This window comes from Gobius niger, assembly GCF_951799975.1.
Source record: "Gobius niger genome assembly, chromosome: 3".
Lineage (NCBI taxonomy): Eukaryota > Metazoa > Chordata > Actinopteri > Gobiiformes > Gobiidae > Gobius > Gobius niger.
In genome coordinates this window covers 36,562,154-36,706,332 of record NC_136854.1, presented here as the reverse complement: position 1 = coordinate 36,706,332, position 144,179 = coordinate 36,562,154, and the positions used below count along the sequence as shown (strand labels likewise).

At 41.2% G+C, this 144,179-nt stretch overlaps 4 protein-coding genes across 6 annotated transcripts in view; all 4 read right to left on the bottom strand.

Moving 5' to 3' along the window:
- The window catches only part of LOC306960827 (high affinity choline transporter 1-like), a 14,158-nt gene extending 6,533 nt beyond the window's left edge, over positions 1-7,625 (bottom strand). The window contains exons 1-3 of the mRNA XM_079553405.1: positions 7,414-7,625; positions 2,331-2,534; positions 2,145-2,258 (exon numbers count right to left, since the gene is read on the bottom strand). Coding sequence (XP_079409531.1) covers positions 2,145-2,258; positions 2,331-2,514 — 298 coding nt within the window. The 5' untranslated portion in view covers positions 2,515-2,534; positions 7,414-7,625. The remainder of the gene's footprint in view (positions 1-2,144; positions 2,259-2,330; positions 2,535-7,413) is intronic.
- Positions 7,626-40,809: 33,184 nt separating this feature from the next.
- LOC306960831 (high affinity choline transporter 1-like) lies at positions 40,810-50,044 on the bottom strand (the record flags this gene model as incomplete). Its single annotated transcript, XM_079553410.1, has 8 exons — positions 40,810-41,353; positions 42,324-42,541; positions 44,983-45,136; positions 45,302-45,445; positions 46,333-46,481; positions 47,749-47,904; positions 49,021-49,134; positions 49,861-50,044. 8 exons carry the CDS (start codon positions 50,042-50,044, stop codon positions 40,841-40,843), a joined length of 1,632 nt encoding a protein of 543 aa, XP_079409536.1. The 3' UTR covers positions 40,810-40,840.
- A 1,846-nt stretch (positions 50,045-51,890) lies between these two features.
- Positions 51,891-81,039, bottom strand: LOC306960499 (uncharacterized protein). The gene is made up of 32 exons (XM_079552929.1): positions 80,565-81,039; positions 79,808-79,909; positions 79,665-79,733; positions 78,166-78,314; positions 77,382-77,424; positions 77,229-77,273; positions 77,062-77,159; positions 76,877-76,974; positions 76,618-76,799; positions 75,275-75,383; positions 75,106-75,181; positions 74,969-75,038; positions 74,760-74,892; positions 74,598-74,692; positions 73,408-73,468; positions 73,083-73,322; positions 68,353-68,561; positions 66,331-66,432; positions 64,666-64,734; positions 64,411-64,559; positions 60,623-60,665; positions 60,496-60,540; positions 60,321-60,418; positions 60,148-60,245; positions 57,676-57,857; positions 56,167-56,275; positions 55,137-55,212; positions 53,358-53,427; positions 53,147-53,279; positions 52,976-53,070; positions 52,854-52,908; positions 51,891-52,688 (listed from the first exon to the last, which is right to left on the bottom strand). Exons 1-32 carry the CDS (start codon positions 80,730-80,732, stop codon positions 52,477-52,479), a joined length of 3,483 nt encoding a protein of 1,160 aa, XP_079409055.1. The 5' UTR covers positions 80,733-81,039; the 3' UTR covers positions 51,891-52,476.
- A 299-nt stretch (positions 81,040-81,338) lies between these two features.
- On the bottom strand, positions 81,339-137,419 carry frmpd1a (FERM and PDZ domain containing 1a). 3 transcript variants are annotated; one of them, XM_079553245.1, is made up of 16 exons: positions 136,791-137,419; positions 126,305-126,425; positions 113,867-113,989; positions 112,884-113,047; positions 104,043-104,145; positions 102,282-102,327; positions 99,633-99,737; positions 96,042-96,137; positions 95,807-95,932; positions 95,605-95,724; positions 93,972-94,108; positions 93,558-93,777; positions 91,765-91,947; positions 91,538-91,682; positions 88,768-89,790; positions 81,339-85,435 (listed from the first exon to the last, which is right to left on the bottom strand). In XM_079553245.1, the coding sequence occupies exons 3-16, from the start codon at positions 113,983-113,985 to the stop codon at positions 82,434-82,436; spliced, it is 5,589 nt and encodes a 1,862-aa protein (XP_079409371.1). In that variant the 5' UTR covers positions 113,986-113,989; positions 126,305-126,425; positions 136,791-137,419; the 3' UTR covers positions 81,339-82,433. The 3 variants fall into 3 exon arrangements, with proteins under 3 accessions (XP_079409371.1, XP_079409370.1, XP_079409372.1); XM_079553244.1 differs by having other exon boundaries at positions 126,316-126,425; XM_079553246.1 differs by having other exon boundaries at positions 81,339-85,423; positions 126,316-126,425.
- Positions 137,420-144,179: the final 6,760 nt, after the last annotated feature.

The window sequence follows — 144,179 nt, the reverse complement described above, 5'->3', positions numbered from 1 at the left end:
GTGTGCTTGGTGCGTGTGATGTTACATAATGTTGTTGACAGTGACATACATGTAGGAAAGGTTTCCGTGACACGGCACATGTAACCTACAGCATGTATGCACCAGCCAGTGTAGCAGAGCGCCATGCATGTAACCAAGTCTGTATAAAGTTCATCTTCGGTTAACATTTTAGTTGATTGAAGTCTTTGGCACTGCCACATGAGGACACCCCTCAACCAATGAATCAATTTACATGCCAAGGTTATCAAATTACTCCTTTGGACAAAATCAAAACAAAAGCTTTTCTTTGTTTCTTTTAACAGCACGTCGTTGGTAATGGGTCATTTTTTTTTTTTTTTTGTCTGAAAGACTGTTACATAATCAGTGAAGAGAATAAACATGATTACTCTCACAGGTGTTCCACAAACTTGCACCTTAGGGAGTTTTCACACAGGCTCTAGTTAGGTCGACATAAAGGGGCTTTCGGTCCGAGAGCGGCGCTTTTGGTCAGTGTGAATTGACGCTGGTCTGAACAGCTCCGAATGCGGCTGAAACAAGTGGTCTCAGGCTACTCTCGCGTCTCACTCTGTTTTATGCGAAGAAAGAATGAACACGCACTGCATGAGTGGGGCTGGGTACCTTTTTTTTTTCAATACCACTACTTTAACACCTACTTTTCCGTACAAGTGCCTTAACGGTACTTTTTTCAATACCTGTGTTATTTAAAATCCTAAAACGGCGCAACAGAAAGAACACGGGCCGCAGCAGTGTCACATGTAACTTCATTTTTTGGGCAGAATTCCCAGTTAAGCAGCGATAAAAAGAAAGAAGGGACATTATTACCTTCTGAGCTGCAGGGACAGACCAGATCCACATGAGGACACCGTTTTCTGTCAGCTAAACTTTTCTAAACACACTGCGCTGTTCGACGAAGTGAAAGCGCTCCACACGTCAAAGATCTGTTACATAGTGTGAGCGCTCACTCTGCCACTAATAATTGACCAAAACTGTTCCAAAAATGGCTAGTGCAGAGTGAGCTCTGACTTTTTCCACAAACAATCTTTGCAGCCATTTGGCGCAGCATGGAGTTTAGTAAACAACACGTAACTTCAGGCTCTGCATCATGGGGCACTAAAGGTAAGAGCCGATGTGTTTCTTGCTGTCACTGATTTTCTCTTTGTCTAAGAACTAGTTTCTTATTCAGTCCTGGTTTAGTCCTGTTTTTTAATCAGTTTAGTCTATGTCCTGGTTTAGTCCTGGCTCAGACTGCGGCTCTGCCATCTAATGACTGAAGTGTTAGTAAGTTCTAGCCATAGAATTAAATTGTTGTAGCTCGCTTCTATTTAAGAAAACGTCTGCATTTGTGCTGAAGCGGCTCAATATCTGCTCACGAGTTCAGGTCCTTGTGTCCTTGTGCAAGGCACTTCACCCACCTGGTCAGCGTGAATGGCGTCCTTAATGTAAAGCGCTTTGAGTGCCTAAAGCTAGTAGAAAGGTGCTATATAAATGTGGCTTTTTTTAAATTTTTATCAAGGTACGCATCTTTCCCTTCCTGCTGCAGTACAACTTTCCTCTTCATGGGCCGATTAAAGTACATTTCTCCTCGCTTCGCATATCAGCCATACAGTATTTAAGCACGAGGGAAAGGAGTGACCATAGCCTAACATTGGGGAAGTTTTATTGGCTTAGAAAATTGACATGTTTAATATTATATAGCTAAACGTGGATTGTATAACTACTCATGTAGCCGTATTTAAATAGGGAAAACGTGGAAAAGCTTGGTTGCTTCTCACTTTACTCCCGTTTGGCCTCATAGACGAGAGGAGGCTAAATGCTAACAACGTCGTTGGTCTTGGACTGAGCGCACGCGTAAAGACCAGACAGGTATGCTTCAACTCATCTAAGCTCAGATAAGAACATATCTTAGTATGCAAAAACTGTGGCCTGTTCATTTAATACAAAAAATAATAAGAATTAAAAAACAGTTGGAATTTGTTTCACTAAAAATGAGCATCTGGTCCAAAGCATCTTTTTGTTAATGTTTATGTATTTGTACATGGTCCCTGTCAAATAAAAGGCAAAAATACTTTGGCAATCATATTGGCATACAGAAAGATAGATATGAGTGAATGCAATGATATGTCAGCAAACTGTGCGTTACATACCGAGGAAGAAGGTCAGGACATAGGGCACAGGCATCAGAGCCCACACAGCTCCAAGCGTCGGGTTGTAAGTGGCCTCCGCAATGCCAAGGATAAAGCCTCCCCCCACCCAGGTAGCTGCAAAAATTCAACCTTCAGAAAGTGTGGAATACAAAACTGCATTGTTTTTGAGTTCATGCTCAGACCTACCAGTCAGTGTAAAGATCCCGACCAGTAAATTAATGTTGCGTCCAGCCAGCAACGTGATCTCCATGCCGTCTCCGTTGCACTTTTTCTCTTCTTTCCTGGAGCGCATGGAGGCCCAAATACCGGTCCCCAGGATGACCAGGTAGAAGACGGCCATGATCACCAAACCTGGCACGTTCAGAACCATTTCCACCACTCTCTCAGCACCTATGAGTGACACGCAAGAAAAAAAAAAGAAAGAAAACATTTTGGTATCTTTGTCAGTAATTCCCTCATGATTAAAAAAAAATGTGTGTGAACATGAATGGAAATAAACACCAATTAGTTTTCTCTAGGGCATAGTTGAGGATCTGTTCTGACTTGGCACTCTCCCCCTTTGGCAACTATGCTTTGCATTCTGAAACGACTTTGCATATGTGAAATGTGGAGATCCTTTTCACGTATTTTCGAGTCAAAATTCAAAATCATAGGGTTGAAGAGTTGACTTTCTGAAGGTTTAATATGATTTACAGCATGCCATTGAAAGGTTTGCACCAAATACCAACTGCAAACACTGACAAGTCATCACAAGCTTAAATGGATGTGTGCACGGTCCGGCGCACACAATATGTTGTGCTTATGGCGTTGACACAGGGCTTCTGAAAGCAGTAAAAGGCTTCTATAAAGATAAGTGTTAATCTGCAATGCTGGTTGGCACCCACTTACTCTCGCTTCTTATCACATTTACATGTCTGAGGCCGAGCGAGGGCGTTCAGAAAGTGCCCAGAACACTGACAACCAATTCTTGATGGTGTTTAGGATTATTTTTAGATGTTTAGGGGGCCACATATATAAAAAAAACAAATACAAAATAAAACATTGTCCTCTTAACCAGTTTGTGTCGTCCCAAAAGGGGAATGTCCACAGCAGTTGTACTTTTTACTTTGAAGGTTGACACACCATACATTACACATAACACACAGGTGACATCATTCAACATGGAAGACCTGATTTACAATTTGTTCAGGAAGTGTATGGCTGTGGGGATGAAGCGGTTCTTGAAACATGCTCTGTTGCATCTAAATGTGTCGGCCCGAGGGCAGAAGAGTAACAGATGACTGCGTGAGGTTGTGAGTCACGAAACATTTACTTTTTTGATGACTTTTCGCTGCCATGTTTGACATTTTTGTTAAAAGTCTTCGGTGTTTGTTGTTTCTTGCCTCAAGCTCAATTCCTGAATTAGGTGAGGCCTTTCAGTTTGCAAACAAACAACGGCAATCATTTTGAGCTTCTCTGCCTACGCTGTAAGCCAGTGGTTCCCAAAGTGGGGTCTTGGCCCTCTGGTGGGCACTACAAGAGGCACCTAAAGCTTGTATACAAAACAAGTTCGTTGGAAAATATTGATTTTGAAAGGAATGTACTTGAAACCAGTATTTAGCCAACAACCAATGCTAGCAGCTGCTTTTTATATAATTATAGCTGTGACATGCTCTGAATGGAGTCAATTATTATAATTAGCGGACACTGTGATAAGGGGGAATGGCTGCTGTAAGCTAATAGGCATTAACTGCAGTTTTTAGCTTACATAACGGTACAGTATGACTGACTTGAAAATAAATAGTTATCACAACAAACAGTTTGAAATCTCACTCTTTCATTGCACAACCAGCTGTTGTTACATGATATTGAGCTATAATAGAACGATGCAGTAAATAATGTGTAATTGAATTCTCTGCACTTCGAAGATCGCACTGGCTGTCACATTAATCACAAACAGTACAAACTTACACAGCCTTGCAGCCCACGCCCTGTCATACATGGAGCATTGTACATATGGGCAGCCAGGAATGAAAGAATGCACTTGGGGTGGCAGCCAGAGAGAAAGGAAATGTTTGTTCAAGGAACAGAATGAGATAGGGGTAGGAGGCGAATGTATGCGCGCTATAGGTGTTCGTGTGCGTGTGTGTGCGTGTGTGCGTGTGTGTGTGTGTGTGTGTGTTGTTGAGATGATGTGAAGAGAACGGTCTGAGAGTGGGCCGTTGCCAAAGTCAACAGAAGCCCGAAAAGCTCTGCCACGTGTCCCCCTGTATTACTGTATACATTACAAAAGCAGTCTTGTAAGGCACTGAAGGCTATATCACTATACGCATGACATTTTGACCTGCTACAATGAGACAGATTCAAATCCCGAGGTGGGCAATTCGCAATAAAATAACTTACAAAATGTGTTAGACGAAATGCAAAGTAGCATATGTTTTATTAAACGTTAAAGATGAAGAAATCAACGTGTATTATAGGCATTTTAAAAACTCCTTATAAATGATGACATGTATGATGATGACAGTATGAATAAAATGCAAAACTGTGCCACCGCATGAACAAAAACCGGCTTGACAAACAGTAAAGTCAAGCAGAAGGGACTGTTAAAATGTTAATGAGTTCTTAAACAACAGCCATGCTGGTGACTGACTCCCTGTGGGGCACTGGTATTTTCATTGACTTGTTAAATAAAGCCACATTCATACAGTAGAGACAACACATCACTGACATCACGTTAAATCTCGCAGGGAAGATTCACCGGCAAATAGTTACTTGACAAACTGCACTAAAGCGGCATGGGCAATGTCAGGGGATTAAGTGCAATATACACGCTGCAAAGCTCAGACTTTTTTGGCCAGCTCCCCTTAGTTTATATTTAAATAAAAGTTGGCTCTTTCTCCATCCCTAGAAAGTTATTTTCCAATACATGACCTACTTTAACTGTACTGTGAAGTTTCTTTCTGCAACTGGTGATGGGCGCAGTAGTGACCAGGGTCAGGCTGCCTTTGCTTTCCTGAGGCCAACTCCCAACACTGTGCTTTCTGTTTTTGTCAATATTAAAGGTCTGAAATCAATCGAAAGCACATTTGAAATCTCCGAAGGAAGCGCATTTGTGTGTTCTGGCGCCGTGCCATATAGGCGTCGAACAATGTTAGATCTCTCGAGTCTGACGGATGAAGAAGTTATGTAAACCTTCCGCTAGATAAGAAGCACTGTTATAACATGTAGGCGATCTGGTGATTGCGCAAAAGAGAAATTCCTTTTGGGCTTTTTGCGAGCTGTGGACGCGGGACACCTGGGAGTTTGTGGTCACGTGCGCTGCCCCATGTGAGGTGGGCGTGCGAGCGGGATGGGAGCATTCGAGGCTTTACTCAGCGCAGCCCCCAAATTAGTCTGCTGCGGCGCCGGACCAGCCTAACCAGTATGGGATCAACACATGCCTATCTGGGCCCCCCGGGACAGTGGCTTCACTCTTTATCGCCCCCTATTAATAACTCATCTCTTATACCTCCACATGATAAATAACACAAGGGTCACGTGACAGAAGCCTGGTAACTTTCCACTGGTCGCAATTTATCCTATGAGCATCAAATAAGCAAAAAACATTCACCAGTGGAGATGCTGCGGCCAATCATATACACCCTCACAGTAAAGCATCTTTAAAATGGGCCAGTTATTTTATTATTATTATTATTATTATTATTTGGTGACGATGATTCAACTCTTATAGGAGGCGTTGCCAGAACTTCAAGACTCCTTTACCTTTACTACATGTGTGCAAGGCTGTGAGTTTAGGTACACATATTTGCATGTTGATTTGGCATTTAAATGTTCACACCAGATGCCCAGTCCTGCTTTATTTACTCTGGTTTGGGTCTGAAGAAACAGCACAGGAGCAATTTTGCCCTTACTCCTTCTTTTGCGCACATTATCTAGGTTTTGTTATCTAAATGCGGCTAATAGTGCACAGACAGTGATGGAAAGAAGACATGCATGCTACTGTCAAGGACATAAACTTCTACGCTCATATCTTAGACTCGCATCTGTGAAAAATAACATACAAGAATGCTCTCGAGAGGGCAGAAATTGTCCATAATTGACTCGGTATTCAAGTGCTGGACGGGAGCCAAATAGAGAACAGATGCAAACCGTTTCTGTGCATGGGGAAAGTGTAAACATGTCAGTTTTTATACTGTACATGACTGTATTGTAAGCCTAAACCGATCAATTAGACCATTAAAAAGCACTGCTTCGTAAGGTTTTTTTTGACAGGTGATCCCTACACGCTCTGCCCTCCTCCTATCTGTATATTTCATTCAGTATTCTCTTTCATAGGTGTCTGGAAGTATGCAGCCCCAGCAAAACACTCTTTCTACGAAGACATCCCTCCCACCACGCACACGCCTCCCCATCGCTGCCTCTCAGTACTTTTCCGTTCCACTATACCAGCCTCTTCCACCTACACTATCTGCACTACACCCACTGCAACTTCACCACAAAGTCCGCGTTTAGGAGAAGACTCGCAGGCAACGGGCGCGTGAAAGTCGAGCGGCCGAACGGGGGGACGCAGAGAGTGAGATCAAGTCCGAACAGCGTGTCGGGATCGTTGCCAGAGCTGTCTCACATCAATGTAAGCAATCATCTGTCATGCACAACTCACAACAATGCACTGACAGCCGGCCAGTGTCTGCTGTGTACCCTATGTGTACCCTATGGACTTGTGTCGCATCATAGACAGGGACAAGACACCTGAAAACTAATCGCAGAATTTCCAAAACAAAGCGCCAGCATTCCTAACTTTGGGAACTCCTTTTAAAAATGTAAATGGCACAAAACCACATGAATTGGAGGAGCCATGGGGCACAAAACAAAACATTTAAGTGACGATGCCAAAATGAGGAACTGTGACATAACTTGTGGCAATTTGGAAGATACACTTTGACAAAAAAAAACATTGCAACACCACTACTTTGCTGTGTGCCAACACCTTAGTACACATAGCCCTGATAGTGGCACTTCCAGAAACAACAAGAGCAGCTGTACCCTAAACTGAATTGGCTCCGGAGCAAGTCCACTCACTGCTATTTTGAGAACAGGCATGCACTTTCACTTAGTGTCCCAATTTGACCATGCTCGAATGTCCCCTTGTGAGAAAACACAGACACATATGCACGCACAATGATGTTTTTGTGCCTCTGAAAGGCAAAACAACACAGCCAATAGGATGCCATAAGATCTAACACATTCATCACTGTGTATGTAAGTGTTTCCGTGGTAGAATACGTACCTAGGTAAAGAGTACAGGTGTTATGAAGAGGGGCTAGAGCCTTTTTTTTTTTCTTTTCTTAGACCAAAGGCCAGGCGCAGGAACCACAAGGAGAGAGACTCATGCAAGATTCAGGTCCGAGAGATGTAGTGCAACAGGTTAGTGAGGTAGCACTCAAACTAAAGCAGCTCTTTTTTTTGTGCGGAGGATAACTCAAAGGGGGAGAAATCAAAACAAAAAAAACTTAAGTGCTCATCCAAGAAGAGGATGGAAGCCTCTAGAATAAGCAGTCTGCCTCCCTCTGATTTTAAACCTCAGGAGGTGGGAGGGGTCACCGCGACAAACAGGCCCGAGTGAAGCGGCCACTGCTGCCACCCGATTGGTCCGTGGCTCAGGCCCGCGCAGCCAATTAGTGTCCCGCACAGAGGGAGAGACTCTGCCCTCCCCCAACTCTACCCACCACACCCACATCCTCTGTTGGGCCGGAGGCGAGCAGAGGAATGCTCCGTTACCTGTCCTTTCTTCCCGTTTGTATGCCACATCTTGTGTACACGTCCCCATAGCAAGTGTACACATAGCAAAATACATGAATTTGGCAAAACAGGGTTAAAGTGCGTATGACACATTAGACAACATTTTTGCTAAAACATAATTAAGACAACTATATTTACGATTTTGCTAAAGATTGTACCCAGCTTTCTTTAGTTTGACCATTTTTGTGATGTTTATAGTTTCACTTCCTTATTGGACACCAACAGGAAGTGATATAATAGAGGCAAACAATTTTAAACTGTTGCCGTGCCGACCATGCTAAGTCAAAGGGAAATGAGTCAAACTGCTATGGGACTTTACCTCTATCTATGTCACTTCCTGGGCCAGATCTTGTGGCGGCGCACGGGGCGGCGCAGGCTCTTGGCGAATTATTTTCCGAGTGGCGGCGCTATATGTGCCATTCGCCTCCGCCACCTGTGAGGGGGCGTCACAAGAGGAGGTGACACAAGAGGTGTCTGTGAAATATGGTATAGATATTGCTATGAAATATCAATGAAAAAGATAATTCTATCTTTTCCATATGTAACAGTGCGAGCTGTCGATATTACTCCGCCCGTCAGCTGGGGGGCGCTGTATAAAAGGGCACAGTCTACCTGCGTTCGACCTCTGACCTCTTGTTCTTCCGTCTGCTTGGTGTGGAGGTGGTGTAGCTCGGGCTCTCGTGAGCAGCTATGGGTCTGGGGTGCGCTTCAGGCGCAGTGCGAGATGGCGGTGCTGTAGGTGGGAGGTGTGGTTCCCCACGGGCCAGTACGCGAAGCATGACGTCCCCGCGTGAATGATGGATCCAAAAGCGGAACAATTCGCCTGCATAACAACAATCACCACTGCTGCTTTGTGGACCCGGAAGTGATGCCGAAGAGTGTCTGTGAACTGTGAAACGTGACAAACGGATGTTTGCCATCCCTTTTTGTTTTTGTTAAAGAAATGAACTGAACTGGAACTGAACAAGTGACGACTGAAACTTAACTTAATTCGAATTAGAAAATAAATTGGATAAAACTATTGGAACGACTTGCCTCTTCAATGAACGAACCTGTGGTCCTTTTCTTTTAATGTGGTACATATGTGTTAAGCTAAAGCCTTCCACTCTGTCACATTTGGCGTTGTCTCGGCGGATCATTGAATAAATTAAAGGCAGCGTTCCACTTAGTTCTGACTTATGACGTGCAGCTGTAAGTCTGTTTAAATGGCATTTAGCATTTTTTTGTGTAGGCTGTGAAACCTGCCTTGACATCTTGTTTTTTTGTTATATTTAAGCGTGTACTGCTTGCATGTATTTTGATTTCATGTGTGCTTCCTATTTTACTACATGTTTTGTGCTTTGTCGATTATTTGGCATGGTGTCAAAGGAAAGCGTTCGATTCACATTTAAGAGTGCTAATGCTAAAAGTCAAGTGTGCGTTGCCGTTATACTGTCAATTGCAATGAAAATTAATGTGTGTTCCTTTTCTGTACAGACAAAGCAGCAGTGGTTGGAGAAGTTTTGCAGTGTGAGAAGCTACTACCGGGAGAACATGAGGCCACAGCAAACCAGTGTTTGCAATCACCCTGCCTGCCATTGCTGCCTATGGTTGGGGACAGTGTGTTGCAGCACTTGGGTAATTTTTAATAGTCTTTGAGGATGTTCCTAGTAGGCCTCTAGGGCACCTTTTTATCAGAGTTTCTAGGTTTTAGTACGGGGGTTTTGTATGATCGTGTATCGTCGGGCCGCCGATAAAATTTCCGGGGAAGAATGTAACAGTGCGAGCTGTCGATATTACTCCGCCCGTCAGCTGGGGGGCGCTGTATAAAAGGGCACAGTCTACCTGCGTTCGACCTCTGACCTCTTGTTCTTCCGTCTGCTTGGTGTGGAGGTGGTGTAGCTCGGGCTCTCGTGAGCAGGTAAAAACAAACAATACTTTAGCGTGACTTTCCTCAAAAATGTTAGCCCTAATCCGAGCCCTGTGTTTGGTGCAGCTATGGGTCTGGGGTGCGCTTCAGGCGCAGTGCGAGATGGCGGTGCTGTAGGTGGGAGGTGTGGTTCCCCACGGGCCAGTACGCGAAGCATGACGTCCCCGCGTGAATGATGGATCCAAAAGCGGTATGTGCGCTGCACATGTAACATAGACCGGCGTAAGTTTGGAGGCTAACATTATTCATCTCTAGGAACAATTCGCCTGCATAACAACAATCACCACTGCTGCTTTGTGGACCCGGAAGTGATGCCGAAGAGTGTCTGTGAACTGTGAAACGTGACAAACGGATGTTTGCCATCCCTTTTTGTTTTTGTTAAAGAAATGAACTGAACTGGAACTGAACAAGTGACGACTGAAACTTAACTTAATTCGAACTAGAAAATAAATTGGATAAAACTATTGGGACGACTTGCCTCTTCAATGAACGAACTTGTGGTCCTTTTCTTTTAATGTGGTACATATGTGTTAAGCTAAAGCCTTCCACTCTGTCACACATAGATAGAAAAATGTATGAAAAAGGATGTAGTTTTCGGATCTTCGGATCCGAAGTAACACCTTTTTGAGTGACAGTGCAGGATTTTAGAGGCAGTTGTGGTGAATAGGTCTGAGCTCATTCTACATATTAGGACATGGCTGGAACATGTAGGGGGAGGAAAATACATAGCTTTAACTTTTAGACTCTGTATAGTCCCTTTAAATAATGTGAATGTGTGAGAAATGGTCAAACCTGTCAGATGCACCTTAAATGTAACACTCAACTCAATTTATTACCCAAAATGGGAACTTCAAAAATGCGGCTCACCTTCAGTTTTGGCTTTTTTTCTCCCTAGACATTTTCACAATTGTTCTTGGCTTCCTGTTTGCATGTCTCAAAGTGTAGAAATTCTACGCAAACAAACACAATTTCATAGTTTTCCCCTTTAAGTTGGTAGCACTTTTCTTTGCAGAAGAGTAATAACATGGTAATGTTCTGCAAATAGCATAATAACAAAGGATAATGGGACATGATGCATTATGACGCTTTTTATTTATATTATTGCCAAGAAAATGCTATCCATGTTCCGTGGTCAATCTCTGCCAAGTATTTTCTATCTATGTTTATTGTGGGGAAAAAATAAACACATCTTGCTGCTATCTGAGCCAGTAGAATCCTTGTGTGCCTGGAAAACTTTGGCCAAACGTTTTCTCGACTGCTCCGGTTTCTTCTGTTTGCGAGTGTGCACCTCTGCCTCTCCTCCACAAAGCGGCACTTGTTGCGTCTATAAGGTCCGCTCTATCAGGGCTTTGGTTAGTATAATAGCCTCTCCAGCGAGACGGGCGGCTTGAGAAACGGAGGGGCGGCTCTGGCTTGTGCGCGAAGATGAAAGCATGCATTGATGTACAGTAAAAAAAAAAAAAAAATGTGCTGAGAGAAAGGCTTCTTTGTTTGGTTCAGGTGAGCTCAAACATTGCTGTTTGTCTCACGTGTCCCGAGCATATTCTCGTACTGCTGGTAAGGACGTAATTGTTTCGGATTCAACAAGTCGGGACTACGTGGGAGAAATGGCATCTTTAAGTGCCAAGTATTTGTACAGTATAGATTTACAACCTTAGCACGTGTGTAGCCAAACAGTAGTGCGACTTCACGTGGTTTGATTCATAGATAAATGTGACATGCCACACCAGCATGAGAGCAAAAAATACCCACTTAAAGACCCACTTGTATTTTTTGAAGTCATGGAATACATGTCCTCCTAAAATATGCCATATATCTATTATAAAGCATTGTTATCCATCATGGTTGTTGTTAGCTGAAGGCTATGATAGTAAAAGCACCACGTTTCCCCCCGTAATCTTTTGAACTCAACCCTGTGAAGAAATAGGATGTTAGGAATGTTTGGACAATACCTAATGTTTTCAACTTGCTCCTTCCTTCATTGTAAACAAAAAAAAAATGGAGTGTCTTTAAGTTAAACATATCCCAAACCTAAGTCAAGCAGAATGTTGAAAAACAGGAAGTGAGAGCATCAGCGGGTCTAGAAATGTAGTCGCAGGTGATCTTCAAAGATCAGGTGTAATGATGACCCTGAGATAGTGGCTTCTGGCAAACAGCAAACAGGACTTCTTATGGTTTTCTTTTAAAAATGCCGCTCTGTCATAAAGGCCTGATTTGTGCAGCGCATGACTAATAGTTGTTCTGTGGACAGTTTCCCCCACCTGAGCTGTAGCTCTCTGCAGTTCAGCCAGGGTCATCATAGGCTTCTTGGTAACAGCTGTGGTCAGTGCTGTCCTTGTTCGGTCAGTAAGTTTAGAAGTTTTTAGAGGACGGCCGGGTCTTGGTAGGTTTGCAGTGATGCCAGACTCTTTCCATTCCTGGGTGGTGTATTTAACTGCACTTTGAGAGATGTTCAAAGCTTTGGAAATCTTTTTATAACCAAACCCAGCTTTATACTTCTCAATATCTTTTCCTTGGATCTGTCTGGTGTGTTCTTGGACTTCATGATGCTGTCTGCTCCACAATAGTCTTTTAACAGACCTCTGAGACCATTACAGAGCAGCTGTATTTGGACTGACATTAGATTGCACACAGGTGGACTCTATTTTGTCATTGGGTCAACATGTGATCATTCAGAAATCTTCATTCAACTTCAATTGTTTGCACTAAAGGGAAAGGGGGCCGTTACAAGTCCAAACAGTGTGTTGGGATCGTTGCCAGAGCTGTCTCATATCAACGTAAGCAATCATCTGTCATGTACAACACACAACAATGCACTGACAGCCGGCCAGTGTCTGCTGCACCCTATGGACTTTTGTCACATCATAGACGGGGACAAGACACCTGAAACTAAACTCAGAATTTCCAATGCTAAGTCAGTCTTCTTATTTATAAAAAATAAATCCAAATCATGTAGCAGTTTTTATTTCACTTCGCGATTGTGTGTCACTTAGTGTGTGTCTTTCACATAAAATTTCAATTAACTATATTCATGTTTATGGTCCATAGGGTGGCAAAATATCGGAAAATTAGGGGGGCCCGTACTTATGCACTTTTCTCAGACTCATGTATCCTTTGCTAGCTCTATGTTGTGCGTTTGTAAGTATTTTGATATATTTTTATATCTGTAAATAGTGAGGATGGTCACGTGACTACCTCTCATGTTAGTATTTAAGGCCATTTCCATAGGAGTGGAGTGAACTGCTCCGCTCCCAAAAAGGGATCCAAACCGCTCCAGCCCCGGACCACTTCAGCCCTGGGGTCTGGAGCGGTTTGCCGGCCAGACCGGTTTGGGCGGGAAAGCAGAAGGCGGCATCTCACCTCTCTGAGTCAGCTTGCATACTCAGAGATATCATTCTCAGTGCTGTGCCTGCTTACTGCAAGTGTATGTGTTGTTTTGTTTTGTCCCTGCATGAAAAAAGTTGTCTTTATCTTCACAATATTTACACAGCTTGAAGGGACTATACGGAGTTCAGACCTGTTCACCACAACTGCCTCTAAAATCCTGCACTGTCACTAGTGTTACTTTGGGTCAGACGTTAATATAGAACCTGCAGTTACGCGTAAGCCCTGAGGTGGCAGTAGTGAGTATAAAAAAGACCAACTTGCATCTAGCCCCTTTAAATGCCTAATTTTGAGGCAAACACATTAAATAAAATAAATTTCCCTTTGGGCATTATTGTGTGATTGTCTTTCTTCTCAATAGCTTTTAACCTGGTGCTTGGAAACCCACCTACTCAAATAAAGAAATAAAATACGACTTACCAGTGCTGGTATAGGCTTGGAGGAAACAAATAAAGGCAGGCAAATTCGAGATTTGTTTTGGAAAACATTTACATCTAACTTTTCCCTATTGCTGTTCACAAATGTAAAAGATATATTAACTAATTACATGATTGTTGTAGATGACACATTTAGCATATGTAGCAAATACAAAGGTGTTTTGATGCAGAACTAAAGCACAGTGATACCAGGCTGTGGTTGATGCCTGTCACATGCATGATGCCCTTGACCACTCCCATAACGACCTAGACCACTTTACCCTAAAGGCACTTGAAATACAAACTTGCGGGGTCTGCCCCTAAACCGGTCTCAAGTAAACTGAACTGGTCCGCTCCTGTGGAAAAGGGGGCTAAGGATGATGCCTGATCTTTGAAGATATGGCCTGAGGAAGTAAGTAAACTAAGTATGTAAGTAAACTTTATTTGAATAGTGCTTTTCACAGACACAGAGTCACAGGAGAGACCAACTTGTGGTTGAAATGCGTCGGCATGTCCACTTGTCAATAAAGGACTTTTAACAGTAAGTGCCTTAGATCCCCTTTTGTCCTACGCTCAATCTATTTCATGCATATCACCAAGAACCTACGACAAATTTGAACAGCTGAATAGCTACAAAAAAATGGAAAATTGCAAATAAAAAAGATGATTTTCTTTAATAAATCGGTAACATGGGTGTGCCCTGGCACCATCCATGACTAAGTGACCCCTCAGGGTAGTTTTCTATTGGTTAAATATTACACTGACTGAAATTCGAAGCAATGCAGGGGGTCTTCAGCACTGCTATGGAAAGGAACACTTTTATGGAAGTCAACAAAAGTGGAAGACCTTTTCTAATAGTTTAAGCCTGCTTTTATTACTGCAACAAGAAAACACCACAAGGGGAAAAGTCTTGGCGACAGACAGAAATCTTAGCCAAAAACAAGAGACAAAATGTCTGGGGATGTGATGTGGTTGCATACTGTCCTAAAATAGATTTAAAATGAGGAGTATAAAGAGCCACATGTCAATGCTTTCCCACAAGCAATAGGTATTGTTTTTCAGTTTTAACCCCCCATTAAAGCCCAAAACAAGTGGCAGAGGTTTTCCTGTCACTGCTACCATGGAATTCCTGATTTCCAAATGATATGCTCCAAAGTTTAGGGCAGAAGGTGGGCTAAAAACATGGCAGACGACAGACGAATGTGCTCTCATTGGGAATCTTGGACTGACCCCTCAAAAATATATCATGAATGCAAGTTTCAATACAAAGAGTTTAGTGTTCCTGCTTTGTCTTAATTGCCAATCTGCCTGGAGACTAGTTGGAGACTAGTTAGAGATTTGAGTTGCCTTATCTCCTGGAGATAAGGAGAGTGTCCAGGCAGTGTCTCAGGGAAAACAACCATGTTTAATTTCAGAGGAGACAGAATGGAGACTTTTTCAGCTCTTCATACAGTCGGTGTGGTCTCCGAGAGGTCTCAAGCTCTTCTTCTTCTTCTTCTTCTTCTTCTTCTTCTTCTTCTTCTTCTTCTTCTTCTTCTTCTTCTTATTATTATTATTATTATTATTATTATTATTATTATTATTATTATTATTATTATTATTATTTATTGAAACAGGGACAATGTACAGAACCATTAGTCTTTAAAAGAGGAGATGGTTTGTACCAGATTTAGCTCAGCAGCTATTTTCCATCCGCAGTCCCTGGACAGGTGTGAACGTAAAACATTACAATTACAATCTATAAATCCAATCTACAATAAAATCACTGTATAAAATACGTTCTATGCTTTTCCTAAAAGTGTACACACACAAAAAAACGGTGTCTGTGTTGTGTCGTGAATACTTGTTGTCCTCAGCCTGTGCAGTCCCTGCAATGTCTCCGAGACCTGTCGGAGAGAGCTCAGAGACGTAAAGGTGACGTAATTTGTTTGCACCGTCTGATTACAACTGTGGTGAAGGTGGTGCACAAGTGGCAACTTCACATATTTAATAGAAGTTGAAGCACAGTTTGTGCTATTTAGTAGTTTCACTTCCTTATTGGACACTGACAGGAAGTGACATCGATAGAGGCAAACAATTTTAAACTGTTGCCATGCCAACCACGTTATGTCACTTCCTGACAGTAGCTTAAAAAGTCAAATAAAAATATAAATGTTCTGCCCAACATTTCTTCGTTAATTTGCTGCATCATAAAATAAAAATGAAATTATTACTTACAACAATGTTATCTGTCTAAATAAGTCATACTTTTAAAAGCAGTCATATGCACTTTAAATAAGAATTTAACTGAAATTAAACCAAATACTCCAAAACAGTTTGTTGAATGGCATAAATTGGGTGGTTGTGATCACAGCAGTTCACAAAGTCTATGATAACCGACCGGATTCCAGGTTGTTCCCCTCAGACACACAGCCCGCAATGGTGGAGGCACTGGAGAAATTTTGCAGATGACGCTTTGCGGTTTCTACCGAAAGCATGGACTATTGGTAAACAATGACTGCATGAGTGTGGGAAAGTCTCCTGATTTTATACTAAACCTAAGGTAATAAAACCAGTATATTTTCTTGAAGCTGCTCTCATGTCTAGTCCCACAGGATCTTGGCTCTGTCATTCTCTACCACCTTTGGAGGTGTTTCCCACTTTGACCTTGAGGTTTCCAGCCCATATCTGCACTCTGCTGGATTGTCTCAGGGGCCTCTTTGTACAGTCTAGGACAGAACCTCCAGTACCTCCCCTTCTGTTCCCCATTGTCTGAGACATGAGCTCGTCATTTGTTGAAGCCTTGTCCTTGATCTTGGATGTTTGGCTCTCACGCTCTCTCGTTCTCGGCCTCCTTCCTTATGGCTAGCGTACAGTCTCATGGTGCTGTATTTGGGATGGAACCCTCCTTAGGGTTGGAAGCTTTCGTGTCTTAAGTAAGAAATAAGTGCTTTATTTGTCATTGTACAACTGTGCAACAAAATAGTGTTCAAGGATTAATCCTGAGCCGCACCACCATTGTGGGCCAACCTGAACAGCATGTTTTTGGAGGTCGGGGCAACCGTAGCACCCGGAGGAAACCTGGCTGGCTTCCTTCAGTCTCCTCTGATCCTCTGAAACGGTGCAGCACCTCCTGGGTTTGTCCTTGTTTCAGAGCGTGGTGTCCTGCACTGGTCAGCTCCTCCTTCCTCTTCCTCCTGCGCAGCTCTCTCTGCTCCACAACAGTCTATCACCAAGCAGTTAATCTGTGTTTTTCCCCTCTCCATTAGCCAGAACAATAGAAGGCATGTGTGGCTTAGCTGTGAGTCTTGCCCGTCTCTTTTTTGTTTTTCTGTAGCGCCTCCACTGTGCTGCAGGAGCTCTTGGTGCCTCTTCAGTGTTTCATAAGAAGAAATAAACTAGCTGTTTGTTTACTTTTAAAAGGCTGTATCTGTGGTCTGTATCTCATCCTTGGGCCAGCTTATTATTCCTGCGGGGTATCTGAGTACTGGCAAGGCGTAGCTGTTTATTGCCCGTACTTGTTCTTGCCGTTGAGATCAGAGGCTTTCTAAAGGCAAAGCTGCAATGGGATTTTCCATTGAGCCACATGCTGCTCTGAGGGGATAGGGAATGGATACTACGATCACACTGACATCTGATGAACAACTGACATTCTCACAGAATTTAACACATTAGCGGATTTACAATGTAATTTATTACCTACATTTGCAAAATAAAATGAATTTTATTTGGGAAATTGGGCAAAGCTTCTCTAGTATATGAAGCCACTGCTTTAGTGTGAGCATGAGAGTGTGAATGGGTGAGTGGTTCCTTGATGTAAAGTGCTTTGAGTGCCTAATTTAGGTGGAAAAGTGAACAAATACAGATCATTTACCATAATTTGCCTGTGGTTAATAATTATGCTCTGACAAACGCAGATGAATGTCCCTGTGTTTTCCGGACTTACCACTATCAATAATATTAAAATTTTTATTCAACAGCTCTCATATTACATGAAATTACATTGTAGTATGGCAGAGTTTTTATATCCTGTTTGTTACTGTGGAGTGAACAAAGCATCCAGTACACGATGCTCCAGTGTGGGCAAGCATTTGATAGAAAGACACGGATGGCTCGGGTCCAGCATCCCCTCCTGTGAAAATAGTTTGGCTGAGTCTGTGATGTCGACAAACAAGTTGTCTATAGTAACTGTATAGAGCAGAGGCACATGATACTGTGGGGCACTTGTTTGCATAAATATTTTGGGGGTTACGGCCCAAAAGGTTTTGGAACCCCATTATAGAGTAGAGATAGAACACTATTATTAGTTTAACTGTACCATAGACATTCGACATTTAAAGGGGCTAGATGCAAGTTGGCCATTGATACTCACTCAGGTCACCTCAGGTCATATGTGTCACTGCACCTTCTATATTAAGCTTATGCATGATGGCAATTCGGACCCAAAGCAACAACTTTTTGAGTGACAGTGCAGGATTTTAGAGGCAGTTGTGGTGAACAGGTCATTCTCCACATTAGGACATGGCTGGAACATGTAGGGGGAGGAAAATACATAATTTTAACATCTCTTAAATCTGTTTAGTCCCTTTAAAGAAGACTAATATGATCTAATACGTTATAGACAAGAGGCGAGGAACTATTTTATTAGCCATTGGGTCTCTAGGGAAGGAATTTTTGTGTGTGCAGTGCATCTACGTCATCCAAAGTGCTTCACAAGGGACAATTTTTTCATTGACCCCATACTCAGAGTGGCACACAACCGCGTCAACGGACCCCATGACCACCACCACTCACCCAGGCACCTTAACTACTGTTAGCTACATCTAACACACAGTGGTGTCAAATGTTTTTGTGTGAACAATCATTTCAGCCGGCTATTTGATATTTAAAGCCACACTACACATGCAGGTAATACAAAACGTAATGCGCTTCGACTCATGGCTGAGAGCAATCAGGGCGACTGACCTGACAAAGACCCAGCCGCAAGTGGAAACGTATGGGTGCTACTATGAAATACAAAACAGTTAGAGGAATCTGTGTGCCTCAGATTTCATTCAGTTTTTTGTTCTAAGTACTTCTCAAGTGCACCAGATCTCCTTCTACACTGTGATGTGATCCTGCGAGCGCTTCTATAAACTCTACCATGTTATATCTTGCAATGTCAAAACTAGACGCTAAAACACGAACATCGCCTGTGGTGACGAACATGCTTCCATTAATAAGCAATAGATGCTGGCATGGAGTAAAGACACAGGTTTTTGATCAACACCGACTACAAAAGTTGCCGCAGCGAAGCACAATGTGTCAGTGTGAAACTGTAGTCCTTAAGAGTTCATTGCAGCTGGCAGCCATCCCAGCGATTTTGGCCGTCAGTCAGGGCGCGTCCTGCTCCAGTTCTAACACTTCAAAAATATTTCCACTCATTTATTTACGAGAGCAACTGAGAGCCATACGTTCAGTCTTTTATTGTCTATGTGGTGGTTTTCAATTGGTGGATTGTAACATAGTGGATTGCTGCCAAAAACGACAGTTGACAAATTGTTCTGATTGCTATCTTTATGATCAGTGCTATAGTGTGAACTAAACTGCATCAGCAACAGAAGACTTGTCGTGAAGCTGGAAGCCAAACTAATGTCTCATTTCATTCAAGTAACAATGATGATACATTTAATGATAAAGATTGCTATTTGACGAAGGCTTTGTGACGCTCATGAGAAGAGAGTCCTGTCTGAGCACTGATTCCTAACTATTGCTAAATACGTACATCACACTCAACAAGCAAAGGTGGATAGCAAAGAGTTACACTTACTTGGTTCAATTCCCTTGAGCAACGTTTTGTGGGAATTACTCGACTGAAAGTATTTTTATCACACTATACTTATACTACTTCTAAGTAACAGTGATCTTATTAAAGGTGCTGGTTATTCTCTCCACTGTTTGTCGACAGCTGTTTGTCCACAATATTAAAGGATTTCCTCGTTTTTCTATTTGTTGGTCCAACTTTAGTCACTCAGTATATAGTTATTTCATACTTGTCTACTCTTTGGGTGACTACTTTGCTCAGGATCCTCAACTAACTGGTTACTTCTGAAAGCTTCAGTGATTGAGTTATGCCTCAATGTCAAAAATAGTTGCACAACACTAAGTTCACATTCATTTATTGTGAACATGATTGTGCTTCATATGTCCCCGTAACCAAATACACTTTAGCCACATTTACACATGCGCCCCCAGCAGGCTAAAGTCCTGGGTTTTCTTCCAAAAATCTTGACTTTACCAGGACTTTAGCCTGCTGGAGGGGTGCATGTGTGAATGTGGCTTGTGTTGACTGAGGGGATTTAAGGCTGGTCCTCTAAGCTCTTGTACATTTTTCTGACATTGGACCAGTGCGTACGTTTTTGATTAAGCAAGCAAGAAACCTAATAGAATTAGCCATGCATTTTTGGCTGTTGTTACTGAACGGTTGAGAAGTCGGTGAGAGGCGTAGCAGATTTGTTTAAGAAAAAAAAAAAAAAATCAGTAAGATTGCACATATCTACTTCTGAAGACCTTAATAGAACTACATTTGCCAATAAGCCATACGAACCGTTTTAAAGTGACACTAGATGCAAGTTGGTCATTTTTATACTCACGACTGCCACCTCAGGTCTTGCGCGTAACTGCAGGATCTACATTTAAGCGACATTTCAGGAATTTTGACATAGGGCCTCATTTCCTAGTTATCCAAAGTGTTGCTGATTTCTGGAGATGTTTTTTTTGTAATTCATGCAGTTCTTATATTTGAAGAGTTTCGTGGCGCTAGGCTAAGTGCAAGGCTAGCACATTTCTACGATATCAGCTAGCCTGTATTAAAAACAGTCTGACCCGCTCCACAGAGCACCTGAGGCAAATCACTTATAACGCCAGCCTAACCATATAAATGTCTGTGTTGATAGAATAATTTTTGGAATATAACTGACCTTGCATCACATGAATGATCATGTTTATAGGGACTATTATTATTATTATTATATACAACCACGAAGCTGATGCTGCTCAAACATAAGTTGTTTTAAATGCAAAATGGTTCAAATTATTCTATCAACACAGACATTTATATGGTTAGTCTGGCGTTATAAGTGATTTGCCTCAGGTGCACTGTGGAGTGCGTAAGACTGTTTTTAATGCAGGCTAGCTGATATCGTAGAAATGTGCTAGCCTTGCACTTAGCCTAGCGCCACGAAACTCTTCAAATATAAGAACTGCATGAATTACAAAAAAAACATCTCCAGAAATCAGCAACACTCTGGATAATATCCCTTTAAGCTCGTGCATGACGGCACTTCGGACTCGAATTTACAGCTTTCTGAATGACTGCAGGATTTTAGAGGCAGTTGTGAGGAACAGGTCTGAGCTCATTCTACACATTAGGACATGGCTGGAACATGTAAGGGGAGGAAAATACTTAGTCTTAACTTTTAACATTTTTAAACTCCGTATATTCCCTTCCCGCTCCCATTTCTTTGATGAACAAGTATGGATCTAATCGCCCCGACACGGCTTTTTTTTATCCTTGTTATTGTCCAGTGGCTTGAATTTTTGTTGTATTTTTAGCAAAGGCAGATCCTGTTAGTATCTGGAGCACTTACAAGCTTTATATGTTAACATGCATGTGATGTTTATCTTTGTATAATGTGTTTTAAGGTTTGACTAGTTTTACTCAGAATTGCAAGACAAATTTACCATATGGGTACAAATGAAGCAACTTCCATTCATCCATCCATTTTCTTCCGCTTGTCCGTTGCCGGGACGTGCACATTGCACCAGCCCCTTATGGCTCCTCCTGCAGGTGGTGGGTCCACAGAAGGACGGCCTCACGATTAAATGGGCCTGTTGGTCTCTCCTAAGGGACTTCTGAACCGCTCTTTGTCTGACCCGTCACCTAGGACCTGTTTGCCATGGGAGAAGCCCCGAAGCCCCCAACAACAGAGCTCCCAGGATCATTTGGGTGAAAAAAAGCAACCTAACCAAACCTAACCTAACCTAATCATGTCTAAACCACAAAACATCCATCCATCCATCCATCCATCCATCCATCCATCCATCCATTTTCTTCCACTTTTCCGTTGCCGGGTCGTGGGGCCAGCCGTTGGAACTGCCCAAATCACATTGCACCATCCCCTTATGGCTCTTCCTGCAGGTCGTGGGTCCACAGAAGGACGGCCTCATGGTTCTATCCGGGCCTGTTGGTCTCTCATAAGGGTCTTCTGAACCGCTCTTTGTCTGACCCGTCACCTAGGACCAGTTTGCCATGGGAGACTCTACCAGGGGCACAGAGCCCCCGACAACAGAGCTCCTAGGATCATTCAGGAGCTCAAACCCCTCCAACACGTTAAGGTGGAGGTTCCAGGAAGGGACCACAAAACATCTCACTTGAATTTCTTATTGTGGAAATAAAGATTATTATAGTATAAGTACCACCTGTGGTACATGTGTCACAGTTTGAGCACCACAGCTGCTGCATGAACATAAGAATTCTTCATCCTGGCTGTTTTAATGATTTCAATCTACCTGTATGAAGACGCACCTTCCCTCTGATGAAGGAACCAGTTGGTCTTGAAACTATTAGTGTTAAATATAAGACATTTAGTGACACACACACAAAAAAATGAATATGACACTGCCCTATAAATTACATAATAGAAGTTGTGTAACTGCTTTGACTCAACTGATAGCTTCGATGTAAACCTTTCCACCAGTCGGCAGCGGTCCGTCAACCTGTCGCTTGGGGCTGATCTGACAAGACCGATCATTTGCTTGTTTAAAAGAAGTTCTCTTGACATGTTGCTCAGAGGGGACAACATTCCCAACATTACTGTCAATTCTGTCAAATTGTTTTACAAGGTCACACACATTTCTTTAGTGTTGGGGGAAACTCCATGACCTGAGGGGAACCCATGATGGCACTAAGAGAACATGCAAACTTCACACAGAATGCACCAATCGGCTCCAGGAGATAATATAGATACAACCAAAAGAAACCAAGCAATGAAACAAACTTATCCCGTAATCATAGTGCACTGAACTATATTTTGGTCTAAGATGCACAAAGCACACTCAAAGAGGCACAAAGGAGATAAAGTTGTAGTCATGTCTATGGTCTTATCTCCAGGACAGAGAAACATGATATCACAATGGACCTGGTCACTCGGATAAATGACACTCTGTGATAGAGCAAAGTACATTTCCATTTGAGCTGCAACAAAATGTGGCACAAACAGACGACGAAGTTTCTATGGAGGCAAAACACAATGGCATGGGCAGTCAAGCACCGAGACAGTGACGTATATTACATCAGCAAACAATCATAAACTATATTGAGTGTGGAACATTTTGATAAAACCAAATGACAACAGAGAGATGCAGCCACTGTGTCCCAATGAATAGAGCCGTTATCTCTAGAGTAGACCATCCTTGCGTTCGTTCCTGGTCGTGTGCAACTTTGTTCATTCCAGAAAAGGTCATTGCCATTTTCTGAGAGATAACAAAAGGGATAAAATCTACCAAAGACTTAGCAACATGTTTGTCATTTGAATCATTTATTTATCTATCAACTTTGGTTTATTTTTCTGAAACAACACACATTTGTAGCCACGACTGTCCTTGAGGCAGACCGTCAGAAGCACGACTGCACATGGTAAATGGTGTCAGCTAATATAGCGCTTTTCTACCTTCGATAGGCTTCAATAGTGCTTTACAGTAAGGAACCAGCCACCCATTCACTCTCTCATTCATACACCAATGTACGCAGACACTGGAGGCAAGGAGGCCTTCGAACCCCCGGCCTTCTGATCATGAGATGACCCGCTCTACCATGCCTTGCCTAATCATCATGGCCTATTGTACATGTTTTAGTGGTAGGGGAAACTGGAGCACACGGAGGAAACATATGCACATGTGCTGCCCCAACTAAGAACTATTTTTCCTTGTGTACAATTTTAGCGAGGGAAAAGAGAGCATAGTCATAGGCAAAACAGAATATTAATACAGAATTGTTCTTATAGGAATAGGAATAGTTTTCAAATCCCCCCCCCAAAATATATTCGATTATTTGAATTATAAAGTTGATATTTGTGCATATTTGACCTTGTTGTGACAGCGGCTGTATGAGTGGTCAGCATGGGACCTTTACTTTCCATCACTGTGGTCTCTAGAACGCTCCAGCATCAAGTTGTTCACTGCAGACTCTCACCAGAAAACCTACAAAACAACTGATCCTGGAGCATTGTAGAGACCACCGTGATTTTAAAGAAAAGGCATCATGCTGACCAGCCATACAGCTGCTGCGTCTCACTTTTGTACCCCCACATATAAAGTTACATAATGCACCTTTAACATGCTAATCCTCCTGCTCGGTGATTCGGACCCATGAGTCTGGCTCCACATCTGGAGATGGATGCCCAGGTGCTGCACTGCGGCCGCCCACTGCTCCTTGTGTGTTGTCCTGAGGCTTGGAAGGATGGGTCAAATGCAAAGGACATATTTTGCATGAACCACAGCATGGCAAGTCCAAGACAAATTTCCCTATGGGACAATAAAGTTGATCTTATCTTAACTTATCTTATTTACCTACGTGGACAGTAAAGGCAAGGCAAGGCAAGTTTATTTGTATGGCACATGAACCCTCTGGGACTTTTTGTGACCTTTGACATTTTAATTTTTATGGCATTCTATCTGTGTTCAGTGGATGTTCCTCAAATTTGCCTCAGGATAATCATTTCTGGAGAAGTTCATTTAGGCGGTTTCAGTTTTTTTCACATTAGCTTCCCAGAGCTGGGGCTGAAAAATTACACTCAGCAGCACCTACACGGGGCCTCTACTTTCAACATCCATAACATGTTTATGCTTTCATATTTTTGTCTACTTTAAAAACTCATCAACAGTTGAGTTGATCATAGTTCAGGTCCAGCAGAACTATGATTACTACTATGAAGTAGTAATCATAGAACTTCTGTAAAAATTTGTTTATGATTTTTAACCCTTTATTGGCCAAAATGCACACAAAAGTTCACTGTCATGCAAGTATTTGTGATACCTAAACAAGAAAACCTTTTTAAATGGATTACAAATTGAATAAGGTTTTTATTTTAAAACCAATACTGACCATCAACTCTACATTAGTCTGCGGAACAAAGTTACATATGAACTGCGTAAAGCGAAAACTCATTATTTCACGCAAATGATAGATGAGGCCAAAGGAAATGGCTCAAAAATGTGGCAACAAATTAACAGATTAACCAATCCATCCAAGGACAACAATACCAAAATAAAGTGCCTTAAGGAAGGTGATAATTTAATTTATGAAGATAGACTTATTGCATGTTCATTGAATAGATTCTTTATTGAATCTGTGCATGCCTTAGACAGTAAATTTAATAAAATAACTTTATCAAATGAAAACAAAAACAAAAACTCTACTTCCACTGATACCTTCAAACTCACAGAAGTATCGAAAAATGATATATGTAAAATAATAACCAATATGAAAACCTCTTCATCCAAAGACATAAACAAATTAAATACCAAGTTTTTAAAAAAATATCTCAACTATCTATTAGAACCCATAACTCATATGGTAAATCTTTCGATTCGAACTAACATCTTTCCAGATTGCTGGAAAACAGCAGTAATAATTCCTGTATTCAAACATGGAGACAAAAATATTGCGTCAAATTATAGGCCAATTGCCATCCTACCCATGGTCTCTAAAATTATTGAAAAAGTTGTTGCTGATCAGCTTGCTGTGTACCTCCAAAATCACAGTTTACTATATCCACAACAATTTGGGTTTAGACCCAAGTTCTCAACTGAAATTGCTAATTGCTATTTATCTGATAAAATTAAAAAAACATTAGACAAAGGCTATGTCATCGGGGCAGTCTTCCTAGACTTAAAAAAAGCCTTCGACACAGTCAATCATACCATCTTACTACACAAACTACATCAATTCAATCTTTCGCCTGAAACTATATTGTGGCTCAAATCTTACCTCACAGGGAGGACTCAATGTGTTTGCGCCAATGGGGTAAATTCCAACTTTACGAACAACCCTTTTGGAGTGCCTCAGGGATCAGTACTAGGGCCCCTGTTGTTCACCATGTACATCAATGATCTCCCTCAGTACTGTCCCAGTGTGTCTGTTCAGATGTACGCAGACGATACAGTTTTATACGTGCCTGCTAAAACGCCGGATGAAGCAGGTGTCCATCTGACCTGTGCTTTACAAGCAGTCTCAGAATGGCTCACAATGTCACATCTCACATTGAATGTTCAAAAAACAGTATCGATTTGTTTTACTATGTGCAACAAGATAAATTGTGATTTCAAGGTGACCGTTTCTGGTGTGAACATTCACCAAGTCAACGAAATCAAGTATCTTGGTCTAATTCTGGATCAGAATCTTAAATTCAATTCTCACGCAAAATATTTGGCAAAAAAAAAAAATCAAAACTAACTTGAATTGCTTTCGTTTCATTCGTAGAGATATAACTCACCATACAGCCAAATTATATATGAACGCAATGATTTTTTCGCACTTCTCATACTGCTCCACCACTTGGTCCCAAGTCTCTTCAACTACATTGAAACCCTTATGGTCTCTATACAAAACAACTCTTAAGGTCTTTGACAAGAAACCCCGACACTGGCATCACTGTGAAATTATACAGAAGTATAAATTCTTAAATTTTGAGAATTTTATTAATTTTAACACTCTTAAACTATTTTTTAAGTGTCTGTATTCTGACTCACTCCCACATTCAGAATTAGCCGTGCATATAAACTGTACCAACAGAGCTACAACAAGAGGTGTAACCAATGGTAATTGTATTGTTCCAATGTTCAGATCGAGTTTTGGTCTGTCTGCCTTCTCAGCTGTCGGAGCCAGGCTCTGGAATAATTTACCAACAGACTTAAAACTAAAAACAAACAATACCACATTTAAGATGAAATTAAAAAAATACTTAAAATCCACTCAACATTGTTCTCATAAATAACAAAATGATTAACATGTATGATTTCTTCTGTTATCATGACTTGTGTGTCATACATGTCATGTTTTAATATGTACTGTTGTTGCTTTAATGGACAGGTGCTGTAAATTAGCACTTTGCTAACGCACTAAAATCATTGCATCTGGTTTGCCCAATGTACATGTGATGTCCGAAATAAACGAATAAAAAAAAAAAATTTTTTATTAGGCATTGGGATGGGTCAAAGTTTAGTGGTAAAAGTTTTTTGTTTTGTCTGTAGTGACAGATTTTCAAAAAAAATCACACTCAGCACCCTAACACCCGAAACGGGGGCCTCTTCTTTTAACAGCCATAAAATCACTATACTTTCATATTTTTTCATACTTTAAAAACTCAGTTTCATAGATCTACTTCTGCTTGACACAAACCACATATGTGTCATATTTTTAACCCTTTAGTGGCCAAAATGCACACAAAAGTCCACTATTGTGCTGTTTATAGTGCACAAAAAATTGCATAGCTTCTATAAAGAATATTCCAAACTGAATGTGGTGTTTATTTTTATTAGCCCTTGGGATGGGTCAAAGATTAGTGGTAAAATATTTTTTTTTACAGTCTTTTTAAATTTTTCACACTTAACATAGGATGCCCGAAACGTGGCCTCTACTTTTAACAGCAATAAAATCACTATACATTAGTATTTTTTCATACTTTAAAAACTCAGTTTCATAGATTTACTTTTGCTTGACACAAACATATATATATATTTTTAACCCTTTATTGACCACTATGCTTTCTAAACCCCACATTTTTGCTCTTGAAGAGTCAGTAATACTTGTATAACATTTATAAATGTGATCCAAATTGAATGAGCTTCATTTGTTAATTTGCCCTAAGGGTTGGTCATATTGTGGTAGTAAACATTAGTTAGGTATTTTATATTTTTTTTTATTTTTTTTTACAAGTTTTTACATTTTTCTGTAGTGGCACACTAAAATGAACAAAATGCTGTCATCCCATTGAATCAAATGTGCCACAGAAACTCTGTCTTCTGTGGTTTTATTTCAGGAGCAGTCTGCAAATGTGGGATCATTTTCATATGAGTTGGATGACTGTGCATAAGATAAAAGTTTGGAGAGTGTGGGTGTGGTGTAGTGAGGGGGGGTTGGGGGGGTTTGGGGGTGTGGTGTAGTGAGGGGGGGTTTGCGGGAGTGGTGTTTGGGGACGTGGTGTAGTGAGGGGGATTTGGGGGTGTTGTGTAGTGAGGGGGGTGTTTAGGGGTGTGGTGTAGTGAGGGGGGGTTTGGGGGTGTGGTGTAGTGAGGGGGGTTTGGGGGTGTGGTATAGTGAGGCGGGGTTTGGGGGGCGTGGTGTAGTGAGGGGGGGTTTGGGGGTGTGGTGTAGTGAGGGGGGTTTGGGGGTGTGGTGTAGTGAGGGGGGTTTGGGGGTGTGGTATAGTGAGGCGGGGTTTGGGGGGCGTGGTGTAGTGAGGGGGGCGTGGTGTATGGCATCAGAATCTTTGAAGTAGTGTCATGGTTTTCCCACAGTATTTCACAGGTGCACTGGGCACTATCCCAAAAACTTAATTTGGTCTCTGTGTATTAACTTGCAAAAGTTTTGTATTCGATCAGACCAGTGTGTTTTTTCATACCTGACAGTTTCTACTACTCACTTTCTGCAGTCTTCCTCAGAGTTGGTCACATGAAGTTTTGAGCTGTCAATAAGACACGTCATAGTAATGTGACCAACTTTGCAGAAAGTGGGCAACAGAAACTGTCAGGAATTTAAAAACTTTTATTTTTTTGATTGCGCCCGGTGCACCTGTGAAACACTGTGGGAAAACCATAACACCACACCCTTTTCTTTATATTTTCTTACTGTTGTTATTGCTGTTGTTTTTGGTTGTTTCTTCAAAAAGGAAAGGCTTTTGATGCCGTACACCACATCCTTAACCCCCCTCACTACACCACACCCTCCAAACTTTTTTCTTTTGCACAGTCATCCAACTCATATTATAATGTATATGAATATAGGTCACTGTATGTAATGGTCAAATGTCCATAAGGCATATGTGACATGATGAGAGGAATAAACAATTAATGGTTCAGATTTCTATAACAGCCCACATTTGCAAACTGCTTCTGTAGTATTTTCCTCCCGCTACTTGTTTCAGCAATGTCCTAATAGCATGCAGTATGCGTAAGTATGGGCCCACCTTTAACTTTTTGACATTTTGCCATACCATGGACTATAAACCTAAACCTATATTTAGTTGAATTTTTTTGTGAAAGACACACACTAAGTAACACTCAATCGTGAAGTGAAATTAAATGTATACATGATTTAGATTTTTTTTTAATGAATAAAAAACTAAAAAGTGTGATGTGCAAAAGTATAGGCTCCCTTTCCTTTTAGTGCAACCAATTGCCTACAAACCTACCGAGACTTACTAAACTTACTGACTGAACAAGGACAGCACTGACCAGAGCTGTTACCAAGAAGCCTATGATGACCCTGGATGAACTGCAGAGAGCTACAGCTCAGGTGGGGGAAACTGTCCACAGAACAACTATTAGTCGTACACTGCACAAATATGGCCTTAAATTACATTGAAAAATAACATTAAAAAAATCTAAATTTGTTTAAATACAATCAATTGCCATAGGCAGCAGTAAAAAGGGGTCCTTTCAGCCATGGACTTAAACATAGTCAGGGTTGAGGCCTGTCTCACGCCCTCATGGAGGCAGTTCCATGAATGCTGTGTGAAACTGAAATGCAGCCTCACCGTGTTTAGTGGTGACTCTGGGAACCACCAGGAGACCCCTCCCAGGGCCCGAGGTGGTTCGTACGGCTGTAGCATGTCAGAGATGTACTTTGGTGCCCGACCATGAAGGGACTTGTACACAAGCAGAGCTATTTGAAATTCTATTCTCTGAACGACAGGAAGCCAGTGCAGAGACCGGAGCACTGGACTAATACGGTCGTATTTCCTGGTTCTGGTCAGGACTCGAGCCGCAGCGTTTTGGATAAACTGCAGTTGTCTAACAGCTCGTTTGGAGAGGCCAGTGAACGGATGGTTACAATAGTCTAACCGTCGGGAGACAAATGCATGAATTAGAGACTGTGTTTTTAATGTAGAAATGTTTTTTAGGTGGTAATAGGCCGCTGATGTACTGGACTTAAAATGAAATACCTACAGGCCCATGCTCACCCGCTGACAGTGAAACATAGGTCTGAGCATCATCTGCGTAATTGTGATAGGACACATTATTACTGGATATCAATTGACCCAATGGAAGCATGTACAGATTGAACAAGAGGGGCCCCAGATTCAACCCCTGGGGAACCCCACAGGTCAATGCCATCCAGTCTGAGACACTGTTTCCCATCGCAACATAGCAAGTTTGTTCCTCAATATAGGATCTGAACCACTCGATAGGACTTTCCATGGATTCCCACCCAGGTTTTTAACCTCTCTAGTAAGATGAAATATGTCAGCTCCAGGACTCCTATGGTTGAAGTGTTACCATTTGTATTGAAGAGCTAATAGCGTTTTTTAATGGCTTGGCCCATGTCACAAAATCTTGCAACTCATTGCACTTGGATGTAAAGTAAACCTTAACCTTTAACATTGCAGATGTGGTGTAGACAAAGGCCAAAACCTTAAAGAGCCTCTTAAAAGAATAAATTAACTAAGAAAACACACTCAGTTAAACGCAATGGCACCAACAGCAGCTATACATCTAACACAGGTTCGGGGACTTCTGGGGCTACTTGAGCACTTAGCATTTGGTACTTGGAATGACCTCAGATTCAAAAAAAGGAAAAACTGAGTAGCATTTATATTTATAATTTAACTTTATTGTCCATCGAGGTGGAAATTCGTCTTTGGTTCACTATCACAGTCACAAAATCAAACATAGTCACAACAGACATGACGGACAGTATCAAAGACAATAAGTTAATAATAAGAACAATTAAAAACAGTTAAGTCCAATATTATTTCAATATTACTTTCAAAGGTTTGCATTTGAGAGTATTTTAGCTTCATTTTGAACACAACTCTCCACTAAATACTGACCTATCTGAGTTGAGTTGATCGCTTTGTAAAAATATTGGCAGGATCCTCGAGGCAGAGCGTACTCGGAGTGTAAATGCACGACTCAAGGGGTATGTGAAAATGCTTTTATGTGAATGATTAATCCCATATTTCAAAATGTACTGTTTATTCTTGTAGAATTTGTTTGGAAACCTGGAATCCTATATTTCTAGCATTTTTACTTCTAGAATCTCGAGCTCCCCTACTTCTCTGGTCCCAGTACTGGGTAAATATCACATTGGTCAAATGAGTCAAAGGGGTTAACCACAACAACACATTTTTAGCAAACAAACACATTATGTCCTTTAGAGTTTGTTGAGGCCACATTAAAAGTGAGCCCCACATCATCCACATCTCTCTTTAATTATAGACTTCCTCCCAGTGCGCTCTCGGTTGGACAAAAGCTCCTTGTCTTTGGTTGGCAGCGATACTTCAACTGATCGACCACTTGGACGGGCTGAGCCAGAGCAGCTAACTGTGTCAAGATGATGTACGCTTGCATGGTAAGAGAAGCCTTTATTGATCTTATTATAGAGGTGGTAACAGTGGCGGGAGGGGCTGGAGTCCAGTTCAAATGACCCCACAAACGACCCGCTCATGGACAGAAACAAAAGAGTCCAGAGAAGAGCATGACAGCTATAACAAGCATGTGGATCGCTTAATTTGCATTGGGGATTACATTTCTTATAAAGGTCCTATTCAAAACACAACACGAGTTAGTAATTATCGTGTTGATTTTACCCACCACGGCTGACGGAACAAAGGTATCAGATGATCCAGAAGACAAATAATGATTGTTATGATAAAAATGAAACATGTTTGGGACACTTGAATACTGTAACTGTGAGGCCAGGCTGCCACGCTGATCGTTCTCACACACTGGTGCTTTTCCATGACGTCCCTGTGTGCAGCCTGGGGCATGTGCAATTTCCTCTGTCAGCAAATACTAGCGCTTTTCAAAGAAACAAATTATCGTTTCTAGGAACACATAAAACACACCTCGTAGTGATCATTCCAAAGTTCCCAAACACTGATGAACAAACAAAGTGTATTATTCAGTATTTCATATCCCGGGTCTTAACACCTGCTAATGTTGTTTTGTTTTTACTTTAATTGAGTTTTTATGTTTATCACAACTACCAGACAGATAATGCTATTGCTAATGGCTTTTTTTTTCTTCATGTGAACAACAAAAAGGAAATAAGTAAGTCTAGTTGCCAGTGCCATGTTATGAAATGAGCCAGACCACAGAGAGCTGCTCGTGTACGGGATATCACTAAAGCGGAAGCGGTAAAGGCAATGCCAGTTCCTTCCTAAAGATATACGCACGCTGACGAGTGACGTGACGCACACGTGGTTCTGAGCTGCGACTGGAGGGCAAAAGGAAAGGGCAGGCCTTCGAGCTCCGGAGCAATTTAGCCGAAAACGTTTGACAAAAAGCACTAAATATGGCTAAATACAATAAAATCAATGTAGTGAACACACAGGCCACTGAAGCCACACAAACAAACGAAGGGAGGAGCGGAGCGAAAGTTTCATAGATTTCAATCAGATTAAACGTGAAGAAAACCACAGATTAGTAGGGGACTGAATCACCGTCCGTCCCATGAGTGAACACGTGTCTGCTAAAACCATAGTAGATGTTCCCATGCTGTACAAGTGAGGACAGTCTGGTCACATATTAGGGGTTTGAAAATAAATGTACAGGTCATTTTGTCCAAATTGAGGGGATGCTTTGGTGATTTTAGCAATATTTAAGTGTTGATTATGATCGTAAATGAAAAGCCTAAATATAGCTGTGGGTAATTGGTTTAGTTGAAAATGTAGTCCTAAAGTACTAAGTCCTAAGGAGCCCTCTTCCTCGAGAGCGGTGACTGGCTGTGGCTGTGTGGGTGCCGTCCTGTGGGTCCCCAGGTGGAGGTGTGGTGTCTCTGCCGCGCCTCCTATGGGGACCCTTGTGTTGGTGCCCAGGCGGCCGCAGCTGGTCTGCTGCTCCCGGGGAGGACGGCTCCTCTGATGGTGTTTCCTCACCTTGGTCATCTGTACCCAGCCTTATGTACTTGATTTTGATTCTGTGTGTGAGCATGAGTGTAGAGTAAAGGGTAGGGGGTGTAGGTGTGTTTGTGTATTGTTATAACTGTATATATTGGGAGGGTTTGACGGGTGATAATGTTTTTAATGTCTTTTTTAAATGTCAAAGCACTTTGCGATGCACCTGTGTATGAAAAGCGCTCTATAAATAAAGATTGATTGATTGATTGCTAAGTGCCCTATGTAGTCCTAAGTACTGAAAATAACTTTAGATTTTTTTAATGTTATGTGCACAGAGGTTTTTTTATGACGATGTGTCTGAAGAATTTGGCACGGAAGAAGAGCTGTGTTACTTGTTGAAGTGAGCCTTTTGCCACCAGCCTAGTGCGCATGTGCGAGTCACTGCCAGTCAACAATAACATTTAACGTGCGTATAGGGGAGGCTGGTTATCACACTTTTTTTTCTGGATAGTCCACAGCTCATCAACACAACCGCACACAAGCCTAAACCCTTGGCTTGAAGAAAGTATCTCTTCCTTTTTTCTATATATCTGTAGATATACAGACTCACACCTAATGGTGACTGTGGAAATCAGCTGATTTGTTCTCTAATCGTCTAATGCCAGCTTTTTAGTTAAACACTGCTACTTTTTTGAGTTTAGTGTTAGCTGTCGTCATCCTCGTAGTAACATTGCGAGTGAAATGCCTGAGATGAACATTAGCAAAAAGTAAATTTACGTGATATATATTTTTTTAAACTAACAAACTAACGTTTAGCTTTTGAGATGCTAACAACACATTTAAATGATTAGCGCTTAGCTCAACTAATCAGTGAAAAAACACTTTTATTTGATGACATCAAAATCCCCACTTTTTGGAGAATAAAACAGATCAACTGCTCAGCTTTTCCCAAGCGATGGTGAAAGACTGTTGTGGAGCGGAGGGAGCTGTGCAGGAGAAGTTGGAGGAGCTGACCAGTGCAGGACACCACACTCTGAAAGAGGGACAAACTCAAGAGGCGCTGCACCGTTTCAGAGGATCAGAGGAGACTGAAGGCAGCCAGCCAGGTTTCCTCCGGGTGCTCCAGTTTCCTCGACCTCGGGGTCAGGTTGCCCCTCAGTGACAGCGGCTCAGTCGAAGCGGCTCAAGACGAACACCTGAACACTATTTTGTTGTACGCTTGTACAATGACAAATAAAGCACTTACTTTCTTACTTATTACATTATTGCGAGCCACTGCTAGTGAATAGGGTGTCATTTTATGTTTTTGTATGAAAATAAGGTATTTTATGCCTAAAAATGCCTAAAATCTCCCATATTTTCTGCGATAAAATCAGAATAAAAAATTGAGCCAGGTTTAAATGTATAATTTTATTTCATTGAAATATTAGTTACAAAGACTTTTTCAGAGGGAATTTTGGATATCTTGTTCAGTTCAGTCTAGTTTTTACCTTTTTTGTGGAAAAATTGAAATTTTGCCTTGTTTTTTGGAATTCAAAACTCAATGAATCAGGCTAGGAAAAAAATATTTAGTAAGTGTCATTGTGAAGATTGTTTTTTTTGGTTTCCAGGTGAAAGTTTATATGTTCAGAGGCCAAATTCGGATGATATATATATACTGTGTATATCATCATATATATATATATATATATATATATATAAAAAAGATAACTCTTCCTCACCCTCTTTTTCCTCCAAGCTCGGGTAGGCCTGGAAGCTTGAGGGTTCTGTGCAGTATCTTTGCTGTTCCGAGAACTGCACTTTTCTGGACCGAGATGTCTGATGTATTTCCTGGGATCTGCTGGAGCCACTCCTCCAGTTTGGGGGTCACTGCCCCGAGTGCCCCAATGACCACGGGCACCACTGATGCCTTCACCCTCCAGGTTTTCTCCAGCTCTTTTCTGAGCCCCTGGTATTTCTCTAGTTTCTCGTGTTCCTTTTTCCTGATGTTGAAGTCGCTTGGTATTGCTATGTCGACTACAACGGCTTTCCTCTGCTCTTTGTCCACCACCACAATGTCCGTCATCTCGGTCCAGACATCTCGGTCCAGATGTCTGGACCGACATCTGGACATCTCGGTCCAGAAAAGTGCAGTTCTAGGAACAGCAAAGATACTGCGCAGAACCCTCAAGCTCCCAGGCCTCTGGTAGAGGACCCGAGCTTGGAGGAAAAAGAGACCGCCCACGGAGGGTGAGGAAGAGTTTTTTTTTATTTTTATTTTTTTTATATATATATATATTGCCTGTAGTGCAGGGGTAGGCAACGTCAGGCCCACGGGCCAAATCCGGCCCTTCAGCACAGAACCTCTGGCCCTCAAGATGATTTTGAGAAACATTATTATGCAAACAAGAGATCAAATTCCCTTTAATGCCCTGGCAGAATATCTCACTTGGTCCTACAGTAAAACACTGAATCTCAACTGTTGGGTCAGGACCCAAAAGTGGGTCCCGGAACCTTTTTCAGTGGGACGCGAGTCTATAGGAAACTTTTATCTACTGCTTGTTCAATAAAAACTTGTGTGGGAAAACAATATTTTGTACGATATATGACAAATTATGGTTTTATTTGGGTTATTTGGGCCTGTAATCCAAGGGTAATGTTTGGGCCCGACTTGGGAACCACTGATGCAAAACTTTGGCATTTGCAGAAAAAAGTTCTTTACTTTAGGCTACAATGTTGATGTTCGACCCTTGGTGTTTTGGCGATGATGAAGATCGGCCCTCTTCAATGCAAACTAGCCTAACCCTGCTGTAGTGTCTTCAAACATTATTAATGGTGTTTTGGTGTTGACATTAATTTGAAAATAAGCGATAAAAAGACAAAGTATTTTTTTAAATACTCACCAATAGTGCCTGATGTGTCACCCAATGCAGCAAAATATGTGCTCAACAAATGCTAATGTTAAGTTAAGTTATACTTTATTAATCTCTGTAGAGAAATGTGTTTTCTACATTTGACCCATCCTCAGTGTCGCTGGGCGACCTGTAGAAGCAGTGAGCTGCCAGCATGGGCCGGGGCTCGGGGATCCATCTCCATGATGCGGAGCCAGGCTGGTGATCAGAAACACCTGGCTGGAGGATTAACCTATTGCGCATGTTTTTACCACTAACCTACACAGACATGGGGAGAACATGCAAACTCCACACAGAAAGGCCCCGTCCAGGTGGGAATTGAACCTGGACCTTCGAGCAGTGATTCACAAGCGCTAACCACTGCGCCACCGTGCTGTCATATGATCATAAAAACATAGACACAATAAATGTTCTCCACCATAAAGACTCCCTCTGCCAACCAACCCCTGACCCACCTGACGACCAGCCCCACCTGATCATCTGGCCAACAGTTTGAGCTAGCTTCACGTACAACATACACTACAAGCTTTGAAAACAAAATATCAATGTGCTTGCGTCTGAATAGCTCTGAAAGGCATCACAGCAGAAGAATCCGGATGTTAAACTTGATGTTCAATAACAATAACAAGCCACCTCCCAGTGTGGCTATAAAAAGCTATGTGCCAACCACCCGTGTGACAGCTCCCGTCTCCATTACATTACATTACATGGATGGATGGATGGATTTTCATGAATTGGAATCCAGATTAATTTCACCATGCGGTACGTTCAATGCATTATTTTCTATGAGAAAATAAGAATAAGGGATAATTTATGCAGGAACATTTTTTTTTTCTGTTAAAGCCCACAGTGTCACAACATTTGGCGCAATTCAAGTTAAACCTCTTCCTCTTTGTGGATTGAAGACACAGCTGAGAACTGGAAAAACGGTTTCACCAAGAGCCTTTTGCATTTCCTCCAAAGTCAGGCGATGTCTGTTCAAGTGTTTCTGGTGCATTGTTAAAATATTTTGATATGGTTTGTCAGGTAACCATTTTCCCTGGGGGAAAAAATGTCAGAAACAGGGTAGAGGAAGTAATGCAAAAGTTGACAATTTTCCTGGAAATCAGAAGGTTAATGGTTCGAGTGGAGCCTGAGCACATATGCTCACTTGACAGGAAGGGCATTGTGCGTAAAGATCTGACAAATCACCTTGGCAAATCACTATGGCGACAAAAATAACTGTTGAGTTTTGGATCAACAATAATACATGCATAGCCTGTTCGACTGGTTTTACTGTAAGGCCTGTTCCACTGGATTTCCGGTGACAGAGAAGACAGTGTTATCTCAGAAGAAGATACCACACTGGGTCTAACTGACTTCCTGACAGGTTCATCCATCAGGATACCCCGAAGCTGAACTCTCCCCTTCCCTCGCACAGCTACCCCATATTGTTTGTGTGTGCATTTGATGTTGCTCTCTATTTGCACCATGGGTTTCACTGTATGTGCTTTGCAAGTTACAATTAAACTAAAGTAAATGAAGAAGAGTCCCCACCAAAAGATAAATAAATAAAAAACTGGAGTTAACTTCAAGTTAATGTCAGACGTCTAACATCATCTGTGACCAAAAACCAGGCTTTAAAGAGTGCCGTGGTATGTCTCCTGGCGGGAAAGTGACCATCTGTACTGTACTGTAAAACCATCAGTCAAATTCAATCAGAACATTGTATTCTTTTTGCCGCTCCCAAGCCAAGAGAAATGCAGTGGGTTGGATGTGGAGGTATTCCTACCCAGCCCAGTGCCAGAGGAGAGAGGACAGCCCTCACGGAAATAGGCAGGTCATGAGATTGAGATGAGATATAATATCATACAACTGTTGAAAAGCAGATACAAAGATAAACATCTTTCACAGATCCGTAGTACTCAGTTACAATTTGAAGTAACTCTACTTCAAAGAGTAGTTTTATCTTATTATACTTTTTACTTCTACCACTTTTTACTCATTTTAAGAGCCTAAAAAAATGGAAATAAAATTGATCCTGTACGTGCTAGAAGCCACCGGGAGGGAAAGCAAAGCTAACCATTCATACAGACACTGAGTCACTAAAAGGTCAAATACGAATTAATATTTTGGTTCTGAATAAAAGGTTCTATAATACTCTAATAATTAAAGGGTAATACAAGTGTGAATGGGATGATGGGGGGGTCTTTCATCACCCCCTGGTGTCTTTGTCCAGAAAACCGCACTTGCAACTTTCCTGCCTCCAGTTCGAAGGCCACAATACACACTAATAGAATCACGAAGAAGAAGCTAACAGGCTAATGGGCAAAGCTAACTGCGGGCTAGCGCCACTTAAACCGCATCTACAGCCAAGTTTGAGTGACAAAAATTGTCTCCATTGCGTAACTGGATGTACAATATCCCTCTCTCGCTTTGTCTTTTCTGTCAGCGTAGTATTTACTCTCACGGACAATTAATGAGTAAAAAAACGTAAAATGCCACGGCACCTGCAGTTGCGCTTATGGCCTCTAGGGGCATGAGTTACTTAGTTCTGCTTTAATATATATATATATATATATGTCATTTTCTGACATTTAGTTGGAATTTCATGCTTTGTTTCTCATAATTGTAATAAACATTTTTGCTGTCTGAACTGAGAGTTAGAACCAAAGGCCGCTTGTTGCCGAGATTCTCGACGACGACGCTAGGGACCGCCATTGGCCGCCATTGCTGCAGTTCCTCCATATTCACCTTATTCCGGAAGTTTGCGTGCTCGCCGCGATGAATTGTGCCCGCTCCTTTTCTCCTATCTGTTAACATGGGACTGGAGAAGTCCACTTAAAATCAGTTACTGCACGAGAACAAAGCCGTTTTTCAGCCGTGCAGAGAAACGGTGCAGTGTTGACTTGTTGGTGCAAATGAACAGTGGATATTTTACACTAATCAATTGACAAAACATCAGATTTGAGCGGAGAATATTTTCCCTCGTTCTCCGTTTAAATGAACGGGCTTCGCGCTCGACCGGAAGTGTCTGTACAACGGAAGTGCAGAGAGACAAAGCAATAAGTGGACGGGGCGGAATAAGGTGAATAGTGGTGGCAGAACAAGCTAGTTTTACATTGCATAGCATTGGACTTTAGACATGTTCTAAACAACTGTAAGGCCTGGTGCCTGTTTTCTTTAAAACTTTCTACAGCTAGATATTGCTCCTGTGATAACGCTGGGTTAGGCACAATTAAAGGGACCAGGCTGGTTTTCGTAAGAACATTTTTAGAAATCTCGTATACTAATGAGTTAGCATTGGAGCTGCGTGACTATGACCGAACTACACGTCACGCAAGGGCCAAGTGAAGATCCCGCCCTTATGCCCTTTTTAGTCTGTAAATCTGCCATGATTTCCCCCTTGAATGTAGTAATTTTGTCAAACAGGGAGGAGTGAGTAATAATAGTCTATTAATATTATGTCTATGGTTAAAACCACTGATGCTAATGACGACAGACAATAGTTTTCACCTACAAATTGAAGTCTTTATTCTGGGTTTTATAGAACTGTCCTGATTCAAGGGTGCACATTTGTGACACAGGGCCTGCTGCACTGAGCGGTGGGAGAGACGATCCTGCGATGAGTCCATGTCCGATCTCCAGACAGTCAGTGCTTGTGTTTCAGATTGGGTGGTCCCGATGTTACATAATACCACAAAGTATTTACGATGTTGGATTAAAATAGCACTGACCTATATTCGCTCAGCTGTTGGAGATCCTCTTCAGTCTCTACCGGAGGGGGCGCAGGGTGACGACCACATGCTGACAGAGGGTGAGGGTTGAACAAGTTGTTGAAATGGGGGCAGCTTTAGTGTCTGTATAATACCCAAGTAAAATACTTTATCGCCAAAAGATGAATGATATCCAAGGACTATAAATGAAACATAAACAGATTAAGCTATCTTATTTCCTCCCTTTTGATTTCACTCTTTACTACCATTACATATTTACCAACCCTTAGAAATCAATGTTGTGATATACTTTATTTTACAAAACCCAGTCTCATAAAACTATTACTATTTTATTCTTTATTAGGGCTTGGGACCAACATCAAAGTGGCTGGCACGCTGGCTGTAGTCCTGAACTTGGCATGAATTCACCGCCATTGCTACTTTGCCTTTTGACAAATTCGACCTTGCTCATGACTTTGCTATGACTTTACTTTACAGAAGTAAAGTTAGCAAATTCAGTAAAATGTTAACTATGCTTTTTTAATTGAATATGCTTAAAGGGACTATACAGAGTTTAAAAATGTTAAAATTATTTATTTTCCTCCCCCTACATGTTCCAGCCATGTCCTAATGTGTAGAATGAGCCCAGAACTGTTCAGAACTGCCTCTAAAATCCTGCACTGTCACTCAAAAAGGCGTTACTTCGGGTCCGAATTGGCGTCATGCACAAGCTTAATATAGAAGGTGCAGTTACACGTGTGACCTGAGGTGGCAGCAGTGAGTATAAAATGGCTAACTTGCATCTAGCCCCTTTAAAGTAAAAACAAAAAAACAGCTGTCATCAGCTTTCTATGGATGGATTTTAATTGATTTTATATATATTAAATTCAAGCAAATAATAAAAAAATATAGATTTTTAGAATTTGCAGTGGGCCAATTAAAAGTGGGCCGCGGGTTCGTAGTTGGCCCGCAGGCCGTAGTTTGAACACCCCTGTCTTACATCATTATTGGTAATGGCCATCAGCATGTGCCATAAGAGGAGGTAAACATTAAATAACCATACTGTACATAAGGGCCAAGAGTGAGCCCCAGCCACATCCCATGAATGTGGAAATCTCCTGCTCCCATCAGTTTAGAACATGGAAATTTCCATCTGGGAAGAAAACTCTTCGGATGTGCAAAATCATGACGATCATCATAATACTTGCCACGGGCAGTATCCCATCAAACCTTGTAATAATTAAAGAAACATCATCCACTGCAAGGGAGTGTTTCTGGGATGATTTTTTATGAGCAGTATACTGTATATTAAAACAGACATGAATAACTCTTGCCCGTGATAGTTCCAAAAGATTTCAGATCAATTTTATTATTGTTTTTATTAAGAAACTGAATGACTAAGGGGTGAAAATTATACCATTAATTGCCAAGAATACATTACAAAAAATAAGTTTTGATTTTTTTTTTTTTTTAACTATTTAATTGCAAGTACAAGGTTTTGAGGGTTTACAGTTTACGATGTGTATTAGTCATCATGGTAATCATGAAGACGCTAGCATTGGCTCTAGGGCTACTCCTTGTCTGTCAGTCTCTTCTTCTTGTGCGGCTTCTACTGGATACTTGACTTTAAAAATATCCCATTTTTCCGGCAGGAGTCCACGCTTAAACATGAAGGTAGCCAGAAAGGAGGACAGAAGGATGGTCAAAAGGGTGCAGAGCATAGATACAGTCCTTACTGGGGCCTTCTGGAGATAGACACCATCCTCTAAAGTGTAGCCGGGCAGGGGAAGGGTAACCGGCAGACCGACGGTATTCTCTCCCAGCAAAATCCGAAGAGTCAGGCCGACGAGGTAGCCCACAAAAGCCCCGTAGCCGTTTGTGACTTTGAAGAAGAGGACGGCGACCAGATGGGGAAAGATTAGAGTGTAGGAAACGTCTGCTCCGAGGATCCAAAGAAGCAAAGTGCTGTTGGTGTAGAAGGTTATGGAGGTCCCAATTAGTCCCACCACAGTCACAGTTACCCGGATCACCCACTTCATCTCACGGTCAGACACCTAAAGATGAAAAGTAGAACAAGAAGATACTGTAGTCCTGTCAAAGTTCACATGGAGGTAAAGTCTGTTAAAATAATGGTGGGCGAGTAGGGGCTTACATTACTCTATGGTGGATAATGTTAATAGGTTGCGTTCAAAAGAGCCTAATAGTTTAAAATTGGGCTGGAGGGCTGCTGAACATTACATTGTGTTAACTACTGTATGGTAACAGCCAAAATGCAGATTTGCAGTCTTAGTTTATTGCTAATTTCTCTGTAATTCCTGGCCCAGTTTACACGAAACAAAAGCCGTCACAGAGTTCAAAGTCATCTCTTCCAGCACATATGAGCTAAGATCAAATTATTTCCTGATAAAAGTGACATAATTAAAAAACACATGGCTGTTGTTACTTCTAAAGAAAATTGTTACCTCTTTCCAAGCAACTGGATTTCTTCAGAAATCTGCTCCACTCCTGCCCTGCCCACCCTGCTGGATCCACTTCCCTTTAGTTTGGTTTGATTAATCTACACATTTACTCACCACACACACCTCAATACATTTGCATGCATACTGACCCACGCGTCCACGTTATTCTTGTTTAAATAAATATTGGTAAAACTCGTCGCTTTGTGTGGTCTCCTCTCTTTGTTGCTGCTCATTGAGCCCGAATAGTGAAGTGAAGAAAGTACTTTCAGCCATAACAATAATGGCAGGTTTGTGAATCCAATCTCAAATAATGATCAGGGAAAACATTTGGACATTTTCTTATTGGAATTTCTTTCAAAAACTGTTTATCTCCCATAGAGTTGTATTGGCACCTGCTCTCCAACTGAAGAATTGTAACAGGGGTTCGAAAACCTTTTTGGCTGGGAAATAAAAAAGAAAAAAAAAAGAAAAATCACAGGCACATTTTTTGTTTGTTTTGACCATGTAATTGATTACTGAAGTTCAAATCATCCAGTTGAGTGTTTTTCAGTGTGCTTGTGCTCACCCCTCTGCGCAGAATGGCTTTGTAGATGTTGGAGGAGAAAATGGAGGTTGCAGACAGGAGCCCAGAGTCTGTGGAGGACATGACGGCAGCTGCCACAGCCCCGATCCCGATGATGGAGACGTACGGAGGGGTGAGGTGTTGCAGTGTCAGGGGCAGCACCAAACTCTGCTCCCCCCGAAGGTACGGAGACGGGAGGCCGTACTGCGTCTGGTTCCAGTCTGCAGGGAGAAAGCACAGTAATGGTCACGTATGGGAGAAGAAACAGTGCAGTTTTACAATTATTCACGATTAAAGTGCATATGACAGGTTTGAATGATTTTTGATAATATGACTAACTATGACTAATATCACTAAATATGTGTGCTCCGTTCATGGGGACTCGGGCGCTCGTTTTCCCAAGAAGTGAAATCAGTGCCCCCAGTTGTTTGTGTTCATGTGGTTTTTATGTGGGAAAGTGGGGATACTGATGTCATCAAATATAAACAGTTCCATAGTAGTTTGACTCACTCATTTTACCATACAGAAGGCTTCTCTGTAATCGCCCATATATGGTCATGTTTGAAAACAGTTAAGGGGCAAACAATTTGGAGAAAAATCTAAACTTTCTCTAATTATTCAAAAACTACTTTAACAAATGCTGAAATATGAATATAGTTTTCTACTAATTAAAGACACAAAGACATGGAGAGGAGCAAAGTGGTTCAACAGCCCATAAATACTTAAATAATGGTGAATGCTAACATGCGAATGCTATCGCTAGCTACTACTGCAGGTTTTTCACTTCTACTGAACAATCTGCTGTGAATAAACATTCATATGGGCCAGAGTTAGACTTGACTTTATTTGTATGTGGCAAATAAGTTTATATTTCGCCAGAAAATGGCTAAAAAGAGTGAAAAATGGTGTTTCCCAAAAGATTCTATTTTCCCTCACGCCCCTTCTATGACGAGATGCCGTCTGTATCTATTCACCTTATTCCGCCCCGCCCACTTTTGCTACTTGCTTGCTGACAAATTGCTTTGTCTCAGCACTTCCGTTGTCCTGACAAATCCGGTCCAATGTTCATTTGCACCAACATGTCAACACTGCACCGTTTCTCTGCGAGCCGATAAACGGCTTTGTTTTCATGTATTAACTGATTTTATGCGGACTTCTCCAGCCCGATGTTAACAGATAGGAGAAAAGGAGTGGGCACAATTCATGGCGGCGCCCACGCGAACTTCTGGAATAAGGTGAATACGTTTGTTAAGTGGTGACGTCACAGCTCTACTTCCGGGGCCGTAGATGTGTGAGAAACTACAAAAAACTCTTAATTAATACCACAATCAATATTTCTGAAACTCAACAGAGAGTTACTGAACATACTTATTTATCAGGCCCAATAGCCATATATGCTGCATTTACTGCTATAAAAGTATCATTTACTGAAGTCGGTACTTCCGGTTTAGTGGAGATAAATGCTAATGGTGCAACAGCTATGCTAACCCCGGAAGTACCGATTTCAGTAAATAATTCAGTAAAATAATACTTTTTTATCAGTAGGTGCGGCATTTTTGGCGTAAGAGTCTGAGAAATAAGTAGGTTCAGTAACTCTCCGCTGAGTTTCAGAAATATTAATGTTTTTAATGTTTTTTTCTCGCATATTAGCCGGTATGCTTGGACCCGGAGGCGGAAGTCATGACATCACACTTAACAAACGACATAATAGGGTTGATGTGGCAACAGTTTAAAGTTGTTGAGCTCTATCGATGTCACTTCCTGTCAGTTTCCAATAAGGAAGTGAAACTATAAACATCACAAAAACGGTCAAACTAAAGAAAGCTGAGTAACATTCTTAGCAAAATCTTAAATATAATTGTGTTTACTATGTTTTAGCATAAATTGTGTCTAATTTGTCATATGCACTTTAAAGGTCACTCACTATACAGTATGTGCGTATGGTTTTAGGATCTGGAAACTGGAAATCGTGAATGTGGGTCATTCTTTTTTCCTCTTTTTTTTTTTACATAATTGTAAAAAAGAAAACATAAATAAGTTTAACAAATGTTTATAAAATTCTTCTAGAAAGGCACAAGGTACACACGCCTGTTGATAAGACACGCATCATGTACTTCTGAGGACGCCTCCAAGGAAGACGCCTCCAAGACGCGAGTAATTTTCCACTGCGTTGAAACGTGTGAGGCGTTTGAGCAACATTTTTGTTATACCTCGTGTCTTTCTAGAAGAACCTGCATTTGGGGAAACAAGAAGACATAATGAATGTGATAAAAGGGATAAACAAGTTTCATCTTGTAAAATACTTGGTGAATTTCAGTTGTTATCATGAAAACCATATTTGGGAGCACAGATGTTTAAAGACTGACACCATACTTAAACATAAATTAAAAAAAAAAAGCTTTACACGTACTAGTAGACTTACATTATGTATTACTGTACATTTAAATGTTGTAGTTCAGAGCTCATATTTCTATACAGCTACAGCTATATCACAGTAATCTTTAATTTTTATTAGTTGATTGTTTTTGCCAAAATTGTGGTGTCAAACGGTTTACTTTTTGGTTTGTCCTGGCTAAAGCTGCAGTGAAAAGCTCAAGAATCACCACAGAGGCACAGAGACTTTGGCCGATTGAAAGTGTAAACAGATATTCATATTCTATACCCGTAGATGCTGCTATTGCTCCGACCAGGACCGGAGGGATGCCCAGCACAGCGATGACGATGGCCGCGATGAAGCACGTTAGTCTGGCCGTGTCCGATGAAGAGGCGGACAGCGTCCTCTGGTGGAAGCTCTGGAAGGACACACTCCCAAGAGCCTGGGAAAATGAAAAGAAAGAGGGACTTGAAACCTATCACTTTAGTAACAGTATTGCAGGTGGTACAATAGTTGTGCTCTATCTAAAAATAGACCTCTACAACTATTACTTTTATATTATTTGCTTTACGAAAAATTGACGGATATTCCTTTTGATCTATCTTACCAACATCAAAAAGTCATCTATCCATTTCCACACTGACTCCGGCTCGAGGGTGCCCACCCAGGGGCTCTGGTACGTGTGGTTAAAGGCTGTCAGAGCGATGTCCGCAGACTTTGGATTAACCATGAGGAAGGGGACACACAGCCACTGCAAAACAAGTGAGGAACAACTGACTGAACCTTGCAGAAAGGAGAAGCCTAAAATTGTTATAAATCAAGTCGGTAACTTTATTAGCGACACACATCACTGCTTGTAAGAAAGGAAATAATAAGAAATAATGAGAAAAAGTAATTGTAAAGTAAAGGAATACAATGTTTCAAAATATTTTCATATTCATGTCAAAACACTTCTTTCACTTGCTGAACTTTTTCATAAGGTTAGGCTATTGAAGTAAATGTAACTGGCTTACATAAATGCAAGATTTGTGTTTGCATTGTGCTTTTTAGGGCCCATCTCACCAGCCTGGAGATTAGTTGGAGACCCGAGTTGCTGCTGGTCAACGAGAGGTCTCTGAGACGTGTCCTAGAGGTAAGGCGAGTTTCCAGGTATAGTTTTGACTTTAAAAAGTCTCCATGTGGTCGTCGCATGGTCTCTCTATGAGGTCTACGCCTTTTCGCCCAGTTGTGTCGGGCATGTTATTTGTGGTCGTCACCCTGAGACGTTTCTGTGACGTCCCTGCAATCCTTTATTAATCTCCACTGTGAGATCAATAAAGGATTATCTTGTTTTATGTCTCCAAGACCTGTCGGATACCAGGGAGATCTTAAAGAGTCACATGGAGTCTCTATCTACTACCCAACAAGTCTCTGAGACATTGCGGAGATGTCACAGAAACGTCTCACAGGTTGAGGACAACAAATAGTGTTTGCAGTGTTGCCACAGCTGCTTGAGACTGTGAGGACCTCTCGGAGACCATGAGGAGACTCTGCTGAGATTGGACCTGTTCGTTTTCACTGAGACCTGGAGACTCGCCTTATCACACTGACACTGCCAGTCACTGGAACTCTCTCTGGTGAGATAGACCCATTACTCACCAGGCTGAGAAATACAAGAGAAAGCTGGATGACGTCTGTGTATGCCACTGAATACAGGCCTCCCAGTAAAGTGTACACGATGGCGACAGATGAAGAAATCCACACAGAAATGGAGTAGGGCAGATCCAATATGACAGTCATCGTTGCTCCTGTTCAACATAAGATCATACATTAAACTCAAACAGTCAAGAATACAATAGGAATTACTGTAATCGTTTCAGATGGAGGGCTAATGCAAGTCTACTGGTGATTCATTATTTTCTAAAAAATGTCAAAATTTGAAATTCCCTGTAGGGACCTGATCCTTATTTGGAGATTGGATGTGAAAACTGATTATGGCATAAGGTTCAGACATTTTTCAAAGTACAGCGCCTTGAAAAAAAGAACATGCCCCTCCCAGATTTCATACACTTGTTTATATTTATCACACTTAAAGGATTCTTTTGAATATTACATTTTTTTAACGGAAAGAAAAATCCAAACCTCTCTAAAGTAAATGCCCCGTTTGTAATTAGATATGAACTCGCTATGCCAAAAGTGAAACATGGTGGTGGCAGTGTGACGGTCTGGGGCTGCTTTGCTGCTTCAGGACCTGGACAATGAATGAATTCTACAGTCTATATCAGGAACTCCTGGAAGAGAACTTCTGAGCAACAGTTCAAAGCCTCAAGCTCTTAGGCCACGCAGCAGGACACTGATCCCAAACATACGAAGAAACTACTTCTGAGTCCAGACTTAAATCCAGTCCAGATGCCGTGGTGGGACCTTAAAAGGGCAGTTCATGCACAAAACTCTGGCTGGGTTAAACTAATTCTGCAAAGAAGAGAGGGCCAAAATTCCTCCTCACCTGACTTCAGTTATTGCTGCAAAGTGCGACACAAGCACTTAAGTTCAGGGGAATTCACTTTTTTACACAGGGCCAGAGAGGTTTGGAATGGTCTTGATCAAAATATGTCAAAATGTGTGATAACTATAAACAAATGTATGAAATCTGGAAGGGGGCATATACTATTTCACAGCACTGTAAGTCTATAAACCTAACAGTTGAATGAATAAGGGAGGTTCATCTGCCTCTATAACCTTAGCCAATAGCCATTATCTAGGAGCTAGCTCGACTTTTATCGAAGAGCAAGACCAAGACCACAACTACGAAGCTTTTACAACCTTAACAAAAAGAAAAAGGTCCTTGGAATTTAGTCCTTTACATTTATAAGAAATCTCGGGGGCTGCAGATGGAAAATATGTAAAAAAACTTGGTACAAAGCGTCTTTTCATTAAGATATTCTGTACATAAACCAATACTCTGACATTAATCACTGGCAGTAATGACATATCTATAAACCATAAACCAAAGCATCTGCATTTTGAACACAACCTATTGAAAAAAGTTCATTAAGATATTGAGAAAGAGCTTACCAAGGCCCAGCAGAGTGCAGGACACCCACAGCACGTCCACCAACAAGGCGGGCAGCACCAGGACCCCACTCAGTATTTTGCCGTACCTCTGCTGGAAAGGGTCCATCATGGTTATGTACATCTTGTCCCTCATCGGCTTGGCAAAAAAGAGGCCACCTTGAAAAGCAAATACAAGCTGCTTGTTGCTCTCGAGTGTAAGAAAGTGGTTTCCCCATAAAAAACATACCTGGAGTACTCATATGTGTACTATGAGTAATCCTGCAGTTTTTAGCAGACAACTTCTCCTGACTCACTCTGATCATTTCAGCTCTGAAATTGTCTCCACAAAAGAAAAGGGCTCCACAATATGAGAAGTAAGTGCTTTATTTGTCATTGTACAACCGTAGAGTGAACTTGTGTTTAGGCGTTAGTCCTGACTCACCAGCATGTTTTTGGAGGTAGAGAAAAAATATTGAATGATAACAATATCGTTGCAATATTTGACTAATTATTTCAACACTAGCTTATGAGCTAAACACACTTGAGACCTACACAGCAAGAGGAGCCTCAGGAAACAAAAACAGGACGAAGCAGAAGATGGTGAAAGACTGTTGTGGAGCGGAGGGAGCTGCGCAGGAGGAAGCGGAAGGAGGATGTGAAGGCGCTGACCAGTGCAGGACACCACGCTCTGACACAGGGACAAACCCAGGAGGCGCTGCTCCGTTTCAGAGGATCAGAGGAGACTGAAGGCAGTACTCCGGTTTCCGCTTTCTCTAAAAAACATGCTGCTCAGGCTAGCCCACAGGGGGGCAGGACTAACACCTGGGTGTACAATGACAAATAAAGCACTTACTTACTTACAGGATCGCTGTTATTGTTTATTTCTGCAATTTTCACCGGATGTTTTGGTGGCTGGTGGGCAAACAGCTGATTTTTCCGAGCTTGAAGAGCTGCTTATTTAAATCACAGATCTTTTACAGCACCGATCTTTTCACAGATGCAATGCACTGTTGCACAACAGAACTATTAATATCTATTTAATACATTTGCGTTGCCCACCAGTGATTCGGACGTGACCACAGGGCGATCCCATACAAAAATGTATACAGTTTTTTCAATAAAACTTGTCGCAATGACTGTAATTATTTACTTAGTTACTCAATCTATGTTCTAAACCTTATCACTCATCAGAATGCAAAAGCAACACTTCTAAAAAAATAGATTTATTTTTTTCCCCTTTCTCCCAAACTTGTTCTGCCCTAGAAAATAATGATTGTAGAGAAAACATCTTACCAAAAATGAATGAGACTGAATACTGTATGGGCATTAGAGCCCATATGAGTCCCAGGTTAGGATTGTAAACAGCCTCAGCAATGCCCAAAATGAAGCCGCCTCCAACCCAAGTCGCTAAAAGAGACAAAGGGGTGTTGATGGTTCGGTTTGAAAAAAAGTTGCAAATATTTTACAGATGTAGAAGATGCAAATGTTGGCAAAATAAAAATACTTGCAGATATCGAAAATGAGTGATCAGTAGTTTAGAGTTTGTTAGTGTGTGGCAGAATCTCTAATGAAAGTCAATATAAACTAAAACTACTCAAACTTGTGTCAGCTGTGTAACCTGTTGCCCAAGAGTGAACCAAATACAGAGAACAAATACAGTCAGCTGCCAAAGCAGAGGTGGGTAGTACTCCGTTACATGTACTTAATAAATGTACTTTAGTTACTTCTTGGAGTAGTTTCATTACACAGTATTTTCTACTCTACTTGTGTAATATTATTAACAAGTACACCGTCATTTGGCAGCTCTTTCCACAGGGAGCGATCATTAGCTTCTCGTGACATTTACAATTTTTACTTTATAAATTTGTCTTATATCTTATCTTAGGATTTTTTTTTTTCATTAAACATTTATTGTAATTGTTCTATTCATCTTAATTCTCTTTTGTCTGCCTTATTGTTTTAACTCAGAGCAGAACTGCTTCAGTACTCAAGTAGCATCTTCAACAATAACTTTTATACTTTGACTTTGACTACTCTACCCACCTCTGGTTAACATTTATTGAACAATGCACAAAGCTAAATGAGCAAATGTATGATGTTGATTTATTACTAAAGACTTTGAAGTGTTCAGACCCGTCATGGTGAAGGTGCCAACCACCAGGTTGATATTCCTGTCTCCCAGCAGCACCACCTCAGTCCTGTCCCCGCGGCTCTTCCTCTCAGCTTTCCGGGACTTCTGGGCCGCCCAGACCCCCGTCCCGAGGATCAGGAGGTAAAAGACCACCACAGCGATCACTCCTGGGATGTTCAACGCCATGCTGCTCGGGCACTGCCATCAAGACTGGCAGCCAGGATAAAAACGAAAACCAAAGCAAATATAGATAGTGTCCAGCTAAACGGTGGAGGGACAAAGTCCAGGGGAAAATGAGGTGAGCCTAAAAACAACAGAAATACAGTGATCAGCGGTTCACACTCAGTCTTGATCCCAGACGGGCCCTTTCTGTGTGGAGTTTACATGTTCTTCCCGTGTCTGTGTAGGTTTCCTTCAGGTACCACCACTAAAAACATGTACAATAGGCCAGGGTGAGTGAGTGTTTGAGAGTGTGGGACCGGGGACGGAAATTGGCCCATGGTTCCCGACCAAATAAACAAATAAATAAAAAATGGTCATGAGATTTGGGTAATGACCGAAAGGACAAGATCGCTAATACAAGCGGCCGAAATGAGTTTCCTTCGCACGGTGGCTGGGCGCACCCTTCGAGATCGGGTGAGGAGCTCAATTACCCGGGAGGAGCTCGGAGTAGAGTCGCTGCTCCTTCACGTCAAAAGGAGCCAGCTGAGGTGGTTCGGGTATCTTTTCCGGATGCCTCCTGGTTGCCTCCCGCGGGAGGTGTTCCAGGCATGTCCTAGTGGGACAAGGCCTCGTGGAAGGACCAGGACACGGTGGTGGGACTATGTCTCTGAGCTGGGCTGGTGTCGCCTCGGGGTCCCCCCAGAACAGCTGGAGGTGTGTGTGGACCGGGAAGTTTGAGTATCTCTGCTGAGACTGCTGTCCCCGCGACCCGGCCCCGGATAAAGCAGAAGAAAATGGATGGATGGATGAATGGAGAGTACTGTTGTAGATAATTCATTGGATGTAAAAATCACACTGGGCTTAACCACAACTTGCTTAAAATTAAATTGCAGCAAAACTACAAAGAGGACGTAATCTGCAGTGTTACATCATTTATTTTGTTTACACAAAGTTCATTTATGAAAGGCACATTTATACATACATTCATTGTCAGTTTGTGTCTTGTTTCCAGGAGTCACTTGTTCCATGAACAATATCTATGCTTCTATCAAAAACAGTGATCCCTTTATGCATCCAAAACCTTTGAGATCTGTTTAAAGCTTCTAAGCCAGTGTGGCCCAAGAAAGGAAACCCTACGTGCAGTGCATTATGAACATAATGTTCTTCAGCCTTTCAACGAAATAACAACACTAGTATGCACAAGAAATCCTTTCAGTGAAGCAATTTAAATGCACTCACTGTGACCAAAAGTAAAACTGCACTTTATCAAAAATAAAATACCTCAGCTCTTGAATATTGACTCTTGTGAAGAGTAGTTTATCTCTAAAACAAGGCCGTGAAGGCATGTCTGACAGTCTTTTTGAACATATGGCACACATACCATACACAATGACATCGCTTTGCAAAACATTCCACAAAGTTCTTTAGTTTTCATTGTCAAAATGCTTCTTTTCCTGTTTGCAATCGCCATAGGCTTTCGAAATGGTTATTTTGTGTTGGGTGTTGATCCCTGAAGAGTTGATACCAGGACAAAACTTCCCATGGTCATCAAGGAAAAAGCTCAACATACACTGAACCTGATTGAACTGACCTTAAGCCCCGCCCCCTTAGTTACTGTTGCTCTGTCAAGCTTCATGACACCAATGAAGTTGATGTCATGGGATGTGCGCTTTCTAATTGTTCTTTAACCGATAGTCGGAGCCCTTTAACGGTTAATAATCAGTAAATCTTAATCTCCGCACAGAGATATTTATCTCTAGTACTCTAGTACTATCAGCCAGGCAGCTCGTGTAAGCAGTGCCTGGTTGTGGTTCACATACAAACTGCCCTTTGACACATGACACTTGCAGTTCACTGGGCAAAGGGCTACGTAATAAGCAACAGTGAACTGGTTAACTATGAACATCCCTCGGAGTGCGTTTATATACCAATATATGGCATAGGCAAAATGGGTTACAACATGATGGACATAGGACAAATGATGTGAAATCGGAAAAAACCCTCAAATGCAACTAGCAGAGCCTTGTGGTTTCGTCACGCTCTTGCCCTGCATGGCTAGTTCTCTTTATATGTTTGTCTAGTCTAGTATACTTGGCTCTGATTCAATGAGGTATTCTCTGATTCTCCAGCTGTGATGTCTCATGTGCATTCAGTGCCGGCAAAACAAATCCACCCACCTCTGAAATATCCAGCAATGACAGCTCATGAAACTCTAGGCAAAAGACAAGACAGAGGGTAAAGCAGTCTTATCTAGGCCTAAGCTAAGCAGGCACCGCTCCTGCTGTGTTTTTGGTTTTGAGAAGGAAGAGAACACGATTTTCAGGAGATGTGGAGAATTAGGGACTTTCCTTTATACTGCAGTCACAGTCTCTCGGAGGTATGATTGGACAATCTCCATTTGGAAACATAGTTTTGTGAAAAATCAGTTCAGTGTGTACAGAGTAAGACTGAGGCGGTCATTTCAGCAGTCTAGTTAAGAAAATACTGCCGACGATGCCAGCACACAGAATGACCACCATAATGAGCAAAACCGCTCCGCGCCGTAAAACGAGCTGCGTTCGGGACAAAGGAAGCTCCACAGTGGTGCTGGTCACCTGGTCCAGAGCCTGCAGGCTGTCGTTCGGAGTGTCATTGGCTGTTTCAGCAGCACCCTCCACTTTATTAGAGTCTGAAAGATAATATCAAATATATTTACTCTTTGCATTTTGAGCTGACACACATTTTAGACCAGATGCCCCTCCTGACACTTATCAGTTAAGTTTGTACCATCGTATTGGCTTGTGTCCTGTGACTAACTGTAGTTATAAAGAGTAAAAGTTGACATTCACTGTACCTATGCTTTTCATCGGGACTTCATCTTTGATCTGGACTCCAGCTCTTACCTGAGCCTGTGCACGAGAAAAAAACATGTTCATTGCACATTGAAAACATTGTCTGAAAATCTAAAATACTCACTTCTTTAGCTGCTTTGGCCCAGTCAAGTTTAAACAAGAAGATAATGTAGAAAATGCTTTGCACAGCCACACATACAAGAAGACCAGCCCAAAGTCCTAATAACAAAGCAAAAAAACAGGTCATTCATTTTTTCACAAAAAACACAACTCTTTGTCAACAGCGGAGTCTTACCGACGATGCCCATCTTGGCAGCAAACATCAACGAAATACCAATAGGGCTGCCAATGAAGTAAAAACCCACTAAGTTACTCAGGGCACCGTACATCTGTTTCCCTGCTCCTCTGACGACTCCTCCAGACACGCCCTGGGACCAAATCCACTTTTATTACACAGGCTCATAGAGTTGCACACAGTTTGGACTTTTATTTAATGACACTCTTACCGCAGTTGCATCACCGAGATGTGCGAAACTGAACACAATCACCACATCAGACACTCTCTGTATGATATCCCTAAAAACAAGACATCGTTGAATTAATGTGTTCCAAATACATTATCAACATAAAACAAGACGAAATGTCCCTGAAACGTTCAAATTAAGTACTCATAAGGACTTGAAGATGTCTGTAATGTTGGGGCTAAGTTCTTGAAGAGCCGTGAAGGGGATACCACCACTTCCTGTTCAGAGATGCACATTCTGTTCAATTCATTAACTGGTCGCCTTTTTTCTACTATTATCAATAATCTGTTCATCTCCTGCTTCACCGTGATCAAAGAAGTTGACAAAAGTACTGTGGTCAACGATATTATGTCTTCTATACACAGTGTTGAAATTGTATGTGGTTACTGAATACTGAATACTTGCCTTATAATGTATTTTGTAACATATTCCGTACGTGAGCAGCAGATACAGCATCATGTGACAAATGTGCAGTGTTTGTTTGAACTGTGGCATAAGGCGTTTTAAATCTTTATTTTATTTTAAGAGGAAAAACAGATCAACATTAAAGGGGCTAGATGCAAGTTGGCCATTTTATACTCACTACTGCCACCTCAGGTCTTATGTGTAACAGCAGGTTCTATATTAAGCTCGTGCATGACGGCGCTTCGGACCAAAGTAACAACTTTTTGAGTGACAGTGCAGGATTTTAGAGGCAGTTGTGCTGAACAGGTCTGACCTCATTCTACACATTAGGACATGGCTGAAAATGAAACTTTTAAACTCCGTATAGTCCCTTTAATCATGTTGTGCAATATGGAGCTAAAATGTAATGCCTGAGTACTGGGATTCCCTTGATATTTGGAAAGTAACTTTATTAGAAGTAAATACTCTCAAATGAAAGTGTAAATGTACCAGAATAGTTACTCAAAATTAATATTCTAAATACATGTATTTAGTTATTCCCCAACACTGTCTATACAGTGTTTTTATCGCACTAGAAATACAGGACTTCTCTCTTTGTGTGCGGTCAAATATTTCAAGTGAACGGTGCCTACAGGTACATTTACTTGTATCAAAGTGTGTTAAGAACTTAAAAGTTTATAAATTCGATTATTTTATTCTTTTCACCCCGTGACTCCTCCTCGGGAGTGTGGCTGTGTTTAGAGCCGCCCTCCTCGCGATGTCTGCACACGGTCCCAGTTTCCCGTTGTTCTGAGCTGGGTCGGTGATTTATCGCTCCAGGATGGGTTTTGATTCATTTAACCTGTGCCTTGCTTAGTAACATTTCAGCAATGGGAGAATTAAACACATTTATTTTGCACCCGAAGCCACATTATGACAGAGGTAGAGGAAGACAGCGCTGGGGTTTGAACCTGTCTGAGTTATCGTGCAGATGAGTGGGGTACGTCCGAAAGGAACTACGTGAGCTCTCCAGCTTCTCCACGTGCACAACTTTATGTTTGGATTTGGAGCTGTTATTGCGTCTTTCTCGTGTCGGAGTTCTTTCATCAGAAATGACTCATGACCGAATCCTTGTATAAGCCGTAAGGTTCAAAGTGTGGGAAAAAAGTAGCAGCTTATAGTCCGGAAATTATGGTAATTTCGTCCAAAGTGGTCTGTGTCAGGAATCCTTTTAGACCGGGTTTAGGCCTGATTACATTGTGATCAAGGCCTTTATGAGGGAGTAATTAGTGTGAAAAGTTTGAGAACTGCTGGACTAACAGATTTATAAGTGCATTGCGTCGCATGTATTACATATTCTAAAGTACATTGACTTACTGTTCTGTGGTGAAGATATATGCCAGGTAATCCTTCAAAGACATCATGATGGCTGCGACAACACAGGCCATCAACACTAACAACAAAACAGAAAGTTGTTTATGTACAGTATAAATGCTCGTGGTAAAGGTTTTCAAAGTTGCCACCAGGACTGGGTGTCATTTTTCACCTGAAAAGCTTTTTTTTTTTTTTTTTCTTTTTTATAGATCTTTCGATTAATTACGATTATTCAGTCACATAAGGTTTACCGCGCTAAAAAAAAATTAATAGAAATTAATCACACTTTACTTTAGTGACACTTTTTCAGTTTCCTTTTTCCTGTAAGATGTTGCTTTAAATTGTTTATCCGCACAGTTAAAGGAATAGGCCACCGTTTTTATATACTAAGATATGTTCTTACCTAACCTTAGACGAGTTAATATATCCCCGTCTGGTCTTTGTCCGTGCGCTCTGTCACGCAAACAGAGCACATACGCAGCCTCTCCCACATGTCATATAGCTCCAAAAAAGCTCACGATAGAAGCTACCAAGCTCTTCCACGTGTTCCCTATTTAAATAAAGTTACGTGAAGTGTTTTCATGCGAAGTATATTTACACAGAAATGTAACATGTCGATTTTATAAGCAAATAAAAAGGGGTACTATAAAAAGAGGCGTAATGATACGAGGAGCAAAACGTCCGCGCAGTAACTCCTAAAGACTTCCCCCGCTCACTTCCATCAATAGAAGCTGCGTGACTTTTAATTTTAATTTTTTAATTACTATGGCCACAATTAACTAGATTAAAACATTTCATCGAGTACCGCCACTCATTTTTAGAATTAAGTTCTTAATTTAATTACAGTTTGAATTTAAAACACCACTTGAACTTTTGTTGCAATAATTTCACAGTTTTCGCTCATTGCTTACGTAATGCCCTCAACTCAAAATAACTAAGTCCAGGTGACAACTTTGATAATCTTTACAATGATGAAATGCTAATACATGACTGGGAGCTAGCGCCAAAATAAACTAATTCAAATGTCTCTTACATCCACAAACCATAGGAACCTTTGCAGAGAGTTTTGCTTGATCAACATCTCCTGCACCGAGAGCATTCCCCACACGGACACTGGCGGCGGCAGAAAGTCCCAGTGGGATCTGTGGACAGGGAAAAACACAGATTTGAATATAATGGGGGGAAATTATGTGAACTTGAAATATGTAAAATACTTAATCTCAAAAACAATAGTATTGTCCAATAGTTTTAGAGTCATTTTACAGTCAGAAGCTAAAAGGCATGATTCACTTATGCAGTCTTAAGGGGATATTTCAGGATTTTTGACATAGGGCCTCATTTCCTAGTTATCCAGAGTGTTGTTGATTTCTGGAGATATATATATTTTTAATTCATGCAGTCCTTATATTTGAAGAGTTTAATGGCGCTAGGCTAGTGCTAGGCTAGTGCATGTCTGTGGTAACTAGTAGCCTGCGTTAAAAACAGTCTGACCCAAGCTCAGTGCACCTGAGGCAAATCACTTATAACACCAGACTACCCATATAAATGTCTGTGTTGACTGAATGCTTTTTGAAATATAACCATTTTGCATTTAAAATAACTCATATTTGAGCAGCATCAGCTTCCTGGTTGTAAGCTACGCAGCGGTGGAGTGATCTGCAAGGTTACCGGATCTACAGTAGTTTGTTTACCTGCGGCCGGCATTACTACACGTAGAATTCACAAAGGAGCTTTCTACAAATCAGATATGGCAACGTTTGGAGGACGACCTGATGATTTTGAAGATGTTTTTAATGCAGGCTACTAGTTACCATAGATATGCGCTAGCCTAGCACTAGCCTAGCTACTTGCACCTTTGTTTCCAATGTGTTTTTATAGCCTACTGCAAATGGCAAATATCAATTCCTGAAGTGAATATTGTATAGAAACACAGGGGAAAGGCTTCATGAAGTCTTTCAGATTATATACTGTTTATGTGTGCTTCATTCATAAACTGCGGCACGTTGGACATGCCCATAACAATGGAAGTCTCAATGCTATAATATATAATAAAAATAGATCAGTTTGAACAACTAAAGGGATAGAAATTAGGTACTTCTGCCACATGCACAAAGCACGTGCATGTGCAAGGGCTTTCTATCGAGTCAACCAGGTCAAGTTGGGTGGTTCTGGTGGGACGTGGAAAAAATTTGGATGGGAATCAGTGAGTAAACAGAAATGAGAGAGACACGTGGACTCCAGGTGCAAACTGATACGTTTAGACCTGCGCAAATAAAACAAGCAACTGCTGTTTTGGTATAAATTCATTTATAGTTGTGACTGAGAGTGAGAGAGTGTTTTTTTCTTGTCAAGGAGTTGGGGTTGATTATGAAGGTCAGCTGATATGGTGCATAGGGCCACAGCTGTTGCCATACGAGGGAGAAATGAGGCTAAATTTATAAAAAAAAAACATTTGAAATTTCAACGCGGTTATTTTCTATCACAAAATGTTTTCAATATATTGTGCAGCTCCATTTGAAGTCGTTGACTGTTTTGCATTTACCATGTAAGCCACGACAGTGAGCTGATAGACCACGCTCTGTGATCCCAGCTCGACCTCACTGATGATGCCGGCCAGAAGGCCCCCGATCTCGAACATCCACCATTCCAGACACAGCATGAGCATACTGGGGATGGCCAACTTCACGAACGGCCCCCACTCCTGCAGGCACTCGACGGACCAGCCTGTGGCAAATATGAGCGTGTTAGAACGACTTGGACATTAGGAAAAACAATAACATGATGACATATCTGATTGTGTGGGATTTCTCAAACAAAGATTCACTTTCCTGCATCTGATTTTTTATTATGATGCATTTTTTATTGAATGCTGCAGTAGCAGGCTGGTATAGCATTAATCTGACAGTAAAACGCCACTTGCTCCCATAGACCGTAAAAAATAATAGACGGCTCCTCTTTACGCCTTCCCGTTTGCCATAATAACTGCGTTTGAGGGGGAAATCATGGCGGATTTACAGACTCCTTCCCAGCTCTGACGGAGCATGTTCCAATAAAGGGCACATAAGGGGATCACTGTAGACTCGGCCCTTGCAGGGTACGTAGTTCGGTCGTAGCCACGCCCACGCCATTAGCTCAACGACCTGTCAATCAAAGTCCGGCTCTCATTAATATACGAGATTTCTAAAAATGTTCTCACGAAAACCAGCCTGGATTCTAACCCAGTGTGAGAAACCAGGCTTTAAAGTTGTGCAATGCTGTCTAATAGGAGGCTGGTAGCAGCTATATGGAGGTACTGTAGCAATGGCGGACCAATGGCGGCCCCTAGTGTCGCGGTCACGAAGCAGAGCAGCCAGCGGCCACTGCTTGCTCCCTAAAAGTTGGGAAATACGCTTGTGAAGAATTGGGATGTTATAAAAGCATTATGAGAGCAGTTTTAGATCGTGACTAGTAATCTAAATTTCACTTGCTTCCTCTTTCATTGAAAAAATAAATAAATAAATGGCACAAGGCCTTTATAGTGCCTTATGACAAGTTTTAATACTTTGAAAATATGACAACAATGCAACACAAGTTAATCCTAATAGTGGATAGTTGAGTTTAATAAAAGCGTTTATTGAGATTTATTTAAATAAATAAATAAATAAAAGTGGAGCTAACATAATTTCCTGTGGAGTCTGGAGCTCCACTGATCATGTGACTCTCCTTTGGCCTGGATTGACCACTCATTTCCCATTGACAAAACATGGTCGGCACGGCAACAGTCTAACCTCTTAACCCCAACCTGAACCGAGCGCATCTACACCAGTTCACCTTTAACCAAATCTAATATGCTTCTTGAACAGAGTGTCAAAAAAAAAAAAATTTTTTTTAAAAAGCGCCAAAAAGAAAGCAATGATGAAAGCAATGAAAAGAAGGCAAATGAGGCATAACACTAAGGGTGTTGCTCTCCAGTCCAGAAGCTTTAGATTTGGGTGATACCGAACTGGAGAAAATGCGCTCGGTTAAGCCGGGGGGGAAGAGGTTAAAATTGTTTGCCTCTAACTATGTCACTTCCTGTCAGTGTCCAATAAGGAAGTGAAACTATAAACATCACAAAAAATATCAAACTAATGAAAGCTGGGTAACATTTTTATCAATATCTTCAATACAATTGTCCCACGCACCAACCCATCCGGACCTGAACCCTGGATCCGAACTTTGGACCCTTTGTGAATCCCCTTAGAAGAGCAGTTACAGGTGCTCTTTCTCTCCCTCTCAAACTCCAGCCCAGATGAGCAGAGAAAGTCCTCCCTCTGAGCTTCCAAACACTTTTTATACTTTTAGAGACAGCTGTGGAATGACTGAAACACGGCTCGCTATAGTTTTTAAACTGAGGACACTCTAATTAAACATTCATGCCAGCGAACCGATCTGAACCTGGACTAAACCAGTACTAAACTAAGTCTGAACGTGGACTAAACCAAGATGAAACCAGGACTAAACCAGGACAAAAAAGGGCTCAGTGTGTTGAACTGAGCAAACAGGAGAAACGCATCACTGTCACATGTGCACATTGTGTATAATAGAGCCTATGCGTTCTGCTATTTAGGAGCAAAAAATATTTTCAATTTCATTTAATTGGTTACCCTTGTTGTTGAAGCTGAGGAACATGATTTATGTTATTGTGGTAAATTTCAGTGCAATGTACAGACCAAACTAAAATATGAACCAATAAAGAATCACAAGTGCAGTGGTATGAACCGATTAGCTTATTTTATACATAATGGGAACTCTCAGTATTTCTAAAAACTCGGCTATTTACTGACCCCTTGTGGCTGGAGGTAATGTTGGCATAAAACTAAAGCAAGAGAGGCGATAAAAATAGTGTATTGTGACTTTTGTGCTGTGTCACTCCTAGTAACTGAGTAAGTCCACCGTCTGTGAAAAATTAAGAAACATTCATGCATAACCGAATGTCATTATGGAGGATCATTAAGGTATTCGGTTTAAAATTGACAAAAGTGTGTTCACCGACCGGACCACGTGGCCTTGTGGAGACCTCTCACGTTGATGTAAACGAACATAATGACTGCCAGCAAATACTGGGAAATGGCGTTTGCTCCTGCGGACCCTCTGTCAACGAAAAGAAAATGCCGATGAAGTATTTAAGTGAAAAGAAATACAGAAAAATAATAAACAGGCACTCACGCGACGCCCAAGTCCAGAGGGAAAAGGAAAACGTAGTTGATGACGGCGTTTAGGATGTTGCCGATCGCCCCGGTTATAACTTGAGGCCAAATAATCCCCTGTAAAACAAATACAAAAAGAAAAACACATTAAAATAAACATCTTTTATCAGTGTGATCTATTCGAAAGACCTTACCTGGTTTTGTAAATACCTCGCCTGGAGTTGGTACATGAAAGCGGCCTGTGAATCAATTGGAAAAAGGAGATTTACCCAAAGAATAATGAAATATAATAGACTGGACTATCACAGGTCTCGCACTCACTGGTAAAGCCGGCAAGAAGATAGTGACATAAAGCTGGGAAATTCTGCAAAGAAAATTCAGAGAAGTGTCACTTAAAATACAGAAAAACAAACAAAGCTTCTATTTTTTATAATTTTGTTTGGGGTTAAAATGTTGGGTTAGCGTTTGCTCAAACACAGTACTAGCCTTGTTCATCCATGAGCATTGTGACTGACTTTGACTAAATAGCGTTTAATTTAACACAATGAGCATTGATTAAAAAAAAAACGTCTGTCCTTGAAGCCATCACAGATGTGCTACAAGCTTATTTAGGCCCAGAGTTAGATCTGTGTGTTTTTGAGGAAAACTATATCTAGCCGCATTGTTTTCTGGTAGGTTTTCTAGGTGGAATGTTTGCGTTACTATGGAGATGGTTCCATCAGCGGTGCAAAACTACCAGAAACCCTAAAAACAATTGATCCTGGAGCGTCCAAGAGGTCACTGTGATGGAAAGTGCTGAACACCCATAAAGCCACTGGGTCACGACAAGGTCAAACACGCACTCATATGGTGGATAAATTCCATGATGCACCGGTAAACATCAGAGTAACATTTGGGAGACAATCAAAATATGAACTGCTCAACTACAGCAAGAATCCGATGTATTTGGAGAGGTCTGAAACTGCAGTCGGAAGATTTTAAACATAAGATCACACAGAGAGTGTGGAGAGATAATATGATAATAATAATATGATAATAATTTGATGTTAGCAAAAGCATGTGGCACTGACTACAACAAGCTCTTGCTGCTTCCTCTTCACGCTCCTCTTACATTAACATTGTGCACACACAGTCACACGTATCTCATTAAATTCTCGCAGGACACACAATTGATCCCACTGTGAGTGAAAGACTGTCCATGCCCAGAATATATGAATGTGTACCGCTCTAGCGCTAGTATTAAAGAGCGTGGCAAACTCCACACCTCAGAAATGTGATCAAAACACCAGCACGTGCAGTACAGCCACCCATAACAGCGGAAAGTATTCCAGTCTGGTATGGTCTGTAGGAGGAAAAGCTTGGGGAGGGACCACTGCTGTGTAAAACATCACCATGGGTGTCTGTCCAGCCTCCACTTACTGCGCCAGGTTTGAAGCTGAAAATTCCACACAGTTCCGCCGTCATCGCGTAAATGTCTAGTCTACAGTCAGCGTTTTGAAACACAAGACCTTAATGTTTTACAAATTCAACAGGTGGCAAATAATTGGCCGACTGGTCGTGCAATTTGACGTAACGCAAGTAATATCAAATAAGTCCCTCCCTTTGCTGATCTCAGGAACTCATCAGAATCTCCATTGCCATAAGTCTCTCCAGTGTCTGCATTGGTAAAGAAGAAGAAGAAGAAGAAGAAGAAGAAGAAGAAGAAGAAGAAGAAGAAGAAGAAGAAGAAGAAGAAGAAGAAGAAGAAGAAGAAGAAGAAGAAGAAGAAGAAGAAGAAGAAGGTGGTGGTGAAGAAGAAGGTGGTGAAGAAGAAGAAGGTGGTGAAGAAGAAGAAGGTGGTGAAGAAGAAGAAGGTGGTGAAGAAGAAGAAGAAGGTGGTGAAGAAGAAGAAGGTGGTGAAGAAGAAGAAGGTGGTGAAGAAGAAGAAGGTGGCGAAGAAGAAGAAGGTGGTGAAGGTGGTAAAGAAGAAGGTGGTGAAGAAGAAGAAGAAGTAGAAGAAGGTGGTGAAGAAGAAGGTGGTGAAGAAGAAGAAGGTGGTGAAGAAGAAGAAGAAGGTGGTGAAGAAGAAGAACTACATTTGTATCTTCAGTTTCCCCAGGGGGAGTCTGACAGAAGCGCTGTCGAGACTGCACACGTCCCTCTGACCACCACCATACATTCACTCACATCATTCATCCTGGCCTATTGTACATGTTTTTAGCGGTAGGGGAAACCGGAGTGCCCGGAGGAAACCTACGCAGACACGGGGAGAACATGCAAACTCCACACAGAAAGGCCCGTCCCTGGTGGGAATCAAACCCTAGACCTTCTAGCTGTGAAGTGAAGAAGAAGAAGAAGAAGATCTTTATTTATATAGCGCCTTTCACAGACATATAGTCACAAAGCGCTTTACATGAGACAATTGTACATTCACTCCATACTCAGTGGTGGAAAGCTACGTTTGTAGCTTCAGTTTCCCCTGGGGGAGACTGTCAGAGACTACACACGTCTGCGCCAACAGACCCTCTGACCACCACCATACATTCACTCACACACACATCATTCATCCTGGCCTATTGTGCATGTTTTTAGTGGTAGGGGAAACCGGAGTGCCCGGAGGAAACCTACGCAGACACGGGGAGAACATGCAAACTCCACACAGAAAGGCCCGTCCCTGGTGGGAATCGAACCCGGACCTTCTAGCTGTGAAGCGAGAGTGCTAACCGCTGTGCTACCGTGCTGCCTAGTGTATGAATGAGAGAGTGAATGGTTCCTTAGTTACTGTAAAGCACTTTGGGCCTGATAAAGGTAGAAAAGCGCTATATAAGTTGAGACCATTTACCATTGATAGTTTACCTGAAATTTCTTTCTCTCTCTTCTCATTCTATGAACTAATGGCTTGGTTCCACCTACTCTACTCTAATCTACTCTACTTGGTTCTACCCCGGTTATGAGTGTTTCGATCAGCCCACTTTACCGTTACTCGGGCCCTTTTTTAGGACATGCTTGGCCGGGGTTCTAATCAGGCCAAGCAGGTCCGTCAGGCCAACAGTGGCGAGAGCTGGGCGGAGCTGAGCGAGAAGCGAAAACCGCCATTTTTAAAAGACCGAAGACGACAACTAAAACAGACAAAACATAGCAAAAAAGAACAAACAATGACTGCTGCGGGACGAAAGGTTAATCCCTGGTCAATCAGTGAGGTCCAGACATTTATTTGTTTAGTCGGGGACGAGAAAATCCAGAGGGAACTTGACGGGGCAACGCGAAATGAGCGGATTTTCCAAGAGCTGGCGGAGCGGATGGCTGAGTTCGGGTACACTCAGACCTCCACCCAGTGCAGAGAGTAGCTCAAAAAGCTAAAGAGCGATTATAAAGAAAACAAAGACTACAATTCCAAGAGTGGAGCGGACAAAAAAGTGTGAAAGTGGTTTCACCAGATGGATGCAATTTACGGCCACCGTCCGGTCAACGGTGGCAGGGACGGTGGACATGACTCTGCTGCTACCGCGCTGTTGGAGTCACTTCATTCCAACCTGTGTTAGAATGAAGTTACCTGTATTTACGCTAGCTTTCAGACGCCAGTTTCCAAATTTGGCGTCTGAAAAGCTAGGTTACACGCTATGTTTCTTCAGATGATAGTAGGCTGACAACTTTACCGCCACCTACTGTAATGCTCACGCTGGTTAATTTCCCCGCCCACAAAACGCGGTATCCATGGATACAAAAGAGCAATGGAAACGCAATCAAATCGAGTAGAGTACAGTCAAGTAGAGTAGAGTAGGTGGAACCAAGCCATAAGAGGAGCTTTCAGGTCCAATTCAGAGAGGAGTGGGTGAAACTTGATCGTTTACATCTTTCTGACTCTCTCCTCATATGTGAAGTGTATTTAATAAGTACTAATATTATTCTTGATACCCCGGCTGATTGATAACCAGCTTTTCCCAGACAAAGCTATGTAGACCACCTGTAATTGCTGGCACCCTCCAGATCGGACTTTTACCCCAGGTTGGGAACCACTGATTCGGCCAATGCAACAAACTAACAACAAACTAAGTGTATTCTGCTGATATTAATGAAATCCTAGGGTACGTTTCAACTCAAGTCAATTAAAAAATGCTTTCTCTCCAGACCTGGCAACCTCTGGGCTCTGTTTGACGAGGAGCAGGAGGACTTCGGTGTTGAGCAGGACGGCCCAGCACGGGAAACAGGCCAACAAAAGGATGAGCACCCCTCTCTGCAGAATCACCCCGACCCTCTTCAGGTTACCGCTCCCGTAGGTCTACGAGGGACGGGTACACAGATCAAAACCCTAAGACAACTCCAAACAATACGAGAGTGCATTGTGTGTCCGGGTTAAGCAAATACACAAGAGCCCCGTGTTTTACCTGCGATATGAGCGTGTCACAAGTTAAAGACAAACCCGTCCCGATGGAAATGCCCGTGACATTGACCACCTGCAGAAGAAACAAAGATTCATGCTCTGTTACTGTTTGAATGGCATTTCGAGGCGGTTAATAATTGAAAAATCATGACGTGAGACTCGTGTGGGTTGTGACGAGTGTGATGTCAATTATTGTTGGGGAAATACGTCACCGCAGTGTGTGAATTTTAAACATGTCGACCGAGAGAAGACCAAAACGTGAACATGCGGAATTAACCCCTGAACCTGAACCGAGCAAATTTTCTCCAGTTAGGCTTTACCCAAATCTAAAGGCTTCTTGAAAAAAAAAGCGTCAAAAACAGCGCCGGAAACGAGGATGAAAATACAACAAAAAAGTGGTTAAAAAAAAAGCGTCAAATGAGCAACAAAAACATGATTTAAAAGTGATGAAAAAGCAATAAAAGAGCCACAAAAAAAGAGCCACGAAGCAGCAAAGAGCAACAAAAACGTGGCGGAAAAGCAACAATAACACAATAAAAAAAACACGACAAAAACACTATGAAAAATGTGACAAAAACACAACAAAAAAGCAAGGAGTGGCGAAGAAAAAGTGATTAAGAAAGGAGAGGCCGACTGATATATTGGCTGGCCAATAGATCGGGCCGATATTTGGGGATTTGGCTCAGAAAAATGCAGATATTTCTTGGACCGAAAATGATGAGAATGAGACTTTCCAAGGTCAAAAGGCAAAGTCAGGGCTTTAAAACGGCCTCCCTCAGGCCTCAGGGAAGGTGAGAAACATCGCCATGGAAATTGGTTTGCTTCAAGTTTGTAAAACAGAAGTTTCACTAAACCTCCGCCAATAAGGACATGTCATTCTGAAGTGCAGAATGTGTATAATTCAGTCGCTGAGTTAGTTTTAAACTTTTGATCGCAGCGCGAAATGCTACGGCAAGTAACAATATGCTAATGCTAACGACAGCTAATCAAAGCTGGAAAACTATGAGTGGATCACCTAAAGTAATAAAATAAAATGGGCCAGTGCTGGAGCGGCCAAGTATTTGTTTTTACAGGATTATAGACCAGACATTTGGAAAAATCTGCCAAAATATCGGCATCGGCCTTAGAAAAACCCATATCGGTCGGGTTCTAGAAGAAAGCGACAAAAAACAACCAACAGATGACAAAAACACTACGAAAACATGACAGAAATGTAACAAAAATGAGCCGAAACCATGACAAAAACAGTTTATGTAACCTTTAAAATTTGGGTATAACTGAACTGGAGAAAATGTGCTTGGTTAAGGTGGGGGTTAAGAGGTTAATACATGAAACTCATGCTTGTGAATTCCTTTAAGTTTGTAGAGGTTTTTACAATTCACTCTCATGGAATCAGGATTTTTTTTTTCTTTCACAAATAATATCAAATTTAATTACAAGCTCTTTTGTAAATATCTAATTACAATTTGGGTTCCATATAAAGCATGTACTTTTGGGTCAAAGGGTTCTTATTGATAAAGCTTTACTGTAGTTCACGCAGTATTATTGACTGTTGATGAATGGTACATGACTACAGGATGTTTACCGGCATTGCAGTCACCGCAGCTTTAAGGTCGCGATGCTGCTGTGTAGATAAAACATGTCTGAAGATAAAATAAAACATGATTACCGCGATAGCCAAGGCGACGCTCGCGAGCTCTGTTTTCCCGAGGTGACCACAGAATATTGTACTGACGAAACCAATCATGAAGATCATTGACTGGGAGATGATCTATGAGAGAAAAATACAACATCAAATACATTAAGAGCACAAGAAGAAGAAGAAGAAGAAGGAGAAGAAGAAGGAGAAGAAGAAGAAGGAGAAGAAGGAGAAGGAGAAGGAGAAGAAGAAGAAGAAGGAGAAGGAGAAGGAGAAGAAGAAGAAGAAGAAGAAGAAGGAGAAGGAGAAGGAGAAGGAGAAGAAGAAGAAGAAGAAGAAGAAGAAGAAGAAGAAGAAGAAGAATTCACGATAGTATTGACAATGGACAAATTACTACAAAACCCCAGCCTTCCGCCTATTTGGAAGATTAATTAATTTTTTTTAAATGTCATACTACTTTCCTCACATATATGATCTACTCAAGCAGAAACCTCTTTCATTTAATTTGACTTTTTAAGCACCTACAGTCAGTGTTTATGCTGCTCTGAGTGTCCACAGTGATATAAAAAAAAAATACAACAATATCAAACAATGATATCGGTGTAACAATATGTGATATGATATGACCCATCGCTAATTCAAAGGTTATATGCTACGTCACAAGAGCAACAACACTGTCCTAAAACACTGATGTAAGCTGTAAGTAACCATGGCAACGACACCAAACATGCTGCTAATGATCAGTTTGGCACCACCGGTCATCAAAGTCAAGCCGCCACATCTCAATAAACACACAGTGATGTCCCGCTCCCAGAAAAGCCACGGCAGGTCTGAGCACAGGCGAGCACAACTCACACGACACACACGACACACACACTTTTAAGGTACTTTTCAAACAAAATAAAATGAATGTTTGTGTTTTTACCTATAGGACCAATGTCATGCAATATTGCTTTAACAAGCAAAATCTGCTGTTCATGCAGGACGTGTATTAAAGGCACACTGCGTAACATTTTGGACTATACTGTTGCCATCAGTACAAAATATTTTTATAATGTCCAGCTCGACACAGAAAATGCTATTTCTGCAGTGGGTAATCAAAGAATGGATTTGGATGAGGACCATACCTGTTTAAATCTCAGATTCTGCTGACTTTAGTCACATCTCCATGGAAACGCGCTGGAGACGTACCCACTCCGGTAAAGTTATGTCATGTCTTTGGGTGAGCTGAGGCCGCTCACAGCAAAACTACATGTTTGTTTGAGATATTTTTCAATGCTGAAAATATCTGTCATAAAATAAAAGCTTGTATTTCAATTTTATTTTTTGAGTAAAATTCTACACGGTGTGGCTTTAAGAGTATTGCCCAGATGTCTGTGTAGGCTCTCAGTCATACAGGAGTCGTCCATCCCAGATGAAGGCTCTGGAGTCGTCTTCTGTGCTCTGTAGTTGAAGTGTAGGAGTGACACTAAGGTTGGACTAAATAAAGACCTCTGTTAAAGGCTACTCTCAGTCTGTGGCTAAACAACCTTTGTTTTCTATATTTTCAGGCCATTTCTTGCAATTTTGTTTGTAAATATCACAAATTCCACATGATTTAATGTTTTGTTTCGTCATTATCAAAATCATCATAAAAAATAAATCAGACTTTCACGCTCAGTTACTCACAGAACTCAAGTGACATTTTCTCCAAGTACTTTTGAAACTTTTACTTGAGTAATTGTTTGGGCCAATACTTCTTAGTTGTACTTGAGTAAAATTATTTCAAACTAACGTTACTCTTACTTGAGTAAACATGTTGGCTGTTATACTATACTATCTGGTAACAAGGAGCTGATTAAGGAAGAAAGTCGTAAATGATAAAAGGCTGCTTGAACAAAGTTATTGAGTTATGTTTTAAATCTGGCCATACTGGTTTAGTTTAGTAGAATATGCGCTCAGGGAGGAACAGAAAGATCACACACAGTTTGCATCAGCCTTGTCCCTCTTCTTTCAGTCTCGCGAAATGAATCAACACAACTTCTATCTGTCTTGCTACAGTAAATCCCTTACCACAGGTCCCGCCAGTTTGAAGAGCTCCACGAGCTCATTCCGGTACACGTTCGGGATGACGGTCTTCGCGCGCGTCAGGCACGAGCTCTTGTCGGCCTCTTCACCTGCCAGCTGGTCCTCCCCCGACCCCGCGACAGTTTTGGACATTTTATCGACGCCGTTCATTGTCACTTCTGATCTTCTTTGAACACTCCACTGCCACAAGTAAACTCTGAGGAGAGTAACGGGACACACTGGCTTTGATAACCACCCAGAGAGGGGCGGGATAACGCACGTGCCGGGTGTCCAATCACACCTCCCCAGTGTAGAGGCGTCACAGACAGAGCACATGTCTCTTCTGTCACGGGCCAGATCATATTCAACAGTCTGGTGCGCGTAAGACCAGGGTCTCTCAGTTTATAGTTGACAGTGGCGATAATGATTCGTGGAGTCCGAGTCCTCAGATCATCTGGTCTGCGACTCGTGCAGCAGTGGCGGTCCTGGCCTGACTCTGGGCTGGGGAACAGTCTCTCTTTTGGCCCCTCAACCCATGAAGACGATTTGAATTTGTGCACGTGCATTATTGAATGAGAGTCCCCAACCAGGGGAAGCTACGGGATTAAGAGCTGCAGATTAAAAATAATAAACCGAATTGTAAATTATGTTCAGATGAAAGCATTTAAAACATATTCAACAGTGACATTTGAGAGTAAACAGTGAAATTACACGGTGACATTAAAACAGTGAAAGCGTAAACAGTGAAAATAAACTACGAAGTGAATTTTGGCTTTCATTATTTCTTGAGCGCAACACAGTTATGAGTAGAGCTCGGTACCATTCATTTTTTAATTTGTTTATACCAGTATAACAAAACTTGGTTTATCAATACTGTTTTCGATATCTACACTAAAATGTTGGTAATACAGAGCCATAAAACAGTGCAATAATGTTAATTTATTCCATAAAAGACGGTTTATTTTAAATTTCTACTATGTATTTGAGCTGAAACAACAAAGTAACTTCCTTTAAAGGGGGGGTATTATGCAAAATCGACTTTTTCAAGCTTTACATCATGCTATTATGTCATTCCCTCATTAAAAACATGCCTGAAGTGTTGTCTTGGCACATTCACGTATTATTGAGTAATCTGTAAAAACTCTGATGGCGGCCATTTTAGGGATAGGTTTGCCTGAGTCCTCCTAGGAACGCCCCCACCTCCTTGAGACGCCTCCGAGCTTTCGTCACCAGCCGAGTAACCAACCACTGCTCCACAGCAGAACCCCCTCCCCACTGATGCCACGGACAGTGTGTGGAGGGGGCGTGTCGGAAAGGGCCAGAGGTTCTTAAAGAGACAGAGGCCTATTTCAAGACATTCACTACAGCCATTTTGAGAGAGCAATTTTATACAAGGCAGTTATTCTAATTTACTGCATTTACAGACCAACAGAAGGTTTGGTCATCATTGTAGTGTGCTATAGACTGGTGCTATGTGATTGAAAAAAGCATAATACCCCCTCTTTAATGGTGTCTTTGGACCGACAGGGATCAAAACTTGGTCTCGAAAGATATATTTTTTTCCGTACCTGCTTTTGATATTTTAATTTTACCAGTAGTAGCCTACCTACACTTTGTTTTCAAAACCATACTGGTATCGCCTATCCAGGACTACTTAGACTTACTTTATTGTCCTCGTGGGTAAATTTGTCCTCTGCATTTGACCCCATTTATTTGTTTATTTGGAGCCATAGACCAATTTCCATCCACTGTCTCCCACTCACTCATCCTGGCATATACATGTTTTCAGTGGTGGGGGAAACCAGAGTACCCGCAATAAACCTTCACAGACACGTAGTCGGGGAGAACACACAAACTCCACACAGATTAGTCTGCAATAATAAACACAGACATAACCAAAGCAAACTGTGGTTTATGGAGGTTTAATGATCAACAAACAGACGGCATAGAATAATGAAATGCACAACCCGATCGTGGATTACAGAATGGGATTCTGATCTGAACAGGCTAAACCTGGAAGTGCAAGGTTTAAAAGGATGAATAATCAGATAAAATGTTCTTGAATTTATCTGAAAGTCAGTGGTTGAAGTTAAAGGGATATTTCAGGATTTTTTACATAGGGCCTCATTTCCTAGTTATCCAGAGTGTGGTTGATTTATGGATAGTTTTTATTATTATTATTCATGCTGTCATTATATTTGAAGAGTTTAGTGGTGCTAGGCTAGTGATAGGCTAGTGCATATCCATGGTAACTAGTAGCCTGCATTAAAAACAGTCTGACCCAAGCACAGTGCACCTGAGGCAAATCACTTATAACACCAGACAACCCATATAAATGTCTTTGTTGACTGAATAATGTTTTAAATATAACCATTTTGCATTTAAAATAACTTATATCTGAGCAGCATCAGCTTCCTGGTTGAAAGCTACGCAGCAGCGGAGTGATCTGCTAGGTTACTGGATCTACAGTAGCTTGTTTACCTGCGGCCGGCATTATTACACATGGAATTCACAAAGGAGCTTTCTGCAAATCAGATATGGCAACGTTTGGAGGACGACCCCATGATTTTGAAAAGGTTTTTAATGCAGGCTACTAGTTACCATAGACATGCACTAGCCTAGCACTAGCCAAGGTTGAGTCCTGACAGGCATTCTTCTCTGAGACAAAGAAAGGTCAGAGGGATCAGTGGGTGTAGTGCTTCACCCTCTTATTCCTTCTGCAGTTCTCTCAGTCTGCTTTCGATCTCTTCTGCTGAGTTTTGTGTCTGTGCAGTGTGGTGATACTGGGGGGCCATTGGTTTCAGCGAGAATCTGAAACAATCGATTCAGTCGTAACTCGATATAACCGGGACATGAGTTACAGTGTGAGGAGGAAGTCTCTGAGTGCTCTGTCTGTGATCAATATACTGTATCAGTACAACTCATGTTCGATGTTATTGAACAGTGCTGTACTATTTAAGTAACACTTTAACAACATCACAAAACCTATTACACATGCATTATCGACAGTTTGACATTATGTGCAGCCATCTTTGTTGACCTTGGGAAAGAAACATCATTAGCACAGAACACATTTAGCTGAGTTCATCCTCACTGTCTGTGATGAAGCAGGGGCAGATCTAGAGGGGTGGCACGGGGTCTTGCCACCCCGGCTGCCACCCCATTGATGTCATGTAATGTCTCACATCTGCTCTAAAAGCTACTGGGTGCTTCATAGGCTCACTCTCAGTTAGTACTTTATAACTAAATAAGGAGCCAGGTGCCAACTCCTGTGGCTGCCAAGATAATGATTTATTTATTTATTTACAAAAGTTTATATTTTATCTGAGTTAGAAACCTCCTACTTATATTATGGACAATGCTACTATTTTTATATCATTTTGGGAGGCTCAGGTGGCATCTAAACGGAAAAATTACTTGCCACCCCGTGATTTTTTTGTCTAGATCCGCCCCTGGAATGAAGGAATTGCCTTTGACACTCAAATGCGATACTTGAAATCCGACTTTAGAGAGTGATAGTCCGACCCAGGTCGTCATTTAAGTGACTGGTGGCTCTGATAAGTTGGGAGTCCACACCATTGTTTCCCAGAATCGGGGAATTTACGACCTTCCTTGGTATGCCGTAACTAAGAGGGGATTCTTCTCCTTGGTATGCGGTAACCACGGCGATGGCTAAAATACTCTCGAAATCAAGCCTTCTACAGAAAAACATAATTAAAAGTAAAATTTTCTTGAAAGTAATATTGAAATTCTACGCAGTTCAGAGACATTGCTTGTTATTTAATTCACTTTTTATGAAACATCTCCTTCCCCATAAACCCGGCTGACATCAGAGCTGGACTCATTGCACATTTACTCGGCCAATGTACGTAAGAGAAGTTTTGTATTAGCACGAAGCTGTTTGTTTTAAAAAAAATGTTCAATCAAAAGAGAACCAACAAGGGAAAAAAACTGAGAAGGCAGCAAAAAAAAGGTTAAATAAGTTGAAACAAGACACTTTTATTCTGACCAGCAGACAGTTTAAAAATAAAAGCAACAAAGCACGTACAGTGATGTCATTTCAAGCGTGGTTCTGGTTTCATTTCCACACAAATCATTATGTGGTAAGATTCACATACTTCAAATACTAACCTCTTAACCCCCACCTGAACCGAGAATGTTTTCTCCAGTTTGGCTTTACCCAAATCTAAAAGCTTCTTGGAAAAAGCGTCGATATTATGACAAAAATGGAAGGAAATGAGGATAAAACGCAATAAAAAAAGTGGCAAAAATGTGACAAATATTTGACAAAAAAGCCACAAAAAGCTACAAAAAAAATAATGAAAAAGTGGCAAAAATGCAATAAAAATATTACAAAAATTTGACAAAAATACGACAAAAAAGCCACAAAAAAGTGACAAAAATGCTATAAAAAATGCAAAAAAACACACACAAAAAAGTGACAAAGAACTATGAAAAGTTAGGAAAAATGAAAATAAAAAGAGCCCACAAAAGCAATGAAAAAGTGGCAAAAATTCAATGACAACACGGCAACAATGCAAGGAAAAAGTTCCATTTAGATCAGTTTTGTAGGTCTTAGCTTTCAAATGAGGCGTTAGATCTGAGTAAAACTGAACAGGAGAAAATGCATTTGGTTAAGGCGGGGGGTAAGAGGTTAAATGCTTTACTGTGTTTTACTGCTTGAATTGAGGTACCGTGAGGAGTTTTCTTTGTAATGAACATGAATCGAGCTTAACAGTTCAGTAAAGCCATGAAGATTTCGTTGGCCGTGATCCCGGAGACCAGGATGACGACCATGAGCATCAGAGTGAGCGATCGCCGTAAAACCAGCGCCCTCCGAGGCAGGACGTCCCCCACTGTGGTGCGAGGGGTAATGGTGGTGGTGCGTCGTTTGTGGGAAAGCTCCTCCTCGGGGTCCGCCTCCTCTAGGCACGTGGAGGGAGCAGAGCCAACCCCCAAACAGAGCTGATCCATGCCTGTGGTTAAGAGAAAACTCAGCATGTACGATATAATATTACACTTAAAGCATATTTATGTGGAGCGGTGCGGGTGGGTTTCTACCTTCTGGGTTTGTGAAGATCTCATTTTCATGTTGTAGCTCGATGCCAGCTCTTTCAAACGCCTGCACACATGGAATTTAACACATTATATATTTATTGAATACAAATACGGATGTAATTTGTGAAAAGCCACATATTTGTAAAATGTGGGAAATAAACCCTATTGTGGCTAAACGTTATCCTCTTAACCCCCTGCCTGAACTGAGCACAATTTCTCCAGTTTGGCTTTATCCAAATCTAAAGAAATCTTAGAATTGAAAAATAGCAACAAGAATGAGACGAAAACGAGGATGAAAATGAAACAAAAACGCAACAAAAAAGCAATGAAAATAAAAAGTCAAAATAGTGACAACAACGCGAGGAAAAGTTCAAATGAGTTTTGTAGGTCTTATCTTTCAAATGAGGCATTACTCTGGCTTGTAGGCTTTAACCTTTTAGATTTGGGTAAAGCTGGACTGTTAAAAGGACTACACAGAGTTTAAAATTATGTATTTTCCTCGCCCTTACATGTTCCAGCAATGTCCTATGGTGTAGAATGAGCCCAGATCTGTTCACAAAAACTGCCTCTAAAATCCTGCACTGTCACTCAAAAAGTTGTTACTTCGGGTCCGGAGCTTAATATAGAAGGTGCAGTTACATGTATGACCTGAAGTGGGAGTAGAGAGCATAAAATGGCCAACTTGCATCTAGTCCCTTTAAGGTGGGAGTTAAGAGGTTAAAGTGCATATAACACATTAGACACAACTTGAGCTAAAACATAGTTAGTTTTGCATTTTTTGTTTTGTTTATTGTTTCACTTCCTTATTGGACACTTACAGGAAGTGACGTAGATGGAGGCAAACAATTTGAAACTGTTGCCGTGCCGACCATGTTATGTCAATAGGAAATGAGTGAGTCAAACTTAACCTCCATCTATGCCACTTCCTGTCTGTAGCTCATTAAATTACTTACAACAGATCCATCTAAATAAGTCATATTTTCAAAAGCATTAAAACTTGTCATATGCACTTTAAACTGTCTAAATGTTTCACATTTTCCTGACAAAAATGATATCAATATATGTGCAATATGGTAGACATTTTCTGACATTTCTGATCATTTCTTTGAAGGAAAAATGTCCCTGATATATTACCACAAAAGGGTTTAATGACTTGTTAATAAAATAAAAGAGTTGAAGAAATGAAAGCACACCTCTTGGGCAGCCTTAGTCCAATCGAGTCTGTACAGAATTACGATGAAAACAGTGCATTGCAGACAGACGCATATGGACAGTCCGGTCCAGAGCCCTGTGACGAAAACAGGAGAGTTCAGTGAAAATGAGTGAAGTCAAGAACTCCATCCGAGTTTTCTTACCCACGATGCCCATCTTGGCAGCAAACATTAAAGTCACACCAATGGGAAACCCAATCAAATATAGGCCCACCAGGTTACACAGGGCACCAATCAGCTGCTTCCCTGCTCCTCTCAGCACGCCCGCCGCTACACCCTGCAGACGTTAAAAAAAGATGTATTGTTATGGTCTACTGTGTCAACATGATAAACTAAACATGTGGCCTTCTTACCGCCGTGCCGTCCCCAATGTGCATGAAACCAAATAAAAGCATGACTTCAGAAACCCTCTGTATGATGTCTCTGGATAGAAAACACAAGCACTATTACAAACATTCTTTATCTACTGGCTTCATGTATATGTACTCACTCTTCTGAGGTAAAAATGTATCCGATGACGTGTCGGGCGAGGCTAAAACCAGCTCCGACAATACATGCACATATAACTGTATAACATAAGAAAGTATTACACCCTGTACACACTGTTTTTACACTTTCAATGCCAGAAAGAATGAGTGCAATATTTCCAAATGTCTTACAGGCACAAATGATGGGGACCTTGCAGGACAACTTGGCTTGCTCCACATTTCCAGCACCGAGAGCATTTCCCACTCGAACACTGGCAGCGACGGAAAAACCGAGGGGAAACTAAAAGGAGAATAATACATAATACCTTGAATTTCTGAAATTGACAAATAGGACTGCACAAACAACACTAAAATGGAACAAAATGAGACAAAACATGACTGAAACAGTAAAACAATGTGTAAATCTCAGTCAAATGGAAGACCACATTGATTTTGTGATGTGTTATGGTCTCGAGTGGCTAGTGTGGATGTAACGATGCACTCAAGCCCCGATTCCAGTCGTTTTTCGATTTTAAAGCAGTACTAAGTAACTTGTTTACCTTAATAAATGCTTTTTGTAGTCAATCTGGGGGTAATACAAGTGTTGATGGGCTGACTGGGGGGCCTTTCATCTCCCCCTGGTGTCTCAGGCCAGAAAATACACACTAATGGAATCACGAAGAAGAAGCTAACAGGCTAACGGGCAAAGCTAACTGTGGGCTAGCGCCACTTAAACAGTATTTACAGCAGTTTGAGGGAAAGAAAATTATCTCCATTGTGTAATTGGATGTAATATCCCTCTCTCCCGTCGTCTTTTCTTTCTGTCAGCGTAGTATTTACTCTCACGGACAATTAATGAGTAAAAAAACGCAACATGCTACGACACCTGCAGTGGCGCTTATGGCCTCTATGGGCATGAGTTACTTAGTTCTGGTTTAAGTTCCCAATTTCAATTTTTTCAATTTTTTACCTTTTTTTTTAAAAACAAAATTTATATGACTCATTTTATAACAAAAATATGTTTCTTTTATTTTAACATCTATCATTATCATTTTGACTGTGTTTTTTTTTATTTTTTACATGGATTTGTTTATTTCTATTCTTTTTTTTAATCGATTCCCATTATAGGCATTGTTACATCCCTAGTGATTACGGCCCAACATTTGGGTATTTTCAATATCGGCTATCGGCCGATAAAAAGGCCGATATCTAAGGAAATGAAAGAGATAGAGTGATAGAGCTCAGTCCGAGCTTTAAAATGAGCCCTCCCACAACTAAGCTTCAGGGGAGTGGAGAAACATCGTGGTGGGGATTGGTGACAAGTTTTTTTGTCTTTCAAACAAGCTCCTTCTGAAGTACCTACTAAACATGAATATACAGCGCCCCCTGCTGTCACAGTTCAACATTGACATGTTAAATGGACAATGCACAGGAACAATATGTCGCCTTATGAATTATAACAATGATTTTGGGATGTATCGTGCAGCCCTGATCACAAGTATCTAAACTCTAATGTACCCTCACAGTGAGCTCACCATGTAGGCTACGATGCAGAGCTGGTAAGCGATGGACTGCGCTCCGAGTTCAGTCTCACTGATGATACCGGCCAGAAATCCCCCGATCTCAAAAATCCACCAGGACAGACAGATCATGAGCATGCTCGGGATGGCGAGCCGCACGAACAGACCCCACTCCTGGAGGCAGTCCATGGACCAGCCTGTGGAGCGATAGAACAAGAAGAATATATAAGAAAATATCATGATTAGAAGCAAACATAAGCTAAAGACAACTGACCTCCCCATGTCGCTTTGTGAAGACCCCTCCATTTAATGTAAGCAAACAGCAGCAGGGCCAGCACGTACTGTGAGATAGCGTTGGCAGCTGCAGATCCACTTTGGCCATTTTACAGAGGACACAGAGACGCAAAAATGACTGGTGATCGTCTTTTCTCCAAGATTTAGGCTCATTCATTTACTCACGCCACTCCCAGCCCCAGGAGGTGAAGGAAGATGTAGTTGATGACGGCGTTGAAGACATTTCCAATAGCTCCAGTAATGACCTGTGGCCACATTATTCCCTATAAACCAGAATGTAGTTACTAGTACAGTCTGTTTGACGTATTAGGTCTATAAGTATTTGTCAGCACCTGATTCTGAAGATACTTTCCCTGCAGTTGGTACATAAACGCTGCCTGCCAACAGAGAACAATACTTGAAATAGATTAGTTAACAATAAAATAAGCATACTTGAAATGTATTATATATAATGATGTGTTTCTGATCATTTTGGCAGAACTCACCGGTAGAGCAGGCATGAAGATCTTCACATACAACTGTGAAAGACTTGAATAAAGAATATGATCATTATTTGGGATGTGTGAAGAGGGAATGCTTCATCAAGTCTTCAAGTCAAACATTTCAACCATTTAACTATGCATTATCAGGGTTTATACAGGCAGAAGCAAGTCAATTTTAATGCCAATATAATGCCCAAATACTATTATTTTAATGCCACGAATGCAGAAAGAGGTGCAAAACAGGCAACTTTTGAGCAAAGAAATGTGGACAGAAACTGAATATGTTTAAGACTAAATAACTAACTCGAACTTATACAGTTAAAAATTGTTGAGCAATATGATAATTTTCCAAAAATTCAGATTTAATGCCAGTATGAGGCATTGCTTTTCGCACAAATTATTTTCTCCAGCTCGGCTTAACCCAAACCTAAAAGCTCGAAAAGTATGAAAATGAAAATGCAAAAAAAGAGATGGAAAAGCACAACAGAGAAACAGAAAAGTGACGATAAAGTGAGAAAAATGTGTGACGCAAACGCAACAAAAAGCCGCAAAAAATGCATTAAAAAAGCAATGAAATGAAGTCAAAAAAGTGAATCATCTGTCTCATCTGTGTAGATGACTTTTTTGGATAAAGCCAAACAGGAGAAAATGCACTTGGTGAAGAGGTTAAGTATCAGGTGATAACTGGATAATAAACTCCGATACTTGAACTTCCAAACTGGACTCTGAAACAGTGGAAGCTTTTTGCAACAGGTCAGTAACGGCAGAAATCCAAACATGTGCTGACCTGGCCACCTCTGGGCTCTGCTTGACAGCGAGCAGCAGGGGCTCCGTGTTGATGAGGACGGCCCAACACGGAAAACAGGCCAGCAGCAGAATGAGCACCCCTCTCTGCAAGATCACCCCGACCCGCTTCAGGTTACCGCTCCCGAAGGTCTGTAAAATGAAGGCATTGAAAACCACAAAGATAAGCCTGTACAGTTGCTAAGAAAGTAATCAACCTGAGACATGCACAATGGTGTAATCCGGTACATCTGACCTAGAGCTTAAGATCAGGATCCAGCGGTATTGACGGATGGGATAAAGGGAGGGGACACATTTCCCTACATTGTCAAAAAGTATAGGCCCACTGGCATTACTGAGTTTATGAAAATCATAGTATCGTTTTATAATAACTTATGCACTTATGCACGATGCAACTTGATATTTGTACATTTTTGACCTTTTAGTGACTCAATTGATTCTCAAGAATCAATTGTTTTTATCGGTTCGTATCAGAAACTAACCAGAAACCCAAAAACAATTGATCCTGGAGTATCACTGAGTCAATAAAAGGTCAAATATGTACAAATATGTTTTTTCATATAAAAAGTTACATAGTGCACTTTTAACCTCTTAACATGCGGGGGCTTAACTGAACACATTTTTTGGCTTTACCCAAATTTAGTGTCTAAGTGTCAAAATAGCAACAGAAATGAGACGAAAACCAGGCTGAAAAAAATGCAACAAAAAAGCCACAAAAGAGCAACAAAAAAGTGAAAAAAAAAACAATGAAAATTTGACAAAAACACGACAAAAAGCGATGAAACAAAATATTAAAAAAGTGACGACAACAACGTGAAGCAAAATATAGATATTTAGATGAGTTTTGAAGGTTTTGAAGCTAACTTTTTAGATTTGGGTAAAACTGAACTGAAGGGATCAGTGGTTCGAGTTCTCGAAATTATACACTGCAAAAAGTAATCTTGTAATAAGTAAAGTGCAAATATCGTTCTCCATGGACAGATTTCTTGAAATTAGGTTCTCAAATCAAAGAGAAATTTACCTATTTCAAGAAAATCCCCCCTTATCCGAGTGCATTTTCTCCAGTTCAGCTTTACCCAAATCTTAAAGGTCACAACCTATAGGCCATTGTATCGGCTCAGTTGAAAGCTAAGACCAACATAACCCATCTAAATGGGTCTTTTTCCTTGTGTCGTTGTCACTTTTTTTACTTTTTTGTTTGTTTTTGTTTCTCTTTTGTGACTTTTTTGTTGTGTTTCTGTTTCTCTTTTGTTGCATTTTCATCCTTGTTTTCGTCTCATTTCTGACACAATTTTGACACTTTTTTCAAGAATTTTTTCGATTTTGGTAAAGCCAAACTGGAGAAAATGTGCTTGGTTCAGATGGGGTGGAGAGGTTAATTTATTTTACTAATTTTTACTAGATCAAATTAATACTCACTCCTTAGTTCTTATAGCAGTTTTTACTTTCATAGCATCACTTCAATTACATTTTTAGTCCTACCTGGGATATAAGAGTGTCACAAGTCGCAGACAAACCAGTGCCAATGGAGACCCCACTGACGTTAACCACCTGAGTATAGACACAGGATTAGCAAGTAGTAAGGAATAAAGACACTGAGAAACTAGATCACAGTATGACCTTACAGCGGCAGCCAATGAAACCGCAGCAAGCTCAGTTTTTCCAAGATGGCCGCAGAACACCATACTGATGATACTGATCGAGAACACCATCATCTGCGAGATCACCTGCAAGAGATGCATTATTTAGAAAACAAAATAGTATTAATGAAAGTGTAAACATGCTTCATTTGTAATTGTGCTGTGGATTGAGAGCTGAGCAATGAAATCTTTTTTTCGTTTTTTTAAAGCTGGCATTTATAAAAATAATAATTCAATGTACATTTGTAAAATAAATAAATGTCAGCTACTGCCATTTGTGTCTATTGTATATTATATACATTCAGTTTCAGGCTGTTTTAGGCTTGACTGTCTACAGTTGAACTGCATGCTGGGAGTGATATTTAGAAGCGCCCACTGCACTTTTCATGCCTGAATGTTTGAGTTACAGAAAAGAATCAGGGAGAGAAAGTTTAAAGCATTCGTTACACAACTTTTGAGGTCACTATTCAGGGTGTCACAATAAACAAAAATCATTTTGCAAGCTCACAATCAATGGTCAATCAATAGAAATGCTTTATAATTACGATGAACAGTCTATTTTCAGAAACCACTGGATCACTGAAAGTGGACAAAACTAATTTCATTTGATCACGAGTAAAACAAAAACCGGGTACATGGCCTTTAAACTCTGAGAAGACGTGCCTTGGACCTCCCTGCTGCAACAAAGATCACCAGTTTATTTGCCTTTATTTTGTTTGGAATTAGGCACTATTGCTCTTACCACAGGTCCAGCGAGTTTGAGGAGTTGCAGCGCCTCCTGGCGCTGGGTCAGGGGGGCGCAGTGCCCGGTCCTCCGCGTTACCGAGCCGCAGCCTTCGTGCCGCGGATCACCGGAGACTCGTTCCTCTGCTCCGTCTGAATCATGGTCTGAATGCTCAAACCTCTCCATACCGTAGTCTGCATGGACAGTGTCCAGTGGATGTGGCAGATTTACCACAGAGGCAACAATAACCAGTTATCTGCCTCCCCCCGCGCGGAAACAAGACTCGAAAAAGCATGTGATTTGATCTGACCGGACTGACGCAAGAACATGACACAGGAAATTCTCATGTCGGACTTTCTCTTGTATCAGTGGATAAAGAGACGAAAGGTTTGACCTAAAAGCAAACAAAAAACCTCAGAGGAGCCTTTTGCTGTATTGACAGTAATACTGCTGCTGGGTTAGAGCGCCTTCCGGTGGACAAAAGATGTAATGCAATTTTTTTCAAGCAAGCTCGTAGGCTGCCTTACATACACACCGTATATATAGGCCTACAGAAGGAGACTGTTGGATTGTAGCAAGGCAAGTTGCCTTGCCTTTCAAGTATACCCTATATTATATTAATAATGCTCATGTAATATAAGTTTTAGTTCTTGGTGGTCATCTGACTTCTGATGAAGAGAGTGTGGCTGTTGTTACCCAGTACCAAGATGAAACTATGACAAACCCTTGCCCAAATCACCTGTAATTAAATAAACTCTGACACAGAGTAGATTCAACAAAAGAAGAGATGTGCACAATGGCTTTAATAGGGTAAGCATGACAAACCTGAAGACATCAACATTCAGTAAAATCCCTGATGAAATAACAATACATGTATGGCTTATGCAGCATGCTTCATGAGCACAGACCAACAGGAAAATGGTGGATTTGCATATTTAGGTTGTGGGCCTTAAAACAATTACTTTAGGTTTCACAGCAAAATGTAAAAAACAGAAATGTAGACCATGCCTTTTTCTTTGCTGACAGATATTCTACTATCTAAGGTGAACATGGGTATCCAAATAGTCAAAATGACTGTTTATAGCCCTAGTATTAAATTACTAAATAATGCACTTAGTGTGGGTCTTCAGAGAGTAAAGACCACGTTAAGGTTTTGGAGGAAGTTGAAATATTTGTATGAAATTTAAATAAATTTGACCGTAGTGGGGATGTATTTTTGTTATGCACAACAAAATGTGCAAACTGGATACTCGTCAGATGTGTTTTTGAGAGTTATTAATGTGCATTTTTTTGTTTACCAGTTATGTTCATCTTCCTTCAAAGTGACAAGTACAAAATTGTTCTGTGATTAGATGAGATGACATTTGTAAACAGTAACTTTCAAAGTCTGAACAACCTGAAAGGATCACGGGACATAAACATCAAGAAACTGCAGGAAAGGTTTTAAACAAAGGCCAGTATGAGTTATGCATACAAAATGTTTGAGTTTATCTGTGCTTTTGTATTTGTAAAAGGCCAACTATTGTCACACCATTACGGCAAAAACTAAGCTTGTAAACGTATATGCACATATTTGCCTTAACATTCCTCTTGTTAAATATTTGAATATATAAATACTGTATACCATAAAATACTATTGTACATTCAAGTGGACCGGTTCCTCAGAACTGATGCACACAGGCTCAGCCTTTGGTTATTGGGCCGCAGTACGTGCACAGCATGAAGCCACTCGCCACATGCATTCAGAGATTTGCACTGTGTGAACTGTCTTACAGTGATCGTTTGGGCTGATTCAGTCCCTTTACGAGGAGTCTGTTCACCTCTGAGGATCCTCCCTGCACCAGAGGCTCCCTGCAGAGTTGCACAGTTCAGTCTTGTACTTTTGGGCTACAGCGCAGTGAGAGTGCGGAACAGCTGTGTCAGGCAGAAGACAGAGGCGTTCAGAGCAGTGCACTGTTTGGCCAGCAGTTTGGTGCTGAGGTCCTGACAGCTCCGTTTGCTGCTGGCTCGTTCTGCAGCCACACAGAAGTCTCTGAAGGATCGCGTCACATCCACCAACCCAGACACCGCCTCAGTGTTCCTCCGCTCACAGCGCTCACAGCTTGAGAACCACAGCACCAGGCTGGACAGTCCCACCAGGTTGTGGAAACACTCCACTAAGGTGCAGAACATTTCCTCTGGGCTCTGTGCGATGCCTACGACCTGGTGGCAGCCTGTCATAAGGCGCCGTGCCTCGATCTGGAGGACTCTCTTGTTCTCAGTGAAGTGAGCGGGACATGTGTCCCGTGGGTGCAGCCCCCTCTGGCTCTCTGTGGACTGCTCCGAGTGGGTGCTCTCTAAAGCAGTGAGGACCATATCCACATCTGCTCTGAGCAGCTGAAACCCAGAGGGAAGGCCCGGGTACTGCTGCTTTACCAATCGCTGCAGTGTTTCTTTATGTGAGTGAGACTGTGGGCAGTCATCAGACAGAGGAGAGAGCAGCGGGCTCAGCTCTGAGGCGTTGGACGACAGTACGGAGCGTGGGAACGAGGGGCTGTATCCAGAAGAAGTTGTCAGGAAGGACACAGGGGCAGACGTGATAAGAGGAAGACCAACTGCGTTCAACTGAGGTCCACTGCTCTCTGTGCGACAGGAGAACTCGTACACCGTCAGCTCCTCGTCAAAAGCGTCTCCGTCATTGAAGCAGTTTGTGTAGACAGATGAACAGCCACAGGCATCCAGCGGATCCACCCCCACCACACACCCAGGGACGACCGGACAACCTGACTTCACCGGGACAGCATCCAGAGGTATCTTTGACTGGGACTGCTCTTCAATGACAGTAAACACACTGCAGTCTCCTGTAAGGTTTAGAGATGATTTTGAAGGAGAATCTCTTCCCACAATGACGTTTCCATTATCTCTTCCACTGCTCTTCTGTGGCTCACCCTCTTCAGCTACACTCTGTGTGGTCACCACTATTGGAGGGATAATGGACAGACTAGTTTTTATTCCTGGTACATCCTCTCCAGGCTGAGCGACTCTCTTTTGAGTCTGCGGCGCGGTGGTTACGGGGCCGGGAGTGTCTGTGTGTGAAGTTTGAGTTTGTAGGAATTGGCTCACTATTGAGGTTGGGGGCTCGATTACTGGACCTGACATAGTTTGGTCAAGTGCAGGTTGTTTTTGGTTTTCTGGCTCACAATGCGACAATGATTTATCATCTTCTATATTATGCTCTGGTTTTTCATCGTTCTTTTCCTCAGGTGGAGCCTGGTCCAAGTCCGATCCAGTCACAGTAGAATCTGATTCATCTGATTCAACAGCCAAGTCCAATGTCTCCGTCACATTGTCGACATCTGTAACACTAATTGTAATGTCTTTATCTTGGGACAGTTCCTCAGCTGGACTTTGGGATGGACTTACTTCACCTGCCTGGTTAACAGCCTCTAGTGAGCGGGACAGATAAAATGGCAAATTTTGAATTTTACTTCTCAGCGTGGAGGCGGACAAGCGCCCCATAATGCTCGGAGACCAGGCTTGGAACATGAACTGAGATGGAGAATTTAGTGAGACCTCTTGCTTTGCTAAACTAGGGCAAGCTAAATCTTTAGTTAGGGACAATGTTAAGTTTGTAGTTTCTATAGCATTTTTAAATGGAACCACACTTTCGATATCAGGAGACATGTCGTTTGCCGCAGGACCGATCTTGGAAGTGATGGAGTATAAAGCACAGCTGAAGTCCGAGCTGAGAGAGTAAAGCCTTTTTGTTTTCGTGTTTCCGATCTGAGATTCAATGGTGTCGACGATGAAGCTTTTTCTGGTCGCAACAACCCAGTCGTGTTTCGAGTCGCTTAAATTCGAGTTCAAAGAGACCGTGCCTTCGTCGTCCTCGAAAACATTATCAGACGTGGTGCTGTCCGTTACTTCTTCGCTTGCCGTCCTGGTGGAGCAGGCGACCGCCAGCGCCTCGTCCCCGTTGACGCTGCCATCTGTCTGCGAAGTGGTGGAATTACTCTGCTCCAAAGTTCCCAGAAGGTTTTTTGTGCTTTTGCTGTCTATGCTTTCATTCTGTATTTCTAAGCACTCGCTTTGGGACGGGACAGTTATGAATGGGGACGAGGGTGGAGCAGGTGGAGGGCAGAAAGATTTTGAGTTGCATATAACATCTTTAAGAATATACTCCTCGATGTACGAATTCGGCTCTACGGCCATCACAGTTTCTCTAATCGGGCCGTTACCTACCTTTACATTTTCAGCAGTATTTTCAGATTTTCCTTGCATAAACATGTGGCTGTCAAAAGGACCATTACTTAAAATACTTTTTGTGTCCTTGATAGTTTCCTCCTTGCCGTCACCTGTCCGGTCTGCGCTCTCCTTGCCGTCCGGGTCGACCCTACAGCGCACCACGGTGATATTCGGAGACGGGGGCTTCATCAAATCCGTAACCGACTTTGATTCCATTGCGTCTGGCTCCATCTCCATGTCCTGCTTCCTTGTTACGTTTGGTGGATCAGAAGTCCTTAGTTTACTTAAAGACTCTTTGGAGCACTGTTTCGACAGAATTGGTTTGGACTCAAGCTGGGACGGTTCTCCTTCTGAATGGGTGAGCGAGGACACGGTGGGACTGGGGTTCTGGGTTTGCTCCGATGGTTCAGGGTCCGAACTCAGCATCTGTGAGTCGAAGTATCCCATGGAGAGGTTTTTGCGATGCTGTCTTTTCCCCCCGCCCTCGTTTGGTTCGGGAAACGACACAGTAGCCGTGTAGTCTGTTTCCAAGTAGGAGCGGCGTTTTCGGGAACGTTTTCGAAGCTGGGACAGTCTCTCGCCCCCCGCTCTGAAGCCGAGCTGTTGGTCATGCACTTCACCAGGTCTCTTTGCAGCGTCTGCTCCCTCACCCACTGCACAAGTGTCTGAAAGAAGAAGAAAAAATATATTTGTTAGTAAAGAATGATATACGCTACACATACAATTCAACAATTGAGTCCGACCCTCATCAAGTACGAGATTTCTAAAATTCTTCTTACGAAAACCAGCCTGGTTTCCTTAATTGTGACTAACCCAACGTTATCACAGGAGGAACATCTAGCCTAGTCTAGTGTTTAAAAAATAGAAACCAGGCGTTAAAGTTGTTTTTAACGTCCAATGCTTTTCAATGGGGCACTAGCGGCGATATGGTGGTACTACAGCAATGGCGGAGCAATGGCGGCCTGTAGTGTCCTGGTACAAAGCAGAGCAGCCAGCGGGCATTGGGTACGGCAGGTGCTGCAGCACCCCCTGGTGGCGAAGCTTGAAAATTGCAATGACAATAAAATGATAGCTTATAAATATATCTGGTTGCCGTTTCATTCTGTTCTACAACATTGTAAGCCTAACGCCTAGTTTGGGTGCAGGAAGAAGAGAGGGACAATTTTAATAATAAAAAAAAATAATTTCAATGCATAATTGCAATCATTTTTGCCTGGCGTGCCAGACAATTGGCTGCTCGCAGCCTATCATTTCACGATTTTCCCCACATCGGTCCACCTGCCACCACCACGCACTCTTCCAAAACATTAAAGGGGGGGTATTATGCAAAATCAACTTTTTCAAGCTTTACATCATGTTATTATGTCATTCCCTCATTAAAAACATGCCTGAAGTGTTGCCTTGGCACATTCACGTATTAAAGAGTAATCTGTAAAAACTCTGATGGCAGCCATTTTAGGGATAAAACGCCTGATTCCCCTTTCGTCACCAGCCGAGTAACCAACCACTGCTCCTCAGCAGAACCCCCTCCCCACTGATGCCACAGACAGCGTGTGGAGGGGGCGTGTCGAAAAGGGTCAGAGGCTCTTAAAGAGACAGAGGCCTATTTCAAGACATTCGCTACAGCCATTTTGAGAGAGCAATTTTATGCAATGCAGTTATTCTAATTTACTGCATTTACAGACCAACAGAAGGTTTGGTCATCATTGTAGTGTGCTATAGACTGGTGCTATGTGATTGAAAAAAGCATAATACCCCCTCTTTAAACATGGCGGCGCGGCGACCGATACACTGTTTTCTTCATCAGTTGGAAAATATTAAATATTAAAACCAGAGCAAGAAACAGCGTTCTAGCGTTCCTCGTAAATAAGGACATTTTTGGAAAGGCTTCCTGACACTTGTTGCAGCGACGTATCTAGCGTTGCTCTCATTAGTTGATGTCGTCTGTCAATCACACCCGCCGGGAAATCGTTGAGATCATGCTTACCCCCAGACTATATGTCTTTAAAATATCTATGAAAAAGCGTGTAGTTTGGCAGGCCAGGCAAATCAGATTTGTCTTGACAAGATCGTAATTCAGCCCGCGCATATCACCCACTCTCGTTACGCCACAGACAGTTACACAGAACAACAACGTCTCAAAGTGCTCCTCAGTGAAGTCTTCAGTGTGGTGTGTGGTATTGTGGTATTTCTGAACACTTTTGCCGTTGTGTCGTATTGGTCAGTGACTGTATAAAATATTTCTGTGGCCTGTTGTTTTTGTACAGCAGATCAAATGCTAACTTTAGCTTCTAGCGCTGATGCTTCAGTCTAAACTGCTCCTGAAGAGGCTTGTTACTTTTCTCTCTGAACTAAAGTGCAGCATACTTTCTGGAGATAATTCACCCCTAAAACTAACCTTGGTAAGTTGATGAAACTCACACATTTTATTGGTGAATAATTGTACTAAGTGATGATATATGTGTTGGTTTTGAAGGACGTAGTGAAATGAGTGAAATTACATCATGAAAAAGGCAGGCACCATATTTGATCATAAACCCTGTTCACCTAAACTTAAAGTTAATTCATTTTGTCCATATTTAGACATGTCCGTTGCACCTATTCATACTTACAGTATTGACAAAATAACCAATAAACCCTAGGACTATGTGTTCATGTTGCCAAAGGGTATTTTAGGCAAACAATATTGGAGCAAATTGTTACTGTTCAAATTTAGAAATGTTTGGTTTCGGTCAAACTCATTTCTAGCTTTCACAATCTCTCTTGCATATCCAATTTGTTTAAGTAAATTAATTATATGCAAGTTTCACACCTATACACAGCTTCGAGCAGTGGAAAAGTGAAGAACCAATTTAGATTCTTCTTTGATCTTCCATCGCTCCATAAACATTTAGGTGAAGACATTGGACCAAGGTCTGTTATTTGCTGTATTAACAACATACTCTTAGGTGACAAAAATAAATCTCTACAATACTCTACAATAACAAAAAGTCAGGTACTCCAGCTTTAAAGGGGAACCAAATATGGCAACTTTGCTCAGTTTGATTTTCTGCATGATAATGAAAAATGTGGAAATATGAAACACAGAACTACATTTGTGTTATTTCCCCCAATAACACTCTTAAGTTGAAATGATGTATTTCAAAGCATTTTAATGAGTGCCCTATAAAGGGTTAATGAAATTTGGCAGGGAACACAAAACTACTTTCGCTTCACACTCCTTGTGCAGTACATCGGCTATATTTTATTTATATAACTAGGTCCTCTGCCTTTACTGTGGCTGCCCCAAGGGAAAAGAAAGTGACAACTGTCGGCTATATGAGGATGCCAACTAGGGCTGCAGCTAACGATTATTTTGATAATCGATTTATCTACCGATTATTTTCACGATTAATCGATTAATCGCTTGGCTGTGAAAGGTGCATGGAAATTGTATTTTTTAAATTTTTTGACCACATAAAGCTAAAGTGGTGCCGCTTGAGGACATGTTGATGGAGTTAACTTAAAGTGCTCTTTGTGCTAATTCTGCTTTCTGATTGGACGAGGCAAAGACAGATATTTATGAAATTTACAATGTACAAAACATTGCAGACCTTAACTTTAAAAATAAAGTAGGTTTTCATCCAAAATACATAATTGTCATGTCATTTTTGCTCTACTTTAGTCTGTGTTCACTAGAAAACGATTAATCGATTACTGAAATAGTTGACAACTATTTTAGTAATCGATTAGTTGTCGATTAATCGATTAGTTGTTTCAGCCCTAATGCCAACTGTTGAAAACCACAAGCAGGTTGAGGGCCACTACAAAGCCTAAAACTCTCCCACTGAATTTAAAATGAGGGACCAGCATGCCACTGAAGGTACTTGGGTTTATTTTGTGGTATTCAGGGCCATCCGTAATTTGAGATTATTTAATCCATGCTTTAGTGATGCATTTAGGTTAAGCGTTTCTCTGTTTTAGAAATCCACACCAGACATAATTTAGCCTCTATTACCTCTTTTCGACGCTGCCAACTTTGGGTCCTCTGGTGAGGCAAGCTGATCTCTGGCATCATAAAACTCCTCGTCCGAACTGCTGTCCCCGAACCCCGGAGGCGGCAGGAGGATCGGGACTTTCTCCTGTGCCGAATCTCCCTCTGAGCCCCTTCCGCTCCCCCTTTGGGACAGGCTCCGTGCGCTGTCCGGGGTGATGTTGGAAACCAGGTTGTAGTAGCAGCGCGCGTCGTTTTGCTCAAAGTTGAAGACGTAATCTGCGTGGGACGCCGGGGAGGAGGGGGAGGGGCTTATCGTCTTGTCTTTTGAGCTGCTGTCCCATTGCAGCTGACCCCTTCTCTTCCTCAATTCGTCCTCGACGTCCTCGTCTTCCTCACTCGCCTCGGGGGGGCTTGGGAGAAAATCCGCGAGCCGGGAGAGTTCGGCGAAAGGCATAGAGCTATTGTCACTGCATGGATTTTGATAGCTCGCAGACGGGGACATGGGCGGCGTGAGGATTTGGGGATCCGCCCCGTCGCCGGACTTCCTGCACACTGCCTCTTCGGTGTTGGGGTGCAGCAGCGGGTGCGCATGGGCGGGCGGTGGTGCGAGAAGGTGCGGCTCGTTTTGCCTGGGGGCGTACGGGTGTAACTGGAGCGGGACAGTCTGCGACAGGTGATGGGCCGAGCAGGAAAGCAGGTCGTCTTCCTCCAAGGCGTCCAAGGAGTCACATGACAAACTGGTCAGGCCGTGGCAAGAATCGGACGCTTCCGATTGGTTCTCCTCTGCCCCTCCATCGATTTCTTTCGCCGTTGGCTCGATTTCTTCGCGTTTTTCTGGCATAATCTGTTCCGCACCTCCCGCCTTTCTGTCCTCCGAGACTTTATCTATCTTTTCCTTCGCCTCTCTCCTCCTCCTCTTCACTCGCTCCTTTCGGCGGATCCCGTGCGACTCAGAGGAGGTGCGGCTGCGCGGGGAGGCCACCGAGTTGATGAAGTCGATGTCCGTGGAGCTGTCAGAGTCGCTGCCACACCGCGACACGTAACCTGCAACATAAAAACAACACACTGTCAGCAGAATACATGACAATACTATCTTGTGTTAAAATATAACACAGTCGGAGCCCATAACAGCCAGTTTATGGGCTTTTTATTCTGTTCGTAAATCAATAATAAGCATCAAATACAGGTAGGATTCTATTTTTATCTATTATCGTTATTCTTCTTTGCGTATGTGTGGATTTGTGTTGTATTTTGTAGTGACAGTTCTTGTTTTTGATGTATTAATTTGTCCTTTGTTTAACCTGGAAAGTCCCACTGAGATTTCACGCAGTAAACTCTAGTCCAGGCCCCAGAGGTGAACCTTTAGTGCAGGGGTAGGCAACGTCAGGCCCGGGGGCCAAATCCGGCCCTCCAGCACAGAACCTCTGGCCCCCAAGATGATTTTGAGAAATATTATTATGCAAATAAGAGATCTGTTAAAGTACACTAAAAATGAGAGAAATAGTGTCAGTATTTTAAAGATGTCCTGGCAGAACGTCCCACTTGGTCATATTACATAATGTAAAACGGGGACTCTAGACCCAAAAGTGGGTCACAGAAACATTTTCAGTGGGTCACGAGTCACGAGGGAACTTTTATTCAATATTTTCCATCTGAAACTACATGGAAACACTAACAGAGTTTGTTAAAATGTTTGTTATTGGGGTGTTTTGATCATAATTTCAGTCTTGTTCAACAAAAACTTGGAAACGTGGAAAATACAATATTTTATACGATATATGACAAATTACAGTTTTGTTTGGGGCGTGGATTGTCATCCTGGGGTAATGTTGGGTCCAAAAGCCACTTAAGAACCACTGATGTAAAACATTGGTATTTGCGGAAAAAAAGTTCTTTACTTTCGGCCCCTGGTGTTTTGGCAAAAATGAAAATCGTCCCTCAATGAGGCAAACCTGCCTAACCCTGCTTTAGTGTATGTTTTGAGTGGTGGAGAGAAACTGATGACCCAAGGGATCAAGCACACTCCACATAGGAAAATCCCATCTATCACTTGTACTGTTTAATTGCCCTCTTTTCTGTGTTTTTTCTGTGTCCCTCCAAACAGTTGAAAATGTCTGAGTGTCCAATGTAATTGCTATGTCCATATTAAATAAATAAATGAAAACGCTGCGACGAGCAACAGTATGCAGCTAATCAAAGCTGGGACAGTACTATTATTGACTCACCTAAAGTAATAAAAAAAAAAATTGGCCGCTGCGAAAGTGACTATACAGAGTTTAAAAATGTCAAAATTATGCATTTCCTCCCCCTACATGTTCCAATAATGTCCTAATGTGTAGAATGAGCTCAGATCTATTCACCACAACTGCCTCTAAAATCCTGCACTGTCACTCAAAAAGGTGTTGAGTGCTTAATAGCTTAATATAGAAGCTGCAGTTACACGTATGACCTGAGGTGGCAGTAGTGAGTATAAAAGGGCAAACTTGCATCTAGCCCCTTTAACAATCAAACAAAAATATCGGTCAAAAATACTGGCCATGCATATCGGCATCGGAAAACCCCTGTCAGGTGACCTCCAACCAAAATGTGTGTCCTCTTTGAGCAATACCCACACAAAGAATTAAAACTATGTCTCATGAATTCCCATATAATGAACATAGGCAAGTTCTTAGACTAAAATACAATTACATACAGACATCTTGTAAAGTAGAATTATACTTGATAATGTGCTGTATGCTTAAACATGATCACACTTTCAAAACTACTACGAATCTTAGTTCAATCTTTGTACCTTCTTCTGCAGATATTTTGTGCTTCTTGTTCTCCTCTGTCCAGGGAAAAACATTGATGTTCGGGTCGATAAACACACGGCAATACCCGGCTATGAGGCAGGACATGTCTTTGGCTGCGGCCGTCTCAAGCAGCAGCGTGATGGGCTATAGCCGGGAGAAAACTGATTAGATTAAGAGCAAATGCTACGGTCTCGGGCCACATATGTTGATTTAAAGCTGCTCTTGCCTTGATGTCCTGCACGTATATCTTGACCAGGCTGACGCGGTCGGACTCGGGCAGCAGTTCAACGCGGGTGATGCTGTTGAAGTCGGTGAGAGCGGTCATGATGCTGAGCTTTCGGTTCACCACTTGGCTCACGCCGTAACGGGCTCCGACCAGCAGGTTCACGGTCGACTCCCTGTCCTGCAGCTGGAAGGAACAAGAGGGAGTGACTCGGAGGACTTCACAGCATCCAAGAGCTCCACAGTGTTAAAATAAGATGGGCAAAAATAGTTGTGGTGGGGTTGGATAAAGCTGGATAATGTGACAGATATGGATTTCCCATTTAAATCTTCCTCTCAGACAAAAATACCACATAATCGATACAGAAATACTGACCACTGCTCTTATGACGTTAAGGAATACTTAACCTCTTAACCCCCACCTGAACCGAGAACATTTTCTTCAGTTCGGCTTTACTCAAATTTAAAAGCTACTGAAAAGAAGAGTCAAAATAGAGATGAAAACAAGGGCAAAAGTGGCAAAAGAGCGACACAAACACGACTTAACAGTGATGAAAAAGCAACATAGCAAGAAAAACATGTGACAAAAAGGTAAGATCAGTTATGCAGGTCTTAGCTTTCAAATGAGGCGTTACACTGGCCTTCAGGCATCGAGAAGTTTTTACATTTGGGTAAAGCCGAACTGGAGAAAATGCGCTTGGTTCTTTCAGTGCAGTAGTACAGCTTAAAGGGATATTTCAGGATTTTTCACAGAGGGCCTGATTTCCTAGTTTTCCAGAGTGTTGTTTATTTCAGGAGATATTTTTATTCATGCTGTCCTTATATGTGAAGAGTTTAGTGGTGCTAGGCTAGTGCTAGGCTAGTGCTAGGCTAGCGCATGTCTATGGTAACTAGTAGCCTGCATTAAGAACAGTCTGACCTAAGCACAGTGCACCTGAGGCAAATCACTTATAACACCAGACTATCGATTTTTTACATATAACCATTTTTTCATTTAAAATAACTTACATTTGAGCAGCATCAGCTTCCTGGTTGTAAGCTACACAGTGGCGGAGTGATCTGCTCGGTTACCGGATCTACAGTAGCTTGTTTACCTGCATTACTGCATGTGGAATTCACAAAGGAGCTTTCTACAAATCAGATATGGCAACGTTTGGAGGACTACCCGATGATTTTGAAGAGGTTTTTAATGCAGGCTACTAGCTACCATAGACATGCGCTAGCCTAGCACTAGCCTAGCACCACTAAACTCTTCAAATGTAAGGACTGCATGAATAATAATAATAAAAAATATCTCCAGAAATCAACAACACTCTGGATAACTAGGAAATGAGGACCTATGCCATCAAAAATATCCCTTTAAGAGGTTAAATGCACCTATCTCCAGCTCTTGAGATACGTTTATTGTCAGGAATGCCCTGCCAAAGGAAAGACTATTACTGACTTAAGTTTGTCATGTTGAAATGTTTTACAAAACATGTGTATGCTTTGATCATCGGTGGATTTACGTAGAGAACTTATCACTGCCAACACAGACACATACACACAATAAGAGTTACACAAATCACACATCTAACATCACTGTCATCTTCTGCTGCTGTTTTTCTCTTTACTTTGCATCTTAATATTTACTTCTTCTTGACCTGTCAGTGTCAGGAATGCACTGCAGTCTCGACTCTAGGGTCAGATTTATGGGCCAATATTGGTTGGAAACTAATAATTATCGGAAAGTCATAATTATAGATCAAATATATATGTACAAAAGCATCAATATGGATATTTCCGTCGTCGTCTCACCATGAGTGTAGCGCTGAAGGGTTTTCCTCCGAATGACTTGAGGTCGCAGAGTTCTTCCAGATAATTGATCCGCGCCTGATCGACGGAGGAGGTCTTCAGTTTAGGGTCCTGCAGAGAGAGGCTCTTCTTCAGGTGATAGTTGATGGCCTTTTTCAGATCCTTCTCCTTCATGTTTCTCAATAACGTACTGGACACAAAGCTATCGATTCCCCACGTCTTACTACAGAAAATATAGAAACACATTGATTACATATAGGTTGCATTAAAAATACTATCATTGAAGATGTTTTGACCTGGTTTATGATTAATATCTCTGTAATTATTAGGTTTAATGGCACAAAGTTCAATGTATTATATGTATACAGTATTATCAGTAGTATTATGTACTCCTGTGCGTGTTGTTTTTCATCTTACGTGATTGTCTTGAGGTTGGTTTTTGGGGAGTATCCAGAACTCGCCAGTCTCTCCTGGATGTGCAAAGCTGCCAGTCGTAAAGCCGTGTTACACTTCATCTCTACTGCAAACCTTTCCTGTAGGACGTCGTTCACTCCCTAGGGCACAAGTTACAAGTCAAAAGCTTAGCAAGAGGTAGATTTGATTTACATATCATAAATATGCTGGCATAATCAAGGCGTTTCTAATTAAAAGTAGCTGCTCTCATATTTTCTATTGATTGCTTACCAACCGAAAACGTATTTATTTATTAAGCTCGTAGTTTTCCTGTGTAAGCAGAAATTGCGAGGCTAACTAAATCAGTAACAGAATTACATAAGGGTGAAACTGAAAAAAAAGAAGATGCAGCTGAACTGAATTGGGGGTTGCTGTAGTTGGTCAGGTCTAGGTTCAGCAACACAATTCCATCAATGGATTTCTACTTCCATGATGGCTCGGGCATATTCAAAGAGAACAATGCCAGGATTCATCGGGCTCACATTGTGAAAGACTGGTTTCGTGAGCATGAGACATCACTCTCACACATGGATTGGCCTCCACAGAGTCCAGATCTTAACCACATTGAGAATCTTTGGGATGTGCTGGAGAAAGATTTGCACTGTGGCCGCACTCTCCAATCACCAATATAAGATCTTGATGAAAACTCTGGATCTTTGGACATTGCAGTCCAAAGTGTGCTGTAATCAAAGCTAAAGGCGGTGCAATTAAATGGGTTAGGGTTAGATATGTTTTCGAAAGGGCCGACTCCAAAAGACACTTGGTAAACAGGATTCCTATGTAGCTTTGGACCTCGTTTGCACTGCTGAAAAGCCTGGCTCCAAAAGGTTTATTTTCATCTGAAAATTGCTGGGCTGGGTGTCATATTTTTAACCATGCTGGTTTTTGTGCATCAGAGATAAAAAGCTGAAGCCTAAATCTATGATTGACAGGCTCTGGAGCCCTGTGGAGGCTCGTAGCGAGAGTGAGGCTTCCTGCCCTTTTGTCCTTTTAAGGAACAGGCTTCGTAAGAGGAGATTAAGCAGCCATGTTAATTTCACAGGCCACACGGGATCATTACTATGAATGAGGCTGAATGGATAACCATTGATCTCTTGTGTACTATATCTGTGCTCTGTTGTTTTTCATAGTCAGCCTTACAGTATGATCAATACTTGAATTTACAGCGCTCTGTGGGAATACTGTATAACAGTCAAATCTTAAAGTTGAAATTAATATTTAGATTTTGGCTGCGGCTTGATGAGTCCCAAAGTTTCACCAGGTCAGAATCACTAAACATTAGCCAAGTCTAAAGTTGAACTGCAGCATTCATGAGGCCAATAATTATGTCAAGATATTGGTCTCATATTAATCATTAAAACAGATGATAAATTACAATCATCTATAATTATTTGTTTATTCATTTAATGTGGATTATTTGCCCTGCACTTGCAGTCAAAAGTACGCTCATTCATGCACTTCTGTACAGACTGGAAGGCAAGGTGGACGAAGTGTCTTGTCCAGAAAGACTATAAGGCAGTGTGTGGGACTGTGATCGAACCGGCAACCCCTCTATTGGCGTTCCAAAAATTTTACGATTAAGTCAACATATTGTTACCTGCAGAAAGAGGTACTCAAAGGCGGCGGGGTCCTCCTCGAGCAGAACTTGCGAGTCTCTGGGAATAAAACAAGCTCTAAACAAACACCTGTAGTCGTGCGGTTCCTTCTTTTGCACCACCTTCACACAAAACAGACATGAAATGAGTTCAGAAACTTAAACACAAGATCAGTCTATATTGTTTGATTGGGCACGTCTGGACCTGTTGAATCCTCTCGTCCTCGTGGAGCTGCAGTAGTTTGGTGACGCCGGGCTGCTGCTCGAGCACCAGAGAGAAGTGCTCGATCCGGATCAAAGACAGTTTCTCTTTCAGCGTCATCACGATGTCCTTCGGGAGAGAGTAAACAAAATAACATTGGCGTTCAAAGCTTTTGTAAGTCTGCATATGACAGCAAATGTCTTGATCTGCTGTGTGTCATTGTGTTTTTGACCCATACCTTCACGGTGGTGCTGGGTTCAAATTTGAAGGCCTTGGTCTGTCCGTTCTCCAGATAAACCTTCAGGACGTTGGGCAGGAAGAGCAGCGAGTTCCCCTGCAATGCCAGAGGTCGAGGGTCAAGGAGGAAAGCATCATAAAAACTGCATCAGAGCCATAAATAATAAACACAACGGGTCAACACATGTCAAACCCAGGCTTTTAAGGCATTTCAATGATGAGTGAGTGACATGATAGGTTATGGACAGACAGATCCTTTTAGATGCTTGAAAAAATGTCAGATAGAGATGTTGGGAGATGGAATTAATGTGTGTAAGGACTGGGAGGCTTAGAGCACGGCCTACAAGCTGTTGGAGACATGAGAAAGGAAGACACTGAATTATCATCTGGGGGGAAAAAAAGCAAACCAAATTTGAATTAGTATGACAGCAGTAAATGAGTGGACTAAATTAAGGGCCTATCTCATCGGCCTGGAGGCTCGTTGGAGACTCGAGACGCTGAGACGTCCCCTGGAGATAAGGCTCCAGGTTGTCTCGGTGAAAACGAACATGTTCTATTTCAGCGGAGTCTGTCTCCGTGTGCGCACGCCGGGTTCGAGCTGTGTGACTAAAGCCATTGTTCCACATAGCACGACCCGACCGTGCACGGCACGATCTACGTGCCCCGCACACACTTCTGTTTCCACCGCACACACACAGGCATTTGTTGTGGGTGCGCCCCCCCAGAGGAGCACGCTGAATTGATCGTACTTAAAAGTTTGTAAGCCGCGATGAGAACAAATGCTGCCTTCTGGTGGGACTTATGGAATCATTCAGAGGTGCCAAGCTGTATTAAAACAGAAAAGAAACCGCTAAATACAACTATGAAGGAAAGCTACATGCAAATGTTATGCTAACATCAGCTAAAGCTGCGCTAACAGCGGCTAAATGCTAATATCAGCAAATTCCCTTTTAAAACAGCCGTTTGATGTTGTGAAATAATAAATCCGTATGACATGTGTCAATAGTGAGGGCTGTCCTCTCTCTCGTTGCCAATCAGAGGCCAGCGTCTGTTCACATCACATCAGTGACAGGTTAGCGCGCTTTGGCCACAGCCAGAGGTCGGTCCAAAACCTATACCTGGCCGGTTTGGCACTGGCCTTTATTATTTGGCTGATAGGCGCCTGCATGTGGAAAGACATGAGACTCCATAGGTGTATTTGAGATCTCCTGGGTATCGACAGGCCTCGGAGACATTGCAGGGACATCACAGAAACGTCTCACAGGTTGAGGACAACAAATAATGTTTGTAACATTGCCACAGCTGCTTGAGACCACGTGCGGAAACTCAGCTGAAATTGGACCTGTTCATTTTCACTGAGATGACCTGGAGACTCGCCCTATCTCCAGAGGACGTGTCAGAGACATTTCCGTGACCAGCGGTAACTTGAGTCTCTAACTAGTGTCCAGGCCGGTGGGATGGGCCCTTTGTATAAGCGCAACGCCAGTCGCAGCAGTCTACACAACATATCCAAAACTCTCCTCCGGTGGTGAGACAGGCCCTTCAAAACTAAACTGGACAACATTAGGTCTAAATCATGTCTAAATCAAGGACTGATTCCAGATGGGACCAGGACCAAACCAGAACAAAACCAAGATAAAGGTGAGACATGTATCGCAGTTTCAGTTTTATTTATTACTTGCGGGGGCAGCAAACTAATGCTAAATAACACAATATTTTAAAATGTGTTTCTTTGCCTAGTCTTCCCCCTATTTAAGCCTCGTTTAGGCCTGTCCCATTCACATCCTCTCTGTGACTAATATGGCGGCATTGTGCAGTAATCGCTGGCATTAGGAGACAAGTGGGAAGGCGCGTATTGATCCGTGTTTTCTCAGTGATTAGTAATGGGCACTCTGATCTCCGTGGTTTTCCCCATCCTGCTAATTTCACATCCGCCGACAGGAAGCGCCTGATAACCAACTGTGCTTGTATTTAAAACGTGTTCACAAGACACTTCGCTTGCAATGTATTACCATAAATCATTCCTTGAGGAGATGCAACTAAGACGTGATGGCACGCATCGCGAGATATGTTTTCAAATGTTGTTGGTTCACATCTTTTTTAACCACATTTTATAAATACTAGCTTACTTTTTAGTAACTGAGACACACTGAATATGATATCCCCCTATCCTAGCAGTGATTTTGAAATATTCAGGTTATACTTTACACTATTTAACTGAACCAATACATGCAAATTCCACGACTAAAGAGCTCTAACACAGCACTTTTATAGTAGATAAGTAGATTTTTGACCTGATAGTATCTTAGCAACCAGAATCACAAGTTTGATACAGGTTTGGGATCCATAAATCAAGGACACTGGTTGAAGCAAGTACCGCTAATGCTTTTCCACTTAAAAGATCCTCTATTGTGTTTAACAATTCAAGATGGACCGATTGGTGAATGTTTAAGGCCTGGTTGAATGAGGCACTGTAGTCTAATTGTGTGGTTGTACCTTTGAGATTTAATTAATAAGTTCTGCGTTTGTGTCGCAATGGAAACGAGTCTGTCAAGGACAAGGCAAGAGGACGTCATTCTGTGACCTGTTCCTCCTTGGCAAAAGTCGATAAAAATGGCTGAAAATAGTGTGAAGATAGTTCATCGACTAAAATATTTCGGCGTAATTTTAGTCAATGTCGGTTTTTTGCTGGTTAAAATTAGATTCAAACTAAACGAAAAGACTAAAACTATGACTACATGTCCAGATATTTTTGTCCACAAAATATTATGAAATAAAAATTAAAAGAAGAAAAAAAATCATCCAAACCAATCCAATGACAGTTTGAAAGAGCCTCATATCTCTGACAAAGGAACAGGTCTGTGCTTTGTTCATGTGGAGAACAAACATAAAGCAGAAAACCGTGATTAAATATGATTAGAATAAATATCATGAATACAAAGCTCACTAAATATTCTTAAATTTCGTCGACTAAAACTAGACTAAAATTGAGGAAAATTATTTGTCTAAATCTGGAGTCAAATGAAAGCAGAACTAAGAAACTCTTGCCCCTAGAGGCCATAAGCGCCACAGGTGTCGTAGCATGTTACGGTTTTTTACTCATTAATTGTCCATGAGAGTAAATACTACACTGCCAGAAAAGACAAAGGGAGAGAGGGATATTGTACATCCAATTACACAATGGAGATATTTTTTTTCACTGAAACTTAGCTGTAAATCCAGTTTAAGTGGCGCTAAACCACAGTTAGCTTTGCCTGTTAGCCTGTTAGCTTCTTCTTCGTGATTCCATTACTGTGTATTGCGGCCTCCGGGTCGGTGCAGGGAAAGTTGCAATTGTGGTTTTCTGGCCAGAGACACCAGGGGAAGATGAAATACCCCCAATCATCCCATTAACACTTGTATTACCCCCACAGGGACTACGAAAAGGATTTAATAAGGTAAACAAGTATCTGTATTGTGTTCCTCAGAGGATTGTTATGAAACTACTCAAACGGAGATCTGTCTGTTGTTACATGTGATGTGTCTTTTATTTTAATTGAAATTATGTACTTAAACACTTCAGGCTTTAAAACTCTGATTCAGCCTGACTTACCTGAGACTGTCCATTGACCTCTACCTCCTCAGCGAAGCGCACTTTCACAGGGTGACACTTGAGCTTGGCCTTTTTCTCCGGAGTGATGAAAGACGACTTCGGGCCCTGAAAACAAAACGATAATGAGACAATGCGTTTCTTCAGAGGGTGATCAACACAGCGTCACAGAGCACCACACAGGAAAGATCCAGTGTGGCACATTTACATGCATTGTACATAAACACATTTCCATAAAGACAGGTTTTCAGTGGTAATTATGTCTCAAAGTGTTTTTCATTTGTGTGTGTGTTGCTTCTATGACAGCAGGAACGTAGGAATTCAGATAAAAATAGCTGTGACCCAGAAAATGAGTAAAGTGAAAAATGTTATATAATCTCTGACACAGAAGCTCTGTTTCCCTATTGAATTAGCAGGCAATGAATGCTTCTCTTCATAAAAGAGGCAACATGCTAAAAAAGATCCAATCAGAGACGAACCCGATGTAAACCAGGATTAAAACGGAGTAAATGGCCCCAGCACTCGCACGACAACTAGGTCTAAACCAAGCCTGAGAGATTACAGTAAAACTCAATACAGCAAGTCAGCCATTATGTGAGCTGCGTCTGCAATGATTGACGATTGCTTACAGCACACAGTCTATACCTTTTCATTACAAGTCTAGCAGGGTTGAATATTTCCTAATAACATTTTTCCTAATCCGCACATGGACGTATTGGCGGCGCAGAGAGTGGTCATGAATCACTGGTTAAATGTGCCCCCGTCAGCAGAGCGTCTAATGAGAAGCGCTGATGTACCGATCCACCTGCACTCACACCTTCCATCACAGTAACAGTGTCCTCACATCACTCAGATAACAGTCGGGAGGGAGGGATGTCATTAGGTCAACTTTCAGGGAAACAGTAGGAAGTTTGTCAGAACAGGAGCAGGAAAAGTTCATTATGTCTTCTTGTTCAAATCTTTTCTGACTTGGTTTTGTTTGCTTGACTTGACAAGAAAAAACCCTAAAGATAAAAATGCCGGGGACACTTCCAGATTCCATTTATGAAAAACTATATTAAAAAGCTGGGGAAGTACCGATTGGAGCGCTTTCTGTAGAAGAAGAAACATCTATAGTAAGCAGGATTACTCTCAGTACTACTGTTGCAGGAACATTGTGGATCGTCATGACTAAAGCTCAGAAAAGTTGATTTTGCATGATGTATCCTCATCCCTTAAAGTGCATATGACAGGTTTTTAAGCTATTGAATCTGTTTTAAAGGGGCTAGATGCAAGTTAGCCATTTTATACTCACTACTGCCACCTCAGGTCATACGTGTAACTGCAGCTTCTATATTAAGCTTGTGCATGACGGCACTTCGGACCCGAATTAACAACTTTTTGAGTGACAGTGCCGGATTTTAGAGGCAGTTGTGGTGAACAGGTCTGGGCTCATTCTACACATTAGGACATTGTTGGAACATGTAGGGGGAGGAAAAAACATAATTTTGACATTTTTAAACTCTGTATAGTCTCTTTAAGTAATTATCATTTTTATTTGAGTGAAGCAGCAATTTTAATGAAGAAATGTTGGGCCGAAAAGTCATTTTCATTGTCCTTTTTAAACTACTGACAGTAAGTGACATAGATAGAGGTAAAGTTCAACTCTATGTCTAAACTTCACACAAACTAAAGAAAGATGAGAACATCTTTGAGCAAAAAAAAGCTGTCAATAACGGTTTGTGGTGTAGACAGTAGAGCAGGTTGTCTTGTGATTGGAGGATCAGTGGTTCGAATCCCGCAGGTGCACACTGTCGTTGTGTCCTTGGGCTAAACACTTCACCCACTTTGCCTCCAGTGTCTGCGTACATTGGTGTGTGAGTGGGTGACTGGCCCCTTGATGTAAAGCGCTTTCGACACAGACATTTATATGGTTAGTCTGGCGTTAAAAGTGATTTGCCTCAGGTGCACTGTGGAGCGGGTCAGACTGTTTTTAATGCAGGCTAGCTGATACCATACAAATGCGCTAGCCTTGCATCAGCCAGGCGTCACGCATCTCTTCAAACATGAGAACTGCATGAATTAGAAAAAAAATACCTCCAGAAATTAGCAACACTCTGGATAACTAGGAAACGAGGCCCTATGGCAAAAATCCTGAAATATCTCTTTAACGTAGAGAAATTGATTCCTGGATTTCACAATTTGCTGAATGTCTCCCGACACAAGTCCATGTTGTGTGTTAAAGCTTACGAGCAAAAAAACCTTGACATAAAAAGTGATTTACTGAAAGGCTTCATTCTGGGAGTAAAGACATGTACATCTGATATTGTCGCCTCTAAATTGTCTATCTTGTGTAATCTGTGAATTTATCATGATTTATTGTAAACTATCAATCCTCCTAACGCACCTAGTACTTAGTCAACGTGATGGACGGTTTACCTGGGACTAAGCCAGTCTGTACTGGGACTTCCTGAGGCAACACATGTAATGGTGATTGAACGGTGGGACCTTGGAAACGGAGCACGTGTTGGCCATGGTGCTTGACCCCCAGCCTAATTGACTTGTTGATGAATGGTTGTGTCGACACCAGCATTTTTATGTCCCGCGGCGGGATAAACAGGAGCCATGTCGTTGTTACATAAAGAAGATGCAATGTGCCATGTATAGACTCACCAGCATTGTCCGAAGCACCGTCATTGACAACGTATCGTGACACTCCCTGAAAATGGAAACATGAACCGTTTTAGACATGGTGCAATTCAAACATGGGTGAAAGTGAGTAAGCCCAAGGTTTTACAGGTACAGTATTGGGCTGGGTAAGCCGTGACATTATTTTCTATACCAGTACTTGAACAATGCTTGGTTTTCGATATTGATACTCTTACCGATATCTATACTAATGTTAGGAAGATCTGCAAATGTACAATTATCAGGCTCATCTCCAATGTCAAGAAATGTGTGAAAAATGTGGAATAATTTAGGAAGAAATGGGAGAAAAGATGGGAGAAATAGTGGAAAAAATATGGAAAAATTGGGCAAAAGTACAGAAAAAAATTGGGGATAAACTGAAGAAGAATTGGAGAAAAATAGGGAAAATATTAGTAATAAAAATGGGCAACAGTTGGGGATAAAAATTTGGAAAATGATAATAAATTGGGGCAAAAATATGAAAAAAATGGGGCAAACATTGGGTAAAAAAAAACATGAAAATGGGAAAAAATTGAGGGAAAAAAAAATTATTTGATCTAAAACAACCAAGTCACTTCCTTTAATGACAAACATCAAAACTTGGATCTACAGATATAAAATAAAATTCTTTCATATTTTTTATCATTTGCCAGTTTCCAAATGATCCTCTTTATGTGTGCGTGCATTTTCTTACATTGGCGTGGCTAGACAAATGATTTTTAAAGGAGTTTTTCCAGGGCATCACAATATATCATAGGGCTTAACAATATACCGTATCGTGATATAAGGTGATGACATATCCATATCGCGAGAGGCCACAATATATCGCAATATATCAGTAAAACCTTCATCTGACTGAGATTGACATTTTTTGGGGGGCAAACTCATATAAATGTGTAAAAGTTCAGTTTTTGTTACAATATTTACTAACTTCAATTTTAATCTTGTTTTGGTCCTGATGTAGTTTTTCTTTAAAGTGCATATCACAGGCTTTAATGCTTTTGAAAATATGACTAATTTAGAAGGATAACATCAGTTGCAATTTGAATTTTGAAGCTGCTGACAGGAAGTGACATAGATAAAGGTAGCATTCCATAACAGTTTGATTAATTTCCCCATTGACTTAACATGGTCGGCACGGCAACAGTTTAAAATGGTTTCTTCCTCTATGTCACTTCCTGTCAGTGTCCAATCAGGAAGTGAAACTATAAACATCACAAAAAATGGCCAAACTAAAGAAAGCTGGGTACAATCCTCAGCAATATCTTAAATATAATCATGTTAACTATGTTTTAGCAAAAATTGTGTCTAATGTGTCATATGCACTTTAAGTCGTCTTTTGACACAATTTAATAAAAAAAAATGTTTGAGGTGTCATGTGTTGAAATGGTTTAGCGAAATATCGCAATAATATCGCGATTTTGCACAGATATATATCACAGTTTCTTCATTTTTCAAATTTTTCTCCAAAATTTGAGGAGCTCTGTGACATACAAAACAGCCACACAGTAGCAAAGTATTGTGTCATTGTAGACTTAAAAAGACATTAAAAAAATCATTACCGATAGCATAAAACTGATGTAACATTTTAAACCTTAAAAAGCATGAAGGGGTGACTTACAGAATAAATTACCATACACTAGGATTGGACAGTGACTTCATTTAAATACAATCACCTCCACGTCCAATACCCTGACCCCACCGTATGAGAGCACATGCAGCGGTGTATTGGGAACCAGCACAGACCTGATTATCTCTGCAGCCTGCGCGGGGGTCAGGTCGTCCGCACAGACGTTATTGATCTTCACCAGTCGGTCTCCAGGGACGAGCCGGCCATCTGCGGGGCCACCTGCACACAGCATGCCCTTGTGCTGTCAGGCCAACGCACACACACACATATTCACATCACATCTGGGCACAAGAGCGACGGTCCTTTCATCAGGTATACATGCATAATCCTGACATGTGTGAGACTGTGTTGTCTTCAAACCCTGGTGGTGTTTCTCGTGGACAGTGGCAGCGGCTCAGTAGTAAAGCGTTCGCTGCATAAACCCTTAGATTGGTAGTTGATCGTTCGTATTGCTCCAGGTTACACCAAGTGGCATTGAATGATGGGTACCGGGTCTGTTGACTGTACTGTTGTTGAGAAATGAGGAGGAATGAGTGTTGTCCTTATGATTCCTAGAGCTGTAAAGAGAGGCAGGACGCTCATTAGCAAGAGAAGAATATTTACAATCAGTATGGGACCCAGAGGCATAAACACATGGTAGTAAAGGTCATTCAAGTCTAGCCACGTGTTCACAAAAGAACGTATGAATATATGAATATAAGAGTGATGTCACACACAGAGCCAAGAATGCAGAGCCGGTTTTCCTATAGGCAAACTATGCAAGTTGCATAGGGCCCCTGCAGCCGCAAGGGCCCGGATCTCAGTCAAACTACGGTGTTGTTTCCCTGATTAATTAATGCGTTGTTACGGGCCTATTTTGTCTCAATGATGAGTTGAATCCACACGGTTCTCATGCACGCAGTTACTTACAGTGACTCTGGTTCTCTGAATGTGCACACTCTAAAACGAGTTGGGCTACTCACAGGCTAATTCTCAGTGGTCAGACAGAAATAACCGTCAGGTGCAGGTTTCAGTTAGTTTCAAATCAGCGGTTCCCAAACTGTGGGTCAGGGACCAGAGGTGAGAGAATGGGACTATTTGCCATTTACCAATTTATAAAGTTGGGAAATATACTAGTAGTCGTCCTAAATCCCAATCTCACAGTGGCTTAGAGGTTAGTGGTTCTCAGTCAGTGGGACGGGGCCTGAATTGAGGTCATTATGTTCCACTTCTGCCCTGCACTACTGCACAGTGAAACTCTTTTTGACCGAAAATGGATTTGATGTCATGGTCCTGTTTTGCCACTGCTCCCCTCCCTCTTGTTTTTGTGTTTGTCTGTTTCCTCACCTGGGCGGAGCCATCAGATCTGCAACCTGTTACGCACCTGCATCCAATCCACAGCTCGTTACCTGCACCTTGTGACCTGTACAAGAAGCCTGGCTCTTCCTCCACACGCTGCCAGTTCGTCAGTTAAACTACCACAGTTAGTTTGGCTTTAGCTTCTGTGAGTTTGGTGAAGATTTTTGTGCCTTAAATAATTTTTGTCTTTTGTCCAGGACCTGTTTGTCTGCCTGCCGTGCTCTGTACCTGCATGTTCGTCCACCTACTGGCCTGCCTGTTATCCATCTACCAGCCACCAACTCACCAATGCAATAAATGTCCTTTTGTGCACTTGCCAATTTGTGTTCTGCTTTTGGGTCCTAAACCAAACCGTGACATTTGATCTTCGTTGAATAACGATGGGACACGTACTGTAGGGCCCCTTGTGGATTTATGCCTAGGGCCCCAGAAGGGCCAGTACCGGCTCTGCAAGAATGCCAATGAGGCCATTTGAGTGGCTTGGTCAAGGCGTATTGATAAGTGCATAGTGTGTGGCTATGTTATGCCAAGGGAAACTGATAACTGTTAGTGAAGGACAAATGCCACTCTATGATAATGTTGGGTTAAGCTACAGTTCTTCACAAGAAATGTCGACAATGGGCAGAATGAGAGATGTCCTTGATAAGAGCAAGCAAGGGCTGGAAAATGATCTCTTTGTCCAAACCACATCATCCACATGGATGTGATGTATGAGTGTTCAGTGGTTGCAGAGCTGTGTTGTCATGATGTTCATTTATTTCAACTCATACGTCAAGGCTTAAATATGGATAAACATCAAGTACAAGTAGCTCTTTTGAGTTGGAATGGAAGCTTATTGGTATCATGCTTTTCACATGACACAAGTCACCCAAAGCGCTTCACACAGTTCTTTTAGAGGATTTGTTCTTCTTTCACTCCACACTCATGGTGGTTAGCTACAGTTTCCCCTGGAATAGACTGACAGAAGTGCGACTGCAAACTTCTGCACCAGTGGCCACTTTAACCACACACACACATCATTCATCCTGGCCAGTTGTATATTATTTTATTTGACCGTTATTTAAAGGTAGACTGAGTAACATTATGGACTATACTGTACAATACAACACATGATCAGCTGTGATAATGACCAGCTCGACACAAATAAGTCTATTTTTTGCAGTGGGAAATCAAAGAATGGATTTGGATGAAAACTTAGCCTTTTTCTACTGACTTTAGTCACATCTCCATGGAGACGAGCTGGAGACTCCCGGTAAAGTTACAGTCATGTCTTAGCAGAGCTGAGCCGCTCACAGCAAAAGCACATGTTTTTTTTGTACATTCATGAGGTACTTTTCAATGATCATAAAATAAATGCTTGTATTTCAATTTGTTTATTGGAAACATGTTACACGGTGTGACTTTAACCAGGAAAGTCCCACTTGGATTAAGAATCTCTTTTACAGGGGAGTCTATTGTACATGTTTTAGTGGTAGGGGAAACCAGAGCACCTGTAGGAAACCTACGCAGACCCGGGGAGAACACACTCCACACAGAAAGGCCCCGTCCAGGTGGGAATCGAACCAGGACCTTCTAGCTGTGAGGCATGAGAACTAACCATGAGTACTGCGCTACCATGCTGCTCAAAGGCACAGAGAGCTGATGCCAATCCAACACACTGTGGGCCTTTGGCGGTATACATGCGTTTCAGTCATGTGACTTTTGTTGTTATGGCGGCCATTTTGAACACCAAAGTACCATTATGCAGTATTAGAACATGTAACAATATATCTACTCAGGATAAAATTAAGGACAACTGATCGACAGTGGCATTTTTATGTACTCGTAATCATTGCTCAAGAAGGTAATAGTAAAAACACGGCCCCAGAGACGCACATTTATGTGAAGAAACCAGTGAGTCAAAACGTCAGCATTTAGCTTCAACGCGATAAGCCTCTCCAAGAGAAACCCTGAAACACTCCAAACATCTGGCCTGGGATACAACATGTGACAGAGGTCTGAGCTGTTACTGCAGTTTTTCCTCAGTGTCATAGATGTGAGCCACACATGTGTTTATCGTGTTGAAGCCATTGACAGTTGGTTGATGTCAGTTGCTAACCAGTAGTATGCTAACGTCTTGAGCAGCTTAAACACTGACTTAGACTGAGACTCTGTTGACATGACAAACTGTAAATATCACAGAGAAAGGTTTTCTGTTTCTTCTTTGATGTGTTAATTTAGTCTTCAGAGTGAAGCAGATCTTTAGTTAATCCTGATGTAGCTTCACAGACAGAGCTGCTACGTCTGAGCCACATTTGCTGCTTATATTAAGCGTGTGTTTTTACTGTTTTCTTCTTGAGCAATGATTACAAGTACATAAAAATGCCACTGTCAATCAGTTGTCTTTCATTTTCATCCTGAGTAGAGATATTGTTGCATGTTGTAGTACTGCATAATGCTACTTTGGTATTCAAAATGGCCACCGGAGCTATGCGTGATGTCATTGGAAACGCATACCCAAGACACTTTATTCATTCTTTATTCTTTACTAGGATCCTCTAGTGTTGCTAATCTTCCTGGGGTCCAGACATAACATAAAATCACACGAGTGACAATAAGACTTACCCTAAGAGAAAAATATTATTCCCAAATGTATTAATTATTATAGTGAATGCCAGGAGGGCTCGCCGTCTGCCTCACTCCGCTACGAGATTGCATGTTGTCACTTTCTTCTTCCAACTGTATTACATACAGTAGCTAAATTGAGATGGATGATCAGGGATCTTTTACTTTACTATTTTTTGTGCTTTGCCCTTGTGTTGTGCGCCGCCCTCAGCGTAAAAAAAAAGCATCCTTTGAATCTCTATTAAAGGCAAAGTATGTGTGTGGCAGGAACAGATGGCGCTGCAGAGGATTTGATCTCTCCTTAGACCTCGGGGGATACAGGCATTCAACAGCAGCAACTAGCAAGTGGCACACAACACCACCATTCACTGCTGCAGGGCTTTCAGCTGAATCACATTGTTTGCTTATGTTCGGTACATAAAGCAGTGAATGTATTAATTGGGCAAACAACAATTCAATAGAACAGATAGAAACAGGTGGAATGAAAAAAATCTAAAAGGGAGACAGTTGTTCTGGATTTGAAAGCACAAGTGATTAAATGAAGCCAAGATCAAGATACAGTCTTTTCTTATGCTATAAAAAACTCTGATGGGTGTGGATTAAGTAATCAGGGAAGCGCATGGTCCATTTGTATCAAGACAAACATGGTGGCTTCATGAATAAAACAGAACAAATAAAAGTCAGACTACAGAGGAAGTACCACAGACTTAGATTAGAGGAGAAATAAGTTAGACGGTTTGCATGTCTTGATTAAATATGAAACATATTTATAGTAAATGCACAAAGGGGTAAAAATCCAATGGGTTTTTTGTAGTAGCTCAAAAAATCGCCGTCTCTTGACAACTCAGCAAAATGTTTTGATGTTTCTATTTTGGGAATCCAACTGTGCAACGGTTCAGCTTCAGTGTTTGATGTGACAACCGCAAACTCGATGCACTTCCCTTTCAGTGAAACTAAAGTTTAAACAGATTTCTCACACTCAACAATGAATTAATCACAGCTGTTGTACACAAGTTAACTAATGACACACCAGAAACAAATCAGGAATATGCAAACAAACAAAGATCAACCTATAGGAGTTTTTCTAAGGCCAATGTCCAATATCACAGGACTTTGTTTAACACATTACTTTTGCTGTATTTGACCTTGAGCGGATGGAGCTGGCTACTGAGGTCTACTCTGTCTGACCCTCAGCCAGGCAGTGCCATGGGAGACACTTCCAGGGAAATGAAGCAGCAGAAATGGCTCCCAGCATCATTACCAAATCCTGAGCTGTTTTATTTGTTTGGGACCCTGCTAATCGTGCATGTAAAAGATTAGGGACAGGAAGTACAGTACTGAGCTCATTGTCCAGGACAAAAATCACGTGGGGACACTGCACATACACCCTACTGTATCTAAGCTTAGATACCTCAACCTTGCATGCACATTTTCTATTTATTTTATGTTTATTTGGGACAGAGCGAAAAAATGTTATAGAAACTGATGCCATGCTCCTAGGTCATAAAGCTAAAAGTTATATATGAATATGTGAATGTAAAGAGTATTCGTGGTCTTGCTGGGTTTACACTGTTATTGCTTCTGTTACATACAATAAAAAACACATCATTCGATAAGATTGTCCTTTTTGCAAATTTCCAATCGTAAGGAGGACGCTAAAATAACCAATTTCAAACATTGGCTGTAGGTTTTCTGAAGGTTGCAGCAAATAAAGGTAAAATAACCACAATATAACGTTAGTAAAACGTTTCAGGAAGGTTGTCATTAAACTAACGTTAGAAGAACTAGGCAACGTTCCCATAACTTGGAAAAAACGTTCCCAGAATGTTGTAAAAACCCCAAATTGTTACCTGGGTCAAGTATATCACGTTGTGTTTTTTTCCACATAAAAAATGCCATAATGCAGCTCTAAACAGTAACGCACAGCTTTTTTCTGGGCACTGGTTTGAGTTGTTGAAGTTGAAAGCTAAGGCCTACAAAGCTGATGTATAAATGGATCTTTTTCCTTGTGTTGTTGCCATGTTGTGGTCACTTATTTGACGTATCACATTTTCATAAATTTTTGCCACTTTTCTTTACATTTTGCCACTTTTTCATCACTTTTTTGTTGCGTTTTCATCCTTATTTTCTTCTCGCTTTTGCTGCAATTCTGACACTTTTTTCCCCAAGAACCTTTTAGATTTGGGTAAAGTCAAACTTGAGGAAATGAGCTTGGTTCAGGCGGGGGTTAAGAGGTTATGGACTGCCATGTACTGCGCACAAACATCAAACTTTAATAACAGTAAAGCATTGTCTCTTTCAGAAACTGCATAAAGCTGTCGTTCCACTTCGAAATCTGTGTTTAAAACATGGTGGCAAGTTTGAGCCTGAGAAAACTTTGTCAAAATGCGGCGTCTGGACAACTGGGTCAGAGCATCTTCGAAACAGCTGCTCTTGTGGAGTGTTCCTGAGCTGCAGTGGTCAATATTCAATCAGTTCAAATGACACAGGAAGTTTGTGCATCATATAGCAGCAGATCCCCCATATTCAGATACCGAAACCTACAAAACACTCCTCCCAAACTTCCTTCTACTTTTATTCTGTATTGCAAATCCCTCTGTAATGCTGATTTATTGTGCTCGGTTGCAGTGGCTGTCTCCTCAGAGGTTTCTAACATTTCGTCTTGTACTCGGGCCAGTGGTCCGCAGTACACTGGCACCGATCCACCGCTTCATTTGCTGAGGAGACACACAAAATGAACCAGGCTCTAACAAGGGGACTCAGAGGGGGATAAACACAGGAAACGAACAGGAATTAATAGCTTAGTCGTTAGTCACAAGCTGCGCTACAAAAATAAAGCATACTACTTGGTAACATTGTTCTCATGTTATGTAAATATAGAAATAGTGGCATAGGGGTTGTTTGAAGCCGGCTCTGGACCAATTCATACACTTGCGAGTGCACGAGAGGTGGTGGTTGGATGCAATGTTAGCGCAGATTGAAATGCTTCTTGTTAGGGCTGGGTACAGTTAAATGATGCCATTATGGTGTTGGAAAAAATGTTTTAGGTACTATCGGTATCAAAAAAATGAAAGTATCAGAAGCAGGTACCAAAAAAAACTATTTTTATTTTTATTTTTTATTATTTCCAAGTTTTGGTGCTGTTGGTCCAGGGAAGAGCTCAAAATATTTCTTTTCCCCAATGCTTGCCTCATGAATTCCCAACTTTTCACACAACTTTTTCTTATTTTGGCCCAATTTCTTTCTAGTTTTACCTCATTTTTGCTGATTACTAATACTTTTCCTGTAACCCCCCTATTTTTGCCTCTTTTACTCAATTCTTTTCTTATTTTTTCTGCGACTTCTCCCAATTTCCCCATTTTTCACAATATTTTTGACATTGGAGATAAACCCGACATTCAGGCTATTACGATATTGAAGTAACTTGCGATATGTGATACGGCTGTCCAATATCGCGATAACGATATTATTGCGATATTTCACAAAACCATTTCGACACGATATGTTCCATTGTAATGAAACACAAATCGTAAGCACCGTATTTTCCGGACTATAAGTAGCACTTTTTTTCATAGTTTGGAAGAGGGTGCATCTTAAACTCCGGAGCGACTTATATGTGATTTATTTGTCTTTTTTTGATTCATATATAGAATTTCACATGCAACAGGGCCACAGCTAGAGGAATGAGTTTGCAAATGAGAGCTTTATAAAACGTGCTGCCGGGAGAGGTTTGTCAACGGTGCAGTTACGCCTCCGTGCCCAGGTCATTGCCATGGCGATTGTTCAGAAGTGACACCGAGGATGAAGATTTCAATGGATTTCGTGATTTGAAGTGAGATCGAGAGTTTGGTAAGTTCTTTATAGTTATCTCTGAACTGTTTATGTGACGTTAACATACCAGACACCTATTTAGTTTGTTGATTAGCTTCATGTAGCTAAACATCAATGCGCTACATTAGCATACCGTATGCCTATTCAGCCTGTTTCAGCCAGTTTTTGGCTTGTGCGTCTTATACTCCAGAGCGATTTATAGTCCGGAAAACACGATAACTATATTGTGGCTTCTTGCGACACGGATATTGCATCACCTAATATTGTGATATGGTATTTTTTTGCGATATATTGTGCAGGCCTCCCCGACATTATAAATGTGCAGATCTTCCACACATTATTGATTTGGTTCTAGACAAATATTTTCATCGGAAAAAGTATCGTTCAGTTATCGGTCTCGAAAAAAATGTAACGGTCCCCAGCCCTACTTCTTACTCTGTTTACACTCTAGATATGCATTTTGCTTGTAATATATGAAGTATTTCTACAATCCAGTTGGTTACATTTCATCAGTCTCCGAGCATCTAAACACTGCTGCATTTTTAGGAATCACTGACTCTGTTTTAAGCCTGTTATATACGGCTTATACCCCCCATAAAAATCCTCTGAGATCTACGAGGACTCCGAAGTGTTTCTCAGTTTTCCCAAGAACTGTAAATATGACTGTGAGACCAAAAACTATATCACCGCAAACTGGTTCAGCGAGTTTAAGAACCACAGCAGCTCAACGACTGTATTGCAAATGTCCGTCAAATCGTGATGTATTGCCTGATACGTACGACCGGCCAAGTGATCCTATAGACCGTGAATGTCTTGATAAGAAGTAACAACTTAGCAGACCAAAACACTGCAACACCTTGGCAGGGAATTCTTGCACCTGGCACAAGCAACAACAAGATGAAGTAAGCCACCGGCAGAGAGGAAGACGGAGAGGAGCTAAAAAAATATATATATATATAAAAATCTTCCTGGCTTGAACTGCTGTGTCAGCTCTGAAACAATACCCCTGTGAAGCACTTTATACCTGCTACTCAGGAACTGCCCACTGTGAGATGTGCTCCTGTACGCACACACTAACATGATAATGCAGCCTTAAAAGCGTGAGGACATTTTATATGGCTTTATGGATGGCGTATTGCAGGGGGTGGAGTGGATTTGTTTTCACTGTGCGGGTCTCGAATTACCTGGGGTGATGTCCTGCACCACGATGGGGGTGTGGGAGGAGAGAGTGAGGCCGTGGGAGCAGAACCCCGGATCTCTCTGCAGCTGGACAGTGAAACGAAAGGCGTAACTTCTCTGGTCCGGGACACTGGACTGGGACGTCTTCCCCTCCGACGTACTCCTGTCTCTGTGAATGAACACAGAAGAAGTTTAAGACAGTTGCGAAACAGTATAACTATGGATGTGTTTAAGCAGAACTAAGTTACTCTTTCCCCTAGAGGCCATAAGCGCAACTGCAGGTGTCGTAGCAAGTTGCGATTTTTTTACTTATTAATTGTCTTGGAGAGTAAATACTACGCTGACAGAAAAGGCGAAGGGAGAGAGGGATATTGTACATCCAGTTACACAATGGAGATAATTTTTTCACTCAAAATTGGCTGTAAATACTGTTTAAAGTGACGCTAGCCCGCAGTTAGCTATGCCCGTTAGCACGTTAGCTTCTTCTTCATGATTCTAGTAGTGTGTATTGGTGGCTCCGGTCCGGTGGCAGCGAAGTTGCAAGTATGGTTTTCTGGCCAGAGACACCAGGGGGAGATGAAGAACCCTCCAACGATCCCATAAACACTTGTATTACCCCCACAGGGACTACAAAAAGGATTTATTAAGGTAAACATGTTACTTAGTACTGCTTTAAGGATGAATTGTGCAAATTATTGTTGAAAAGTTGAACAAAGTGAAACACTTTCATTGGCTGGAGCCTAAGCCAGGAACAAATTATGATGAGAGCAACTTTAGATAAATCAACACCGGGAAAATGACCATTTAAAATTAGATGAATGACTTAAAAAGAATAACTGTTATTTATATCAATGTGTCCGTGATGAGATGAGATAAAAATGCTAATGCCGATGGAAGAAGCGTGAATCAAACTTGAAACATTTTTCATTTTAGATAGATATAAATCCTTAACCTTTTGAGTCCAAGCAAATGAATATGTAACTCTTACCTGCCCGCCGAGTGAGACCTGCTCCCGAGGTCCCTGGAGCGCCTGAGCCATCGTCCCACCACCTGCTCCACTCGACTGGTGCGGCGGGACGGGGAGCGGCTCCTGTCCTGCGCATCCATTTACCTACACGCCACCAAAAAACACAAAAACAGAACATAAAGAACACCACATTTGTGTGTACACAGACCTAAGACTCTAATTGAGGGGATTGCAAAGACTTGAGTGAGGTACTTTGGGGTTTTCTGTCGCAAACATGATGTCATTTGTGGCCACATTGCTGCTAATAGGCTCTTAGCCAAAGTGATGCCCGTGTTCGTAGACTGGATTGATCAGGGGTCAATAACAGTGGCTCATAAATATCAAGAACGTGATGTCACTTTGTGTGTGTTTTGGTCTGCGGATGTGTGGCCTGTCTCTAATGGACAGCAGGGAATATCAAAGTGATGTGGAAAATGATTGAACATAATTTGTTGGTGAAAAAGTGTCACGACATTATCATTCAGGAAAGGTGCCTCACTACAAGGGTTTTAGAAGCAATATTTGATCTCCAATGTACATTCAAACAAGTCCAGGACCATCAGCATCTAAAATATGAACTGCTAAACAAGACTATACTTTCTGGACATGAACTGAACTGAAGAGCTGCAGTAAGAGACAACCCAGGAGGTATACGGGCAAGACTCACAGCTGTTCTGGCTAGTGTTCGTTCAGTGGAGAATAAGGTTGTCAGTGGCCGGACTTTCACTGTCAGTCCAGACTGAATCGAGGCTAAATCTGCCGTGTTTTTCATCTGTGGGGCAGAAGAGTGGAGGATTGTGCAGAAACAGTTACTATAAGGACAGTAGATTATGGATAACAGACACAACACTGGCGCTGTGATGTCATTGTTTTAGTAAAAGTTGCTGTTTTCAGATCTTTCCTCTCTGGGACTTAGTTTGGAAAATGTTTGTTGCAGACGCTGTTACGCTGGTTTCGTATGGATGATAAACTGGATTGATTTTTTTTTTTCATTTTTTGCGTCTAGTCCAGGCCTAAAACGGATTATATTTGTCTGCTATGCCCAGAACATGGTGAAAAGACTGTTGTGGAGTGGAGGGAGCTGTGCAGGAGGAAGGAGGAGCTGACCAGTGCAGGACACCACGCTCTGCAACAGGAATACATCATGGTAGCGCTTGTGCTTCACAGCAAGAAAGTTTCCGATTCCCACCTGGACTGGGTCTTTCTGTGTGAAGTTTGCATATTCTCCCCGTGTCTGCGAAGGTTTCCTCCGTGTACTCCGGTTTCCCCTACCACTAAAACATGTACAATAGGTTCAGCTCTGGGGCCAGGACTCAAGAGATTTTTAATCTCAGTGGGACTTTCCTGTTGAATAAAGGTCAAATAACAAACCCAGGAGGCGGTGCACCGTTTACAAGGAGCACGGAAGGCAGTACTCTGGTGCTGGTCGGATTAGCCCACAATGGCGGTGCGCTCATGGGACTGACCCAACACCTGAATGTAATTTCATTGTACAATTTTTCAATGACAAAAAAAGCACTTACTTAACTTAAAGGGATATTTCAGGATGACTTAGGGCATTTCCTAGTTATCCAGAGTGCTGTTGATTTCTGGAGATATCTTTTTGTAATTCATGCAGTTCTTATATTTGAAGAGTTTTGTGGTGCTAGGCTAGTGCAAGGCTAGCGCATGTCTATGGTATCAGCTAGCCTGCATTAAAAACAGTCTGACCCGCTCCACAGAGCACCTGAGGCAAATCATTTATAACACCAGACTAACCATATAAATGTCTGTGTCGATAGAATAATCTTTGGAATATAACTGACCTTGCATGAATGATCGCATTTTGAGGGACTATTTTCTAGCAGATCACTTTGCCGCTGCGTAGCTTATGCAACCACAAAGCTGATACTGCTCAAATTTAAGTTATTTTAAATGCAAATTGGTTAATATTCATAGACACAGACATTTATATGGTTAGTCTGGCGTTATAAGTGATTTGCCTCAGGTGCACTGTGGAGCGGGTCAGACTGTTTTTAATGCAGGCTAGCTGATACCGTATGCGCTAGCCTTGCACTAGCCTAGCGCCACGTAATTCTACAAATATAAGAAAAATATCTCCAGAAATCAGCAACATTCTGGATGACTAGGAAATGAGGCCCAATGTCAAAAATCCGGAACCATCCCTTTAACTTACTTATATGCAAAGGGAAACCATTAAGAATTCGATTTTTATTCCATTGCAAAAGAAAAGGTCTAGTCCTGATCACTACGACCATCCCAAGACAATAAAATCAAATCTGAATTTATAGGTCCCTTGTTCACTCCACCCAGAGATGTATTGAATGAACAATAAGCCCCATGTAAAATATCCTCGGGCAGCCTGTTTGTAATGTGAGAGTGAATGATGTCAGCGCTGTCCCAAAGAGGGCAGCTGCAGGAAGGGATCTCCCATCAGTGGACGTCCCACACGAGCATTAGCATCATCCATTATACAGGAAATGAGCCTGGCCCAGACAAGAGCAGGGACGTCCCAACAACAGAGAATGGACTCATCTGGATATTTATAGGCAGGGTTTGAACTTTTCTGCTCCGCCTTCTGTGCCTCGGTTCTTTCAATGTTTGCAGCCACTAAAACCTTTTTACTATATTACTTTGTTATTATTATTGCCACTAATTGTTCTTTTTATGCCTAAATATATATATATACCTGATATACTGAGCGTTCTGTGATCCTCGCATTCTTCAAACTAACGGCTGCGAAAGGCTAGGATCATTTATTTTGAGCTTCAGGCAACACAAAGCTTAACACTGGAGAAAACGCAATGAAATGTCAAAGGCTGTCAACAAATCTAAAGCGATAACAGTGATTGTCCGGAGGTAACCTGAGAGGCGTAAGTGCCGAGTGTCCCCCGTGACGGACGCGTTGAGTCACAAGAGCTTGGTCTCTCTGGGAGTCTCTGATCGTAAAAGCGCAAAATCCATCTGTCTGCAGTCTTACTTTTTTTTCTCGCTGTTTGGATCATCCTATCTTCCTCCATCTCCTCCATATCGCACTTCTCAAGTTACACGCACAAAGGGAGAACACACTGTACAGCACATGAATGTAGAAGTCAAGATTCAAAAGCTTTGTCCGCTCAGCTGGAGTGAAGGAAACACAAAGGAAATGGGCAATATTTACAAATGTCTCTTCTTCTCGCAGACCAGACAAGTCAGACTCCTTGATGTTGTACTGAGCAGTCTGGGTTCTTTCAGTTTGTCTTGTGGGATGGGCAAAAAGAGGTGAACTGTGAGTTAAATAATCACATATGGCTTTTAAGTGCATGACAGGTTGAATGCCTTTGAAAATATGACTCATTCAGATGGATAATGTTTATTGTAAGTAATTTATTTTTATTTTTTTCAGTGAAGCTGCAATTTTAACAAAGAAATGTTGGTTCCATAGATACAGACTCTTTTTAGCCATTTTCTGGTGAAATATAAACTTATATTAGCAGTTTGACTCAGTCATACAGACGGCATCTCTGGAATCTCCCATATATGGTCATGTTTGAAAACAGTTAAGGGGGAAAACAATTTGGAGAAAAATCTAAACTTTCTTTAATTATTCAAAAACTACTTTAACAAATGCTGAAATATGAATATAGTTTTCTACTAAATAAAGATACAAAGATGAAGATAAAAATACATAAATAACGGAGAATACTAACATGATGCTGCATGTTAGTATCGGGCTAATGCTAACGGTTAGGTAGCGCAAGCTACAACTGCCGTTTTTTCACTTCTACTGAACAATCTTCTGTGAGAAATTATCCATATGGGCCCGATTTACACTGGACTTTACTTATGTGTGATAAATAAGTTCATATTCCACCAGAAAATGTCTAAAAAGAGTTGAAAATTGTGTTTCTCTAAAGATTCTATTTCCCCCCTCAGCGAAGCCACGCCCCCTTCTATGACGAGATGCCCTCTGTATCTATCCCAATGACTTGGACACAGTTTAAAATTGTCACTTCCTGTCGGTGTCCAATAAGGAGGTGAAACTATAAACATCACAAAAATGGTCAATCTAAAGAAAGTTGGATAAGAAAGTTGCTAAATCTTAAACATAATTGTGTTAAACACAAAACAAAACCGCAAAAGTTCTGTTAGCCATGATCTAGTTTAGTACCACCTTGTTTTAATCCTTATTACGTTTTTTTTTCTTGCTTTGACACAATTTTCAAAATATAATACATTATTGTAAAATATTGCAAAAATATCATCACAATATTCAAGACAGTTATGGAATAGTAGTTAGTAGTATGTAGTAATGTAGTATGGAGCCCAAGCGTGGGAAAACTGCAGTACTTATATGAGCCAGATGTTGTTACACCTCACACAGCGGGATTGGGACTATGACACGTGATAATCCCCTCTAATCTCATAAAAAGCCTCTCCTTCATATCTCTGATTGGCCACAGCGATGACAGTGGCGTGATCGCTTCTGCTCACAGCTAAAACACAAGCCATACTGCAATTTCTCTTTTGCCGCGGCAGCATTCGCGATAAGAGCGCAGGACATGTCGGCAGAATTTTTTTTCCAAGGTGTAACTTTAGACACAGCGGGTAATTTTAGACTTTGCTGTTGAACTAATCACAAGTTCATATTTCTCTGTGCACGCATCGTCCTCTTTCACTTGTTGCTACTTCGCTCCAATGGTACTTAAAGTTTGAACTGCATTAGTGTCCATTTGTGTGAGGGCAATTGAAGACGTTTGTAGTTCTCTTGTGTGTGTGTTGAGCTTCCCCTCGATATCGCTCCTATTAGATTACTGTCAGTGGGAGTAATTGAATTTTCAGTACGTATCTAAGAAAGCAGAGTAAAAAAAGAAACTGAGTAGAATTTCAATAATACTTTTAAAGAGAAGTTATTTTTAATGATGATGATGACAAGAAGTCTGGATTTGGTAGTATTTTAGCTTTATTTTGAACACTCTGCTAAATACTGAATAATGTGAGTTTAGTTGCTCACTTTGGAAAATTGTTGGCAGGATCCTCGTAATAGGGGATACTCAGAGTGTGAATGAGTTTGCTATTTTTTAAATCATCATGAAAAGAAGAAAGTACCAAAAATGACCCTGATCAAAAGTTTATGATCAAGAGGAATGGGCCTCTTTACCTTTAGATTATATACAGAACCTGCAGGGCTGCAGAGAACATTCATGTTTTTAAGACCCACCTTTTTAGCTTAGCTTTTAAAGGAATAGGCCACCGTTTTTACATACTAAAATATGTTCTTACCTCACTTTAGTCGAGTTACTATATCCCCGTCTGGTCTTTGTCCGTGCGCTCTGTCACGCAAACGGAGCACATACGCAGCCTCTCCCACATGTCATATAGCTCCGAAAAAGCTCACGATAGAAGCTACCAAGCTCTTCCACGTGTTCCCTATTTAAATAAAGTTACGTGAAGTGTTTTCATGCGAAGTATATTTACACAGAAATGTAACATGTCGATTTTATAAGCAAATAAAGAGGGGGACTATATTGTGAGGCGTAATGATACGAGGAGCAAAACGTCCGCGCAGTAACTCCTAAAGGTTATTGACGGAAGTGAGCGGGGGAAGTCTTTAGGAACACGTGGAAGAGCTTGGTAGCTTCTATCGTGAGCTTTTTCGGAGCTATGTGACATGTGGGAGAGGCTGCGTATGTGCTCCGTTTGCCTGGCAGAGCGCACGGACAAAGACCAGACGGGGATATATTAACACGTCTAAAGTGAGGTAAGAACATATCTTAGTATGTAAAAACGGTGGCCTATTCCTTTAACTGACTAATATACTTATAATAGCTATTAGCTAATCTACTTATAATTAGCTTTTAACTGACTAATCTATTTAGAATCCTAATATATAAAATATATATATGGGAGGTTGTGCCAGGCGTATTGTTTTAAATGTCGTAATCTGTAAAGCACTTTGTGATACCTTTCGGTATGAAAAGCGCTTTATAAATAAAGTTTGATTGATTGATTGATTGATTGATTGATTGATTGATTGATTGATTGATTGATTGAACCTTCTCCACAAAAGACTCCAAGCTGTCATTGATGTTAAAGGGGGGAATACACAGAACGGGGGTATGTAAACCTTGGATCATTTTGGTTTCTTTATTCATTATGATAACTATGAGTGAAAAAAAAAATCTTTTTGTGTTATCTTTCATCTTCTTTGAAAAATTGTCAAAAAATCTACCAGGGTATGCAAACTTTTGAGCAGAGCTGTATAAGTCATCCTATCAATTGTTTCAATCCTATTTTGACACTTGCTCATGTGAGTCAGTTTAATAGGCCCACTGTAAATGTGGCAATGTGGTCTTGCAAGATGTGAAAAGCACAGCCTTAGCTTGATATTAAAGCAACAGGCCACCGTTTTTACATACTGAGATATGTTCTTAGCATTTGGCTTCTCCCAATGTATTACTATTGCTGGGTTGCAGGTTCTAGAATGTGATGATGTCACCGGACCCATCGGGGGGCAGGAGCCAGTTTTTCCTATTAACAGCATTACACTTTCACAAGTCGTAGCTAGAAAGAAATGTATAAATTTGAAAAATGATCATTAATATCAGTCACTGGGTCCATGATCTCTCTGTACAAGACAAAAAATGTCCTAAAAAAACAACTTTTTCTTCTATATAATAGTATAGGCCTTTAGAATGCTGTGATGTACCTGCAACCCAGCAATAGCTCCAAACGGGGGTATCAACTCGTCTAAGCTCAGGTAAGAACATATCTCAGTTTGGAAAAACTGTGGCCTGTTCCTTTAAGGTGTAAAAATCACACAATGTGCCAATGCAGTGATGTGTTTCTCCTCTATGCTCAATTCAACACACTGGGCCCTACTTAGTCCTGGATTACTCCTGGTTTAGTCCATGTTCAGACCTCCTCGCTGCCAATCGGTTGCATATTAAATTAGGGTGTCCTCAGTTTTAAAACTTTAGCAAGTCGTATTTCAGTCCTTAAGTGGCCGTTTCTAAATAATGAAAAAGTGTCATGGAGCTCAGGCATGGCAGTTTCTCTTTCTGTTCATCTGGGCAGCAGTTTACTGGGAGGGAGAGAGAGAGGACACACAGCCGCTCGACTGAGGGGATTCATGGTCAGGTCCAAAGTTTGGATCCCAAGGTTCGGGTCCGGACGGGTTGGCGTGTGGGTCCGTATCCCAACCGCCAATGTGTGACCTCTGATATAGATAAACAAATCAATCAATCTCAATTTTCAATAGAGTTCTACACATATGGTTGATGAAAATAGACAAGAGAGACCTTTGAAACAAACCTAATCTTGAAACCAAAAAGATGAATGCTTTTATCTTCCACTGGTGGCACGTTGGCTGAGTAATGCTCTTGTCTCACAACAAGATAGCAGGTTTGATTCGCTGAATTGAGCTGGCCTTTGAGTATGGGTGCAATTAGCCTAGCTCAATTAGCAATTACCAAGACACTGCTTCCACATCAGTTACTCCTGTCACAGTGCATGTTGTAAAAAGAGGGGGATTCTTCCAGACTGGCAAAGGACCGAGTAAGATTTGCTGCATGGTATAACTCCATAACGGAGAATGTGTCTATAAAATGAAGGGGAAAGAGCAAAGGGCCTAAAGAGGTGAAGGCGGGACTCCAAGCCTCCCATTAACTGTGACCTGAAGGCTATTAACACTACAGGCCAGGCCCCCATACATCTAATGAAATGCCAACAAGGTGCTGTGAGCCAACAACATAACTATATCTTCTGTGCACATCTTAATTCTGCGTCTGGGGCTAAAACAAATGAAGCCAAGCAATTCCCCTGTGCTGACTCTGCAGCAGAGAGTATAGATTCTTCATTGCCTGCGCTTTCTGCTAAAGGCTGCATTCACTTATTTCTGTTTTCTTCCCACATTGTATCAAACCGTCTGAATCAACAATGAATCAATTGTACTGCGAGTGCACAGAAATAATGATTAGCCCGTATGGTGATCTCTATAAACAATGTGAGCAAAGTGTGTAATTGATGATAAGGAGACAGACTTTATGTGCCTGAGGATCAGTGGATTGTGAACTAACTGTGTGTATTTATTGAGCAGTGAGGTTCAGATGCTAACTGGCAATATTTTATAGCGAAAGACATTTCACCCGATCAATAGAATAAAGCATTCAGTTCACTAGGGACGTTTTTATAGGAGAAAAAATACCTCTAGTCTCGGGACATCACCTGTCTCCTCTGCTTTGTTTTGGCAGCCACATATGATTTAGGTTTAATCATTAGGTCTTCTCTAAAATGCAAAGTAGCCTTGTCAGTGTTTACCTGATCTTTAGAAACATATATTTTATCACCAACACATTTGCTATATTTCGAGTTTCACATATGTTTTTTTTTTGTAATTTTCTGCTTACTGAAATTACTTAAAACATTATTTTCTATTCCAAATCCTTTCCAATGACAACCAGAGCTTAAAATACTGTGTTTATGTTATTCCTTATGAACACATGTTATTGCTGGTTGTCATTTCAGTTTCTCTTTGTTATATATTGTTGTGACATGTACATAATGCAAGTTTGAGTTTCAAAAACTGACCTATGTGTAAATATGTCTGACCTCTTCAACACATTTGTCCCCTCAGCAAAATCCACAGCCTCTTTACGGACTGGTCTGCACTTGTTGGGAATACTAAGAGAATATGTGTTTTGGATTTAGGGCTAAGAAACAACACATACTGTAAATGTAATTGTGGACATATAAACACTGTTATAAAAACGTTTCTGTTTGGTGTGGTGACTTGTGTCTGAATTCTACTTAATTATTGTTTATGGAATTACTCCTTGTGCTTTTAATTGCCCTCTGGGAAAGCAAACAGAAGCTGCTTCATGTGAAGGCGGTGCGGTGGGAGCGGAGGGAGCTGCGCAGGAGGAAGAGGAAGGAGGAGGTGGAGGAGCTGACTAGTGCAGGACACCACGCTCTGAAACAGGGACAAACCCAGGAGGTGGTGCACCGTTTCAGAGGATCAGAGGAGACTGAAGCAGTACTGTTTCAAGGTTTCCCCAACCTGGTGGTCAGGTTGGTCCACAGAGTCAGGACTGATCCAACATCTGTTCTATGCAATTTTGTTGCGCTATTGTACAATGACAAATAAAGCACTTACTTGTTTCAGATTTGTGTGTTTTGTTTTCTGTTTTATAGATGTGTTTTATCTTTCTGTGTTTATTACGCAATGTACTAATGTTTCAAAGTTCTTTGAGTTACTTTGGGCCTTATTTACAAAGCACACAGTACAAACTCATTTAGATTGGCTTTATTCATGTGGCATCAGACATTCTTAAAGAAACAGGCCACCGTTTTTACATACTGAGATATGTTCTTACCTTAGCTTAGACGAGTTCATTTGTACCTGTCTAGTCTTCATGCGTGCCCTCAGTCACGTAGAAACAGCACAGACGGCGTTAGCATTTAGCCCCTCCTCCTCTAAAGCTGCAAATGAGGTGAAGATACAATATACAGTAGTTTCCCTTTTTATCCACTCAGAAAATCTACATTGTTTAATTATGTGTAACTATACTTGGATCGTGTAACACTTCATGTAACCATATTTAAATAGGGAAAACGTGGAAGAGCTTGGTAGCTTCTATCTTCACCTCGTTTGGAGCTATAGAGGAGAGGACGAGAAGCTAAATGCTAACACAGTCGGTGCTGTGTTTACGTGACTGAGGGCACACGTGAAGACCAGACAGGTACAAATTAACTCGTCTAAGCTCAGGTAAGAACATATCTCAGCATGTAAAAACTATGTCTTATTTCTTTAAAGGCTGGTGAAAACTAAAAATTGTCTGAATTTTGGGGCGACAGTGGCCCAGTTGGTAGAGCGGGTCGTCTTATGATCGAAAGGTGGGTTTGAATCCCAACTCCTGCAGGTGCACACTGTCGTTGTGTCCTTGGGCACCTTGCCTCCAGTGTCTGCGTACACTGGTGTATGAATGAGATTGTGAGTGGGTGACTGGTTCCTTGCTGTAAACCCCTTTGAGTGCCTAATGTTAGTAGAAAAGCGCTACATAAGTTGAGACCATTTACCATTTTGTTATTGCTGATAAAAAAATTTTTTTTACTGGATTTGGGATTACACTATATTATATGTTTGTGAATGACTGTCTTATCTTCTATTATCTTATCGCTGGATCACCTTTCTGCCAAATCATCATCATCTTCTTCTGTGGAGTTTGAAAGCAGCTCACGTACACGATATAACCACCATCTTGTGCGTATATGAAATAGCCAATTGCCAAATCGTCTGACTCAGCTTTTCTCAACTGGTGGATCTGGACCCTGAAGGGGGTTGCAATCTTTGCCAAAAATCATTCGTCATTCTTCAACCTCGAGATTGACACTTGGAATGAATAAAACCTGCATTGTGTAAGTTTAAAATGTTGTCATGGTTCACAGCTTGTCCTGGAAACTGAAAAACGGATCAAACAAGCTAATATGTTCCTCATCAAACCTGAAAATGAGGCACTTTGACCATTTCACTGTCAGATTATGCGAACGACATTCATTTCCTCCGAAGTGTTTAGCTGTGAATGCACCTGAACACACAGACACAGAGACTAAATGGGATTAGAGAGAGTGTCTGGAGCCTGGAGAGGGGGCAGTGTGCGTCACTCCCTGAGCCAGATTAGGGCTTCACCTTAACCAAGAAATACTCTCCCACACACAGCTTGATTCACAACGTTTAGATGGGGGCAGGAGGCAGTCTTTTTATAACGATTGGCTGTAATCATGTGAAATCAGGCCTGTGAAAACTGTCTCAAAGGTTGTGTATCCAAGATTTTTTTTTTAACTTTTTCAAATATTGGTGTAATGACGATGTTAATATGTTGATTTATTCACAACTACGAAATATTTAACGTGTAAAAAGCCCACATTCCCAGCACCTGTCCTCAATCCAGTTGAGTGCAGGCCTTCAGTAGGCAGATTTTGCCTTCGCTAAATCTGCCTTCTCTCTGATCGCAATGGGTCAGTGGAACACACTGCCAACAGAGATTATTGCAAGTACGACATTCAAAAGTTTTGCGCATTTGACTAAAAAATGGCTTCTAGAAAAACAAACTTGCATTCATAATCTGTAACGTCATGTGGGAGCGACCGCTCACCTAGAAAAAGGACCGGTAGAAAATGTTCTAATGTTCCAATCTTGTGTAAATTAAATGTATGTTTTTAATGATGTCAAAATGTATAAATCCATGGTCAAGTATTCATCTACATTTAAAACCAGTTTTGTACTGTAACATCAACCTGCCCAGGGACGACAGCTGGAAATTAGCATCTTTGCTATAACCTGGCACAATGCATCTTTCCTTTTGGTCAATGTTAAATTGTGCACTGTCCCTGTCTAAATAAAAACCATACCATACCATAGTTAAAGTCTGAACTCTGGAGGTTCTTAGTTTCAAATTCACATATAGTAAAACCTTGTGTCCTGATCTTTTAAGACAAATCCTGTTGTAGTGGCATTTTTAACCTCAGCCCACCTGAACCAAGCACATTTTCTCTAGTTTGACTTCACCCAAATCTGAAAGCTTCTTAAAAAACGTCAAAATAGCGACTAAAGTGAATAAAATGTGATGGGAAAAAAACATAGAGCAACAAAGAGTGACAAAAAAGTGAGCAAAGTGCAACAAAAAAAGGACAAAACACAATAAAAAAGCAACAAAAGAGTGACAAAAAAGTGGCAAAATGAGATGAAAAAGAATGTGTCAAAATAAGGCTGGGCAATTAATCGAATTTTAATCTAATTGAGATTTTAATAAAGCGTGGTGCGTTTTAATCGAGGAGAATTGGCCAGTCCTGTCTGGAAAAAAAATATGGAGCGCCTGTCAGGTCAATCCCAGGGAAACATTCGGCCCAAACAAACAGAAAGCACAGGATGGCACATGCGGAAGCTAGAGGAGAGGACCTGGTGATTTTACATTTAAAATCAGCTATAGTCTATAGGGCAAAACAGAAACACACGGGGAGCTGCAGCATCTGTTTACATGCTAGTCCTGGAAAGTCCTTGTTTTTTTATTTATTTTTTTCATTAATCACCCCTATGACAAAAGCAATGTCAACTCGGCAACAACGCAGGGAGAAAGATCCATTAAGATCAGTTTTGTAGGTCTAGGCTTTCAAATGTGGCGTCACTCTTGCCTAAAGGCTGTAAGCTCCAGTCGAGATTAGATTTGGGTAAAACTGGAGAAAATGCGCTGAGTTAAGGCGGTTCCACTAAGAGCACATCCCACAAACATTACCTTCTACATGTTCAGCATCTATACTGTACCGTCACTGCTGATACTACTCACTCACAGTCACGGCATTGTTGTCAGCTGAAAGTTATGAGCCACATTACAATGCTGTAGCATGTTTCTTTACCAGTGACACAGTCCAATATCTCAGCGAGACATGGCACCCACCTGCCTTAAGCCCCAAGCGTCAGGGCTCCATGACGGCGAGGTTTCTGTCCTGCGGCACTCCCCCTCCATCCATCATCCCGCTGAAGCCAATCGAAGAGCGCAGTCTTCATCTGAAAAGCAACAAAGGATTTTACAGTTTCACAAGGTTGTAGTGGAGAGAAAAATGAGCGTCAGGTGAAAGACGGACAAGATTTTTCTTCACTGGACACTCAAATCCCTCTACAATAAAGAACAGAGGCTATGACAGTGTGGACTGGTCAGAGCTGGGATACAAACACAACCTAAACATTTAAGTTATAAAAAAGTGAATTATTTTCCATATATTATTTCAAGAGCTGCTGCTATAGATAGTTTGTCTATAATGTTCTCACCCATCATGTCTGATTTATGGTTGGTATATTTTCACAACATAGACATTTTCTTTCTTTTTACCAACAACACAAACAGCAATGCTTACTACTACTTGTTGGCTACAGCAATCATGTACTCAAAATATTTCATTTCATCTTTCTCTTCAAGATGCTTCGTCAGCAACTACTGATCTACTGGAACACAATGGGATATCAACTATAAAGTAATAAAGAGAGAAAAGATATAGACTAATGAGTCCATACAGAAAAGTTTGAAAAATATAACTATTCAGTATTAGACATATTTACAGTTTGAGTGCACCTATTATCTACATTCTCTATACTCCAACTGACTTACTCCATACTTATAGGGCTGGGTACTGTTTAACGATACCAGTATGGTATGGGAAAAAACGTTTAGGTACTACTGGTATTGAAAAAAATATAAAAAGCAGGCACCGAAAAGAGACAAAGTTTTGGTGATGTTGGTCCAGACACAGCATTAAAGGAAGTGACCTGGTTGATTCAGGTCAAGTAAATGATTTTCCCCCAAATTTTTGCCCAATTTGAATTTATTTTCTTCACATTTTTTTGGTAATTTTTTTCAGTCCAATGATAGCCCCATTTTTTCTTGTTTTCCCGGTTTGTTTCCCTCATTTTTGTTCTTTTTTTTTCTTCTTTTCAATTTCTGATATGTTCCCTATTCCCCCCTCCCATTTTCAACATCTTCTTGTTGTTCTATTTACTGATTCTAGATGACATGGTATCGGAAAAAGTATCATTAAAGTACCGGTATCGTAAAAAAAAATGTAACCCCTGGGCTGGGTGCGGTTATGAATTTGCCTCCAGAAAAGAAAAATGTGAAGCTAAACTGAACAATCTGAGAAAACGAGGCAACAGAGCGAAACAGTGACTGGGGCAGGAGGTACAGGTACAGGAGTGACAGAGGTTTTGGAGAGTCCAATGGGACAGCTCCGGTGTGGCCTGTTTGTAGATGCCCACTTACTCTACTCCCCTCAAAAAACACCATTCATTATTCATAAGGCCTCCTAAAGCTCCAGGAAAAGAGATGCAGCCACTGTACTCGTCTTTCTCTTTGACACACTAATTCTCACCTCCGAAGATTTCCTGTTCCGATTTCAATAATGAACACTGTAACTCATACATTTGGCCTGGCAGCTGTTTTGACTGTTCAGTTTGTTTGGTGTTTATAAGTGATGTCACACGCCTGAACTCGTATCTACGCTAGTCTTTCAAGACCAGCTTTGACCCAAATACATATTTTTTCACTTCAAACATTTTACAGTTTGACCCTGTTAAGGTTATTTAGCCATTGATGGTGAACATAAAGCTTTTTCAAATGATTAAAACTAATTTCCGAGCAGTGGTTCTCACTTCTCACCAGTGTTTGTCTACTGAAAATGACCGTGTTTGGTAGGTTTCGGTTCTTTAATGCTTAAATTAACCACTTCGGTAACACTTTAGATTACAGTGAGATCCATGGGTAGGCACAGAGAACAAGGATTAGTAATTACACATGTCAGGTAATTACAAATGTTTAATTAAGTGTCCAAAGTATAACAAAAGTGTACAGTGTGTAGCTGCAGGTGCTGTGGCCGTCACATGTGCCAGTTTTATAAAGTTTCACACATTGAGGAAAATGACCACATAACTACTGAGCAAATACACCGTACCTAATGTAACTACACGGCAGCGCGGGCTGTAATCTAAAGTGAGATGCTATGTACACCTTAGTTACACTTTGTACACCTTTGTTACATATACACCTACATGTTGTACACCTTTGTTACATGTTGTACACCTTTGTTACATGTTGTACACCTTTGTTACACATTGTACACCTTTGTTACAACTTTGTTACACCTTGTACACATTTGTTGCCCATACATCTATCTACATGTTGTACACCTTTGTTACCCATTGTACACCTTTGTTAACCTTTGTTACATGTTGTACACCTTTGTTACATGTTGTACACATTTGTTACACATTGTACACCTTTGTTACAACTTTGTTACACCTTGTACACATTTGTTGCCCATACATCTATCTACATGTTGTACACCTTTGTTACCCATTTTACACCTTTGTTACACTTTGTACACCTTTGTTACATCTTGTACACCTTTGTTACACATACATCTACATGTTGTACACTTTTGTTGCACTTTGTACAGATTTGTTACACATACATTTGCATGTTGCACACCTTTGTTACACATAAATTTAGAGTGTACACCTTTGTTACACCTTGTACACTTTCATCAAATCTTGTAGGCTACTTAAATGTGTAATTACTTCCTTGTTACCTGTTCCTACACATGGAACAAAAGGGCTATAATCTCAAATGTTACCTCACCTCTTTGCAACAACAACAAAGAAAAATACAATTTTGTGATTTTGTAACCGCAATAGGCAAGTCTGAATTTTAGGACATCACATATAAATGCAGACATTTCTATTCTTTTTCTTCTATATTTTCTTCTGTTCTCGTGGAGCAGTAAAGTGCAGTGAGCATTAATAATGTATCACCATAATGTAGCTCTGTCACTCTGGTGCAGGGGGAAGCCACGTCGACAAGAAGGAGTCGGAGAGAGGGAAAACATGAGCTAGCACAGAGATGAAAGATGAGAAAGACTAAGTGAGAGATACGAGGAGGGAGATTTAGATAGTGTGTGTGTGCGTGAGGGAGGGGCAGAGGTAGAAAGTAGTCCATCCATGTGCCCATTGTTAGTGTTGCAGTAGCTTGACTGTGCTGTGCAGCTTTCCACTAATGAGCCGGGTGGAGTCAGAGAGAACTGGCAGTAAAGTTGGCTTCCAGTCAGAAAATGCATTTAGGATTGAGCTCACATCAATAAACTAAATCTGTCTTTATGGCAAATATGAAAATAGCAGAGAAGGTGGCGGCGTCTGTGCTGCAGCGGCCTGATGCAGGGGTCATGTGGTGGAGAGGGGCTGATGTTTAAAGGCGATATGACCCAAAAGAATCCTGCTCGTTCCCTCAAATCGATTGATCTCAATTTCCAGTTCAGTTTAAATACCTAAATTAAAACGAAATAATGGTTCATGAGATGATATGAGAACACAAAATAGATTCCCCTGTGCTGTATTTCACTGATTATATTAGTTATTCAAGTCAACAATACCTGATTTAGTGGTGCTGATCCAATAACTGGGTCAATAAGATGAAGCATATTAACTATAAACTAAATAAAGTCATGCAACCACTCCATAATATTAATCAAAGAGCAAGTACATTTAAAAATCTATAGTTTTCCCCCGGTTATTAAATATAACTGAATTCAAAAAGCCTGAATGAAGCAGAATGCATTAAGAGGAGCACATTGATGAGAGAGAGACATGGTTATTTTAAGTGTGTTCATGGCACTCATCTCTATGCTTGAGAAGCTTTTTACGTGACTATATTCATCATTGCCCTCAGAGAATACGTTATTATAGGACTAAAAGTAAAAAAAAAAACATGTTATTCTACTGACCTGCACATTTAATTGCAATCGGACACTTTAAAACTCCTCAGACGCTCTAGAAACACATAATGTTCAGCTTGGACATACGTATGTAACCAGACACGCTTCTGCAAATACATCTTATCTAAAGTACCGACAAATCACATGAAAAGAACATTTGCTTACAGGGGAATGTACGTACGAATGGAATCTACTTCCCAAGCTCATAGTTTCTGATGGAAACCCATTTAGATTCAAAATGATTTGGAAAAAGTTGATTCCAGTGAATAAATAAACACAATAATGCCCAAAGTGGAAATAGATACACAACCATAATCAAACAGTATCCGTTTACATAGTCCTCTGATGTATAGAATCATAATTTATTGATAAATGATGTGATCTGCTGTTCTGAATGAAGTGTACCTTTGTGATTTAATTATGTCTGTATAATGCCCAAGATGATTTGATTCTTATGGGATTGTATTATCTTGCCTGTTAGAAACATAAGGCCATATTTTTTACATTACTTGTACATTACATGATAATAATGTTGACAGCTGTTGTGTCAATTATGTATTTTTAAGTCCAGGATCTTGTGTAATTGTAATTTGTATTTTTCCTACGGACCAGCTTTTGCAGTGGCTAATGAGGATCCTAATAAATAAACATAAAAACTGTGGTGTTGAAGAGGTACTTTCCTTAAATCCACACTGCATCACATTTTACCCAATAAATAGAATAAAAGACAAGCATTTATTTTATTTCAGATGTTTTTACCATTTCCTCAGACCTGGTTGTAAACTTTCCTGAGTGGGAGGTCTCCAGCTCGTCTCCATGGAGATGCGATTAAAGGTAGCCAAATATGAGATTTAAATAGTTTAAGTCCTCATCCTAATCCATTCTTTGATTAACCACTGCCAAACAAAAGTCTCTGTGTAGCTGGTTATTAGAAGCATGTTTTGTATTTCTATGGAGTGGCCCATATATGGTCATGTTTGAAGCACTTTGAGGGGAAAACAAATACTTTCTCCCTTTACTCCTCCATTACTTTAACAAAGGCTGAATTATTAATCTATTTTCTTCTAAATTAAGCCACAGAAACATGGAGAGGATTAAAGTGGTTCGACAGCCCATAAATAGCCTACTTAAGAAACGGACAATGCTAACCAGGAAGCTACGCTACGGCTTCATGCTACATATGCTAACGTTAGCAACAAGTGCCGTTTTTCGCTTCTACTGAATTGAATTTGCTGTGAACAAACATCAACATGGACTTGATTTTAACTTGACTTTAGTTGTGTGTGATTAATATGTTTATAGTCTGCCAGAAAACGGCTAAACACAGTCAAAAGTTGTGATTCTCATGAGAGGTCTTCAGCCCCCTCGGCTAGGCCACGCCCCCATGTACGACATCTATAAGGTTATGGTCTCTTTAAGAAAATGTGTCCACTGCTTTCCATCCTTTAATCTCTTTGGGGAAACCAGTTCAGAGCAGTAAGGGGGGACTCAGACATCAGGTTTTGGGGTTCTCTAGCCACAGCTGTTCTTGTCTGATAGATGGAAGTGTGGCCTCTTAAAACAACACCACTCACACGATCATCCTCACACATTCACACACATAAACCTTTTGAGCCAATGCTGACCTATATGCAGCACTTACATTTACATCACTAAACTAAGGATCAGAGCAATATTTGTTTAAAATGTGAAGATTCAGTATAAAAAAAGACAAGCTGATATAAACAGAGCACTGGCACAAGCTCATTAACTTCCCTTCCCTCCTCCTTGCCCTACTTCCGCCGAGACGCTGTTCTTTTGAAATTCATGAACATGTGCAAAGTTTCTGATCCGCCACAGACAAAATAAAACTTGATAGAAATGAAACATCAAAACTGCCGTCTAAAAATAACATCATGAATAAGTAACGCCTGAGGGAGCTGAACGACGACGGGCTCATATTCAGTTTTTGACTCTACAAATTTACCGCTCATGCGTCATAGTCTGTTCACAAAACATGTTCACTATTATGTACCATTAGGTTGACAGTGTTGAACGAGCCCCTTAATGACATTACTGGAGGAGGCAGGATGCAGTGATGCAGCAAAACATAGAGCGTCTCCGACAGCGAGAGCGTGTGTAGAGTGTGTGCTTGTGCATATTTATAAGTGCAAATGTGGAGCATGTTACGCTTTGATGTAATTGACGTAATGCCTTAGCACGCACAAAATAAGCATTATGAAATATACAGTAGAAGTTGTAGTTACTTATTTAGTTGATGATGGTACTGACTAGGGCGGAATTATAATAATAACGTAGCTGATTCACAAACTTAAACATCTTTTATTCAAAACTCCAGAGATGGGATTTACGGCTCTTTACTGGGAGCCGAGTCTTTGGGATCCGTTAATTTTAAAGAGCTGTTCAAAAGACTGGCTCTTTATAACATAATTGTTTACCAAGGCCAGCCAGAAAACACAATATCTAAAACTAGAGGTCGACCGATATCGGGCAAATATTTAGGGATTTTACAATATAGATGATCGGCCGATCAAAGCCGATATCTCTGGGACCGAAAGTGATATGGACTTCCTGTTTATTGCATTGGAAAGAGTGAAGTCAGGGCTTTAAAACACCTCCCTAGGCCTCAAGGGAACAGAGAAAAGTCGCAATGAAGATTCGTTAGCTACAAGTTTGACTTAAAGGGACTACATCCATCCATCCATTTTCTTCCGCTTTATCTGGGGCCGGGTCGCGGGGGCAGCAGTCTCAGCAGAGATGCCCAGACTTCCCGATCCACACACACCTCCTCCAGCTGTTCTGGGGGGACCCCAAGGCGACACCAGGCCAGCTCGGAGACATAGTCCCACCAGCGTGCCCTGGGCTTTCCACGAGTCCTTGTCCCACTAGGACATGCCTGGAACACCTCCCGCGGGAGGCGGCCAGGAGGCATCCGGAACAGATTCCCTAGCCACCCCAGCTGGCTCCTTTCGACGTGAAGGAGCAGCGACTCTACTCCGAGCTCCTCTCGGACAACTGAGCTCCTCACCTGATCTCTAAAGGGACTACATGTTTAAAAATGTTAAAACTAAGTATTTTCATCATGTGCCAGCTATGTCCTAATATGTAGAATGAGCTCAGACCTGTTCACCACAACTGCCTCTAAAATCCTGCACTGTCACTCAAAAAGGTGTTAAGTCGGGTCCGAAGTGCCGCCATGCACGAGCTTAATATAGAAGGTGCAGTTACGCATAAGACCTGAGTAGGCAGTAGTGAGCATAAAATGACTAACTTGCATCTATCCCCTTTAAGTTAGCCCGTTTCACTAAACCTCAGTGAATGTGGACATGATGCATGTCATTTAGAAACACATCAATCGCTGAGTTAGTTTTAATCTCCACAATTGTATTATGAATCACTGCACAAATGCCACGGCTAGCAACAGCATGCTAATGCTAACGGCAACAAATCAAAGCTGAGACAGAAACTATCAACCGAGCATATCTCATTTCATTTATTTATTTATCAGGACAATGTACAGTTACATTATGATCGTGAGCAAAGATGCTTTCACCAGACTGTAGCTTTTTCAAGCCAATTTCCGTCTGTACGGTATATCGGCATCGGCCAAAAGAAATAAAAAAAATCGGCATCGGTCCTAGAAAAACCCATATCAGTCGACCTCTATCTAAGATCTGATCAATAAAAGGCACTTTTTTGAAAACCAGGGGTAGCGGGACCCCTGGTTGGAATTATCTAGGTTAAAAAAGAAAGGTGAACTGAGTAGAATTTCAATATTACTTTCAAAGAACAGTTATTTCCAACCCTCTACTGAATACGGAATAATCTAAGTTCAGTTGTATTGTCAACAAATGACTCAGGACAGGTTGGGAACCACTGATTTAACGCACAAAAATCTTACATTGTTTCATCCAAACTTCAAAACTATAGGTGCTGCTTACGCCAAAGTAACAGCCTTAAAGGGGCTAGATGCAAGTTGGCCATTTTATACTCACTACTGCCACTTCAGGTCATACGTGTAACTGCAGCTTCTATATTAAGCTCGTGCATGACGGCAATTCAGACCTGAATTAACACCTTTTTGAGTGACAGTGCAGGATTTTAGAGGCAGTTGTGGTGAACAGGTCTGGGCTCAGACCTGTTTTAACATTTTTAAACTCTGTATAGTCCCTTTAAACCCGATGATTATGAAGACCCATGACGATTATTGAGATCAAATGGAGATTGCGATTTCAATGACTTGCCCAACCCTAGTACTGACTCAGGAGAAGTGTTTGAAAACTAGGAGATGAAAACTGTAACTACTACTTACACTTACAACATAATAAACAAGCACAAAAGGCTTAAACTGACCATCAATACAGCTCAAAGCCCTGGAGATGGATCCCCAGGCACCGCTGATCGATTCTCCCAATGGCACTGACGGATGAGTCAAACACAGTGACATTAAAGCAAACTGTCTGCTCACAGTATCACAAAAAAAGCAACAGCCACAACTATTACTATAACACAGGCATCACAACTGGATGATGTTTGAGTGGCTGGAAAACACATCCGCTATATCCAGATTTGGGACCTTTGGAAGGAGTAAGTTGTGTGGATGATAAACTGATTTCAGCTATAAATACACCATATGCTTATCAGTCTGATGCAATTTCAAGTTATTTTGGGATTTATTTTCTCTTGGGATTATTTAGTATTAACAGTTAAGACTGACACGAACCAAAACCAGAAATTCGGGCCCAAATATGTTCATCTTAAAAAAGAGTCGACCACATTATCCTAAATTATTATTAGATTTGGACTCTTTCTAAGCTTTTGCCTTTATAAGTGACCTACTACTGAACGAGAGAGCAAGTTACACTTATCTAATTAACTACAGGCCTTGATGCCTGAAACACAATCTCAAAGGAAGGATGCATTTTCTTGTACAAAACCCCTAATGACATTGTTTACAAATGATACTGTAGGTAATGTGATCAGAAACTAGGGCTGGGCACCGTTAAACGATACCAGTATGGTATTTAAAAATAAGTTTAAGTATTACTGGTATCAAAATAATAAAAGTCGAAAGCAGGTACTGAAGAAAAATATATCTTCAGATCCAAGTTTTGATGCCTGTTTGGTGGGACAGCTTTAACCTCTTAACCTCCACTTGAACTGAGCACATTTTCTCTAGTTTAGCTTTACCCAAATCTAAAAGCTTCTTGAAAAAAGCAGCAAAATGGCAACAAAGTGACAACAAAGCGATGAAAACATGCCAGAAAAGCAACAATAACGCGACTAAAGAGAGATGAAAAAGACACAAAAAAGCAACAAAGGGCAACAAAAAAGCAATGAAAACATGACAAAACGTATACGCGGCGACAATGTGACAAAAAAGCTACTATCACTTTTGTAGGTCTTAGCTGTGAGCTCCAGTCAAGAAGTTTTTAGGTTCGGGTAAAACCCAAATTGGAGAAAATGCGCTGAGTTAAGGCGGAGGATTAGAGGGTAAAGGAAGTGACTTTCAGCTTGAATAAATTATACAAATTTAAAAGAAATAGTCTTTTATGGAATACATAAACATTACTGTTCTGTCTTCTGTTTCTACATACTTACACTATTTTAGTGTCGGTATCTAGAAAAGTATCGTTCAGGTCTCGGTATCATAAATCAACCATCGTTAAAGTGCCGGTACCCTGCCCTATTCACAACTGTGGTATGGATACTAGGGCTGAACAATATGGACAAAATGTCATATCTCGATATTCATGCCAGATATCTTCATATCGATACGATATTACGATATTATTATTTTCAGAAAAATAAAAACATAATACAAAAGAGTGCAGTTTTATTGATGAAAACCTACAGCATTTATATTTTGCTTTTTCAATGCTAATGTTTTGAATGTTCATATCTTGATATCGATACAATAACATTTATCTTTCAGCCCTAATAGATACCATTGGTGGTGTGTGGACTGCTTCTGGTGATAATCCTGCCAAACCCTCTCTTTATATCATTCTGAGAATATCATTCTGAATTTATGTCTTTGTCTTTTTTATGTCTTTGTTCTTTTTAGTCATATTTTAGCCCTATTTGAGTTTAAAGCCCCAGTTTAGACCAGATTGTTTGACCTGGTGCAGTCATGACAGATTGGGTTTGAATAGATTGGTGCTCAGAAAGCTTTTTTTCCCCTTCTCAGTGGTTCCTAAAGTGAAAAGTTTGAAAACCATCTAGAATAGGCGATATTAATAGCCTATGTCCTGTCTTAATTGTAGGCCAATCACTGAAGCAATTTCCACGTTTATTAAACATGCATCAAATCATAAAGTCACACACTCCCAGACAACATTAACTAAGGCAAATCAGCTCCTCGTTACTTTAATGAAATGAGATGATAAAGCGTGATGACATTGGCTGCTGTAACTTCAGGCTTGTCCCGTGACACACACACTTGCTTACAACGCACAAATCCCATATTATTTTGAACAACAACTCACTGTCTGGCACAATCATGTTCAAGCGTGAAGCCAATTAAGCCGGACGTGTCTATTTCTGGCCCGTCTCCTTGTTATGTGGCTTATCTACTGTAGTTCAGCCGTAAAGGAACGAGGTGCGAGGTCCTTACCGTGTAGCGGGTCCGCTCTAATCCCCCTCAGGAGCGCAGGGCGACGTCCGAGACCAAAAACTGACCGGCCGATACGAGGAACAACTTCGTGCCACACCTCCCTCGAAACACACAAGTGATGAAGGAAAAAAAAGTCTCTAGTCCATTGGTGGCCTCAGTTGGCTTTAAAAACAAAGATTCTCGTCGCGTGCTTTCGGTTCTATCGATTCCGCTGTCAGAACGACGTAGGTCCTGGAGCAGGTGCGAGCGCGCAGAGGAGCGAGGGCTTAAACCTGGTGTAATCCTCTCCCCCCTGTCAGTCTTCGTCTCCCTCTTTCGGATGCGCACGTCCGTTCAGCGTGGCGCGGCGGAGTTGTGTAGTAGGGGCGCAGCGCACTGGAGGAAAACAAACAACCCATAGATAATGCATGTTTACGCACCTGCGCTGTGCTCGGACTCCACCGTTCTCCTTATTTGCGAAGCCATGTTGAATTACTTTGATCACGAGCCGCTGACAAGATGAAGTCTGCGTGAAAAAGTCTCAATGAATGGAGAGAGAGAGAGGGAGGAGAGAGGAGACGGGACATGGATGAGTAGGTATGGTCCAATACAATGTGAGTGTTTCCCCTCTGTCGCCCCCCAGTGGTGGATTTGGGGAAGAACAAAAACGTCCGCTGCATTATGGGAAAGCAAATTCCCAGGTGAGGCCGCAGTTTGCTGAGTAGCAGTTTTTGTTGTTGTTGTATCTGACCAAATGTAGGATTGTGGGCCGAGCTGTTTGAAGACAGATGAGCAAGTGAAGAGGAGCGGGTTTTGGGGAAAGTTTATGGGTATGTAGCGTGTACACTGTCTTCAAATGGCTCTGCAAAAATTAAAGAGAGCCTACCTGTTGGTTTATTTGCAACTGTTTTTATCTCGTAGCAGCGTAGCAGGGGTGTTACAAAAATATATTACTTTTTTCAGTAACAGTAAGGAATATACAGTAGGCTATTACTCATCACAATTCAAGTAACTCGAGTTATTAGTGCATTTAAAGGAACCGGCCACTGTTTTTCCATGCTGAGATATGTTTTTACCTGAGCTTAGACAAGTTGATGTGTACCTGTCTGGTCTTTGTGCGTGTGCTCAGTCACGCAAAAAAACAGAGATGTTGTTAGCATTTGGCCTCTGTCAATGTATTCCTATAGCACCAAACGGGGGAGAAGTTGGAAGCTTCCGTGCTCTTCCACGGGCACAAAGACCAGACATGTGCCCATCAACTCGTCTAAGCTCAGGTAAGAACATATTATTACAGTATATGAAAGAACTGTGTGCCCTCAGTCACGCAAAAAAAGCAAAGATGTTTTTAGCATTGGCCTCTCCCAGTGTATTCCTATAGCTCCAAATGGAGTAAAGTTGGAAGCGACCACGCTTGCTCTTCCACGGGCACAAAGACCAGACAGTTACGCATCAACTCGTCTAAGCTCAGGTAAGAACATATCTCAGTATGGAAAAACGGTGGCCTGTTCCTTTAAATGTGTGAATGTAAAAATGCCTAACTGCCCACAAATAACATTCAGCACCCAATCAAGTTGGACGATAAGATCTGCAGTTATGTGTAGCAAACGATGAAACAGCACAGACAATGGGGATAGTAAAGGAAATCTTCCACTGCACTTTTGCTCAGTGGCATTATTACAATTTTCACGCAAAGCAGTGTAACTCAGCTACATTATTGAAATGGCAATATGTAATACAAACATATTACATTTTTGTAGCAGTAACTACTAATATAGAATATAATATTGCAATTTTAAATGAACTTGCCCAACACTGTCCATTAGACACTGTTACCTAAAACATGGGGCTCTAAAGGCATTCTGATCGCACATTTTTTGCACAAAAAAAGTAAACATTAACCACTTTTGTAATTGTGAACAAATCATCATTATGAATCTTATCTGTAAAATCCAACATTTGATTTAAACATGTTTACTTATTTCACTACTCGTTACATAGATTGAAAATGTTTATGAAATAATAATGACAATTCTTACGTACTCAAAATGTTCTAAACTGAACTGAACCTTAAAGAGGCACTAAGTTACTTATTTACCGTAATAAGTCCTTTCCGTAGTCCCTCTGGGGGTAATGCAAGTGTTAAAGGGATGATTGGGGGTCTTTCATCTCCCCCTGGTGTCTCTGGCCAGTCCCTGCTCCGACCTGGAGGCCCCAATACACACTAATGGAATCACAAAGAAGGAGGAGAACAGGTTAACGGGCAAAGATAACCGTTTTACAGCCAATTTTGAGTAAAAAAAAAGAAAAAGTGTAATTGGATGTACAATATCCCTCTCTCCCTTGGTCTTTTCTGTCAGTGTAGTATTTACTCTCATGGACAATTAATGTGTAAAAACCATAACATGCTATGACACCTGCAGCAGTAGCACTTATGGCCTCTAGGGGCATGAGTTGAGAGCAAAGGATGAATAATCAATCAATCAATCAAAGTATATTTGTATAGCACTTTACAATGACACGAGGACAACCAAAGTGCTTCACAGAAAGATAAAAACAATTTAAAGGAACAGGCCATTGTTTTTCCATACTGAGATCTGTTCTTGCCTGAGCTCAGACGAGTCGTCTAAGCTCCTTTAAAAACACAAAATGATTGCATCCCAGACACAATTCAGCGTGTTCTAAGTATTAAAAGCCAGTTTGAAAAGATGAGTCTTAAATCTGGACTTAAAAAGGGACAAACAGTGGAAATTGCAAACTTTTTTTTTTTTAACGAGAAATTGAGTGTGAAATGTTTTCATGAGGGAGTCATCTGGACCTGTTTTTTAGTTGAAGACTTTTCGTGTCTAGAGGCGTCGTCATTCCTGAACATCCACTGTTGAGAAAGCTGAATACAGAATTCTCCAACTGATCAGACAATTCAATTTTCAATTCCACTTTATTACGACGTCGAGGTCCAAAGAGACAGAGGGACACAATATAACAAACAACAACAAAAATACAAAAAATTACACAGTCATTTTAAAAAGAGCTACATCCTCGAACCAGTGAATCAATTACTGTATTCACCGACTTATTCAATTGGAATTTAAAACTTGCAGCGTGTTTATTCCAGCAGTGACAAACATCTCACTCACACTGGTCCATCTCGCGCTCCTGAGAAACATACGCAGGGCGTCGTTATAGGCCAGCTGCAACCATTGCAAAGTTCCTTTTTTTTATAGTTCGACCAAAGGTGCGCTGTGTACAGGTGTACAATACGATTAACATAACATTGTTTTCACTTTATCCGAACAAACAGACTGACAGATAAATATGATGCTTTCTTATTTAGGCACAATTCAGAATATCCTCCTTTTTTCTTTTTATTGTTCCCTATCAAAACTCTCTTCTCTTGGTCTTTTCTAACGTGGAGCATAAAGAGTGTTTTACAGAATTCCACTTGATACAAAAAAGATAGATATTTTATTTTTTAGCCTTTTAGTGAGACTTTTGAGGAAATATTTACATCTTCACACAGTATTTTAGCAAGTAGGCCAGACAGAAACATACAGCCTTAAGTGAGCACAATCCTCTGTTGTCGTGTCCCATATTTATGTTGAGAACTTCATAGGACTTTCAGTCATTATTTTACACATACGTGAACTACTTTTAATTTTCTTTTTCTTCCCCTTTGGTCCTCAGTCTTCTGCTTGATGTTAAATATACCATAGGCTAATTTGTAATTATTAACAAAGATCTAAAAACCCAGACATCAAACCCGCCTCTTTAAGTATTCAACCACACAAAGAAAGTCTCCCAGTGTTTTCTTCGTGCATTGCATGCAACAGAATATAACATCAAGGCCTCGCTGTAATGAATAATACATCAGAGCGCCAAGTTTTAGAAATTTGAAATATATATTTACTGGAGTTAAATTTGAAATAGGTCGACTTGAAAGTGAGTTTTTATTTGTTTCCTAGAACCACAGTTGATGTATGATTGTACATCAATATTTTAAGAGAAAAAATAATTTAGGAGTTTAGCAATGAAACACAACATGTCCACTCATTACTGTTTTATCAGGTGGAGGCGCAGCAGCAGCAGCTACATGAATAGATGTAGCCCTATTGTGTTTCTTCTCTTTCATGGTATGGAGTAGGGCTGGGACGATCCACTTCTGCCACGATCTGATACGTATCACGATACTCGAGGCCGATCCGACACCGCGATCCAGTAAGTATTCATGATTTGTAATATTTTTTTAAAAAGAAAAGAAAATGGTCACGTGTCCAAAGTTTATGAACCCAATGCCATTTGACATTTACTGAAGTGTTTATATCAAAAGGTGAATACTAAACACAAAATGTAATGTAAGTGCTGTTACTAGAAAATAAAGGAGTGCAGGATAAAAAGGCCTCCAAACAGTATTGAAGTATTGAAAGTATTGCGATACTTGAAAAAGTATCTATACTTGGTATTGCAGCACAAAGAATTGCGATCCAAATCCGATCCGATATTTTGTCCCAGCCCTAGTATAGAGTCAGGTAGTTACATTTACATTTACAGTAGTTACATTTACTCACATACAAGTTTGAGTAACTTTTTGAAGAAAATGCACTTATTGGAGTAGTTATATAATTCAGTACTTTTTACTTCTACTCGAGTTATATTGAGATGTATCTTTACTCATACTTAAGTAAAATAATAGTTACTTGTGCCACGGTGAGTAAATTTTAAACTTCCAAAAGCTTCAGTAGACCTAAAAAATATGTAGTTTGTGTTTTGTGCCCCTTTTTCTTCAGAAATACATATTTATAATAGATTTTCATAGAAATATTAGGATTTTCACAGTATTACATGGACTGTTTCTCATAATTTATTTCACAGCTGAAACATGAATTTGACTTTCACGCTTAAACAGTTACTCAGTTTCTCACCATATTCACGTCACATTTTCTCAAAGTTCTTTTCTTTTTTAAACTTTTGCATGAGCATTCATTTGGGCCACTACTTTTTACTTGTAATTGAGTAAAGTTATTTCAAAGTAACCTTACTCTTAGCTGAGTAAATATTTTGGCTACTCTACTCACCTCTGAGTGTAAGTAAATGTAATGAGATATGATGAAATGTTTGTAAAAGTCCATTATGATGTAGTAACGGACAATGAACTTATTATGAATACATCTCGTTATGGAAAGAGTTAATGATCATTTAAACTGTGCCATTTGGAAACCTTTTAAGAACAGGCTTATTTGCAAATTGTAAACACCGTGTACGTCTATCCGGTCCGTCCACGTGAGTTGGATCCCTCCTTCAGTGATGCTCTCTGTGAGGTTTCTCTTTCTCCCATGGGTTTTCAGGACAGATTAAGCCCAGGGCATGCTACATTTACCAAGTTACAGCTTATTTCTAGGACGTTACTAAATTCCTTGTCCTGTCATTGTCATTTAACGTCCCTCTCCTTCCTCTAGATGGCAGTGTTGTACAGCATGTCCACTGTTGCCTTTTCCTCTCCAGTTCACTGTGACTAAACTCTTTCATTGACCATTTGTCCTGCTTTAATGCCGCCAGTACCAATAATGCCTCAACTATGCATCCTGTTTCCAGTCATTTATCACACATCTACACGCACGTCCACTCCATTTAACACAGATTAGGAAAGGAAGCCAGTTTTGTAGCTTTTGTCAGGACCTTTAGCGCCCTGTGGTTGGTTTGAAGTCCGTCCTTGGTCGTTTGGTGGGTGTGAGGGGGATTTTCTGGCAACTTTGCTTCTCTGAGTCATGAGAACAGAGTGTGTTTTACAGTATGTAGAGAGGGGAGCTGACTGAAGTGGGAAAAGAGGCCTAAAATTAAACATTTTATTGCTTAACTTTAAATAAACACCAAGCTTTCAGTTTGGTTCACGCTGTCAGAGTACAGTGTGCTGGAAATAGTCTCTAGTTTTGTCAACTTATGTGAGGTTAAGGAATCCAGCTTATTTCTTTTCTTTGTTAATGAATTAGTTTTTGGTGGTCAGAGGTGGGTTGTATTCACAATTACTCAAGTACACTTTTTTTTTTTTTACTGTAGGCCTTGTTCTTGGAGAAGTTTAACACTTTTACTTACTTGATTGATATTATTTTGAATAAACAATACTCTGTAACAGTAAAAGATTTGGTACTCTTCCTACCACAAGTAAATGGTGATATCATGTAGCTTTGTTTCCGACAAATATGGCGTTTTATGGCCTCATAATGACAGATGTAATTACCCTCCTATACTTTTGGAAAGAGGAGTATACAATAAGGGGTTGTGGGGATGATTAAATATTAACCTTTCTCTTATTGTTTGCATTGTCTGCAATTTGTCCAACCCAAAGTAGGACTCCAGACTGAGAACAAGTCTAGTATCTTTTCTGTATCTAAGGAATCTAAAATAATAATACAGGTCTTCTGTTTATCCTTATTTTTTAAACACTGTCGCCAACAACAACAACAACAACAACAAAAAAGTCACACAGTAATATATATATATAGAGAGAAGAACTTTATTGTCATTATACAATTGTACAACCAAATTGTGTAGCTCAGATGTTGGGTTTGTCTTGAGCCGCTGATCTGCTGCGACTCTGTGCAGTGACCACAGCACAAAGTCTTCTCCAGCACAACCCTAAGATTCTCAAGATCTCAATAGATCTGGACTCTGTGGCGGCCAATTCATGTGTGAAAACGATGTCTTATGCTCTTTCACAAAGTGAGCCCGATGAATCCTGGCATTGTCCTCTTTAAATATGCCTCTGCCATCAGGGAAGAAGAAATCCATTACTGATGAACGTAATTCTTGAAATATGGCATTGAACCCTGTTTGCTTTCAGGGTGATTTCTAAAGTTGTACTACTAAACATGCAGCTAACACAAACCCAACCAACCAACCAACCAACCAACCAACCAACCAACCAACCACCAGAGCATCAGACATTGTTTTCAACCACCCAACCAACCATTCAACCATTCAACCTATCACCTAACCAACCAACCAATCAACCAATCAACCAACCAACCAACCAACCACCCAACCAACCAACCAACCAACCAACCAGCCAACCAACCAACCAACCAACCAACCAACCAACAAAACAACCAACCAACAAAACAACCAACCAACGAAACAACCAACCAACGAAACAACCAACCAATCGACCACCTAACTAACCACCCACCCAACCGATTAGCCTATCACCCAACCAACCATCCAACTAGCCAACCAACCAACCAACCAACCAACCAACTAACCAACCAACTAGCCACCCAACTAACCACCCACCCATCCAACCACCAGAGCATCAGACATTGTTTTCAACCACCCAACCAACCATTCAACCTATCACCCAAACAACCAACCAATCAACCACCTAACTAACCACCCACCCAACCAATTAGCCTATCACCCAAC

Bases quoted from the DNA above. Each gene is read 5' to 3' on its own strand.
- frmpd1a (XM_079553245.1), bottom strand. From the start codon at position 113,985: ATGGATGCGCAGGACAGGAGCCGCTCCCCGTCCCGCCGCACCAGTCGA. The intron at 96,138-99,632 runs GTAAGTCAGGCT...CTGGCATTGCAG, and splicing joins AGGTCAATGGACAGTCTCAG to GGGAACTCGCTGCTCTTCCT. The intron at 85,436-88,767 runs GTAATAGAGGCT...TTCTTCTTTCAG, and splicing joins GTTGGCAGCGTCGAAAAGAG to ACACTTGTGCAGTGGGTGAG.
- LOC306960499 (XM_079552929.1), bottom strand. From the start codon at position 80,732: ATGGAGAGGTTTGAGCATTCAGACCATGATTCAGACGGAGCAGAGGAA. The intron at 79,734-79,807 runs GTAAGGTCATAC...GTCTATACTCAG, and splicing joins CGGTTTCATTGGCTGCCGCT to GTGGTTAACGTCAGTGGGGT. The intron at 53,280-53,357 runs GTAAGAGTGTCA...ATTTGGTCCCAG, and splicing joins ATCTCGGTGATGCAACTGCG to GGCGTGTCTGGAGGAGTCGT.